We start from the raw sequence: 144,179 nt of genomic DNA, 5'->3' as shown, positions 1-144,179 counted from the left end.
GTGGCAGGGTGACCGGTACAAAGATGGGGTGGGGGGAATTGTGAAGAGTCTGAGACAGTAAACCCAAGACTTTGGACATTGTCCAGTAGACGATTTTATGGGTCAGGGTCCTGAGAGGAAATAATAGATGGAACTCTTGCAAGAGGTGAACTTAGTTAAATGAAGGGAGTATTTAAAAGGTGGGTAGAGCCATCCGTGTGGCTCAGTGGATTGAGCGTCGTCCCGTGGACTGAGAGGTCCTGGTTCAATTCCCAGTCAGGGCTCATGCCCGGGTTGCAGGCTCGATCCCCAGTAGGGGGCGTGCAGGAGGCAGCCTATTATTGATGGTTCTCTCTCACATTGATGTTTCTATCTCTCCCTTCCTCTCTCTCCAAAAAGTCAATAAAAACATATATTTTTTAAAAAGGTGGGCAAGGTTAAAGGGAACTAACAAGGGTGGTGCAGCACCCCAGGGCCAGCACCAAACCGAGCAGGGAGCCTTTCGGAGCAGCCCGTGATGCTGTGCGGGTCACAGGCCACGAAGCTGGGGAAAGGTGCCCTCTGCTTCTCTCTTGTCCAGCCCTCTGGCCTTTGTCAAGCCCCCCGGTGTCCACAGCGTGTGGACGCTGAGGCCCAGGAGCCTGGTTGAGGCTGTCCCTGCGGACAGTGCACTGTGGGTCTGCAGGGGTGAACAGAGACTGTCTAGCCGGCTCTGGGGGGTCGTTTGAGGGTGCCAAGCAGAGCGACGTGTCCGATGTGTGTTTAGGAGGAGCTTGCTGGCCGCGGTGCGGAGGATGGATTGGAGAGCCTGGAAACAGAGAGACAGTTAGGAGGATATGATGATAGTTCCACAGTTACTCTCCTGTGAGAGATAGTCTCATGTTTGTATTTCTAACCAGTGGTGCGCACACATATACATGCACACGAAACCCAAAGTCCACGGAACAACCCGAAACCTTACTCAATGAAACAATACTTAACCTCACTAGAACCAAAGGACTCTGATTTTATTTAAAAAATGTTGATTTCAACCTACTGAATGGATTCTGTGAGTCACTAATGCAGCACAACTTTTAGGTTAAAGAACATTAATTGGTCTAAGAGTGTGGTAGGCAGAGTAATGCCCCCACAGAGGTACCTGTCCTAATCCCCGGAACCTGGCATGAGGTGACCTCACATGGCAAAAGGCATTTCGTAGATTTGATAACAAGAATCCCGAGATGGGGTTATCCAGGATAAGCCAAGGGGGCCGCACGTAACCGCAGGGTCCTTCTGAGGGAAGCGGGGGGAGGATGTGAGGGGGGAGGCGAGTCAGTGGCGCAGCTTTGGAGCGGGAGGGAGGGTTGGGGGCCCTGCATCCCTCCAGAAGGTGGAAGCGGCAGGGAAGCAGATTCTCCCCTGGAGGCCCCGAAAGAAAGCAGCCCTGTTGACACCTTGACTTTACCCTGTGAGATCTGTAGGGCTTCTGACTCCCAGAATGTCAGGTATGAGCGTGTGTTGTTTAAGCTGAGAGTTTGTGGCGATTTGTTACAACAACGATAAGGAACTCGTAGAGGAGGAGAATGAGGAGCAAAGGAAGGCAGTGTCAGTGTGGGACGGAGGGGCCAGACGGACTCGAGAGATGTGGAGTCCAGGTTATCTCCCAGGATAGGGCCTCAGCCCCAACACAAGTCATTTTCCTCCTTCTAGAGTTTTCTATTCCCAGGAAAGTTAAAGTGAATATCAAAGACCCACAGGAGGGTAAAGGTCTGTTTCAAATCTTTGTTTAGTGACGTGACTACACGGATTCGGGGCAGTTAACTAGAAGGTGCTAGCTGGTTCTGGAAGACGGTGAGCCACCCAGACAGTTCTCAGCCGTGCCAGCACGACTCCCAGGTCCTCCTGGGTGCATCTAGAACTCACAAAGCAGAGCAAACAATATTGATTTCTCCGGCATGAAAGGAGAAACTGCTCCACGGTGGAGGGGGCATCAGCCACACAGCGGAACTAGGAGATAAGAGGTTTGTAAAACGAGCAGATAAGCAGACGAGTCAGTACAAGGTTGTGGTATCGGTTGTTCAGCACTGGACAGGCAAACCAGCAACAAACCTGGCAACGGTCAACTCATATTTATAAAATAATGGCCAACTCATAAGTTACCTGTTCTGAAAGCACCAACCTCTGTAAGACAAATCCAACAAAAACTAGAGCATAATTTAAAACCAATCATTTATAATCGCAATAAAAAACATAAAGTGAAGTGTCTAAGAAAATAAATAAAAAAACTCACATGACCTTTATATAGATAATTATGAAATTTTATAGAAAGACATAAGACTTAATAAATGAAAAGTTATCCTTGTTTGTGGATGGGATGATCATCTTTTTTTTTTAAATTTTTTTCTTTATTGATTTTTTTAGAGAGAGAGATAGAAACATCGATGAGCGAGAACATCGATTGCCCACCTCCAGCATGCCCCCCACTGGGGATCGGGCCCACAACCTGGGCATGTGCCCGGACCCGTCATCGAACCAGGGACCTCTCGGTGCACGGGTCCACACTCAACTAGTGAGCCACACTGGTCAAGTGGGATGACCACCTTAGAGATGCCAAATCTCTCCCAAATTATTCTGTAAGTTCAGTGCAAATCATAACTTCAATGACTGCTGTGTGTAACTCTAAATACGTGTGTAAGAATACGGGGTCAAATCACCAGGACTACTGGAAGTGTCACCCCCCCAGATGTCATCCCTTGTCATTAAGTTCTGTCAATAGGACTGTCTGGCACAGGAGCAGGAACAGACACAGGCTGGGGGCACAGAGCAGCGATGGAACACACACTGGGGAGCGCTGGCCCATGGCAGCAGTACCAGCACAGCTCACAGGGAAGGACACATGGGGGAGCGCTGGCCCATGGCAGCAGTACCATCACAGCTCACAGGGAAGGACACACACGGGGGAGCACTGGCCCATGGCAGCAGTACCATCACAGCTCACAGGGAAGGACACACTAATCAGTGCATGGCCCATGGCAGCAGTACCATCACAGCTCACAGGGAAGGGCACACACCGGGGAGCGCTGGCCCATGGCAGCAGTACCATCACGCTCACAGGGAAGGACACACCGGGGAGCGCTGGCCCATGGCAGCAGTACCATCACAGCTCACAGGGAAGGACACACACCGGGAGCGCTGGCCCATGGCAGCAGTACCATCACAGCTCACAGGGAAGGACACACACCGGGGAGTGCTGGCCCATGGCAGCAGTACCATCACGCTCACAGGGAAGCACACACACGGGGGAGCGCTGGCCCATGGCAGCAGTACCATCACAGCTCACAGGGAAGGACACACACCGGGAGTACTGGCCCATGGCAGCAGTACCATCACAGCTCACAGGGAAGGACACACACCGGGGAGCGCTGGCCCATGGCAGCAGTACCATCACGCTCACAGGGAAGGACACACTAATCAGTGCATGGCCCATGGGACAACCGACTGTCAGTATGAGAAAATAAAGTCAGATGTGGAAAGCAAAACTTGGAAATTCTTAGAAGAGGGGTGTGGGAGGGGCGGGAAGAGATAAACCAAAGAACTTATATGTACATATGCACAACCAATGGACAAGGACACTAAGCTGCGGAAGGTAGGAGGGGGTGGGAGCGGGAAGGAGAGGGTCAATGGGGGAAATAGGGGGACATCTGTAATACTTTCAACAATAAAACTCTTAGAAGAAAAACATAGGGTATCTTTTTTAACATCAAGGAAATGAATAAAGTCCAAGATATACATACAAAACAAAAAGGATAACATAGCCCAGCCAGTGTGGTTCAGTGGTTGAGTGTCGACCCATGAAACAAGAGGTTGCTGGTTGGATTCCTGGTCAGGGCACATGCCCGAGTTTTGGGCTTTATCCCCAGTGAGGGGCATGCAGGAGGCGGCCAATTGATGTTTCTCTCACCCTCTCCCTTCCTCTCTCTAAGAAATCAATAAAACATTTTTTTTAAAAAAAAATGAAAACATAGATTCATTCAATTACACTGAAATTGGAACACTTGTGTTTAAGACAAACCAACCAAAGCCTGGGGGGGAAATTGTAAATACAGAAAACTAAAGGAGCTGTGTCCAGAATATATTATGAACTCTACATATCCATGTGAGTCCACCAACCCAATAGGAAAGCAGACAATGGATATTCATGGAAATTCACAAAAGGAAAACCTGAATGGCCAATAAATATATAATGACATGTTCCATTTCGTAACTGAGGAAATGAAGATGAGATACCGTTCCACTCTTATCAAATTGGCAACAATTTTTCAATATGACAATATCATTTTAGAGAGGATGTGGAGAAACAGGAACTTCCATACTTTCCTGGTAGGAGTGTACGTTGGTACAAGCATTTTAGAGAACAACCTGATGGGGTCTCGTGAAGTTAAAGGGGTGTACGTTCTATGACCCAGCAACTCCATTCCTAGAATGTTCCCCAGAGAAACTCAAGCATGTGACGAGGAGATCCGTAACACCATCATTGAAGCATTGTTTATACCAGAAACAAAATATCTATCATAGGATACTAGACAAATAACCTGTGATATATTCATGCACAGACGTGCTATATAATAGTTAAAAATGAATTAACCAGAGCCTTGTGTATGATCATAGACAGATTTCAAACATAATGTTGAGCCAGAAAATCAAGTTGCGGTAAAATACATATCATTACATAGCATGCACAACAATTTCATTTCTGTATATAAACATTGTATAAACTTTACAAAAGCATGCATGAGAAGCACCAAACTCAAAACAGTAGTTAGGTCCAGGAAGGAGGATGGTGAATGGAGTGGAGGGGGTGGGAATACACGGGAGGCTGTACCTGTCGTGTTTGATTTATATTTCACCGTCATTATTTTACACTTTTTATTTCTATTTTCTGTATGCTTGAAAAATTTTATTTAAAAAAATCAAACCCTTCATTCATGGCAATAAAGCATAGAGAAGCAAACAATAATTTTCCTTCCACCCTTCTAAGCTCTTCTGGCTGGTCTAAGAACCAAATTAATCATGAGGCAGGTGAGTGGGAGAAAATACCAAATGTGTTGCGTATGTATACACAGCGGCTCCATAAGAGGACAGGGGTCAGGGGCAGGCGGGCAGCAGGCTTACTTATCTTGAGCTAAGTCAAAAAGGGATGCGGGGGCTGTTATGTTTTAGGACTTCAAAGGGCAGGAAGGCAACTCACAGGGAAAGCAAATGTTTTGTAAACAAATGTTTCCTGAGCCAACTTTAACAGTGGGGCACAGGGAGGACCTGCCTCAGAGGGGCCTGGAGGTCCCTGCCTGGCTCTCACACCGGGTTATCCTCCTGTGCGGTTATCTATGGTGACGCTCCCCTCCAGGAGCAGGCCCTCCGTCTACATTTTTTAGGTAGTTAGGGAGATCAAAGTTTCTTCTGGACGCTTTTGTTTCTCAAAACAACCAGCTTAAAATAATCAATGTCCCCCAAAAGGCGTATGTTGAGGCGGCAAACCGCTGCCACCAGCAAGCTGCCCATGACCAGGTCCTGAGGGTTGTTGCAGCCTTTGCTGGCTCCCCACCCACAGTCACTCCCAGGTGCCGTGACGCCCTGGACATACCAAAGGGTTGCGTTGTTTCCTGAATACAGTAGTACCCCTTATCTGTGGTTTCGCTTTCTGCAGTTTGACCCTGGTCCAAACGTATTAAATGAAAAATTCCAGAAATAAACAATTTTTATGTTTTCCATTGTAGCATGGCAGATTCTCCCACCATCCCGCTGCATCCTGTGTGGTCGTGCAGGGCTGGTGTTCAGGGAACCCTGGTTTTCCTTAATAATCACCCCAAAGGACAAGAGCAGTGAAGCCGGCAATCTGGATTGGCCCAAGAGAAACTCTAAAGTGCTTCCTTTAAGTGAAAAGATGTGTATTTGTAGGAAAACACAGTATGTGTCGGCCTTCAGGCATCCACGGGGTCTTGGAACGTCTGTGCGTGGATAAGGGGGGCTGTGTGCTTTCTCTTCACAGCTCATGCCTGTGCTTATGCTCTCTCTCTCCAATGCCTGCCCGCTAGACCCCGCCTGGAAAACTATTCATCTGTCCTGATTCATTTTATGTGTCATCTCTGGGGTTCTTCTAGGTAATGCTTCGCAAACTTCCGTCTGAATAGGAGTCATCCTTAGATCTTGTTAAAACACAGGCCGATGCTGTAGGTCTGGGTGGGGGTCACGTTCTGCGTTGCTAACACGCTCTCAGATATATATAGGGCGGGTCTCAGGACCACACTGAGGGGCCACCTTCCTCCTGGGCACACTGCCACAGCCCAAACCACAGCCCCTCCTCACCGCCTCCCCACAGGCGCCACTCTTCTGGGCCTGTTATTCACATCTCTCTGTTGTAGGAAGCTCAAGGGTGGCAACCCCGCCCCGGACTGAGTAGTACCGCCTGCACCCGGGATTCATGTGCTGAATATGTGAAACATTCCGATGTTGAAAGTAGAATTGTCTTTTGTGCCTCAGGTGAAACCTTATTAAATCTGTTCAAACGCTTCTGTTTAATTGTGTTCTTGATCCCAGGCCGGTAGCAACAGGAAGGCAGAGCAGTAAGTGCACCTCATGTGACGATCAGGCTGAGTAAGCTGCTAATTATGCACCCGTTTGGGAAGGGAAATGGAAACCCAGACACGCGTGCAGATCCCTCCGGCAGTGATGTGGGTCCTAAGCCACAGGGCGTGGGCTTTCTTCTAAGCGTTAAGACTTAAGGCTTTGGGAGGCTTGAGACCTGTTCTAAGAAACAGGCCCTCCGAGAGCAGGGAGATTAAAAGGGCAAAAGAAGGACTGTCTGGTGATTAACTCCTGATTAACTCCAACCGCCTGGGCAAGGCTCCCGTGAGCGGTGGGCGGAGATGCTGCCCTGCTTACCTGCAGGTGGCTGAGCGCAGCCCAGGAGCCCAGCCCAGGAACCCAGCCCAGGAACCCAGCCCAGGAGCCCAGCCCGGGAACCCAGCCCAGGAACCCAGCCCGGGAGCCCAACCCGGGAGCCCAGCCCGGGAGCCCAGCCCGGGAGCCCAGCCCGGGAGCCCAGCCCGGGAGCCCAGCCCGGCTCTCTCCAGCGCGCCCGCCCCAGTGGTTCCGGTCCTGGCGCTGTAACTGGGAGGCCAAGACACCTTGAGCAACTCATTTCACCTTTCCGGGCCTAGGGGTGCCAGATCCCACCAAGTATTGCATATTTACGTGTGTAAGTATAAGACATAATAATGCTGAAAAATAGTCCTTGTTTACCGGAAACTCAAATATAACTGGGAGTCCAGTATTTAATCTGACGAATTTATCTGGGCCTCACTTTTTTTATTTCTAAAATGGGGACGATAACAGTACCAACCTCCTAAGGTTGTAAGAATGAAAGAGTTAACACACGGGAGGTGCTTAGCCGAGGACCCGGCTCAGAGGAAGTGTTCAGTAAGGTGACTTGACTGCAGCTCCCTCGCCAACACTGCTGCCGTGTGCTTGCCAGAGCCATTGCCCTGAGCTGTGACTGGCCACTCCGATTCCAGTTCCTCCTCACTCCCACCTTCCTTCTCTGTGGCCGCCAGCGACACCACTGGAAAATAGAAATCTGGTTATGTGGTTTGCATCCTACTTAAAATCTTCTACTGCAAAAACACTAATTTGAAAAGATATATGCACCCCTATGTTCACTGCAGCAGCATCTACAATAGCCAAGACACGGAAGCAACCTAGATGTCCATCCACAGACGACTGTCCAAACGCAGACGTCCGTCCATGAGGAGATGTGGTAGCATACACAATGGCGTACTATGGAGCCATAGAAAGAATGAAATCCTACCGTTTGTGACAACATGGACGAACCTAGAGGGCATCATGCTACTGAGTGAAATAGGTCAGACAGAAAGAGAGACACCATATGACTATACTCAAAAGTGGAATTTATAAAAGCAAAACAAATGAACAAACAAAACAAAACAGAAAGAGACCCATCGATACAGAGAACAGACTGACAGTCACCAAAGGGAAGAGCGTGGGGTGATGGGAATAAAATATAATAATAATAAAATCCTCTAAGGGTTTCCTGTTACCCATAAAATCAAATCCACACTTCTCAGTCTGGTGACCTTCAAGGCTTGCCCCCATTACCTTCCCACCCCCATTACTACCCACCTCTTCTCTGCGATCCCACCCAAGGCCTATTCCAGGCTCTTCCTGCCTCTGTGCCCTCTCCTGCCCCCTCCCTGCACTCAATCCCTCTCTCCCCTTGACCTCCCTGGTGAACATCAGTCCTTTTTTGGAGCTCAGGTTAAGCTTGCCTTCTCTGGAAACTTCTCTAACACCCCTACTGTGAACCTCACCCCTACCCCACCCAGCTCCATAGTTGGGCTGTTGGGGTGTTGCACGCAAACCATTATCAGCTCCTATCACACTATGTTATAATTACTTCCATTTCTGTGTTACATTTTCTCTAACAGTATAACAGGTGTGTGTAAATTAATTTTAATCCACCACCTGGAGCTTTTAGTTAGTATTTGAAGTATTCTAATGAGAAACTCGTACACCAAGGGTGGTTAGTGAACATTTAAAAACCCTAGCAAGTCTCAGTAGTCTTGCGGGGCCGCACAACTTCAAGCGTCCTTGTTTTCATCTGTACCAGAGGACCTGTTCTTGGGTGAGGGGCGTGGGAGCTCAAGCTGGACTCGAACGGTGGACCAGAAAGGCTTGTGCAGGCATCTCTGTGCTCTCCTGGGCAGACCAGACAGAACCCGAGGGCTAAACCCACTCATTCCCGGATCCTCCACTTACTGGAGGCCTCTGCCCTCGGGTGTGATTGGACAGGCACATTTGCCTCTGGTGAAACTCACGTGCGAGGTGAACAGAGAGCAGGGACTTTACCAGACAGGTCGACAGCCTGGTGTTTGCACCTGCTTGCTAACAAAATGTGGTCCACGTTTCAGAACGTGGCCGAAGACTTGCTGTCATTACAACACACCACCTGGTAGGGAGCTGCTCGGGGTGGAGGCTTCTGTATTCTTCCATGCCCCTCTAATCATTGGGAGCCACTGTCATCCACCAAGAAGGACCTGATCATGAAGCCAAGTTGTTTTGGATCATTTTGCAACATCGGATCTCTCCAACTAAAGGTGAGCTTGAGAGTAGGGACCTCTGTTAATCACCCTTGCGACTCCAGCCCCTCCCATTGCAACTAGCTCAGCAGGGGCTGTGACAAGATCCTTGAAAGAAAAGGCCAAGACCCTTTATTGCTGAGTCAGTTTTAAAGCATTGAGAACAAACTCAGACACCTGATTAGCGAATATGATGAGGTGGAAACACACAGGAGAACAAAGGATACATAAGAAAATTAACCTCGGATGTCTGTTCCTTGAAATTTATTTTGTAAGAAATAGCTTTTCCTGCCCTGGCCAGTGTGGCTCAGTTGGCTGAGAGTCGTTCCATGCACCAAGATGTCACAGGTTCAATTCCCAGTCAGGGCACATGACCGGGTTTCGGCTCGATCCCCAGTAGGGGGAGTGCAGGAGGCAGCCGATCAATGTTTCTCTCTCACATTAATGTCTGCTTCTCTCTCTCTTGTCCTCTCCCTTCCTCTCTCTCTAAAACAGATTTTTTTAAAATTAAAAAGGAAATCGTGCATGTGAGCATGACCCCGACCTAGAATTCATGTTTGCTGGAATCTGCATTTGTTGGGGGGACTGGGCCGGGTCTGATCCAGACCATTTGGGCCACATGGTTCCTAGCAGGTTTGCAGCTGGGGTCTTCTTCAAACGTGGTGCATCTGTGTGGCTTTGCTGAATGGATGGGGGGCTAGCTACAATCTGAAATCAGCTTTGGGGAAGGGAAACAGCCCCTTCCAGGTTGATTCAGCAAATGATGGGCACAGAGTCACAAGCATCACAACATCAAACGCTTTTCTTCTAATAAGTGTCATAATAAACATCAAGCCTCACTCCCGTCCGGTGCCTCCCACAGTACTCTGCGCCCTGGTGCACCCTGCATGTCTAGCGCAGCGCTACCCACGCTCACCTTGGTGGGGAAAGCAGCCAAAGTGGATAAAGCTCGGCTTTTTTTTTTTCTTTCTGATGTTGGTTTTGGGGTCTTTCTTTTAAATCTGAGATGAAGGAAACTAGTATTTACATTTTTACTACATCATTTCCAAAGTAGCTGGTGTACATATTTGTTGATGTAAACAAATGAAACAGTTGAGTATTTGCTGTTACACAGTGAGTGTTTACAAAATAATTTGTGATTTTTCTAATTATAAATGAATGATGCTCTTGACAGAAAACATGAATACCAGAAAAGTAGAAAGAAGAAATTGAAAGTCACACCCGGTAATACCATGACCCAGAGACCAATGACTGACATTAACAAAATAATGAACTTTATATGCATATAGAGATTTTTACATGCTTGGGATCCTACAATATCACCAACTGTTAAATGACTGTTCCATTAATCAATTTTCTGACTTTAAAATTAGAACATAATAATCACTAATGCTTACATAGCGCTTATTCCGGACCAGATGTTATTCTAGAGCTTTAGAAAAATCACATATATCAACTCACTGAAGCTCACAGTCATTCTGTAAGCTGGTTACTATTTTCATTCTCACTTTGTAAACGAAGAGGGTGTGACACATGCTGGTTAAGTACCTACTCTGGATTACATGCATTTGGATGTCTGATGAAACCCTTGTAAGGGGATGAACTAGGGTCTAGACTAGGCAGAATCTACCCCTCTCATCACAACACTCCAGGTTGCACAGGGTTCATTTAGAAAGTTTGACACTGGTAGCCAGCCTCCAAGGCGATGCTCACCTCCCGGAGTCTGTTCCTTGTGTAGTCACCGCCCTAAGTCAGGATCCGTTTGTGTCTAACAGAACATTGTGCAAGTTATCGTGTGTGACATCTGAGGCTAGGTTATGCAGGCATTGCAGCCTGGCCAGAGTGGCTCAGCGGTCAGAATGTCGGCCCACTCCAAAGGGTCATGGGTTCGATTCCCAGTCAAGGGCATGTACTAGCGTTGCAGGTTCCATCCCCTGTCCCCCGGTTGGGGCATGTGCAGGAGGCAACCAATCGATGTGTCTCCCTCACATGGGTGTTTCTCTCTCTCCCTCTCCCTCCCTCTCTTCCACTCTCTCTAAGTCAATGGAAAAAGTATCCTCAGGTAGGACCAACAACAACAGCACAGGCATTGCAGTTCCCCCGCCCGTCTCCTGGGGAGCAGACGCTAGAGAAGTCAGCTGCTATGTAGTGAGGACACTCAAGGAGTATGTGCACGGGAACCCAACTCCCCGACCATGTGAATGAGACACGTTGGAAGCAGGTCCTCCAAGCCTAGTTAACCTTGAAATGACTGCAGCCAGTGCAGACAGACGACTGATTCTAACGCGAACCCACAAGCCACAACCACCCAGTCGAGCTGCTCCCAGATTCTGGGCCCACAGAAACTGTGAGAGAAAATAAATATTCACTGTGTAATTTTTAAGTTACTGAATTAGGGCATCATTTTGTATACAGCAATTAGGTAACTAATACAGAAACACCAGGGAAAGTATAAAAAAAAAATCACTTCAAGTCTTATGATCCCAAAATAACCTTATTATAATTTGGATATAATCCCTTATTTTATGCTTAAACGCACTTAAACAGAACATGTGTATAGTTTAAAGCATAAAACTATAGTCATAATGTAAGTTCATGTTTGTATATGCCAATTTCCCACTTGATGTATAAATAAATTGTACATAATTTAACCATGGCCTTGAAACAATCTTGAGAAACCTAAGTTTAATGGCTTCCGAGCATCGTACCGAACGGGTCGGCTACACTGAGCCATGTTAGGTATTTGGGTTGTTGCCACAACTTAGTGCTATGAGAACACTGCGACGGGACACACCTTGGAAAGGACACGTGGGGACGGGCTCCCCCGTGTCCAGATCCTTGCCCCCCGCCCCCGAGCAACTTGGAGCAAGTCCCTTGACGCCTGAACTGTGTGTCCTTCATCTCTAAAACAAGGAACAAAGTGCCCTTGCTGGCATTTATTACTTTCCTATTGTGGTAAAATGCACATCGCCTGAAACGCACCGTTTTCAGTACAATCCAGCGGCGCAAAGTCCTTCCGCCCCGCTGTAGCCATCTCCACCGTTCATCCCCGAACTCGGCCAGCTTCCCTGACTCGGGGACTCCACCCGGGGCTGGGGAGTGTGGAGGAGGCACGCTTTCTCTGTGCCGTGAGGGAAGTGTTCTGGAATCAGGTGCTGGTGCTGGTTGTACAATCGTGTGTAAGTCCTCAGTAAACCTAGAATTGTACACAAACATATTGAATTTTGGGTATATGAGTTCCACTTTTTTAAATTTTAATTTATTTATTTTAATTTTATTTTTGTTACAGATGGTTCTCCTTTTTTACCCCATTGACACCCTCCTCCTCATCCTCCCCGCCCCTCCCGCATCCCCGGCTTTGTTGTCCATGTCCATTGGTTATGCATACGTGCATATAAGTTCTGTGGTTTATCTGGTTCTACTTTTAATAAGAGATCGAGAAAGAGGAAATGCTTTCCAGTTCCCTTAATGAGGCAGCAAGATGCTGTGATGGTCTCTGCGGGGTGTTGGATTGGCCGCCTACAGCCCACAGGTATCCAACCAAATGCGAAGTCTCCAGGGCAGGCATTTTATAAACGTGATCAGAGCCCAGAACCGGATGCCTTGGAGCAGAGGCCGTGCCAGGTGCTCTGGTGAGCCTGGCTCGGCCAGTCGAAAGGCCCGAAGAGCAGAGCCTTCGCTTCCCTGAAGCAGGAATTGCTCCGGTGGGCAGCAGCCGAGTTCATGCCCGAGTTCCAGACTCCCTCCTGACAGCCTGGATTTCACACCTGCCGCGTCTGCCCACACAACCACGCATTCCTGGCACCAAATCTCTTTTTTTTTCTTTATTGATTTTAGAGAGAGAAGAAGGGAGAGGGAGAGAGAGATAGAAACATCAATGAGACTTCCGGTCAAGACGGTGGGTAGGTAAAGGCGGTATCGCGTCCTCCCACAACCACATCAAAGTTACAACTAAACTACAGAACAACCATCATTCAAAACCGCCTGAAATCAAGCTGAATGGAAGTCCTACAACTACGGAATTAAAGCAGCAGCCACATCGAGACTGGTAGGAGGGGCGGCGGTGGATGGGCTGGTCCCACACCCACGTGTGGCAGATAAAAATCAGGAGGACACCTCGGCTGGGAAGGTCCTTCCTGAGGACTGAGGGGTCCCCATCCCACACCAGGTGCCCTGCTCAGGGTTCCAGTGCCAGGAAGAGAATCCCCATAACTTCTGGCTGGAAAAACCAGCGGGAACTGAGGCTCAGGGAAGCTGAGGCGGCTGGAGCCCCAGGCAGCTCCTTAAAGGGCCCGCGCATGGACTTATCGGACTCTCTCCCTCTAAGCTTGGAGGGGAGGCAGCTCGAGGGGCGCCAGAGACATACAGGGAAGAACTGAGCTGTTTGGCACCGGAGCAAGGGCTGGAGAGGGGTCTTTCTCCGGGACAGACATGCTGTCAGAGGATTTTGTTCCTTTGGTGAGCCCTTCTTTGGGGCAGCAGACCTGGGACTCCAGCAACCTGGCTCATACTGTTTGCCCCACCCTGGTGATTCCCTGAGGCCCCACCCCACCCAACGTTTAGTCCCACCCAAGCTGTTGCCAGTTGGTTAACCATAGGATTGGATCCTGCTTCAGGTTTTTCTAAATTCTTTCAAACAAGCAGCATCTGGTCTCAGATAGCCCCATACCTCTCATTAAGTAATACACAGAAATAAACACAGGGAGGCAGACAAAATGAGGAGACAAGGAAACAGGTCCCAAATGAAAAAACAGAACAAAACTCCAGGAAAAGAACTAAGCAAAATGGAGATAAGCAACCTGATAGATGCTGAGTTCAAAATACTGCTTATAAGGATGCTCAATGAACTTAGTGAGGGCCTCAAGAGCATTAAAACAGACCAGTCAGAAATGAAGGAGGCACAGTCAGAATGAAGGAGGCACTAACTGAAATAAAGAATAATTTACACAGATTCAATAGTAGAGTAGGTAAAACCAAGAAGCAAACCATTGATTTGGAAAACAAGGAAGCAAAAACACCCAATTAGAACAGCAAAAAGAAAACAGAATCCAAAAAAATGAGGATAGTGTAAGGAGCCTCTGGGACAACTTCAAGCGTGCCAACATTCGCATCCTGGGGGTGCCAGAAGGAGAAGAGAGAGAACAAGAAGTTGAAAACCTATTTGAAACAACAATGGCAGAAAACTTCCCTAACTTGGTGAAGAAAACAGACATACAAGTCCAGAAGCACAGAGAATCCCAAACAAGATGAACCCCAAGAGGCCCACACCAAGATACATCATCATCAAAATGCAAAAGATTCAAGACAAAGAGAGAATCTTAAAAGCACCAAGAAAAAAGCAGTTAGTCACTTACAAGGGAGTTCCCATAAGAACCTGTCAGCCGATTTCTCAAAAGAAACTTTGAAGGCCAGAAGGGAGTGGCAAGAAATATTTAGAGTGATGAGAAGCAAGAACCTACAACCAAGATTACTCTGTCCTGCAAAGCTGTCATTTAGAATCAATGGCCATATCAAGAGTTTCCCAGACAAGAAAAAGTTAAAGGAATTCATCACCACCAAACCGTTATTATATGAAACGGGGCTTCAACAACGAGATTGGTTTCTCACAGTTCTGGAGGCTGGCAGTCCAATGGTGTCAGCAGGGTGAGTTTCTTCCAAGGCTTCTCTCTGTGGCTCATAGAACGCTGTCTTCTCTCTGTGCCTTCTCATGGCCTTCGCTCTACGCCTGTGTCCTAGTTTCCTCTTCTCGTAAGAACACCAGTCATGCCCGGCCTGTGTGGCTCAGTGGATTGAGTGTCATCCCATAGACTGAGAGGTCCTAGTTCGATTCCCGGTCAGAGCACATGCCTGGGTTGTGGGCTCAATTCCCAGTAGGGGGAGTGCAGGAGGCAGCCGATCAATGTTTCGCTCTCACATTGATGTTTCTCTCTCACCCTTCTCCCTTCCTCTCTTTCTCTCTCAAAAAAAAAAAAAAAAATCAATAAAAACATATTTAAAAATAATAATAATAATAGTAGAGATACTTTTTAAAAAAAGAACACCAGTCCGGCCAGTGTGCCTCAGTGGTTGAGCATTGACCCATGCGCCAAGAGGTCGCTGGTTCGATTCCCGGTCAGGGCACATGCCCAGGTTGTGGGCCCAATCCCCAGTGGGGGGCACGCAGGAGGCGGCCAGTCGATGTTCTCTCTCATCGATGTTTCTATCTCTCTCTCTCTCCCTTCCTCTCTCTCTAAAAAAATCAATAAAGAAAAAAAAAATGATAGTGGAGTTGGTAGGTGGCCCAGGCCCAACAGGGGCTGGACACAGGGTCGGTGGCCCAGAAAGAGTGCTGTCTGTGCGGCACGTGGTGACAATGCAGAGAGCAGTGCGGAACTTCAGGGCTTAGATGGAGACTCTGCTCATGGGCTCACCTGGGGAACAAAGCTCCCAGGACGCGGCCGGAACTGGCAGAGCTCTCGGCAGACGGACCCCCACGGGCTCGCCCTGCCCCCAGGGAGGGTCCTGCTGAGACAGAGCAGGCTGCTCCCACACCAGAAGAGGGGTGAACAGAAGAAAATAATTCCCCCGAAGAAGCTGAAGAAACAAAAACTTATGGACCAGGAGTAAACTCAGCATTGAAAAAAATACTAAAAGCATGGTATTGGCAGAAGGATATGTTTATACAGCAACGGAATGAAATGTAGTCTAAAAACAGATCCCAAACACACCATCAATTTGTATTCACTATACCTGGCCAAGCAATTGAGTGGGGGAAGGAAAGTCTTTTCAACTAATGGTGCTGAAGTGCCGGAAGTCCAGAGCCAAAATAAATTCTGATGCTACTTCATACTATACCCCAAATTAGTCATGAGCTATACACCAACATGGAAAAGCCAAGACGATAAAGCTTCTAGAAGTTGCATGGAAGTATGTCTTTGCAACCTTAGAATAGGCAAAAATTACTTAAACAAGACACAGAGAAAATGAACCAATTGATAAATTGAACTTTACAAAAGTAAAATGTGTTGCTCATCAAAAACCACCATCGAAAAAAAAGTAAGCTCTAGATTGGGGAAAATCCGACAAAGGATTTATACTTAGAACATATCAAGAACTCCTGCAACTCAATAATAAAAAGACTAACAGCACAGGGATAGAGTAGATCTGAGTAAGACCCCGAGTGCAGAGATACTGTGAGAAAATCCACTCCATCATCAACAAGGCCGCACAGCATCATTATTACTGTGACTCTGGTACATTCCGTAGAAGACTGACAAAGAGCTTGGGAAAGATGAACCAGAGAATCCTGTTTCCTTAGGAGACCGTTGAGGGCAGGGGAAGCCCAGCCTAATTGCACAAAAAATCCCGAGGCTGAGCCGCAGGGACCTTGGCTCCTGGCAGACAGACAGCTGCGTCTGTCAGGGGAGGCCCGGGGTCAGGGGTCAGCCGTGCCAGAACTGGGCTTGCCCACCTTCTCGGATGGACTCGCCCGCCGGCTCCCTCAGCAGCCAGGTGTTGAACAAGGGCCCTGGCAGTGAAGGCCAGGGCTCTCCTTTCAGAGCCGTCCTGCCCGCTGGCCCAGGGGCCCCTGCTGACTCATTTCCGCTCCCAGGCTGGCTCCAGAACCCAGCAGGGACCCAGAGCCCCCCTGCCTCTGCTCCCTCGCCTCTCACCAGGTTCCCAGGCTCCACCAAAACCCTCCAGGTGCTTTCCTCCCCAGCTTCCCCATGGAGCCTCAGCCATGCTTGAAGTTGCTAGAGTAACAGTCAATCTCCGCCTAAGCCCAGTGTAAACCCACCCTGCCCCACGGAAACAGCACCGTCACCCTGGCCTCCGGGCCTGTTTCTGCCGGTGCCTCACTGGAATGGCAGGCTGTCCTTTCTCAGCTCTCCAAACAATGCCATGAAATCTCTCCTGCTTTCTCCCTCCTCCCAAATCTCTTGTCCTCTGCACCCAGGGGACTTCCCAGTGTACACTGCTTAGCGGGACATGTCACCTTCGCCCTCCTTGGAGAAGTGGGCCAGGGCGACCCCCGCAGTCCTGTGCGGGCCGGGAGGAGAGGCAGGTCCTCAGATGGTCCACAGGCCGCGCACTGGGCGATTTTGTCAGAATGAAATTAGTTCCTGTTTGGAGGCCACAATGAGAGATGCAGAAAGCAATAGTCAGAAATTCTTCCGGAGATCCAGGACTATTGTTAGGAGACAAGGCAGAGCATTTTCTAGCAACTTCCTTTACCTGGCTCCTTATAGTTAGACGTTAACCTTGCATTTTACAGAAATTAGATCATCAGGAGAAAGTCTGTGCCTCTAAGTGACTAAGAAAAATATGTGTAATGACAAATAGGCTGGAAAGGGGAGGCATTCATGGGGTGGGGGGTGACTGTTTCACAGTCCTGTTTCCAGTCCATTAGCCCTGCACTTTGAGGGGTCAGATAAAGGGGTGTGATCGGTGAATTTCCTTCCTCTGAATAATAACCAAAACCATACAGAGAACTTTTTGTTGGCTGCCAGATGGAATGGGGGTAGGGGGAATGGGTGAAAAAGGCGAAGGGATTAAGAAGTACAAATTGGTTGTTAGACTGAGGAACCTCAAAGGGAAGGGGGGGGGAGATAAACCAAAGAACTTATATGCATATATGCATAACCAATGGACACAGACAACAGTGTGGGAAAGGCAGGAGGGGGTGGGAGTGGGGAGGAGGAGATCAATGGGGGGGGGGAAAGGGATACATCTGTAATACTTTCAACAATAAAAATAAATTTAAAGAAAGAATAAAAAAAGCCCTGGCCGGTTTGGTTCAGCGGTTACAGCGTCGGCCTGCGGTCCTGAGAGACCCGGGTTCAGTTCCCACTAAGGGCACGTACCTCGGTTGCAGTTTGTCCCCGGCCCTGGTCGGTTGTGCGGGTGGCAGCCACTCGATGTGTTCCTTTCACATCGATGTTTCTCTCTCTCTCTCTGTTCCTCTCTCTCCCTCCCACTCTACCTAAACAAAAAATGGAATAATGTCCTCAGGTGAGGATAAAAAAAAACAAAAAAAAAAACAGCCCAGCCGTGTGGCTCAGTGGATTGAGCATGGCCCATGGACTGAGCATCCCGGTTTGATTCCCAGTCAGAGCACATGCCTGGGTGGTGGGCTCGATCCCCAGTAGGGGGCGTGCAGGAGGTAGGCAGTCGACGTTTCTCTCTCACATCGATGTTTCTCTCTCTCCCCCTTCCTCCCTCTCTAAAAAATCAACAAAAAATATATCGAAACAAAAGAAAACAAAAGCAGCACTTACCGCACACACTTTGCCAGTTAGGTAATAAATGTTAAGCGGTTTACCTGGAACTTTTACAATCTTCACAACCACCCCCTTTTTAGGTGAAGCTCAGAGAGGCTAAAGAACTTGCCCAAGATCACACACTTGGTCAGCGGTACATCTGGGATTCAAACCCATCCTGATTTTGGAGTCTAAGGTCCGACCTCTGTGCCCTTCTCAGGTCTGTTCCAGGCTTTCCAGGCACTCGGTCCCTTTGGGGCTGCTCCCGGGCCTGGCAGCTGCCTGGAGACGGGGACCTGTCCCTGCTGTAGCCCTGCTCATGACATCCGGTCTGCTCCTATGATTCCATTTAACTCAGCATCCCTATTGTTGAGTTAAATAACAGCCCTTATCATTAACCAATGGGCTGACTATATGCCAGTGATGAAGGGACATCATTCGAGAAAACACATGTCAAGGTCACCACACACCAACTATCCAACAAGGATTCTCCTGTGGAATATTCCTATTTATTATTTCAGAGGTCCCCCCCCCCCCAGTTTCCTGAGTGTTGTACCATTCAAGCCTAGCCGTGACACCCAAATCAGGTGGCTGTTGACCACCAAGCATTTACCCTCTCAGTCCCCTGGAAGCACCCCTTCTTTCCTTTTCTTTCTTTTTTTAAAAATATGTTTTTATTGATTTCTTTAGAGAGAGATAGAAACATCGATGTGAGAGAGCAACATTGATCACCTACCTCCTGCACGCCCCCTACTGGAGATCGAGCCCACAACCCGGGCATGTGCCCTGACCAAGAATCAAACCAGGACCTCTCAGTCCATGGGGTGACACTCAGTCCACTGAGCCACACCGACAGGGCCAAGTGCCCCTCCTTAACACTGCAGGTGTTAGCTTCCAGAGTCCCCAGCTCCCGAGCTCACCACGGTAAAGGAAGGATGTCGCAGCTACTTCAAGCCCTATTCGTTACACTTTCTCTGGGAATTTATTTCACATCACTGCAAGCCTCAGAATATATGAAACATCATTTACAGTTTCAGGCGGAGTCTGTGGCTCAGCATCCCCACGGCCACGGGCTCCCACGGATGGCACTGCACGGTCGCTCCCTCTGCTCGTCTGCTCGCTCCATCCACCAAACCCACTCACACCCGACCACGGCGAGCCCCTGGTACCGCTGTGCGTGATGCAGTTTGACTATTCCTGCATGTCTCTATCTATTGAAGATGCTTTCATTCTTCTGGTATGTAATAGGACAGTTGACTACCAGTCAGTTTTGGTGTAACCATAAAAGAAAAATAAACCAGTAGAGTCCCATGATTATATAATGCAGTGAAAAACCCCTAGATTTTCTAGACCACTAAAAAACCCCTAGATTTTCAAGACCATAAATTACTCAGCCCCTTAATCCATTAGACTTAAACACATTTTCTACCTCATCATTTTCAAAATATGTAAAAGTACCATGACCGTCACCAACAATTCCAAAAGAAACATCCTCAAGACCGTTATAGCAGAAACTAAAACCTCAGGATATGGCTCGGTGGCCATGGCCACTGTTTAACCAAAATCCACCAACATGTTCCCCAAGTAAACTTAAGAACTATTAAACCTAAAAAGATCCATCAAAATTCATTGCAATTCCACAACCAATTCCACCACTCACAGTCAACGCTACTGCACCATAAAAAGGTGAAAGTTTTGAAGAAAAAACTCCAAAGCTATCACGAAAACAGTACTTAAAATAAATGTTATCATTGTTCTCCCATGGAATTTAACCATGACCAATGACATGAAAAATCATCATTCCATTTCAACTACAAGACCATTCGTGACCAACATCTGAAAATCTCACCCACTAATCAAGACTATCAACAATTCATGGATTTATCAGCCCCCTTAAAAACAAGGTGGGGCAAAAGTACGTTTACAGTTGTCTATATGGAAAATGATACAATAATTAATAAATAGCCCAGCTGCCGTGGCTCAGTGGACTGAGCATCGTCCCACAGACTGAGAGGTCCGGGTTCAATTCCCGGTCAGGGCGCGTGCCTGGGTTGTGGGCTCGATCCCCAGTAGGGGGCGTGCAGGAGGTAGGCGACCAATATTTCTCTCTCATATCAATGTTGGTATCTCTCTCTCCCTAAAGAGTCAATAAAAGCATATTAAAAAAACAATAATAATACAAGAGTTAACTCTATTTCACATGCTCACAACTGTAAACCGACTTTTGCCACTCCCTGTCCCTCACCGTGATGACATTTTGGCTCCTTCCTGGGAGTCTGCTCAATCGGACACATTCTGACAGAACTGCTCCTAGACACACGCTACACATCAGACACGGCAGCTGCCTTTCCCTCCGTGCCTGAGATGTAAATTATGGATGAATCATTTTATCCTGACACACCAATGGAGCATCTATATTTCATATCTGCTTGTTTATTCGTGTAGGATGAGGCCTAACCTATGGACCTTACAACTCTCTCGAACAGGAAGTGGGGATCACTGTATTCCTCCCCGGCAGCCGCAGCAGGCGGGTTGTGTTCCACCGCAGGGACACACGTCCTTCTGAAGTGCCCAGTGATCACCAGCCTCCCCCCAGCGCCCCACCCTGACACCAGCTTCCCGAGTGAACTTGAGGGGGGCTGTCAGCAGATCAAGCCACTCCCTCCTGCTTCTTTGATTTCTACTTGACCCTCCTCTTCACCCTCTCAGCCCTAGTAATTACCTAGCTACCGTTTCTCCACGAAACAGGATCTAATCACCCATCCGGAATCTCAGCTGGCCTGGGCACACTCCATTTCGCCCACCGACACAATGAACAACATCTTAGGACTCTCGTTCCTCATCCCACCACCTTTCTTTTAGTTCAGTTTTCACCTGACCTTCTAGGGGGTCCAGACAGTGGTGTGCCAGCCAACCGCTTCAACGCTTCCCCACACAGAAGCCAGGTGGTATTTATCCTGCCCCGAGGTGCCAGCCTACACAGTCAGGGCTGACGGCCAAAGCCGCAGGTAAGCCGAGGTTTGGCGGCGCCAGGCCAAAGCCTCTTTGTGTTCCCCTTGGGGAGAAAAGTGAGGAAAGTGTGGCTTTTATGAATGAGTTCAGCCTGGCCTCTTTGGACTCCACACCCAAGCACACCCAGCCTTCTCTAGAACCTTCTGTGTAGGTAGTTGCTGAGTGGTAAAGACAGAGGGAGGCGTCCCCACGTGTTTTGTTAATGTCGGTCCTGTCTGCGAGGTGACGTGGTTCTCAAGGCTGAGGAGAGGCCCCAATCAGTCAGGCCCACGGGCCCTCTCCGGCGCAATGACAGAACTGAGCTGGTCAGCAACCTCGGTTAAAATGAGAGCAAGTCGGGCCAGGGAGGGGATTCCTTGGTGGAGTTTGCCCTGGGAGGTGCCACGGGTTGGCTCTTCCTGGGAAAGTCTGTACCCTCCAGAGGCTGGCACCACATGGCGGTCCTGGGACCCTGATGCATCCAACTGTGAGCCCCAAAAGACATGCCCGAGTCATAACCCCCAGAACCCGTGAATGTGACCTGGTTCTGGGACAGTGTCTTTGCAGATGTAACTAAGTTCAGGCTCATGGAATGAAATCATCTTGGATTTAGGGTGGGTTCTAAATCCACCAACAGGTTCCTAATGAGAGAACAGGGGAAGGTTTGAGACCCAGACACACAGGAGAAGGGGCCCCGTGAAGATGGAGACAGAGGCTGGGGTGATGTGGCCACCAGCCAGGGAACACTGGAGCCACCAGAATCTGGAGGAGGAAGAGGATCCGCCTGTGGAGCCCTCAGAGGGAGCCCGGCCCTGCCGACCGCTTGGCTTTGGACTGGTGGCTTCCAGACTGAGAGAATGCACGACTGCTGTGTAGGCCAAGTTTGTGGCCACTCGTGAGGAGGGGCTCCTTGTCTGGGTTCTCTATTACTAGTTACACTCCACCCGTCCCCATCCCCAAAATAAGAGCTTAGCTTTTCACAGTGGGAAAGGCAATAGAGAAAAGGAGGCCACCACCAGCCCCGAGCATCCTCGTGGTGCGCAGAGTCCCAGCCGACAACGTAATGCAGGCGGCGGCCCACCCTCAGGAAGGTCAGCGGCGCAGGCATCGAGAGGGTTCCCTTCTCCTAGCCTGACTCGGGGCAGCCTGGCTGGGCAGCTTCGGGGTGTCTGGGAGCACCCCTCCCACTGGGGATGCATGGCCAGCTTGGCTTCCCGACCTGCTCTCTCCCCACGGGACTTCCGGCCTGCACAGTCACCAGGGGTCCCGCTCCCTTCTCCGAGCTGCCCCTCCAGACCCTGCCTACTACACGATCCCACAGGCCGGCTTCCTCCCAAGTCTCCTTGGGTTTTGGATGATCCCGATTTCTTTGGTCATTTGACCAATAATTCCCACAGATGCCTACTCCCATCCTTTATGTGTGAATTTTCTAGTTTCACTCTAGGAACTGTTGCTGAAGAATTGAGTGGATGGAATTTCTCCATCACCTGTGGGAGTGGGGTTCTTGTGATAGCTTGAGAAAAAAATTTTCTAAGACTTGCATGGGAAAATGAGTGATTTTTATTTGCACGGAGTTATATCCCTCAGTTTGTAAAGTCCCAATTCCCTTAGGCCAGTCCCGGGGGACATGCAGCTGGGGTTTCAGCAGAGCTAGAAGCAGGACCAGTGTCCAGAGCTTTTGTTCCATAGTGGAGTTGAGTCCAGCAGAGCACAAGGCTAGATTCAGCCCGTCAGTCCACTGTGTGGGTCCCACATGCCGTGAGCCACGTGGGCGAATGCAGGGGAGCGTGCCCCCTGCAACAGGAGTCCCAACAGAGCCAAGGGAGCGGACTCCCTTTATTTAGGGATTTAAATATCTCAGATTCTGTGCCCTTGCAGTGGCCACATGCCTATTCTGGCCAATTACCTGTCTCCAGGTGTGATTGACAGGTAAACATCTTCCCATGTCATTCAGACCCTACTGGGCATGTGTCTAAACTGCCTTTATCCAGTCCCTTCCCCCACTGATCTACGGGGAACAGACCCGGAGAGTTAACAGCAGCTTCCTGGCAAAGCTGTATAAATGGCAGGCCTATGTTACCTAGTCTCCCCTCTACCCCTTTCCTGTTAATAACAACCACGTGATTATACCAGTAGCAGAACAACTTCTGAGGTCTCCAGGAGTCAGGGAGGCACCTCGCGGTGGGGACTCCACACGCGCTGGGGAAATGCGTGCGGATGAGGTTCCACAGGGTCCCCACCGTGGGACATTGCCAGTCCTCTGGCTGTGAGCTGAGCAGCCATACGCAGGATGCCCAGGCGCTGTCTTCCGTTGGTGTTTCATGTAGGGCAAATTCGTTCTTCCTAGTCCTCTTCTGGGTGAGAGAGAGACAGGGACACACACAGAGACAGAGAGACGCTGACTGTGTGTGTTGGGGTGGGAGTCAGTCACCAGCCACCACTTTCTCTAAATAAAGGGAAGACTGTGAAGGTCTTACCCTTTTCCTTCAGCTCTGAAATCCTAAGATTCTGTGGAGGTTTTCCCAGGAGAATTTAAAACAAGAAATGATGAGTTCAAACAAAACAAACCCCCCCAAAACTAAAAAAATAATAATAATAATAAGTGTTCACAGATGCTTTCAACAGCTCGACCTTCCAGAGAACTCCAAACCCCAAGGAAAAAGAAACCTCCCAGACCCTCTCCCCATCAGTTCACTACCTGCCATCGCCGGCCCTTTGGCAGGACAGGCTGCTATAAGAGACTCACTTTGTCTGTTAACTGCGTTTGTCCTTGAGCGACCTTCCAGACTAGCAGGTGTGTGGGAGCTGCTGGCCCTCCCACGCAGTTGGACGGCCCTCTTCTCGGCAGGTTTGCGAGGCTGCACGATTCTCCAGCTCCATGTGCCTCATCCCTAGACTCACCCCAAGCCCGACGCCCAGCTGACTCTCCCGGTTTCAGATGGACCCTCTCACGGTGGCCTAACATGCTGGCCTCTGTGGAGGGCTGTTCCCTCTTTGCCTTGTCTGCCCTGTGTTTGTGCACTTGGTTTGGGGTGTGGGGGTGGCTCTCCCAGAAATCGTCCTCCTTGTGAAGCTGGTTAGGCTCACCCTCGCCAGTACTCAGCTCTGTCCAGGGGAAGGACCCTGGGTGGTTTGCAGGAACGTGTGTAGCCCTGGCTCAGAGACAGACAGGCCAGAGCTAGAGCCCGAGCACACATGCAGTCATATGCAGTCTCAGAACAGAATGGCCCAGCTCAGTTTTCCTAGACCTGTCCCCTCATTCACTCCATCGAGCAGCACTGGCCGTGCCTCCCGTGTGTCCGTCACTGTGCCGGACCCTTGGGGACAGAGTGATGAACAAAACTCACACTGATTCTACCCTCACCCGGCGGCTGGGTTATCTTTTCCCAATGCTGAGAAAAGACCACTTAGCACAACAAGTCTGTCTCCTCCCTGCCCCCAGTGTGTGCACATTGGGGTTCAGTGCCTGCCCCAACCCCTAGGCTAGGACACCCCCTCTGCCTCTGGTCTGCAGTGAGCCCAGACCTCTGTCTCTGCTGCGCCACCTAGCTCTCTGGACCTGGACCTGGCCCTGCTTTTCCAGGCACAGAGCACCCTCTGTGGGTGACCTAGGCCCAGTGCCCTGGCCTTGGGCTCGGGGACCAGGCTGCACCAAGAGCCTTTTCTGCTCATCGGACCCTGTGTTGGGCCCCATCCACCGGCTAAGGTACACCCAACAGCCCCTGCTGAGCCCCGCCCTCCTCTGGGGGTTGAGGGCATAAAAGCGCACACAGTACATTTTCAGTCTTCAAACATTTCCAGTTCGACTCCTCCCTTGAATGAGGATCCCAGTGCTGGTAGACGGATTGGGAGTGGGGTCTTTCTAGGTCCCATAAGCCCTTCCAAGGGCCTGGGCTCGGGGTGCTCCTGTCAGGTGAACGCTTCGTGGTCGTCCTTTGCCTCCTAGAGTTCCCGACCTAACTGGGAGCTCTGTCCCCGCTCTGGGCTCAGTTCCTCTGGGGGACAAACTCCCACCCCCCACACCTGGCTCCACCCTTACCCTGTAACCTCTCCTTCCCCCTAAATGGGGACCCACTGACCATGGGCATGACCATGACAGGTGGGGCAAATGCCTCCCAGAAACTTCTGCCACCTTCCCTCCAGCTAATCACTGTTGCGCCTAATGTACCTGCCGGTCTCCACCTTGAGGATGCTGGCCCCCCATTGACACCCTCGGCCACTTCGAGCCATTTGGCATCCCTGGATTCGCAGCAGTGACCTGGAGAACTCACATTCCTTTTCTTGCTCCAACAAGGCTCATGAGCCTGCAGGAGCTGTGTGCGAGGGCCCCCCAGAGGCCAAGCCGAGTTACCACACCCTGAAAAACAAGAACAGCCTCTTTCTGGAGGGCCCAGGGCCCTTGGAGCAGAAAGACAGCACGAGCTTCGTTCTTCCCTTCTATTTCTGTGGTCTAACTCTCTTTTTTAAAAATTAATTAATTTTTGTTACAGATGTTTTTCCTTTTCCCTGCAGACACCCTCCTTCCTATCCCACTTTAATTCTTTTTTAACTTTAGTTTTAATATAGCTGCTTTATTGAGCTATAATTTATAGAGCATACAATTCACCCGTTTAAAGTGTACAATTCAACAGTTTTTAGTATATTCAGAGTCTTGCCATCACCACCATGATCAACTTTGGGACATTTTTCTTGCCCCTAAAAGAAAGCCCTTACCCATTCCGTCAGTCCCCATTCTCCCCAAACACCTCCCGCCTCCGGCAACCACGAGTCTACTCTCTGTTTCTGCGTGTTTGCCTATTCTGGACAATTCATCTCATCGAATCGTGTAATATATAGCCTTTCTTTTTGGTCTGGCTTCTTTCACAAAACCCGCTTTTGTTCCTTATTTCACTTCACTTTCATTAAAGTGGTGATATTATTTACCCACCAAACGGGGACACTTCAAAGTGAGAGGGTGCCCGGAGTAACGACGCTGTGAACACTGGCGTGAACTGGGCCATCCTGCCGTGCCTGGCACCGGCCTGGATACCCCTCCTTCAACTGAAGATGGTTCTGCAGCCTGCACCTCACTGCCCTCGGAAGCCGTCCACCTCCCCTTCCTGAGATCAAAATTGCCAAGTGTCTGTCGGTAACCTCGGGCCTCACCTGGAACCGGCGTTAATTTATTTCTGGAGTTGCTCATACTCTGTTTACAGCCGAAACTTGCTTATGAGTTATGGGAGAATGAAGACGTATTTCCCCTAAAGAGTTGAGAACTGGCCATTTCAGTTTTCATTTTGGAAACGTGAAATATACCTGCGTGGGGTGCAGACCGCAAGGGAGCAGGCAGGAAAGCTGTGGTCACAAATGCGGGAGGAGGTCGTAGGGGTCGCGGGAGGAGACACTGGGGGGCTTGGTGGGCAGATCACACGTCGGCTGGCACTCAGGGTCCTCTCTCGCTGCCACAGTCTATCTCGCGCTCTTTTTGGTACTCTTGGAACATGTTTTCAGTGTTTATTAGCAAATAAAAATGTTTTCATTGTAAGTATCTGCCGGGTAGAGCTAGAAGTCACACCTTTTTGGCTTTTCCTGACAAATGAGCTTTGGTTTAGCGATCGACACGTTTAACTCCTGGTTCCCTCCCTGCTGAGTGTCTGTCAGACAAGGACATGCCTTCACCCCAAACACAGCCTCACTGCCCCAGCGAGCTCAGGTGACCACCACAGACAAGAGGCTCTGCCTTGGAACTACATGCAAAAGGAACAGTTATAAATAGTGACCACAAAGTCATCTGCCCCTGATCTTTGCTATGCTCATACCCCTGCCTCAGCCTGGAGCCTAAATTCTCTAAGGAACTGTGTGCTTTCTTTATGGTTTGTGTTCTTGATTCACGAACAAGGGCAATTTGGGGCCATCTGTCCCCATGTGCTCAGGCATTGCATGATTGTGTGGAGGCTGACTTTGGTCCCTGCTATTCAGGGCCAGGCTCTGTCCTGAGGGCCAGACACTGGGTCTAGACATGTCCAGGCCAAGGAAGCCCCTCTGCCAGTCCAGGTCTGGGCCCAGATGCAAGGGGGGGTCCTCTGCTCCCAAGTAGCTTTTGTGTGTGTGTCATACCTGAGCTCACCCCGTGGCTCCCTTCCTCCACCTTTCTCCTGTTCCCACCCACTGGCCTCACTCTGTCTTCCAGCTCTTCCCCAATCAATTATGCTACAGACAGATCAAGTCAATGTCTAGGCCAGATGCTCAAACACCTCCTTTTCTGCATTAAAGGTAATCAGAGCTGCCTCCCAGCCAGCTGTAGGATTTCCACACCCTCCAAACTCTAGGAGAAATCCACAGAAACTTTTCTGATCCTGGCACAGCCCCCAGATTCATTCAGGGGGGACATGGGGCACTGATTTCCTGAGTGTGGAAAACGCCTCAGGTTGGCGAAAGCACCGCCGCGCAGCCCGGAGGTCTGGCCCAGGTCCTGGGCAGCTTTGCCGACAGCGTCCCTCACAAGCTGGTCACGCCACTGCTAGGTGGGCTCAGCGCCTTGGGAGGCCTTCGAGAACTGTCCACCAGGTCCCTCCAGCCGGAGAAGCTGGGGTTTTCTGGTCAGCATTTTGCACCCATGATGTAGCCCATTTGGGTGCTGTTTGTAGAAGCCTCCGTTTTTCACGGTGCGTGTGTGTTTAAGAGGGGACCATCACCTCTTGCTTCATTTCAAAGCCTCAGGAAAGGGGCTGTTGACGAAGTATGCATGGCCCTCCTGGAGAAAAGGGCTTCTGTCATCCGCCGTCAGGAAAGAAAGCCGGGTCCTCGGCTGGGGCTCCACGCCACTGGGAACATGTAGGAAGGCTCCAGGGCTCCGTGCTAACGGGGGCGCCGCCCGCAGGCAGACGCCTCGTTGCCATTCCTGCTCACACCAAGGTCTCCCCTGGCTCCCCGAGAAGAAAGCAAAGCTCAAAATCCAGCATGCAAAGGACTCCCAGCTGCCCACAGAGCTCAGTGAGGTGCGCTGGAAGTGAGGCCCAGGAATCTGCATTGAAAACAGGCACCCAGGGGAACTGCAAGAACATGGGGCTGACCTCCCTTTGCCCGCCGGGATGCAGAGCTGCAAACACAAGTGTTCATGCTGTCACCCAAGTCACAGGTAAGGATGTAGAGCACTGCCCACCACCCTGGTCGCATGGTCACTGCCCCCGCAGGTCACATGTAAAGACGTACAGCACTGCCCCCCAGGTCGTGTGTACTGCGCTGCCCCCAGGTCGCCTGCAGAGCGCTGCCCCCCAGGTCGCATGCAGAGTGCTGTCCCCCAGGTCGCCTGCAGAGCGCTGCCCCCCAGGTTGCATGCAGAGTGCTGCCCCCCAGGTCGCCTGCAGAGCGCTGCCCCCCAGGTCGCCTGCAGAGCACTGTCCCCCAGGTCCCGTGCAGAGCATAAGCACACTGCTCACCCCTTCACCCAGCCGGGGTTCAGGCGCATACAATGGCTTTAAGACCTTAGCCATTTGCTGATCAACAGGGATCGGCCATGGTCATTGTCTCCTGACGCAGGCAGACTGGGGACACACGCATTGGCTTCCTCTGGTGTCCCCTGTGAGAGTGTCAACATGTCAGGTCCCTCAGCCTGCGCCACTGAGGGCTCCCGGCTCCACAGCGGAGCCACTGGAGAGCGGCCGCCGGGTTTTCAGGCTTTGGCTGCACTGGAGACCGAGTAGGAGGACGGCTCGGCCCCTCCGCCTGGACTGGGCTGAAGTGGGAGGAGGGCTCAGGGAGCCCAAGGGGAGCCTGTGGAGCCCCTTCTCGGGGACTGGAGTTCCCATACTGACCCCAGGGCCTCCGCCACCCTCTCCACCCACCCGGCGACGTCGCCTCTCCCATTCTCAGCCCCTGGAGTTTCCCTGGGAGGAGCCATCATTGTCCATTGACCTGGGCCCCGAGGCTAAGGTGACTAGATTCCGTTCTTATGTAGGCCTCTTGCTAAGGCGACTAAATATTCCATTTTTATCATCCATGGACCTTCCTCAATATTTTCCCAATAATAAGTTAATTACCCCAGAAGTAAAGGAATTCTGCCTAAGGCTATAGTTGCCCCACGTGTTGGGAGGCATCTGCAGTTTCCATGATCTGTAATTGCAGGTATTCGTGAGCCCGGTAAATAATGCTAATTTTAACTCCTGTAATCGCTGTCACGCCCACTATTGTACTGGTCCTGGGAGGGGTAGGGGAAGGAGGATGGGGCGAGCAAGAAGAATCCTGGCTGCTGATCTGAGGGGAGACTATACCCTCCGCAGCCCGCCGGCGAGAATAAAGCACTCCTGGCGGTGCGTCTCTGGTTCTCTCGCTGACACATTATAACACCATCATGGACGAGGCCTCCTCTGTGGACAGTCGGTGACAACATAGGTGCTTGGCTTTGTACACTGTTGTCCACAGGAGGGCAAGGCTGCTCATGGGAGTGGGTTGGGGTGAGGGATGGAGCCATCAGCTGAGCGGTGACAGGATTCAGGTCTTCCAGGCTTCTGGTCTGACAGGTCATCCACAAGAACACACGCTCGGGTTTTTACCTTCTCCTCGGTAACAATCAAATGAAGTGTGACTGAGGGTTGGCTGAGCCAGCCACAGGTGGAAGGTTCCACTCTGGCCTTGGACGAGTGTGCCTTGGCCGTCTGTCCACACCTGTGGCATCTTTTTCACTTTCAAGCTCCTCTACCAAAGAATGAGGACCCTCTAGATCAGACTTTAAACACTTTCCTGTGACTTGGGCCAAGTTCGTAAGTTCGAAGGAATGTCATCTAGTCCTAACACCATCTTGTTTGGTATGTGTGACCTCCAGACAAAGTAATATTGTACGTCATCGCTGAGAGGTGACAGGGAGGGAGGAAGCTTGTCAACAGACTATCGGCATCAGATGCAGAATCTTCTGCAAAGAAAAATCCTGTGCTCAGTCCTCAGTTTCCTCGTTTGCAGAATGGTGACAATGTTAAGTTTGTCACAGGGCTTTGTTGAGGGACACGTGAGGAAATGAGATGCCTTGTGCGTGTCCGGTTTGGTACATGTCTGTAGGACCGGGAGCCGTGCTGTCCAGCACTGAGTAGAATATGGAGCGAGGAGAACCCACTGGTCTGCTCTCCAAGGGCTGGTCCCCTGGAGCACGGTGCGGCCACCACTTGAAGGCATCTGACCCACAGGTACTGGTGTCCGTTGTGGTTTTGCTGTATTTACAGGGAATCCCCCGGAGAGAGTCACCGGGAGACGTGTGGCCGCTGAAGAGGAAGAACACAAATGCCTTCCTGCAGCTTCTCCTGAACACAGATGCCCTTGACAGTCCGACCCTCCCAACTGCAGGCTCACGGAACCAGGGAGGGCGACCTCCCGACGGCGCCCAGATCTTAGGGCCTCTCAGTAAACGTTGCGGGGAGAGGGGAGCGCTCCCCAGAGCCTTGCAACCCGGTTTAATTGAAGTAAGTCTCAGGTCACATACTGCCCCACATTTATTTTTAAAACAAGCGTTTATTAACAAAGCGGCACAAAGCAGTTCATCCAGTCTGCTTTGTGAGTGTGCAGATGTCCCAGCTCCCAACGGCTCAGGTGTCCTGGTCCCGTCTGAGTGGCAGGATCCCACGGCGTACACAGCGCTCTGACAGGGCTCTGTGGCCTTCAGTCAGCACCAGGCACAGGGATGCTCCCGACGCTGTGGCTGGACAAGGCTGTGCAGGGTCAATGTTGCTGAGTGTTGTCCTGAAGATTCCAGACCACAGACGCTAGAAGATTTATAGCCTCTGTTCAAGGTGGGGGCGTGTCTTTAAAATATTTAGGCCAAATCATACTTCTTAACACCTTGATTTTTTATCATTGAGTCCCATTCTAATATTCATTATATTAACTGATTAGCAACTAATTTTAGTAATCAATACCCTTTTCAGACATGTACTATACTTGTTAATAAAGCCTTAGATATTGCTTATGATGTGGGTACCAGAAGCATTTGGGCATCGGTGTTGGCTATCAACTCAGCACTTCTGGAGGGTGGATTCTGCAAAATGACAATCTTCCAGCATGGAAGCTTGAACTGACCACAACTGCGCAGCATCATATAGTTTGTGTGGGACTCTTTAATGTGGATTACAGGTACTACAGCACAGCGTTTTTATCCATCAATAAATAAATCCATCAATAAATGAGTGTGTGCCCTGGCTGGTTTGGCTCAGTAGTTAGTGTCGGCCCACAGACCAGAGAGTCCTGGGTTTGGTTCCCACTAAAGGCATGTACCTCGGTTGCAGTTTGTCCCGGGCCCCGGTTGGGGTCGTGTGGGTGGCAGCCAGTCGATGCGTGGCTCTCTCTTGCTCCCTCTCCCTCCTGCTCTATCTGAAATGCAAAAATGTCCTCAGATAAGGATTTAAAAAAAGCGTGTACAAAAAGTGTGTGTGCTCAGTATGGTTTCTATCATGTGACTAGCTCTGTGGTAAGTACTATGGGGTTTTTAAAAAAGGCCATTTACTGGCCTTTACGAAATGTGTGAAGTTGGGAAGAGATACATATCTGAAGCATTAAGAGGAGGGAGAGAGACAATGCACAAAGTTCCGAGATGGGGCCATTACTGGGGACCTGGGTAGTCAAGGACAGAGGTCTTAAATGTGCCCTGCACGGTGGGCAGAGTCGGGACAGAGAGAGGGGGAGAGGAGGACGCCCCACGTTGGATGTGTGGACCACGCACATGAAGGCCACTCTTCCCGTCTTCCCCTGCAAGGTGCGACCTGAGACAGAGCCACTCGCAAGGACAGCTTGGGCAGGTCGCTCTGTGACCGTGGGCGTCCAGGCCTGTTCTCCTTTTCACGGGCACAGCTGCCTCCTCGTCCCGCCCTCTCCGGCCAGTGTGTGATGACAGGCCACCCCTGGGCTTCCGGGCTCCGCGGGCTGCCAGTGGTCCCTGTTAAAGAGACTTTAATTCTCACCAATGTATAAGTGTTGACTTACTAATTTTGCAAGCATAATTTAAGTATTTGGTGTTTTGTTTTGTTTTTATCCTCACCGGAGGTGATTTTTGTTCAGATAGAGGGGAAGGGAGGGAGGGAGGGAGAGAGAGAAAGAGAGAGAGAGAGAGAGAGAAACATCGACGTGAAAGGAACACATCGAGTGGCTGCCACCCACACGACCAACCAGGGCCAGGGACAAACTGCAACCGAGGTAAATGCCCTTAGCGGGAACCGAACCCGGGCCTCTCTGGACCGCAGGCTAACGCTCTGACCGCAGGCTGACGCTCTAACCGCTGAGCCAAACCGGCCAGGGCTAATTTAAGTATTTGGGAAAGTTTTATTAAACAACTAAAGAGCTTAAAAAGAAAATTAAATCTATGTTAATTATAGATGTACTATAAAGTGTTCAAGGGAATTTAGTTAACTAATTCTAAAGTCTTCTTGCAAACAATTATGTGAATTTAAATAGATTTATAAGTAAAATAATAAGATCTGATATATTTAACTTAAAACCTTGAGTAAACCTGAGTTTTAGACTGTGTTATTTTAAAAATAATAATAAAAAAACCGGACTCTAATTTTTAACGCCGAAGTCATCTTTCCTGTGCTCAGTCTCCTCTCGCGACAACGTCACGCTAGCAATGGTGGGTGGGAGAGATCCGGGATCCATGTCCCAGGGAACGTGCTCTCCTTACCTGCTCTGCCGAGTCCTGTGCTTCTCTCACTGGATCTGATTTTGCCCAAAGAAAAAGAGAAGAAAACATGTGAATTCAGTGTGTTGTCAGAAATAGCAGATTTCACATGCTGAGTTCTAGTTTTCTGGCAGAATGTAATCCCTTTATCCCATCTTCTCCCAATGAGTGACCTCCAAGATCCTGTCACCCTAAGATATCTCCTCTACTTCTGACTCTCGTCACAGTTAGGATTGGGTTTGGATACAGATGACAAACAAACAAACAAAACCCCACACATCAGTAACTTAAATACTATAAAAGTTCATTTCTTGCCCTGGTCGGTGTGGCTCAGTCGGCTGAGTGTCATCCCATGGATTGAGAAGTCACCGGTTCGATTCCCGGTCAGGGCACATGCCTGGGGTTGCTGGCTTGGTCCCCAATAGGGAGTGTGTGAGAGAAGGCCCATCCATGTTTCTCCCCCTCCCTCTCCCTCTTTCTCTTTCTAAAAAGTCAATAGAAATATTTTTTAAAAAGTGTATTTTTTTTTTTTTCAGGAAACTAGTTGAACCAGCCTCCTTCTGTCCTGCTGCTCTGCCATTCTCAACAGGACTGATTTTGACCTCATGGTCCAAGCTGACTTCTTGGGCTCCAGCCATCACAACCACATTTTTGCCAGCAGGAAAGAAGTCAAGAGGAAGGACACACCCTTTCCTTGAAGGATAAGTTATGAAAGCCATACCTGACACTTCTTATATTCCATTGGTTAAAACTTAGTCAGGTGACCATCCTAGCTAAGGGATGTTCCAACGCTATAGAAGAAGGGGTAAGCGGATGGATATTAGGGTACTCATGCTCCTCCTCCACGTCCCTCCTCCCGCGAGTAGTCCAGTCTATTACCTCTCCATCTAGGTGCACTTTACTCCCCTGCTCTCGTCAGGACAGTGAACCCTGAGGACTAACAAGGGCTCTTGATGGCTAACTGGGCTCAAATAATTTCTAAAATAATAGCCTAGCAGCTATTTCTGCACAGGGAGAAGCCTGCCTCTGTGCTAACTCCCAGCCTCCGCACTGAACGGTCTGCTCGGTCCGGCCATCTGAGCCAGCTCTTATAAAGGTGTCCTGGAATCTTATTTCAACCAGTAACACTGAGGCTTTCCCCATCCAATCAGAGCTGTGCAGCTCTGACCAATAAGAGAGGCTCGATTCTGACCAGTCAGGACAGTGCCTTTCGGACCAATCAAACTGTGAGGATTTGGCACCCTTATTTGCATGCAGATGGACCAATCAGGAACCAGGGGCAGGACTTCTGTCAGTACAAGCCAGCTCCCCTCTGGTTTGGGGCGCACCTATTGCTGTCTCATGGGGCAGAGCCGACCTGTCCATCTGGAAGTGGACCATGAAGGAGCAGAGCTGTTTAACTGAAGAGGGGCCTGGCCCCAGGGCCTCCTGGTTCTGGGCAGCTGGCCTTGATGTTCCACAGCAGTGCTTTTGCCCTGAATAAGTTTCCTTTTTCACCACACCTTAATTTGGGGATTCCTGTTGGCACTGAATTGGCGCCAACAACCATCAGTTGATAGGACTTTGGCTTTGATTCACTAAAATCTCCGCTCTTGCAAATCAGAGCTTTGACTACACAGTTTTTATCTCTGAAGGGGAACCTTGACCCTGACTTTGTCTTTGCTATCCAGGAAGGCACAGTGTTAATTGTCCCCAGGAACAAGCGTGCTGACTTAGGAGTTCCCAAGAAGAAAAGCACAGCAATACTGAAGATACTTGGAAATATCTTCATGCGTGGTAATGTCACTGTCCCTCTAACACTTAAAACTATCTAATAGCTTCCTATTGATCTTTACATAAAAATAAAATTTTAAACAAGGTCCAAAGAGCCCCAAAAGCTCCGGCTTTGGCCTTCTTCTCAGCTAGTTGTCCACCCGGAGACTTGAACTCCAGCCACATCAGCTGCTCTGTGCAGTGGAAGGAGCCACGCACCCTCTCACTGACGCTCCCTCTCTGCACCGTGACCCTTGGCCTCCTTCCTCTGAAGCCCCCAGACCCAGCCAGCCTCTGCGCATCCTCTGTGACGAACGCCTGTGGCCTGACTCCCTTCATCTGAGGTGTTTCACTTGCTGGTGTATTTGATTACTATGTAGATGAAAGAACGTTCAAACCTGTAGAAAAATTGTATGAGTTTATTTGAGCCAAGATTTTGAGGACATGCCCAGAAGCAAGGTCTTAACAGATCAAGAACATGCTCTGGCCCCAGCTGGGTGGCTCATTTGGTTGGAGCGTTGTCCCATGCACCTAAAGTTTGTGGTTCAATTACTGGTCAGGGCACATACTGTACCTAGGTTGCAGGTTTGAGCCCCAGTTGGAGGTGGCACATATAGGAAGCAGCTGATCGATGTTTCTCTCTTTCCCTCTCTTTCTCCCTCCCTCCCTTCCTCTCTAAAATAAAAAAGAAAAAGAGAGAGAGAGAGAGGAGAAAAACGCTCTGGAGAATGATGTTTGCACTTCTTTGTGCATTTAGAATTAAAGAACAGAACATAAGCCAGGTACATGAGATCTATCCGTGGTAGATTAAGGAGGCGGAAGAAAGCGAAGCAGGGAAACCCTTAGGGTCAGAGAAAAAGCAAAATGGAGAGATAGGTACTTTCACATCGGTGGTACAGGAGCATCAATGTTTAACATTTGCAGTCACTTGAGATGGTATGCAGCAACAAAATAACAGGGAGAAGTTCGGGTCTCCACCCGGTGCTGGGTGGTTGTGCCTCTGAGGGGTCTGGAAGAAAAACTGACTCTGGCATTTCAAGGTACGTCATCCTAGATGCAGAACAGTGAACCGGGCCCACAAGGCAGACTGGCCTTTTCTAAGGAAGTTATAGGCCTGGGATGTGACTGCCCAGCATGGCCTGCCCAGTTAGGAACTGGTGATCAGACCATCCGTGTGGTTACTTTCAGTCACTGGGATTCTCAGGCCTGCAAGCAGCCCCCTGAACCCCCAGGCTTGCTACATAGCCCCTTTTCATTCACAACCATCTCTCAGTCCCTGAGCTTGTAAGCTGCTGGAGAGCTGATGTGTAGTTGTTTTCTCACCACTGGTCTTCAGCGAACGAATGAATGAATGAATGAGACAGATGGGGGAATGGATGGATGCAGGGGTGTCGTTCCGCGTTAAAGAAATCTTGCCACTCTGGGTCCTAATCCAGTTCGGCCCATCAAAGTGATCAGCGAGCAGACACAGCATTATGAATGGCCGGAATATATAGCTGCCTACTTGTGACAGCTGGGGTGGGGGATGAAATTCTCCCAAATCTCCCATGCCCACACTCTGGAAATGTGACCATCTGTGTTATTCCTTTGGGCTGGTTCTCGAGAACTTTCCACTAAAATTTAAGTAGTTCTAGGAGAGGTCAGTCTTCATGAACTATACTTCAGGCAGCTGAATTCACAGCCACGACCAGGCGAGTAAGACAGGGAAGCAGGACAGGGAAGAGGTGGGGAGGTGGGGAGGGAGACAGAGACTCAACAAGACCAGGAAGGGAAATCAAGGCATCCCGGGTGTCACCAGCTTCACAGAGTCGCCCAGCTCAGATCCTCTTACTTCCATGGTTCCTGATCCAGAGAAAAGTCATTTCAGTGTCCCCAAGGAACAAGGAACAAGGAACAAGGATACAAAACCAGCAGACCCTTCGGTGGAAGCACGGGAACACAGAGCCCGAGTGTTCGCATCTGAGTATTAACGCTTGGGAAGCTTCCCTCTCAGCCGTTTATTCATTGAAGGAACATTACGGTCGACCCCGTGCCAGGCACTGGGAACACAGAGGACAAAACATGCTGCGTCTATCCCGTAGGACAGCAGGAACTTCCACAGGGGCTTCGGGGAAAAAGACACGCGTTCTTCTGGGTCTGACCAGACTCCTGTGGCTTGTGACACCAGGAAGTGGTGGGACGTGGGGATTCGGGGCGAGTTGGGGAAAGTGTCACATTCTTGGGAGGCACAGAGGGCGTTGGAAGGGGAAGGAGAGGAGACAAGTCTCCTGTACCAACCTTTTTTTTTTTTTATAATCCTCACCTGAGGATATTTTTTTTCCCTTGGTTTTTCAGAGAGAGTGGGAGAGAAGGAGAGAGAGGGAGAGAGAGAGATAAACATCTATGAGAGAGAGACACATCGATTGGTTGCCTCTTGCACAATCCCGACCAGGGCCGGGGATGGAACCACAACCGAGGTCCATGCCCTTGACTGGAATCGAACCTGAGACTCTTTGGTTCGAGGGCCAACACTCTAACCGCTGAGCCAAACCGGCCAGGGCTCATGTACCAACCTTTTTCATTTGGGTGACAGAACATGGGAAGAGGAGGGAGAGAGAGACGAGGACTCCAGGACATGCCATCACTGTGCTTGAGTCACTCTGCTGGCCTGATGCCAGCCTGTAGCTTTGCTGCAGACAGAAAAGCTGTCTGGTCTGCAAAGGGGGTTAACTGGCGGGTGACGTGAGAACTGGTTCAATTTGCTGCATCTTCGTCCAGTTCATTCATTTCCTTTTGTCCCTGATACTCAAGCTCTACCCTGCTCGTTTCTGTGAGGGCTGGAATCTCCCTGTCCCAGCATCCCACCCTTAATGAAATTCCCTCTGTTCCTTTCTACACATTTACTACAGTCCTTCCCCCCGGCACTGCCGAGGGCTTGCACAAAGCAAAGCTGTTCTGCGATTTCCATAAAGCCATGTAATCTCCTAAAACTGCTCTGCTACATCAATGTTCTTCCTTTAGCCATTTTCCAGAATGTGGTTAGTTTATCAAAATAACATTTGAAAAATCAAAACATTGGGAAAAATGTATCCTTAAATGCTCCCCTTAGTCTTTTCCCTGTCTCATGCCCTACCCGCCGTTGGCTGAGGGAGAGCCAAGGAAACCAGGCCTGGCCCTCGAGGGAAAGGTCTGAGTCGGCGGCTCTGGGCTGTGGTAAGTGATAGAAACTTGAGCAGCCCAGGCGAAGGAGTGGAGGGAGGGGTTGGGGCTTGTTAGCAGGAGGAGGGGAGAGGGTCCCGAGCAGATGGCCACCACAGAGGCCCAGAGCAAGTGGGTGCTCCTCATGCCCACCCTCACCTGTACAAGTACGAGGCTGGTGGGACAGAGCTGGAGCAGCTCCTGCTGTTTGGGAGAGGTCTGAGCGAGGGGTCGAGAGGGGTTCAGTGGGAAAGTGATGGTCTTCTTGCCCCGTGGTGCAGGGCCCCGTCCGAGCTGCCCTGCCTGGCACAGCTGCTCCCCTCCCCCCGGCCCAGAGGCTCCAGACTGGCCCACCCGCCCCCACCCTGACACCGCGGGGGATGCCACAGTGCACACCACCCTCTAACGGACGTTGGTCCTTACCTGGCTCTGCAGGGCATACTCCGTCACTCTTCCCTCTCGAAGCCCTGTTCCCTGGCCTCCGCGACACCCCACTGTCATTCTGTCCTACTGCACCGACCTGTCTCCTGCTGGTGTCTCCTCCTCTTTGCCCCTGAGATGTTAGACTTCCTCAAGGCCTGGTGCTGGGTCCTCCTCTAGTCCTCTCTGCACTCTCTTTACGCAGTTTCACTTACTAACATCTCCTGAGAAGTGTCCTTGGCATCTCACCCTGGCCCGTTTGGCTCAGCGGTTAGAGCGTCGGCCCGCAGACCAGCGAGTCCCGGGTTCGGTTCCCGCTAAGGGCACGTACCTCGGTTGCAGTTTGTCCCCGGCCCTGGTTGGGGTCGTGCGGGTGGCGACCATTTGATGTGTCTCTCTCACATCGATGTTTCTCTCTCTCTTCCTCCCTCTTCCCCTCCCGCTCTATCTGAAGATAAATACGGAAATATCCTCAGGTGAGGGTAAAGAAAAGAAGTCTCCTGGGCATCTCAAACTTAACATAGGAAAACAGATCCCTGGAAGCCCCTCCCTGGGTCCAAATCTGTTTCTCTCCCACCCGTCGGTAGGAGGCACCGTCGTGCCCGTGGTTACTAACACCCCAGTTACTGGGCACCATCTTTGACCTGTATTTCCACTCCCTGCTAGCTCTCTATCTAACCCAGTAGCAGTCCATCTGGCAATACTTCACATACGTCTGGTGTGAGCCTCTCTCTTCGTCTCCACCGCGACCACCTGGGTCAAAGCTGCTGTCGTGGCTCCTGTGGCTGACCACGCAGCCCCCTCCCTGGCCCAGCTCCTCGCTTGCCTCCACGAGCAGTTTTCCACAGAGCATTCTTTTTTAGGCAGGTTGTGTCACTTCCCTACTTAACAATCCCTCAATGAAGTTCCATTGTCCTAAACATAAAGGCCAACATCTCCAAGGCCCACGCTCTGCCTGTTCTGGCTGCTGCTAACGGTGGACCTCATCCGTGCGGCTCCGGCTCACCCTGGGCACACGGCCCCTAGATTCCCAGCACGCTCCACGCTCGGCCTCCCCCGCTTGTTCTCACTCTTCCCTCTGCCTGGACAGCTCTCCTCTTTTGCTTGTTTGTTGTCATCTTTTTTCTTATTATTTATGACTCAGCCAAAAGGTCTCCTCCTCAGAAAGACCTTTGTTGATCACCCTGTTGTCTGCTCCCTCCAAGTACAAATCACCGCTGGCTATTATATCTTTGTTAGTTTATTATGTCTCGGACCATAAGCACCCAGGGACAGGGAGCAGAACCTCAGTCACGGTCTCCATCGATCCTTAATGCCCAGCAGAAGACCTGGCAGACACCGTGTGTGAGAAAAGGTTTCTGAACATATACCATGGCATCACTGATAACTCACGGTATGCCAGTCAGTGGTCTCATTTTGACTACTGCACTGTACATATTTTTGTTGGTGAAACTCTTTCTGGAGATATTTAATTCATTTGGAATTGAGATTATGTCTTAAGATGTACTCAGAGAATCCCAGGCTGCATTAACTTTCTTTCTTTCTTTTTTTTTTATCCTCACCAGAGGACACTTTTCCATTTTTTGTTCAGACAGAGTAGGAGGGAGAGAGAGGAAGAGAGAGCGAGAGAAACATCAATGTGAAAGGTACACATCGAGTGGCTGCCACCTGCATGACCAACCAGGGCCGGGGACAAACCGCAACCGAGGTACAAGCCCTTAGCGGGAATCAAACCCAGGTCTCTCTGGACCGCAGGCCGACGCTCTAACTGCTGAGCCAAACCGGACAGGGCTGCATTAACTTTCAAACAGAACAAAGCTACATTCCTTCAGAGGAAAATGTCTATGGTGAGACTCTTTCTTACTTCAACTCAAAATTTGTTCTAGTTAAGTAGGATATAAATGGAATATCTTTGAAGTTAGTATGGACACTGCCCGGGAATCTCTGTGTGTGATAAAACAGAAGGGTGGAGATAAAACTGAGAGGCTTTATTTGAAAAAACAAAACAATAAAACTGTAACTTGCAATCAGTAAACATGTTTAGTCCCTGACCACCTCCTTCCCCTAACAAAGTTATTTCGAAAGAATTCGTCAGCATGATCAAGCATGACATGAGATTCTTTGAAGACAAAGTCCAAGGAGATGTTTGGTGGTGGTGTAAGGCCATCTCCTCACGAGTCCTTCTTTTAAAAAGAGCTTTTTCAGTAGCTGCAAAGCTTTCAACAAAATTATGTTCACCATTCAAAGTTATGACACCCTGACCCACTTTGTTCTTCAGCTTGAGCTTTGAAAAAAGATTAAATAGCTCTGGCCGGTTTGGCTCAGCGGTTAGAGCGTCGGCCTGTGGTCCGGAGAGACCCAGGTTCGGTTCCCGCTAAGGGCATATACTTCAGTTGCAGTTTTTCCCCGGCTCTGGTTGGTTGTGCGGGTGGCAGCCACTTGATGTGTCCCTTTCACGTCGATGTTTCTCTCTCTCTCTCTTCTTCTCTCTCCCTCCCACTCTATCTGTACAAAAAATGGAAAAATGTCCTCGGGTGAAGATAAAAAAAGATGAAATAATCTTATTTTTAATTACTTATGATGAAGTGTTTTCATTTTATGTACTTTTCACTGATTTTCAAACATTTGATTCTAATGAGATGACTAATAATTCAATGTTTGAATGATAAAACATAATAATTATGCATGCTTTTGTTGCTATTTGTAATGTTTATAATTTCTCTGATGTATAAGGTATTAGATATTTGTTTTCACTGACTCTTTTTTTTTTATCCTTACCTGAGGATATTTTTCCATTTTTTGTTCAGATGGAGCAGGAGGGAGAGAGAGGAACAGAGAGAGAGAGACAGAAACATCGATGTGAAAGGGACACATCGAGTGGCTGCCACCCGCACAACCCAACCAGGGCCGGGGACAAACTGCAACCGAGGTACATGCCCTTAGCGGGAACTGAACCCGGGTCTCTCTGGACCGCAGGCCGACGCTCCAAACGCTGAGCCAAACCGGTCAGGGCTTCACTGACTTTTTTACTTTGTACGTTTCACACTCAGAAGAATATCAGTTTCATGTCAACACTTCATGATACATCTAAAGAGATGCCGACAACATAACCACATGTCATTTTGTTGTAGTTCTGCCATCACTACCCTTGTGTGCACCCACAGCCGGCAGCAGCTAGAGGGAGGCTGGTCACCATCAGCACCCCTCTGTCACATGGTGCTTCACGTTCATGGGATGTTTGACCTTGATCTGGCCTGATGATCAAGGTGTTCATGACCCACCTGCTCCAATCTTGACTGCTGGTGAGCCTGATCGAATGGAGGCCACGTGCTTCCTCATCCAGGGAAGACAATGGACCTTCATGGAACACACGGTATGTGCCTCTTTTGATCACTACAATGACCCTGTGGTGTGGGTGGCATTGGGACTCTTCTCCAGTTGAAGACATCAGGTAATAAAGAGGTTAAGTCATTTCCCCAAGATCCCTAGTGAGTGTAGGGAGCTGAGCCTATGCCAGACTGACACCAAAGCCCTTTCTGCTGTGCCTCCCGACCTCACTGTGCTTTTGCGAGATCCCAGCTCCAACCTTCCTAAGACAAAAAGAAGAGTCAAAGTGATTTTGTGTTCTGCTGAACCTGTGATGGAATCCCAGAGCCCAGTCCAGGCTGCAGAGGATGAAAAGCGGTTCCAACAAGAGAGCTGGGTGCCAATCAGAGGCACCCTACCTTCTGCAGAAGGCATGTAAACGGAGAAGGGTTTTCTGGCCTCTGATGACAGTTGATCCAGTAGGAGGCGTGGGGAGAACCTCATCTATGAAAACACTGTGGAGACTTTCCTCAAGTTCGAATTCCTGTCCACATCCAATGCTGTACAATTTCAGTTGCAGATGTCTCATTTCCTAAGTTGGATAATAAGTACTCCTGTTACTGCTGATTTGCCACCATTACTGCGGCTGGTGAAGGAAGTCACAGACCTACTCCTCTGGCTTAAAGAGCAGCTTCGCGGTGGACTCGGCGCTGATGGAGACCTGACCGAGCTGCGGAGGGCGGTGTGGGAGCGCTGATGACACGTGACAGTTTCATTGCTTTTCGTGTCCAGAACCACAGAGTTCACATTTTAAGTGGTACTGCAAATGTCTAAAACAGTATTGTTACATTATCACTGCATTTAGTTAAAGTAATGTATTGTACCCACAACCCAACAGGTACTTGATATGAACTTCTCGAGAACATTCTATATACTGTTTGCCTAAATTGATTTTAAAAAAATGTTTTTATTGATTTTAGAGAGAGAGAGGAAGGGAGAGGAAAAAAAAGAGATAGAAACATCGATGAGAGAGAACATCAACTGGCCTCCTCCTGCATGCCCCCCCACTGGGGATCGGGCCCACAACCTGGGCATGTGCTCTGACCAGGAATCGAACCAGAGACCTCTTGGTGCATGGGTCAACGCTCAACCACTGAGTCACACCGGCTGGGCGCCTTAAATTGATTTTTAAATAAAACTCATAGATTTTGTAAAATCAGCACACATCCTCTCAGATTATTTGTTTGTTTTTGCTTTCGACTTCAAATGCAAGTTATTTGCTGCCAAATGGGGTGGGTAAAAGGTACAAATAATAACCGACAAAGCATTCCTCGCTACAGGCAGGTTAAACTTCTTTGCAAGTAGAACAACGGCGCGCGAAGCAGCTGCCTCTCCGAGGCCAAGGCGAGCAGGGGGGCCGTCCCATCTGGTGGGCTACTCAGTACCTCAAGCAAATGACATCTTCCTTTTGTGGCTTAGGGGTTGATTTTAACTGAAGAGAATCAGATCCATACCAAGTCACAGTAAAATGCAAACGGTCTCCAGGCTGGTGCCGTCCCAGGATTGTAGCTAAAGCCTAAAGCAGCACAGTCCCACCAACCACACTGGCAACATTCAGTCGACTTCTTAGGGAATTAAGCACGAACATACCAGAAACCCACTTCGACTGATGTGTGGTTGTGTTGGGAAAAGTAACATTATTCTATTGGAGTTTTTTTTTTCCATGAAATTAAGAAATATGGCTTTGCTGAATTCTTTTTTTTTTTTTTTTTTATCCTCACCCGAGGACTCTTTTTGCATTCATCTTCAGACAGAGAGAGAGGCAGAAAGGGAGAAAGAGAGAGAGAGAAACATCAATGTGAGAGAGACTCATTGACTGGCTGCCACCCACACGACCCCACCTGGGGCCGGGGACAAACTGCAACCAAGGTACATGCCCCCATCGGGAACCGAACCTAGGCTTCTCTGGACTGCGGGCCAATGCTCTAACCGCTGAGCCAAACCGGCCAGGGCTTTGCTGAATTCTTTAGGAACTGAACATTGTGGTTATTTTGGCAATACTCAGAGGTGTGACAGTTTACTCAAGTTGATATAACCTTTCTTATTCCTTATACAAGTTTAAAGAAACCAATTGCAAACTAGATCTAAAGAGTTTTTTAACAATGTTTTAAATTCTTTTTTATTTTAGAGAGAGGAAGAGAGAGAGAGATAGAAACATCGATGTAAGAGAGAAACATCAATCAGCTGCCTCCTGCACACCCCCTACTGGGGATCAAGCCCACAACCCGGGCGTGTGCCCTGACTGGGAATCAAACCGGGACCTCTCAGTCCATGGGCCCGTGAGCCACACTGGCCAGTCAAGAGTGCTTTTTTTTTTTTAAATGAAGACCTGACTAGCAAACACTGGAAACAATTTAAAAGTAAATCTATAAGAAAAATGTTGAAATACAGAAATATCTCAGAGCCATATAATAAATAAAAGAAAAAAAGTTGCACCCTGGCCGGTTTTGCTCAATGGTTAGATTGTCAACCAACGACCAAAGAGTCTAGGGTTCGATTCTGGCCAAGGGCACTACATTGGTTGTGGTTCAGTCCCCAGCCCTGGTCGGGGTCATGCGGGAGGCAGCCAATCGACGTGTCTCTCTCACATCAATATTTCTCTCTCTCTCCCTCTCTCCCACTCTATCTGAATGTAAATGGAAAAGTATCCTCCTCGGGTGAGGATTAAGAAAAAAGAAAGAAAGAAGTTGCAGAATAATATGGACACACCAAACATTTATAAAAGAGAATCCTGTCGGTGTGCATACTCACACACTCTGAACTGTAACCAGGGCTACATGGGCGAGGAAATGAGGTTTGGGTAGGAAGGGGATGTATTCATGTGTTATTTCGAATTAAACATTAAGAAACAAACAAAACCAAATACAAACAGGCAAACAGACAGAAACCCTGAAGACTGCACTTGAACATCAGTATGCATTGGTCGGCCCAGGCTGCCAGAGAGAACACCGCGACTGGGCAGCTGAAACAACAGAGGGTTATTGTCTCCCAGTTCTGGAGGCTGAAAGTTCAAGATCAAGGTGTCAGCAGGTTTGGTTTCTCCTGAGGCCTCTCTTCTTGGCCTGTAGGTGGCGCCTCCTTCCTGTCCTCACATGGCCTTTCCTCTGCGTGTGCACCTCCCAGGGGTCTCGCTCTGTACCTCTTGATCTCTTCTTCTTAGCAGGACACTTGTGAGCCCTGGTCAGTTTGGCTCAGTGGTTACAGCACCTGCCTGCTGACCAAGGGGTCTTGGGTTCAATTCCTGGTCAAGGGCACGTACCTGGGTTACAGGATCCATCCCCAGCCCCAGTCAGAGTCACGCGGGAGGTAACCAACCAATGAATCTCTTTCAACTTTATGTTTCTCTCTTTCTTTCCCTCACTCCCTCCCACTTCCTCTAAAAAGCAGTGGAAAAATATCCTCAGGTAAGGATTAACCAAATAAAGAAATAAATAAGGACAGTGGTCACATTGGATTAGGGCTCATCCCAAAGACTATTTTAGCTTTAATCACCTCTTTGAAGACCCTGTCTCCTAATACAGACACATTCTGTGTTACTGGGGGTTTGGACTTCAACATATGAATTTGGGGGGACACAATTCAGTCCATAATTCAATATTTTCATATTATTTCATTATTTATTTTATGAGAATTAATGCTTTATTAAACACAACACAATATTAATAAACCACATTAGGAGAACAATTTTTAAGCCGATATTTATTTATTTTAAATTTATCTTTATTGTTGTAAGTATTCCAGATGTAGCCCTTTTTCCCCCATCGGCCCCTCTCCCTTGTTTCTACTTCCCACCCCTGTCTTCACCACGCTGCTGTCTGTGTCTATAGGTTATGCATATATGCATATAAGTTATTTGATTTATCTCCTCCTGCCCCCACCCCTTCACTCTGAGGTTCATCAGTCTGTTACCTGCTTCCATGTCTCTGGATCTATTTTGTTCATCAGTTTATTTTGTTCATTAGATTTCACTTATAAGTGAGATACTTGTCTTTCTCTGACTGTCTAATTTCTCTTAGCATAATACTCACCAGGTCCCTCCATGCTGTATCAAGGGTAAGAGATCCTTCCTTTTTAGCTGCATAGTACTCCATTGTGTATATGTACCACACCTTTTTTATCTACTCATCTATTGATGGACACTGGGCTGTTTCCAGATCTTAGCTATTGTAAATAGTGCTGCTCTGAACATAGGGGTACATATATTCTTTCTGATTGGTGTTTCAGGCCTCTTAGGATATAGTCCTAGAAGTGGGATCACTGGGTCAAATGGCAGTTCCATTTTTAATTTTTTGAGGAAACTTCATAATGTTTTCCATACTGGCTGCACCAGTCTGCATTCCCACTAGCAGTGTACTAGAATATCCTTTTCTCCACACCCTCACCAGTACTTGTCATTTATCGATTGGCATGGTAGCCATTCTGGCAGATGTAAGATGATACCTAATTGTAGTTTTAATTTGTATCTCTCTGATGATCAGAGATGTTGAATGTTTTTTCACATGTCTCTTGGCCATTTGTATGTCCTGTTTGGAGAAGTGTCCATTCAGGTCCTTTGCTCATTTTTTTAATTGGATTGTTTGTCTTCTTTTTATTGAGTTGTATGAGTACTTTACATATTTTGGAAATTAACCCCTTATCCGACGTAAACACGTTCTCCCGTGCCATAGGTTCCCTTTCCATTTTGATGCTGGTTTCTTTTGCTGTGCAGAAGCTTCTTAGTTTGATGTAGTCCCATGTGTTTATTTTTTCCTATGTTTCCCTTGCCCTGGGAGATGTATTGGTGAAAATTCTACTACATAAGATGTCAGAGATTTTGCTGCCTATGTTTTCTTCTAGAATTTTTATAGTTTCACGACTTACATTTAAGTCATTTATCCATTTTGAGTTTATTCCTGTGTATAGTGTAAGCTGGTGGTCTAGTTTCATTTTTTTGCATGTAGCTGTCCAATTTTCCCAACACCATTTATTAAAGAGGCTGTCCTTACTCCACTGTATGTTCTTGCCACCTTTGTTAAACATTGAGTGTCATGGCTTGGGTCGGTTTCTGGGTTCTCTGTTCTGTTCCACTGGTCTATATGCCTGTTCTTGTGTCAGTACCAGGCTGTTTTAATTACAGTGGCTTCGTAGTATAACCTGATATCTGGTATTGTGATCCCTCCAACTTTGTTCTTCTTTCTCAAGATAGCTGTGGCTATAGGACAACAATTTTACACGAACACTTGAACATTGACTATAGACTTAATTTAGTAAATTTCCTAAAGAATTTAAACTAGAAGTATAGTCTTATCATGACTTATTATTTGAAACTTCAAGTATTTCCATTTAAAATTCTAGGCCAGCCCTGGCCAGGGTGGCTCAGTGGGTTGGAGTGTCATCTCATATACCAGGTTTGATTCCTGGTCAGAGTACATACCTGAGTTGTAGGTTCTATCTCCATTTGGGGTGTGTATGGGAGGCAACCGATTGATGTTATCACTCTCAAATAAAAAAAAAATGTGTATTCTAAAAATTCTAGGCCAGACTGCTTATACTCCACAGTGTATTGGTTTTTTTGTTTTTGTTTTTAATATATATGTATTTTATTGATTTTTAGAGAGCAAGGGAGAGGCAGAGAGAGAGAGAGAGAGAAACATTGATGTGAGAATGAGACATCGCCTGGTTGCCTCCTGCAGAGCCCGGGGATTGAGCCTGCAACCTGGGCATGTGTCCTGACCGGTAATCGAACCAGCATCTTCTCTGTGCGTGGGATGACACCCAACCACCAGTTTTACACTGAAGATGCACCGAAGACAACTGAAAATGTCAAGGAAACGTCAGACTGCGACAGTGGTAAACAAAGCCTCAGCTCTCTCTGAAATCACCCTCAGCCTCACTAGAATGCAATTTAGGGGTCATGCCTCTCAAATCCAACACTTAAACGTCATTTCTCTAAGGTCCTCTCCTCATGCTCCTATGGAACTTGAGCTGTACTTCCATGCGCCTCTCACCAGCCGCGTCCAGTCTGCAGGACACTCTGCCTGGCGCGCTGGCCCGTGGGTACAGCGAGCACACGCGGCGTAGCGGCACCTCCCTCTCAGCATCCAGCAAGGTGTGCCACGCGGCAGGTGTTAGGGGCTGAATTATGTTCCTTATAAATTTGTATGTTGAAGTCCTCACTCCCAGGACTTCAGAATGTGTTTTCACTTGGAAATAGGGTCATTACAGATGTAATTTGAAGACGAAGTCATTTTGGAGCAGGCTGGGCCCCCTAATCCAATACGATGGTGTCCTTATAAAAAGGGAATTTTGGACACAGACACGCAGACCGGGGGATGCCACGTGACTATGAAGACAGAGATTGGGGTGATGCTTCTCTAAGCCAAGGAATGTCAAAGATTTCCAGAAACCACCGAAGCTCGGGCAGAGGCGAGGAACAGATTTGTTCTCATAGCCTCAGAGGGAACCGGCCCTGCCGACACCTTGACTTTGGACTTCAGCCTCCATAACCATGAGACGGCAGATCTCTGTCTGCGGAACTGACTCGGTGCTTTACTCTGGCAACTCCAGGACACCGCGAGAGTGGGTATCAATACACGGTGAAAATAGGCACAATTAAAACGATACCCAGACGCCAGGCAGCGCTGGGACCTGTGGCTGCCTGCCCACGTACACTGGTGAATGTGTTCTCCTCAGTTCCCTTCGCACTGTCTCCTCCTGACGAGACGCCATCGGTTTGTGAGCGACAAGAACAAGTCTGTGGCTTGCTCTGCTCAGAGTGCCCCGTCTCCCCGCAGTGAATTCGTTTTCAGTGCTGCGGAAGTTGTCACTTGCTTAAAGGAATACACACCCGCCTGCTTGGATAGCTCAGTGGAGCGTCATCCCACGCACTGATTCGATTCCCGGTCAGGGCACAGGCCTAGGTTTCAGGTTCAAACCTGGGTTCAGTCCCTCATCAGGGAGCGTACAGGAGACAAGTGATGGATAGTTCTTTCTCACATCAGTGTTCTTCTCTCTCTCTAAAATCAATAAAAACGTATCCCTGGGAGAGGCTGTCCTTGGGGACGGAATGCACATACAGAAGAGAAGATCAGAGGGGAAGAAACAAGCTGGGCACCCTGCGCCTCGCACTGACCAGCACTGACCTCCTCGCAGGGCGCTGGAGCCCTGGGCGGCGCTGGCTCCGTCGGGCTCTCAGGCCTGTCACGGCCTCGCAGCCCCTTCGCGCTGGCTACAGCTCCGCCACATTTCTCACCTGGGAGCGGGTCTTGGGGATCCCCGGGGCGGCTTGGGGAACTGGGACCAGAACAAATTTGCATGTGTGGTTCATGCTCCCACCCCACGCTGTGGGGTGCTCGGTCCTGATCGTTCTGTTGTTTACCATCCAGGTGTCCTGGCAGCTTGGCTCAGGCACCACAGAGCCCCCGTTTTAACATTTCTTCCTCACTCGGTGCGGACGTCTGGTCTGCCTCCCGTGCATCCACAAGAATAAAGAAGCCAGGATGGGTCCATTAAAAAAGAGGTGAAGGGCCTTGGCCAGTTTAGTGGTTGGAGTGTCGGCCCGCGGACCAGAGAGTCCCAGGTTTGGTTCCCGCTAAGGGCACGTACCTCTGTTGCAGTTTGTCCCCAGCCCTGGTTGGGGTCGTGTGAGTGGCAACCAGTCGATGTGTCTCTCACATAGATGTTTCTCTCTCTCTCTCTCTTCCTCCCTCTCTCCCTCCCGCTCTATCTGAACATGAATGCAAAAAAAAAAATGTCCTCAGGTGAGGATAAAAAAAAAGTGGGGGGAGGGAACTCACATGTTTCCCCGTGTAGGTTTGTGTGCTGACATGAGCTCATGGAGTCTCAACAATGATAAAGTCCATTTGGAGACAGGGCATTATATCTCTGTCTTCACAAAGAGAAGCTGATGTTTGGAGAAGTTCATGTCCATACCCACCCACATTTATTTGACTAGTTTATGGTAGGTCTGGGACTCAGAACGACATCCATCTGACTGTAAGCTTTTGCTTTGTTGCCAACAGGGTCACGTGGAGCCTGGGCAGCTGTGTAGACAGCAAACAGAAGGGTGGGCTACGGACCGCGGCTGCTGCCAACAGGACAGCCCCAGGCAGCCAAGGAGCAGGCTGCTGGGCTCTCGTCTGATAAATAGGTCAGAGCAACTCACCAAGAGGGAGAAACTTTCTGGGACATTTGCTACAAAGATCTTTTGCAATTACAGAGTGATATAATTATGTCCAAAGTCTCTCACCATTCAGGAGCTGCCCAACTTCCCTCCCCTGGAAAGTGGGGGCCAAGATGGTGTGGGTTTATTAAGGAGGGTATCTGGGGGTGTGGGGATGTGGGGATATGAGTGACAGTTCCGAGAAGCAGGGCGCCAAGGAGATGCCAGGCCAGAGTCTAAATGAACAGGCCAGTGTCAGGTCTCCAAGCCGCAAGGGTGTGGGCCCAGGTGTGTGTGTGTGTGTGTGTGTGTGTGTGTGTGTGTGTGTGTAAGGGACCAGTGCCTGAAGAGGTCAAAGCAAATGGAAATCAGTAAGTCTGGAGTCATTCCTGACTCAAAAGCAAACTGCTTATGTGCTGTGTTTTTAAAGCAGCTCCTACAGCTTTTGCGGGGCACAGTGAGGCTATGCACACACGGACGCACCGTCAGCTGGCCGTGTTTCACGACACCCCTTGATGAAAGGTGTGGCGCAGCCTCGCTCAGGGCGGCATTTCTGCGGGAGGTCCCAGCAGTGGGCGGGAGCTGCTGGGCGAAGGGCAGGCCCAGAGCGGGGCAGAGGGGGACAGACGGGCTGAGCACCTCCGGGAACTCCGTGGCCCTATGATAGCCTCTGAGCCTGTGTCCCCCTCCGGGAGCCGGTCTGCCTGACGCACAGCCTCTGTGGTGTGGGCATCGGAGCGGCTGGTTGATCCTACTGCGCCTGCGGGGTCAGCCACCCCGGCTCCGGGCCTGCAGTGAAGTCCAGAGCTGTAGAGTGCAGCGCACCTGGCGACTCGTGGGACGTGTGCCCAGAGCTTGCTTTGGACCCTCACCTCTCAGCCTTCGCTGTGCCAGGAGGTCTGGGCGGACAGGATGGGTCATTGAAGGCAGGCAACTTGTTTCCTTTGCCCGGAAACCAGTGACCTCACTGGGAGGCAGGGCTGTCTTGTTACAGAGGAAGGGACTGCTCCTCGCCCCAGCGGCTGGGCCAGCTGCACAACTGCTCCCCGGCCACGAAAATAAGCCGTCCACCTGTGCTCAGTCAGCCGTGGGGAGGTGTCCGGAGGTACAGAGGCCCCCAAGCTTGAAATCAAATGTGTTTAAGAGCAGCTGGGCTCGGTTGAATTGGCAAGGAGCTTTTCTTAGAGTCTCGCCGACTTCAGAACTGGGAGAAGGCAGTGCTCCCGTGGTCCTGCCTCCACGTTTTACTGCAGAGGAGACCAAGGGCCTGCTTTTCAACCATCACAGTTGGAATGGAAGAGCTGACACCACAAGCTGTGGGGTAGGGAGCTGAAGATGGACGTTTTTTAACCTCATGTTAAGCACTCTCAACCTTGTGTTAATGCATTCTCAGACTCCTGGGGAGGGGCGGGGGCGGGGGGGGGGGGGCGCCCAGGTGTGTCGGGTGCTTCATTTGCATGTGAATAAGGGTTTGTTATCTTTTGGATTCACGGTCTCTTCCTGTAAAAAGGAAGAGACTAACCTAGGGTGTATGTTTGCAGTAATGCCATCTCAAGGAAATACTTTACTTAAATCCACTTGTGACCTGGGGGTACCAATCTGCAAATAAATGGGACTGTGTCCAGAGATCCAGAGCATTTGCTACTTTGCAAAGCTCCCCCTCACTCCAAGCAGCATGTGCTTGTAGTTTCATTGCGTTGCACTGATCCCGGCAGGCTGAGAGACAGCAACAAGCCACTGGACTCAGAGCTGTGCGGCCTTGTCCGGTGAGGACTAGCAGGCCCATAGGGCTCAAAGCAGCTCCAGGGGAGGCACGGTCAGCCTGAGGTCCAGACTTAGAGGACCCAGGGGGACAGTTACCTGTGTGTGTGTGTGTGGGGGGGGGGTGTAAGGCACAGGCCAGAATAAATAGGGTGCACTCCTGGGGCCAGGGAGGAGACTCTCCTGATAGGTTTTGGGGGCAAGTAAAAATTAAAGTTAGGAAGTACAGTGGTCAGAGTTAATGAGTGCAGAATCCAGGGACCATGCTAAGTAGTTAAAGCAGAAAGGACTTCGCAGTATATGATACTCAGAGAACAGAAAACAGTCTCTAAGCTGAGCCTCCAAGACCGGGTCCTTTAACCACCCTACAAAACGGGGCTGAGGCCTCCGGCATGATCAGGAAGCTGCCAAATTAAGATGCTGCCTACAAACCAGGCAGTCGTGGTTTCCAAAGCAGCACCCCCTGCACCCCCACACTCCAGACCAGTGGAAGGGACACAGTGGCTCAGTTTCCCTTCCACACACCTCAGTGTAAGTCCAGGTTGCACCTGAGTGCAGCCAGCAGGGGGCACTGCGGGGACACCTGGACTCCAGCTGCACGGGAGGCAGGACAGGAGGGTTTGCTCTCGCTCGTGCAGCACAGGAAGGGATGCTGGAAAGGGTCATGATCACAAACCCTGTGAGCAGAGACTATATCACGTGCCCTTGAACTCTTAGTGCCCCCAGTATGCAGCTCGTAGTAGGTGCCCCATATATGACTAACAAGTGAATGAGAAGGATGCATCAAATATGGTAAATAATCGTCAAAGGCAGGCGATGCGATACTCAAAAAAATAAGAGGCAATAGTTTTGCTGTTTTTCCCTCTTTGTGATCAGTCACATGAAAAGGATATAGAAAGAGCACTTTGCAAAGAGTCATGGGGGGTCTGAGGTGTGAGGGGATGAGAGAAAGTGAAAAATAGAGCTGATTCTTGAGCAGAAATGAGGATTCGAGAACTAACCCTGACTTGAGAGAACAACCTGACCCCCAAGGTAATGCCACGTGGGAATGTAAGCACCCTCAGCTAGGGGCAGGCCTCGGCCCCACACTCACGGCCGGCGGCAGAGTGCAGGGAGCAGCGTCTCCGACACACACAGCTGCACCTGTTCCCCATTCCCTCTTCTCTGCCTCCTCGGCCTATCTCCATAGACTCCAGAACATCACAATCAGAGGGCTAAAGTATACACTAAACAAAAATGAAGTACTAGCCCTGGCCAGGTGGCTTCGGTTGGTTGGAGCATCGTCCCACGCACCCAAAGGTGACAGGTTTGATCTGCCAGGGCACATACCCAGGCTGCAGGTTTGAACCCTGGACGGGGTGTGTTGGGAGACAACCAGTCAATATTTCTATTTCACACTGATGTTTCTCTCTCGCTCTCCCTTTCTCTCTGTATTTAAAAACAAACAAAGGACTAGACGTAGCTAAAAACACAAGTGCGGAAATTGAAGAAAGACCTGAGTTAATCGCGCTGAATGCAAATGGAAAGACGCACATGTTCAGGCAAATGGAGAAGATGATAACGATGGTGCAGACAGGAACGTGATCCAACCAACCCAGCTGGGGTCCCTGAGAGGAGGACCGACGAGTGGCGCACACGATGCACTCAAAGGTGGAGACAGAAAACTCCCCAGGCAGAACTGAACCTGCAGATGGAAGCACTTCTGTGCTCTCGGAGGTTTTGACCCTGAGGTTTCTGCTCCAAGGCAGAATCTGGAGAAGCGACCGAACTGTAGGCATAAACAAAGAAATCTGTAGGCTCCCAGAAAAACACAAATGCAAAAGAAACATATTAGACTGACCTTGGAATTCTTCCCTACCATCCAAGCCTTAAAACAATAAAGCAATATCTACAAAGTTCTGGAAGAAAGTGTCACCTAATATTATTATACCCTGTCAAGATATCATTCAAATGTAAAGGCAACAGACACACATCTTCAGAAGTATCATGAGTTTTCTTTCTTTTTTAATTTTTTTTTTCTTTATTGACTTTTGCGAGAGTGGGACAGGGAGAGATAGAAACATCGATGAGAGAGAACATCAATAGGCTGCCTCCTGCATGCCCCCCACTGGGGATCGGGCCCACAAGCTGGGCATGTGCCCTGACCAGGAATTGAACCAGTGACCTCTTGGTACATGGGTCAACGCTCAACCACTGAGCCACATTGGCCAGGCTATCATGAGTTTTCTTTAAAAAAAAAAATTTAGCCCTGGCCAGAGTGGCTCAGTTGGGTGAGTGTTGTTCTGTGCACCGAGGGGTCACAGGTTTGATTCCAGGTCAGAGCACATGCCCACATTGAGGGCTTGATCCCCAGTAGGGGGCGTGCAGGAGGCAGCCGATTGATGTTTTTCTCTTCTCTCGATTCCTCTCCCTTCTTCTCTAAAATCCATAAACACACACACACACACACACACACACATATATTTTTACAATAAAAACTTACTCACTGATAGATGAATCATGATTGAAAAACAAAGACCATCCAGAGTCCACTTAAATAGTTAAAACTAAATAATTATGAGAACACAATTATAGAGCACAGTGTATGGGTTCGAAACTAGAAAATATTAAAATATTTGTATGACCTTTCAATTTCGGAGGGGGTCAAAATGGAGGAAATAGTAACAGTTTCATCTTTCAGGGAAAGGAATTGATCAGTGTTGTCTGAAATTGAGATATAAAGTTGTAAAAATAAACAATAACCCAGCCTCTCCTCTCTTTTCTTCATAATCTCTCTTTCTTTGACCCTAAAGGGACCTTCAAGAAACAGCCCTGTTGTGGTGAAGGGACTTGTATCTGACAGCTGAGGTTTCTTCATTTTCACTTCAGTTTCTTCTGTCAAATCCAATTAAAAACAGCTTCCATGATGATCCCACATTTATAAGAGCAATTTTGCTTATTAGCCATGTCTACTATCTATGTGAATATAATGAATATCTTCAGACCACGTTCTTATTTATGAGCGAGGAGCTTGGGGTGATATAAAACACTCTCATCTCTTTGTGTTCAGGACTGCATTCTTTATAACAAGCATTTAAAAATAAAAACATAGTAACTTATAAGTTATTAAAACAGAAAGGCTGGAGGAGGTGTGCCAAGATGTGTGGAGTGCATCCCTGGTGATGTGAATGCGGATGATCCTTGCTGTGCAACTGTCTTCAGAGAGGTCCACGCTTCAAGGTCATTGGCAGGCTGCTGAGGTTCTTTATTTTAGAGAGAGAGGAAGGGAGAGATTGAAACATTGATGTGTGAGTGAGAGAGAAACATTGATCGGCTGCCTCCTGCACGCCCCCTACTAGGGTTTGAGCCCACAACTGGGGCATGTGCCCTGACCAGGAACTGAACCGGGACCTCTCAGTCCATGGGATGACGCTCAGTCCACTGAGCCACGCTGGCCGGGCTTCTTCAGAGGTTCTTTACATCTGGCTTCCTGCTCATTTCTCCAGCCTCAGCTTTCTTCTTCTTCTTTTTTTTTAATCCTCACCTGAGGATATTTTTCCCTTTTTGTACAGATAGAGTGGGAGGGAGAGAGAGGAAGGGAGAGAGAGAGAGAAACATCGACGTGAAGGGGACACATCGAGTGACTGCCACCCACACGACCAACCAGGGCCGGGGACAAACTGCAACCGAAGTACGTGCCCTTAGCGGGAACCGAACCCGGGTCTCTCCGGACCTCAGGCCGACGCTCTAACCGCTGAGCCAAACTGGCCAGGGCCAGCCTCAGCTTTCTTACTTCCTCCCCATCAGTCACGTGCTGCACACTCTCGCCACACCGAGCTACTCACACCTTCCTGGCCAGCCTACCCCTCTCATGTCCGGCCTTTGCATGTCTGCTTGCTCTCTGCTCGCCCTTTGCCCTCTCTGACCCTCCACCATCCCTGCTCCTGGATAATGCCGACTCACACTGTTTTCATTGTTATCATTTTATTGAGGTCACTGTATATAGTATAACATGACATTTACCATGTTAGCCATTTCTCAGTGTTCAGTTCAGGGCATTAAGAATTTCCCCACGGTCGCACGACCACCACCATCCATCTCCAGAACTCCTAACTCCCCACCCCCTCTCCCAGCCCCGGTAACCTCTATTCTGCTTTCTGTCCCTAGGAACTTGCCTATTCAAGGTACTTCGCAGAAGTGGAATCAAAGAGTATGTGACCTTTGGTGTCTGTTTATTTCACTTACAGTAGTGTTTTCAAGGCTCCTGCTGTAGCACCTGCCGGGAAACCCTCTCAGTCCAGGAGGGTCACCCTTTCAGTTCTATTCAGGTCTCCAACTGGTTGGAAAAGGTCCACCCACCCTGGGGAGGACCATCTGCTTGCCTCGGTCTACAAAGGTAGTGCTGCTCTCACCCCGACCACACCTACAGAAACACCTAGAACAGTGCCTGGCTACCCCACGGCCCAGTCAAGCTGACACGTAATACTCGCCATCATACATAGCTGCCCAAGTCATACATGAGCCCGGCTTGGTGACCCGACAGCTTAAAAGGCATTATTGGGACAATTGTGGACATTTCAATATTGGCAGTATTTTACATAATATATTTTGAGTCAATGTTAAATTTCTGGAATATGAAGTGAATTTCCTGAATACTTCTTAAGGAATACAGGCCATAGAACTTAGGAATAAAGAGACACAGATGGCACTTTCCAAGGGTTCAGCTCTCACCCCTCCCCAAATCTCTGTTTCTTTAAACTACTTGTGTCTGTTTCTCTCTGCATATAGAAAACAATGTAACACAGTGTTACCAGATGAGACTAGACGAAGGATACAGGAGTGTTCAATAGACTATTTTTGCAACTTTTCTACAGGTTTTCAATCTTTCAAATACAAAGTTAAGGAAATTGTAAACATTTACAATTGATATATAGTCAAGCATTTGACCCTTTCTTAGTCATTTCTTCTACTGATTTATGTGTATAAATATTTGAAATAGCCTAAGTGTCCGAACTTAGGCGAGTGGTGCAATGCAGTGAGCTCAGCAGTGGCTTGGACCACTGCCACAGTATCTCGAGTAGGTGGCATATTTCCGGGCTTATTAAATATTTCTTTGTTTTCCCTAAGGTCTGATATTCAGAAATTACATACAATAAAATACAAATCTGAAGTGTGCAGCTTGAATTTTACATGTGTACGTATACTCCCACGTAAGCCCCATGCATTTCAAATAGAGAACACTTTCAGCACCCAGAAGGGTCCCTCCCACTGGGAGTTAATAGCACCCTCCCCTTATTCTGACGCTGCCTCCATAGACAATTTTGCCTATAAGTAGACTTGATTTAAATGAGCATACACAGTAGGTATTCTTTCATGTCTGGCTTCTTTCCTTAATATTGTTGCACGATTTTCAAGTCCATCCTACCGTTGATGGACATGTGGGATGTTCCTTGCTCATGGATAAAGTGGCTGTGAAGATTCTTATGTGTCTCTTATGGACAGACACGGTTTTGTTTCTGTTGAATAATTATCCAGGAGAAGAATTTCTGGGTCACAGGATATACATATATTTGGTTGATACTACAAAATAGTTTTGTGAGACAGCTGTTCTCAGTGACATTCTCACCAGGAATGTGTGTGTTCTGGTCGCTTCACGTCCTGCTAACACGATCTTGTCGCTCCTTTTCTTTCGGCCTTTCTAGTGAGGACAGAGCACTGTGCAGCTCTAACCCCAAACTTAACCATCACATTAATGGACCTGATGTGCCCGCGGAATGGAGGACTATATAGCTAAAACAAATGTGTTGTTAAAGACGACAACATTGGGGACACGCTTATGATATGTTAAAGATGAAAAACAATATATAAACTCTGAATATAGTATACTTTTTATTTTAATGTATACATGTTAATAAAGAGGACTGGAAGAAATTCATCAAGATATTATTCATAGTTGATTCTGGAGGAGGGATTAGTTTATTTTTCCTTCTACTTTTCCATAATCATGAGATGTTGTACAATGAGCAAATATCAATTTTAAAAGCAGGAAAAAAAGAATATTTTCAAGAATAGTCTCTGCCTGATAAAATAAACTGTGTTCAAAAATGATGCTGTACTTCTCTGGGCCTGTTTTATCGCCTGTAAATAGGCCAACTATCAGGACCATAAACCAATGCTGTCACCAGTGAGCTCCTGGAAAATGATAGCCTTTGAAAACAAACCTCTCTCAGGACCCCTGGGGAGGTAGTGCCCTCAGGGGAGAGTTGGGATCAGAGCCTAAGGGTGAAAAGGGACCTCCAGGGACAAGGGGTGGTTTCCGCTGGGTTGAAACCAACCCAAATGGCAGGTTTCTGCTGGGTCCTGAGTTTGGGGGGGGGGGCAGTGAGTGGCAGGAAATGGGATGGGTGGAAAGTGTGCATCCCAGGGCCCATGGGGGTCATGAAGAGGATACCAAGAGGGGAGCTGGTGGTCTGGACTGCTGTGGTCTCAGAGCAAACAGGGGCGAGCCTGTGTGAGGGTCCCAGGAAGCTGAGGGTGTGGGCTCCCCCTGCGCTCCAGGAGGAGGGCGGAAGGACAGTATTGTGGAGAGCGCACGGGTTCTCTCGGACCCGAAGTGTAAGTTCTCTGGGTCTGGCAACTTGACCCCAAGTAGATGGCATCTTGTTCCTGTGTCCGTCACTTCTCCCCCCCCCTCTACCGTATTCCCCTGCATTCCTGGTCAGGACGCGGCTCTGCTCCGTGCCCAGGCGCCCAGGCGCCCAGCTCGCCCCGCTGACGGGAGAGGCAGGGCTGGCCCACGCTACTCTACTGAACACAGCAAATGCACACTTACTATTTTCTGGTAACACCAGCTCATTCCAGGACTTTCTAACGTTATTCTCAGAGGTGTTTGACATGTGCTATTCATCCCTGATTCATAGACCCAAACCCTCATTTTCTGCTCATGCCTTACAAATGGTAAGACTGGAAAGCTGACTCGTTGCACAGCAGTCTTCTTAGATGTCTTCCCTTCATCGTCGGCATAATCTGCGATCATACAGTCAGAGGCGTGTTCTGGGAGATCTGACTACAGGATCATCTTCCTATTTCTTCTCATCTTTCTGTAAGCTAACTTCATCAAGTCTGAAGCAGGTGCTGAAGTAGAGCCCTGCCTTCCACGTACCCTTCGGGAGCCTCTGAGTGGCAAGGACACGCTGTGATTGGCAGGTAATTAGTAACAGGAAAGGAGCAAAGGGAAGGCCTGCCATTGTGCGCATGTCATTTGGGCAGCTTCACCAGGAAGCTACTTCGCACTCCGCCGGGAACCAGCTCCTTCCCCACAGACCACTGGGGGAGGGCTGGACAAAGGGAGACGGACACGTGCACAGTGAAGTCGGTGGGAGTAGGGCAGATGCCTGTCAGTCTAACCTGGGAACAGAGAACACTGGCCAGAGGGGGCAGGGCCATTGCCAGCCCGTGGAAATGTGGAAATACGTAACCCCTTTTCCCTCGACAAAGGAGCTCTCTTGGCTCTCTGGCTCCTTTGGCTTTGCTCCTGCCCGTGTTCCCTCCGTAGCGGGCCACGTGGACGCCACACCGGTCTGGAGGGCTGCAGCAGGAAACGCAAACTAAGCTAGCCCGATGCTGGCCCGGACTATGTCCTCACATGAGCGAAAGCTCTGGACGCGAGTCCGATCCTAGCTCTGCTGAGACCACAGCGCACGTCTTCCTGGCGGCACAACGGGGAGCGGGCCTTCGACACTCGGGTTCGAGTCAACAGAAGTCAAGCTTTCTACAACATCGCATCCTCTTGTGTGAGTCTCTAAAAATGCCTTTTCTCGAGACATCGCAAGACCCCCCTTCCACCAGCAACAGAAGTAGGAAAACACTCTAAGAACTTGGGGACAAAAAGGGGCCAGATGCTAAACCTGACAAGCTCAGGGAGGCCTGCCTGGTGGCCTTACCAACTCGGAGACCGAAAGTAGCCACAAAGGACAGTCTGAAATTAGAAGTTTAATTAAAAGCAGCTTATGGCAAGTAGCCATGTCCTAGGCTAGAATCTTCCCTGACCAGTCAGTCTTTACCTTAACTGAGCCTAATGTCTTTTTGCATCTAGGAGAACACACCTTTGGAGGGTCCAAGCAATTTCTGTTCTTCTGGGCCCCTCAAAGCACAGGCACCGTGCCCGCGAGGAGACCACAACCCCTCGTCGTCGTCATCATGTTGTTGATTGTAACTATCCTGTACTTACCCCTGTAAAAGAAGTGTGTATCATTTTACTTTTTATCCATCCCAGAGGTTTCTCCCACCTCCCTAATCTATCACCAGGATGTCACGTAACCCATTTACACCTTCTCTTTGGATTGTAATTGTAAATAAAACAAGGTGCAAAACTGCCATTTTTTTCCAGAGCATTTTCTCAATCTGTTGAGAGTTTGCTTCTCAGCAATTGTCAGTTTGGCTCAAATAAACTCACAAATAATTCTCTACAGGCCCAGGCCCGTTTCTCACACTGACAGACATGAGACTGCCCGTGGGAGTCAGCGCGGGGCTCACGCTGGGCAGAAGCAGTAGCCCTGGCTGTCCTCTAGGGGGCCAGGAGTCTGCTCCTGTCCGCTCAGCACCCTCAGGGCTGGCTCTGCCTAAGCCGCTCGGCAGGGTCCCGGGGAGGGGTGCAGCCCGTCCAGAGAACACTGTCTCTTCTAAGCTCTTTGGGAGTGAGGACTTAGCCCAGGACCTCCGGGGGGGGGGAGGGGCTCTGGGGGGACTCGGGGGGGGGGGGGGCTCTACTCTAGCCTCCTTGCCCAGCATAGGTCCACTTCTAAGCCAATCACACCAAAGGGCATGGGCATGGCCCCTGGGGCTGGCATAAAACCACACTTCCCTGAGCCACATGGGGGCGAGCAACAGTCCCCTTCCTCCAAGAAAATCAGCCCTCAGCCAGCAAGAGGAAGAACATCAGAGGGGCAAACACCAGAGTCTGCCTTAATCAGACGTGTCATCACGGAAATCTAGGTCACAACTGTTTCCTCTGCAGGCTCCTAACATTCCCACTGAATCATTCGTTCTCTCTGAGTTCAAATTAGCTCAAGTACAGCAGTTCTGGTACTTCTGTTAGCCTGTGGGATGGCCTTATCAGCAGGTCAAGGGTCAATGATTCTCTAGCAAGTAAGACACCTCATCATTACCACACGAGTCTCCGTGTGTTCACAGGTAGATCTGAGGCAGGTGAGGGAGCCAGGCAAGGGAAATAGGGAAAACAGACAAACAGCAGTTTGCAGCCATCTAGAAAACCCTACCTTCCCTAAACCAAGGACACTAAGAGCATTTCCCCTTCCCAGCCAGAGGGTAAATAGTTTAAATCATCCCACTTAGGGAGACAGACAACGGAAATCCAATTAGTGCCATTTGCCAGCCACACCCAAGAACAGAAGAAGAGAATACATCTCCTTTTGGCACATCAGCATAAAAGTGATGGTATTCTACTGAGATCCCCCCAAGACCTCTCCTAAACAGCCTTAAAAAACCCTCAAACCACAGGTCCCAGGGCTCAGTCTCTTACCTCCTAAACTCTGAGACCCGCAAGGCTTAGCCAGGGGAGCGGTGGGCAGCAGCAGCTCGCTCTGGGCTAACCCCCGAACCTGTCCCCAAGGCCCCTTTTCTCTGACTCCCCTGAGCTAAAGCAGCCCCACCTCGGCTCACTCTTTCCTGCAACATTTCTGGGGAGCCAAAGCAGCCTCTCTCAGGCTCTCCTGTGGCTTCTTCTATCCTAACCCTTCCTTGTTTCACTGTCCCAGCTTTAATCAGCGCACTTACAGAGCTCGCCTGCCTCATACTGGGAGCTGGGCCGCACAGTCGAGCACCCTGCACTGCAGCTGGCCCCGGCAGACCCGCTCCGGGCCGGTCCCCTTTCCGGGAGCAGAAGGAGTTCTTGGGCAAATCAGTGCTCTACATATTTATTTAAAAATAATCCTTACAACCCTACAAAATAGGCATTATTCTTATCCTCTCCATGAACCAAACAGAAGTCCGAAGACTAAGTAACTTGTTCAGCCACCCGCTCGAAGCCAGGCCTGACTCCAAGCCCAGCTGCTCTCAGGGGCTCTGCAATCTGAGCGCCAAATGAGCGTCAGTCAAAGGCACTGTTCCAATGACCAGATTTTAAAAATGCTTCTGAGAAACAAGTGGGGGGGGGGGGGTTGCATAAAAATTAGTGGAATTCAGGAAAGCAACGCCCCTTGCAAAAAAAAGTGAGACAAGAGGAAGGGAGAGAGGCCAGGAAGAATGTTGGAAAAAAACAACTTACAGGCAGTCCACTGGGAGCGGGATTAATCCCCACACTTTGATTATATGGGGTGTCTGGACAAACGCAGTTCTGGCTCCCCTGGTGGTCGTCACCACTCCCTGCTAGAGTCTGTTCCCCTCCTGTTATTTAGAGCAAAGCTGCCCTGGCCGGAGGGCTCAGTTAGTTGGGCGTCTTCCTATGTCCTATGCACTGAGAAGTCCCAGTTCGATTCCTGGTCAGGGCCCACGTCTGGATTGTGGGCTCGATCCCCAGTACGGGGCATGCAGGAGGCAGCCAATTAATGTTTCTCTCTCTCCCTCCCTTTCTCAAAAATCAATAAAAACATATTTAAAATAAATAGAGCGAAGTTTCTCTCATTACATTATAGACATCTCTTTCACCAAAATAAGGCTCAAGAAATGTCTGTGTAGAAAATAAAAATCAGAACCCTGGCTGGTTTGGCTCAGCGGTTGGAGCCTCGGCCTGCAGACCAGAGTCTTGCGTTCGGTCCCCGCTAGGGACACGTACCAAAAAAGAAAAAAGAAAAACCAGATACCAAATGATGTTTGAAATGTGAAATTACACTCTGAAACCAGTGGGAGTCTCTGCATAAGGCGCAAACCCCTTCCAGAACCATTAAGAAATGTGTGTTTGCTTACCCAACTCCTTTGGTGTTGCTTGAACCGCCGGAGTGACTGACAATCCCTTCCCCCAAGTGCTGATTTACTATGTCTACTTTGTATTTCTTCAAAGTTGTCTTTGAGGGGCGAGGGTGCAGAATATAAAAAATATGGAAAGACAAACATTTTTAACATCACTGTCAAAGAACAACAAAGAATAAATAAATGTTATCCTCTTCTAGTTGCCGTTTGAACTTGGCCACCTCGGAATTAGATGTCTTTCACTTAGTTCTGTCCACGAACTCTTTCAGAAGCCACCACGTCTGTAAGTTTCACGTGTGGTACAGTCTTCTGAAGAAAGGGCACCAGTGGCTGGCGGGGAAAAGTGGAGGAGTCACAGCCACGTCCGAGAAGCCCACCCGCCCTGGCAGCCCGCGCTTGTGTGCGGCAGCCCGCACCTGTGTGCAGGAGCCCGCGCCTGTGTGCGGCGGCCCGCGCCTGTGTGCAGGAGCCCGCGCCTGTGTGCGGCGGCCCGCGCCTGTGTGCAGGAGCCCGCGCCTGTGTGCGGCGGCCCGCGCCTGTGTGCAGGGGCCCGCGCCTGTGTGCAGGGGCCCGCGCCTGTGTGCAGGGGCCCGCGCCTGTGTGCGGCGGCCGGCGCCTGTGTGCGGCAGTATGCACCTGTGTTTCCACCGTAACTCCAGGCTGTACTGTCTCCTCTGAAGCCTCGTCTCACTGTTCAGCAAACAAGTGACTGTCTATGGAAACGTTAGTAGAAACACTGAAGGCATGCCTGTGACAGTCACCATTAGGGATGGCACCCTGAATCCGAATTTGGGTTGATCACTTCTTTCTAGAAGAATAAAGACTGGCACACACAGTACTGATTTTACTGAAGAATATAATAAAGTAAATTGAAAGGGAAAAAAGATAAACAGTAGAGAGATAACGAATAGGAAAGTACACCAAAATTATGAATAGAAATCATTTAGAAGAAGTATTCTACAACAGATGAAGACACTTTTAATTTCTTTTCACATTAAACATTGTTTACCACAATCAGCTAACAGAAATTACTGTAACAAAGGTCAAGATGACATAAAACTAAGGATAAACGTTTATGAGAAAACCTCATTTAGTGTGAATGATGATGTGGGCTACTAGGTTTTAATGATAAGATAAGATACAATGTATCTTGAAGAGAAAGCAAATCGTTCAGATCAAGAAGACATGCTGAGGTGAATGGTGAAGGAAAGCTTAGCCTTGTCCAGAACCTTCGAGTCCAGGATGATCAGGTAAACGAGGTGCCACGCACGGATACCAAGCGCTGGGCCGTCACAGGCCCAGGGCTCGGGCTTTGTTTACATCACTGGGTCTACGCAGCTCCCACCTTTCCACATGTGAACCGTCATTGCGGCAGAGGGGCCTTCAGTATTAGCCTTGGCTGTGACCAATCATTTTTCAGTCACCCGGCAGTCCAAGGAACTATTTTAAAGAGATAATTGGGTATTTTCAGGAATACACTATTAAGGCATCTATATTTTTGGTGTTTTCAGTATATAATTTTACTGTTATTTTTTTATTCTTTTTTTTTCATTTGCACAACAATGAAATTAAATATTAAGTGACATAGTTCTTCTCTACTAATAAACAAGTTTATCCATTTTGCAAACTCTAAATTGAGGTCTTGTGAAAGGGAAACGTGTAACGTGGGAGCACACAGAAAAATATATTGAAAACCAGTAGAGAATATTTTTAACCATCGTAAAAATTCAATCACAATTAGCTGATAGTATTTAACTATGGAAAAACAGAAGAGTAAGTAGAATTAAAATAGGTATTAAAAATAATTACCAGTAGTTTGTTTTACAAAAGAATAGAGCCATAAATGACTTAATTGCCCAATTAAGTAACTACCAGATTCCTCTTTAGTCAACACTAACAGAACTCACAAAGCATATAAATATTTAACATCTCTGAATATAACATTTTAGTGATAACAGAGACTACATAATTCTATCCATTGTTTTGACTGTGCACAAATTAACCAGGTTAAATATCAAAGATACATTGTAAGTAACTCTCCAAACTAACAAGAGAATATTAAACAAACCTTTAAAGATTAAGGAATAAAAGTAGAAGACAACTGTCACATGAATGAGACAGTGCTTAAACAATTACTAACCTAATCAAGACCTTGAAATTGACCACCAAAATGCACTACGATATTTTTTTATTTAGTTTACAGAAAGAATCTATAAGTACAGGTTGCAGAAAGAAAATGTTTAGTGCTATTTACATTCATTTTTAAAACTCTGCTCTATACAAATTTAATTCTGTCAGTATGAACAATATTTTCGTAGATCTACTGCTTATAAAGCCTTTCATCAATGCATTAACAAGGAATAAAATAACCTGATTACTTTTAAACAAAGCTGACAATCTGAAACCCTTTACACTTAATGTTTGTAAAGACCGTGGATACTTATTAAGTACAGAACATGTCAGCCTGCAACTTCATTTTATAAAGGCTAAAGTTATTTATATGGAATATTGTTCTATATACTACACGCCAATCTATATTTAAGTTCTATAGTTAGGTATTTTATAAGTTTTTTATTAAATATAATCTACACATATTTGTAATTTCATCTAGGAAGAATTTCTTCCCAGTGAAAAAATATAAAATCTTTTATATTTTTACAGATTTAGATGAAACTAGCTCATGCTTTAGTGCTGTGCAAATTGTTTTTAGCATATCAATTTTTAAATTATTGATTTATAACAAAAGAATTGATTTTAATACAATTGCAAGCACTAATATCAAATGCAAACTACATAAAGAAACAAGTCAGTTATTATGGAGAATTTTTTAATTTTCAGAATTCACCTGAACTCTCTAATGAGTTAAGTGTGACACTGGACACAATTATAGATGAGCAAAAATTATGAAAAAAGATTCAATCTACTGATATTCAAATACATAAACTGAACAGTAAATGAGGTTTTCTAATATTTCTGCCCAATCGTGAACATCTACGAGTGTCGGAACTTACCCCCCATTAAGGCTAGGAAACACACTCACCCTATTGTGCTGTGTGAACAAGCGCCCGGTCACTCTGACTAGAAAGCGCATGTCCCAGGGAACAAGCTGCCCCTCCGCTGCCCCAGCGCCTCAGCAGCAGGCTGCCCGCCCCCGCTGGCTGCGGGGAGGCTGGGCACTTGGTTCGAGTCTGTACCAGGGAGGCCACCACGGCTGATGGGGAGAATCCACCCAACATTTGTTTCTTTACCATTTTTTCCCCTCCAGTTGGACCAGTAATTAATTTCATTAACTGCTGAGTGTTTTCCAGTGTGGAATTGTATACATGAAAATTTCTAGGTACCATAAACTACGTGATAAATTCTGCTAATGAAAAAAATAATGTCAAATTGAATTTGGAACACTTGATTTGTTTGTTCTGGTGATAAAATTTTTGTGGCAGAGAAAGGTTTCTGCTATGATGGGTAACTTGTTAACTTTTCCCCTGGAGACTGCATTCTAAAACCTATTTTAAAACTGCTCAACATAAACAAAAATACTAGGAATAAAATATCATAGTGAAAAATGTTCTCGGTTCTTTTTACTTTCATGAGAGAAGATGACAGCGTTCATGTGATCATTCAGTTCCATGGCTTTACAGGCAGACTTTCTAAGGGTTTCTGAAGCAATGTTGGGTCTCTTCTGTCCCAGCAGCATGAAAGACAAGGACGACACCACACTTACAGACAGTGTTACAGGATCACACAACAGTTACTCTCTCCAGTCTTCTCACGATTCCTCTGACCTAGAGAAAATGAAGAAAAGCTTTGTTTATAATAATGCTCCAAATGGAGGTGGGGGAGGGGGAAGGGAGGTACCTACTCATAATAACACATAGGTATTTTTTCAATGTTTGCAGTTTTTCAATTAAAAAGCTGTAATAAATGCTTTTAATTTTAGTCTGTTTCCAAAATGTCTGGTTATCTACTTAACAAGTTCTATTCATAAACTATGAAAACGCCCTTTCCCTAAGAATTCTTGTTCAAGAAAGCTAAGCCATTCTGAACGCTGGTCTCTGTGGCTCCAGCGCGACCCTGTTCGGGTGCGGGCTTACCTTGAGAGTTTGGCTCTGGCAATGTCTCTCTGGCCACCAAATGCATCACTGTTGTTTTGCCAAAAGGAAGTTTTAATGCTGTGTGAAAATAGAAGACAATCTGTTATACATTCATCAACCTATTAAAATCACTAACCAGAACTGAAACCGTTTAAATATTGATTGCTTTTTGTATTACTTCCTCAACAGATTAAACTGCTTCCCAGATAGAGCATCTCTTAAAAAATAAAATTAGGTAAATATAATAAAAAACAATTTTTACAATTCAGAAGTTCAGCTATAGCCACTAGCTTGACACATAAACCACACTGTTTAAGGAAGGGACAAGAGAAAATGCATAAATGGTTAGTATTAGAAATAACCTTTAGAATGAAAAAGGAATTAAAAAATTGTTCCGGGGCAGTGACTTGGTGATCTGGAGACACATCTGTTACAGGGACAGTGCACCAACTGCAAGGACTGACATTTCACGGACACACTGAATTGCATTCAAGAACAAGGCTCCTGGCCTCGAGTTCACGATGGCAGAACAGGAAGATGCTGAGCTCACCTCCTTTCACTGACACTAGAACTACCACTATATATAGAACCGCTTTCTCTGAGAACGACCTGAAAACTAGGAGAACAGATTTTCTACAACTACAGATATAAAGCAAAAGCCACATTAAGAAGGGTAGGAGGAGCAGAGACTCAGTTTAGTCGGGACCTATCCTACCCCCCTCCCAGGGTGGTGACCCACAGTGGGAGGGATATCACAACTGTGGAGGTCCCCTCTGAAGAGTGAGGGGTCTGAGTCACAGCCTACAGGACCTGAACCAGGAAGATGAGCCTCCATAACACACGACTTCGAAAACCAGCAGGGCTTACGTCCAGAAGAGTCAAAGGGCCATAGGAAATGAGCACAGAGGTAGCAATTGAAAAGCACCTGGGTCATATGTGAAGATGATTAAGGGCATGCACTGGAGGGACAGGGATCTATTGAAACTTTCTCCAGCAACAGGAGTGTTTGTGGATACCATATCCGCCCTTTTAAAAACTCTCCTTTCACGTTGGCTGTCTGATGCTGGCAGCTGCCATTTCTGACACTCTCCATTAACCTTGCTAGCAATGTTCATCCCACTCTGGTGGTTCCCTGAGGACCCATCCAACTGCCCAACCCCTTAAGTGGCCACACCTGGTGGGCAGCCTCAGTTGGCAGCGGCACACAGCAAGGTGTCTGCAATAGTCGAGGCTGGGCCTCGCAGTCTGCCATACCAAAGAGCTGCCCTACATACCAGCATGCCCACAACAGTTGTGGCCAGGCCTCACAGCCAGCCAGGCCAGGGACCAGCTTTGCCAGTCAGAATGTCCTTGGCAGTTGTGGACCAACCACAACCAGAGGTCACACCAGTTCACGCCTCTGTGACGGCTGGCTCTGGTGACAAGAAGGGATTCCACCCCTGGGTCCCACAGGCCACCTTCATGATAAGACCAGTTTTTTAAGGTTAGGAGTTGTAACTGATCTGCATAGAAACAGACAAAATGAAAAGAGAAAAGCATATGTTGCAAACAAACAAACAAAAAAGGAAAAAAAACCCAGAAACACAACTCAATGAAAAGGAGGTAAGCTATCTAGTAGATAAAGAATTCAAAGTAACAGTGATAAAGATGCTCATCAAACTCTGCAGATTAAGTAGAGAACTTCAACAGAGATAAAAATATTTAAAAAGTACCTACCAGAACTGCAGATTGTAACAACTGAAATGAAAAATACACTAAAGGGAACCAACAGCAGATAAGATGATGCAGAAGAATGAATCAATGATCAGGAAGCTAGGATAGTGGAAATCACCCAACTGGAAGATCAAAAAAAGGGGAAAGAATTAAAAAGAATGAGGATAGCATAAAGGACCTCAAGCACAACATCAAGGGTATTTAACATTTGCATCATGTGTCTCAGAAGGAGAAGAAAGAAAAAGGGACAGAAAACCTACTTGAAGAAACAATGGCTAAAAACGTCCTTAACTTGGTAAAGGAAACAAACATACAAGACCAAGAAGCACAGAGAATTTCAAACAAGATGAACCCAGAGACCCATATCACGACACATCAAAACTGAAATGTTAAAAGGTAAAGATAAAGAGACTCTTAAAAGCAGCAAGAGAAAGACAGTTACCTACAAGAGGGCTCCCATAAGACTCTGAGCTGACTTTTCAACAGAAACCCTGCAGGTCAGAAGGGAGTGACACAATATATTCAACATGATAAAAGAAAAAAATCTACAACCAAGAATACTCTACCAGGCAAGGTTATCATTCAGAATTGAAGGAGAAAGAGCGATTCTCAGACAAGCAAAAACTAAAGGAGTTCATCACCACTAAACCTGAATTACAAGAAATGTTAGAGAATTCTTCAAGCTGAAAAGAAAAGGCCAAAACTAGTAATAAAGTATATGAAAGAGAAGAAAAACTCATTAATAAAGGCAAATGTATATAAAGGTAGTAGACCAACCACTTATAAAGCAAGTATGAAAACAATTAAAATGGCCATAAGTACCTACCTATCAATAATTACTTCAAATGTAAATGGACTAAGGGCTCCATTCAAAAGACACAGGGTGGCTGAATGAATAAAAAAACAAAAGAAGCACACATATGCTACCTACAAGAGACTCACTTCAGAGCTGAAGACATACACATTCTGAAAGTGGAGAGAAAAAGATAACCATGTAAATAGAAATGAAAAGAAAACTGGGGAAGCTTTACTTAAAAACAAACACTGTAACAAAACACAAGGGCATGGCAAAATAATAAAGGGATCAATTCAACTAGAGGATGTAACATTTTAAAAAACATTTAAAAAATTGTTTTATTGATTTTTAGAGAGAGAGGAAGGGAGAGGTAGAGATAGATAGAAACATCAATGAGAAAGAAACATGGATCAGCTGCCTCCTGCATGCCCCCTACTGGGGATCGAGCCCACAACCCAGGCATGTGCCCTGACTGGGAATCAAACCAGCGACCTCTCTGTGCATGGGTTGATTCTCAACCACTGAGCCATACCAGCCAGGCGAGAATGTAACACTTTTAAACACCTATGCACCTAGCATAGGAGCAACTAAATACATACTGCAAATATTAACAGACATAAAGGGAGAGAGAGACAGTAATACAATAGTAGGGGACTGAAAACCCCACTTTCATCAATGTATAGACTATCCAGACAAAATCAACAAGGAAACATAAGACTAGATGGGCTTAATAATTATGTACAGAACATTCCATCCCCAAACAGTAGAATACACATTTTTTTTAAGTGAATTGAACATTTTCCAGAATAGATAACATGTTAGCCCGTAAAATAAGTCAATAAATTTGAAAAGACTGAAATGATATCAGGCATCTTTTCTGACCACAAAGATATGAAACTAGAAATTAATTGTAAGAGGAAAACCAGAAAGAACACATGTGGAAGCCGAACAATAAACATGCTACCAAACAACCAATGGGTCAATAAAGAAGTCAAAGAGGAAAAAAAAAAAATTGAGCCCTGGCTGGTTTGGCTCAGCGGTTAGAGGATTGGCCTGCGGTCCAGGGAGACTTGGGTTCAGTTTCCTCTAGAGGCACGAATCTCGGATGCAGTTTGTCCCCAGCCCTGGTTGGGTCGTGCGGGAGGCAGCCATTCGATGTGTCCCTTTCACGTCAATGTTTCTCTCTCTCTCTCTCTCTCCCCCTCCCTCCCTCCCTCCCTCTCTCTTCCTCCCACTCTATCTGAACAAAAAATGAAAAAATGTCCTCCAGTGAGGATAAAAAAAAATTTTTTTTTTAAATTGAGAAAAATGAAAATCAAAACATTACAAAATCTATGGGACGAAACAAAAACCATTCTGAGGAAGAAGTTTACAGCAATATAGGCCTACCTCAATAAATAAAGAAAATCTTAAATGATCTTATACCTAAAGGAAGTAGAAAAAGAAGCAAAGCCCAAAGTTAGTAGAAGGAAAAAAATAATAAAGACCAGAGAAAAAGTAAATGATACTGAAGTTGGAGACATCATTCTCTCTGATTTCAAGCTATACTACAACGCAATAGAAATCTAAACTGTATGTATTGACACAAAAACAGACACACAGGTCAATGAAACAGAACAGAGCACAGAAATAAACCCACGCTTATATCATCAATTAAATTTACAACAAAGGAGGTAAGAATATAAAAGGGAAAAATTCTTCAATAAATGGTGTTGAGAAAACTAGAGAGTTCATGTAAGAAAATTAAACTGCACCACTTTGTAAACCACATACAAAAATAAATGCGAGATGGATCAAAGACTTGATTTAAGACCCGAAACCATAAAACTGCTGGAAGAAAATATAGGAAGTAAACTCTCTGACATTGGTCTTAGAAATATATTTTTGGATGTGTCCCCTCAGACAAGGGCAACAAAATGAAAAATAAATAAATGAAACTATATTAAACAAAAAGGTTTGCACAGCAAAGGAAACCATCAACAAAGCAAAAACACAACCTACTGAATGAGAGAAGATGTTTGCAAATGATATATCTGATAAGGAGTTAACATCCAAAATATATAAAAAACTTACAAAACTCAGCATCATAAAAACACAAATAATCCAATTAAAACCGAGCAGAAAACCTGAATAGACACTTTTCTGAAGAAGACACAGATGGTGAACAGATACGTGAAAAAAATGCTCAACATCAGTAATCATTAGGAAAACGTAAGTAAAAACTACAATAAGATACATCTCACACCTGTCAGAATGCTGTCATAAAAAAGACAAGAAACAACAAGTATTGGCAAGGATGTGGATAAAAGGGAACCCTTGATGCACTGTTGGTGGGAAGGTAAATTGGTGTAGCCACCATGGGAAACAATGTACAGGTTCCATAACATTTTAAATACCACTACCATACAATTCAGAAATTTCAGTTCTGGGTATTTATCTGAAGAAAATGAAACCACCAATTTGAAGATATATGCATCCCCACTGTGTTCATTGCAGCATTATTTGCAAAAGACATGATATGGAAGCAATCTAGGTGTCCATCCATAGATGAATAGATAAAGATGTGGTACGCATATACAGTGTAATATTACTCAGCCACAGAAAAGGAAATCTTGCCATTTGCAACAACATGGATGAACCTATGCTAAATTATAAATTAAGTCAGAGTAAGAAAAAAACTGTATCATTTCACTTTTATGTGGAATCTAAAAAACTAAACAATGGAACAATCAAAACAAATAGACTCATAGATACAGAGTACAAACTGATAGTTGCCAGAGGGCTAGGTGATGGGAATGGGCAAAAAGGTGAAGGGGGTTAAGAGGTAGAAACTTATAATTGTAACAAATAAGTCACAGGAATGTCATGTACAGCCTAGGAAACACAGTCAGTAATATAGCAATAACTTTGTAGAATATTAGATGGTTAACTGACTTCTCATGGTGATCACTTTGTAATGTATACAATAAATGTCAAATCACTATGTTGTATACCTTAAACTAATATAATATTGTACTGTATGCCAACTATAATTTTAAAAAACTTCACATTCCAGAATAAAAAAAAATAATTTCTTTTAAAAACTACTTTTTCTAGATACAAGAAAAAGTTTATATTAAGAGACATTAGTTTATAAATCTAATTATATGTCAGTCACCTAATAAAATTACTGTACCAAACAGGCCACTATAATATAGAAACAGAAGAAATGACAATTTTAAACATTTAATCTCAACCTGTATTCTTCAATTAGAAAATAAGTTCCTGTTAAAGGTTAGTTTCAAAGAATCACTGTCTTGCCAAGCTGGTGTGGCTCAGTAGATTAAGCGTCACCCCATGGACTGAGCAGTCCTGGTTCAATTCCTGGTCAGGGCAAGTGCCCAGGTTTCATCTTGATCCCCAGCAGGAGGCATGCAGGAGCCCAGCCTATCAATGTTTCTCTTTCACATCGATGTTTCTATCTCTCTCTCCCTTCCTCTCTCTCTAAAAAAATCAATAAAATATATATTTTTTAAAAAAGAGCACTATCTTGGCATTATCAATAATCACTGTTTTCTAATCAAGTCTTCGAAAGGCTTTTCTCATTCATAAATAACAAATATTTAGGAGTATGAAATATTTCAGACAGAGAAAGAGTAACATAAAAACACCCATGTTTCCATGAGCCACTTAAGCAAGCAAACATCAAGTTTTGTGATAGATTCCTTTGTTATTGTGTGTATAGAATTAGAAGATCCCACAGATCTATCTTCCAGAGTTATTTCCATTGTTGTGACCTTTGAGTTCTGACATCCCAAACTTTTACTTGCTCTTCACTAATTACAAACTGGAGGCAGGCTTATGACCATTACTTAGCAAGTATGATCCGCCCGTTACCTGCCTTTTAAATCTTGCTCTGTTGGATGATGGTCAGCATGTAGATTAATAAAGAGTCCTGTTATCTTCAATATTATTAATACTTCATGTAATCAAGGTGAGTTTTCACCTTATTTAGAATTAGCCAGCCCTGGCCGGTTTGGCTCAGCGGTTGGAGCGTCGGCCTGTGGTCTGGAGAGACCCGGGTTCGGTTCCCGCTAGGGGCATGTACCTTGGTTGCAATTTGTCCCTGGCTCCGGTTGGTCATGCGGCTGGCAGCCACTCGATATGTCCCTTTCACGTCAATGTTTCTCTCTCTCTCTCTCTCTCTTCCTCTCTCTCCCTCCCACTCCATCTGAACAGAAAATGGAAAAATGTCCTCAGGTGAGGATGGAAAAAAATAAATAAATAAATAAATAAATAAATAAGAGAATTAGCCAGCCATGACTTGGTCCATTCTCTTAACTCCTGAGGTTCAAATGAAGAACGATGGCTAGTAAATACACACGCTGGAGAAAGGAGGGCCTTTTTGGATAATCTCCCAGGGCTGACTTAACATTAAAATGCAAATCAGACTTTGTATTATTAAGTGTCCCTGAATGATGAGAAAGCCTGACTGGATTTCAGATGTGCACATGCATCACTGTCACAGCATCTTGTTGACTCCGGTACAACAGACCTGAGTTAAAAATCACACCTCTGGCCCTGGCCAGTTTGGCTCCGTGGTTAGAGCGTCGGTCCGTGGACAGGGGACTCCCGGGTTCGATTCCCACTAAGGGCATGTACCTCAGTTGCAGTTCGTCCCTGGCCCCGGCTGGGGTTGGGCGGGTGGCAACCACTTGATGTGTCTCTCTCAGGTCGATGTTTCTCTCTCTTTCTCTTCCTCCCTCTCTCCTCTCACTCTATCTGAAGACAAATGCAAAAAAAAAAATAAAAATCCTCAGGTGTGGATTAAAAAAAAGAAAAATCACACCTCTGCTACTCACCAGCTGTGAAAGGAATCAAGAGTATCAAGCCCCTTCCCTAAGCCTCAGTTCCCTCCACCTAAATTGGAGATAGTAATTCTATCACCTGCCTCTTAACAGTTCTATTGATTAAACAAAACAATCCAAGGAAAAGTGCTTAGTTCAGGGCTTGGCACAAAGAAAGCATTCAGTATGTGTTACCATGGTCATCACCAACATCAGTGTTGTGAGACAGCAGGAAATGGAGCTCGGAAAATAGGTCAGAGAACTGAGATGGCAATTTAGAGAATGTCAGACAGGCCTGGACAGCAGCTGAGAGGCTGGGCATTTGAAGCTGAAACTTGGATTGATGAGGACTATGATCTCTCTTCTCCATTTTAATTTTAACTAGAAACAGAAGATACTGCACTAACAGCATCAAAGAAGATAAAGAAAGAGGGTACAAGGATCTGAAATGCTTTGTATTTCTTTCACTGTGGATACTTCTACTTTCTGCTATGCGACTGCACAATGTCCAGAACAGAGGCTTTCAACCTTCACATTCAGTAGAAGATGGGAGATGGGGGAAGGGAGAGAGGGCATGAGGAAATCTGCTTGTTAAAATGAGTGTCCAAGTGAGCCTCGTGCTCACTGGCTCACCCACATTTTGGGAAACAATGATCTGGAATGTACTGAATATAAAACCTCTAGGTGATCTTCCTTATTCCCAACTAGTAAGGCTGTTATCACACCTTTGTTTAGTAGACTGAAATTCTATGTAACTGAGATTTAAAAAGGGGATCTGGCTTACTTTCAAGAAACTTGGCAACCAAAATACTTAAACCTGAAACGTATTAAACCACAACATCTCAACGGTGGCAGAGAATACCCAGGTCTCCTGCATTAGCATCCACATGACTGACCCCCACCTATAGCTGTATCCCCACTTCACACTCACTCACTGCTTGAACGACGTCACCAAAAACAAGGTTCTCACTCTTGCTTATGGAGGTCCATTCTTTCTTCAGGCAGCTCAACCTGTTCAATATTCTTTCTAGTATTGAATAGAAATCTGTCTGCCCTTGACTTCCAGCTGGTTGATCCTACATCTAATTCACAGGGCTATAGAGCAAGTCCCCACACCAGCCATTAGAATATTTGAAGATAGTTGCTATGATCCTATGTGCTATCTTCTCATTATCCACACTCAAGAACAAAGAAAGATGAAAAAGAAAACTTGCAACCAAAAAACACAAAATAGTTGAATATTACTCAACCTTTATCAAACACCCACATATACTAATCAACTTGAAAGGTCTAGGTTGTACTCCTATGTTGTTTGCCTAAATCAATAAGCCTGAGATGGTTTATCTTGATTTTTGAAAACACTACTAGCACTACAGGATGATAATAATAACAACTCAATCTGTTAATTATTCCAGAAAAACTCCAAAATATTGGTAAAATTTAATTTTAATGGGAATGAATTCATAGTTTGATTTTAACACAAATTCCACAGTCTTTAATATGAACTTTGAACTGTGGAGCCACAACAAAAAGATAAAAGAATTCAGTTGGTGGGAAACTGCTCACATAGAAAGAGCATAGAGAGACACTTCGATTGGTGGTTTCCCACACTACCCTAACCAGGGCTGGGGATCGAACCTGCAACTCAGGGACCTTGACTATAATTGAACCTAAGACTCCCTTGGTCTGCAGGCTGCTGCACTAACTGCTGAGCCAAACCGCCCAGGGCAATAGCAGCACCTTTTAGACCAGTTATTATAATGCCGCTGAAACTTGGCTATGTGTAAAATTATATCCCGAAATGTTCTACCTACTTGATATTGTTATACTCATCATTTGCACATATCTACTCCAGCCCTGATCACACAGTATTCTAACAGTGGATTTTATCTGTTTCTATGTAATAACGAGCACCTTGAAGGAAGAGATTCCATCTTATTAACCCTGTATCTCCCATTGTTTAGCAGTGTTGGAACATAGGAATAAGTATGTGCTGAATGAATGAAAATATTCTTTCTTTAAGAAAAAACAAATTAAACATTTCACGTTAGTTTTAGAGAAAAAAGACAGATTGTATTTAAACAGATATATTAAAGTAGTCACTCATTTACCTATAGATTTCTAATTATCAGAATACTTTTGAAATACATGTACTAAAAATAAACAAACCCTGCTGATGGTAGAAAATGTATCCATAAGAGGGCACCATTGAGCTGCATTTCTCCAATCATATGTAAAGAGCAAAAATAGCTAACAAGTGTTTACTATGTGCCAAGCACTGTTCTAAATGCTTTGAATGTATAAACTAATTTAACGCTCCCAACCTAGGAGGCGGGCATGGTGGCTATTCCATTTAACTATGAGGAAATTGGGACACAAGCAGTTAAGTCACTTGTCTGAGGTTACACAGCCAACGGGCAGTGGAACTAGGATGCAAGTTGGACAATGTGGCTCTAAAATCTGCTCTTTCAGTCACTACATGATTCCGTCATCTAGTGTTACTCATTATTCTTGTATGGATGGCCATTACATCAGTTAAAGTCAAACCAAAAACATTGCTTCATCATTATATTTGAAAACCAATTATAAACATGTATAAAACAGTTACGGACCTCTACCTATAATGGGATAGAGTTTATTTCACAAGGTAGTAAACACTATAATGCTAAAATTAAATTTAACAAAATGCAATGTAAAAAAGTGGACATAAAAAAATAGGCAGAATTACATATTTTTCGTAAAATTAGACATTAGCATTTAACAAACAAATGGATAATATTGCCATGAGACAGACATTAACTCCCATTACAAAAGCAACTGTTACCTCCCAATGTGACATTTCCATGTAGAAATCGTCCTTGATAAATAAGTCGTAGAATATTTGGGCTGCTGACTTGCTCTTCTTCCCAGTCTGAAAAGAACCAGTGAACTTGTTAGGTGTATCTCAACACAAAATCAGAGTATCACTCACTGGTCTGAACTCCTGACGGAAACCAGATAGACTACCTCAAGAAAGACCCTGGAGCTTCCCCTTAAGTAAACAGGCCCCACCCACCTAATCATTGTGGTCTCGGTTCTCACTAGTTCTCCATAAATACTAAGAGTCACGGAAAGACTGGTTATTTTTATTATTTTTAATATTAAAATTATTTTTCTTAATCCTCTTCCAAGAATATTTTTCCATTGATTTTTAGATAGAGTGGAGGGGAGGGAGGAAGAGAGAGAGAGAAACACTGACATGAGAGACACATCGATCGGTTGCCTTCCACAAGGCCCTGGGATCAAACCTGTAATCCTTTGGTCCTTGGGCCCAAGCTCTAACTACAGAGCCAAACCAGCCAGGGCTAGTTTTTGCTTTTTTTTTAATTGATTTTTTACAGAGAGAGGAAAGGAGAGATAGAAACATTGATGTGAGAGTGACACCAATCGGCTGCCTCCCACACACCCCGCTCTGGGGATGGAGCCTGCAACACAGGCATGTGCCCTGACTGGGAACCAAATCGGGACCTCTCAGTCCAAGGGGTGACATTCAATCCACTGAGCCACACCAGCCGGGTGCTAGTTTTTGCTTTTTAAGAACATTAATAGGTGCCAAAACAGTCTTGAAGTTTAAAATAACAACAACAACAACAACAAATCAATCTGCAAAAAATCTAATGCTAGGTAAAGAGAAATGTCATTTGAAAATTAATTTCAATTACCAGTGATTAACACAGAATATTACAATAATCCAATATTTGTACCTGTTAAAATATATATTTGAGGCTAGAAAATATGTTTCATAAAGATTTTGAAAAGAATTAATATATTGCTATAGAGAATAACAAAAATATATATATACCTCAATAGAACTGGAGAACAAAAAGTTTAAAAAGAGAGTAACAAAAAAAAAATCTGTGTTTATTTTTGGACAATGGTGACTTGTTATTTTATTGTCTTTTCAAAAAATATATTTTTTGCCCTGGCCAGTTTGGCTCAGCGGTTAGAGTGTCGGCCTGCGGTCCAGAGAGACCCGGGTTCGGTTCCCGTTAAGGTCACATACCTCGGTTGCAGTTTGTCCCTGGCCCTGGTTGGGCCCTGTGGGAGGCAGCCAACTTAATGTGTCCCTTTCACATCGATGTTTCTCTCTCTCTCCTTCCCATTCTATCTGAACAAAAAATGGAAAAATGTCCTCAGGTGAGGATAAAAAAATATATATACATATATATATACACATACACACGCACACATACATATATATATATGTATATATATAACATATATATTTTTAGAGAGAGAGGAAGGGAGAGGGAGAGAAAGAAACATCGATGAGAAAGATACATCCATCAGCCACTTCCTGCATGTCCCCCCAGTGGGGATTGAGCCCGAAACCCGATCATGTGCCCTGACCAGGAATCGAACTGGCGACCTCTTGGTCCATGGATAAATGCTCAACCACTGAGACACACTGCTGGACTTTACTTTTGAAGCCATTTGGTCAACATTACAGAAGGCACAACTTTATTTTTTTTTAAATATGTTTTTATTGATTTTAGAGAGAGAGGAGGGAAAGGGAGAGAGAGAGAGAAACATCGACGAGAGAGAAACACACTGGTTGCCTCCTGTACAACTCAGACTAGGGCTGGGGATTGAACCTGCAACCCAGGTATGAGCCCTTGTCCAGAACTGAACCCTCATCCCTTTGGTCTGCGGGCCAATGCTCTAACTGCTGAGCCAAATTGGCTAGGGGCCAGAAGACATAACTTTAATTCATTTTACCCAAAATACTCAGAAGAAACTTGAAAAAAGTACACACACAAAAATCAAACACCATATATTAGAAGGTACTATGGAAGCTAGGACAGTGCACAAAGAAAATCAAAAGACAAACTGGATGAGTATCAGTTAATTTTAGCGTGTAACTTATGAAACACTGCTCTGTTAAAATAATGGTGTAAGGACACTGGCATGTGATAGGGTATGAGGTTAATAATTTTTATTAGCTTGTGGATATAATAATTTAAGCTCTGACTCTGATAGAGGTTCGAGAATTCCATCATCATCTTTCTCAACAATTCTCAACAAATATTATGCGTTTGTTTTATAGAAGCTCCTACTGTAAGATAATAACTGCCAACACAAAATCTAGTTTAAAATATCCCGAATAGGAAGTGACAGAAGAGAAAGGGGGTAAGTAGAGGACTTTCCTTTTGCCTTTTTCATGTGTGTTCAAAAAATGAATAGGAATTTGATAAAATCAGCACAACAAAAGTGGGTCGTGGAAAAATGAATCTGTCACTTCTCCCTCCCCCCTCCTCCTCCCCCAGGTTCCTTTCCTCCCTCCTTCCTCCTCCCCCAGGTTCCTCCTGCCTTTTCTCCTGTTCCTTCTTCCCTCCCTCTGGCACACCTTTATTCCTTCTGACGCTAGAGCCCCCAGAACCCTCCTCTAAAAGAAAGGTCAAATAAGCCTCAAACATTTTTGAATGGATTACTTTGAGTCCACTACATCCAAAATTATGGTTTATTAATATTTCTGGTCAAGATGGAAGTGTTTCATAGATATAAAGACAAATGACAGTAATTGTCTAATTCACAGGAAAAATATTCTAAAAATATTTAAAAATATTATTTTGAGCTGCAGAAACTTGAAGCCACCTTGTTCATTATCTTGTACAGTGTCTTTATTTCCATGCATGCCACTGGTTTAATATGCTAACTCCCCTTCCCTCTCAGAGGATCTGAAATTTAGAGACATGCAGAATGACAATGCTTCAAGGAGCAATTTCAGCTACCAGTAACACATATATAGTGAATTATATTTTGGCCTTCTGACACAGTAACAGCTGTGTGTGCCACTATTCCAACTATTAGCAATATTCCACTAAACTGTGTAAGATTAAACAAGAAAATCCAGTTCCTTCCAAAAATATATTGTCCAAAGTATTTTGTTTGACTGATTTAATATTTACTACACTTTTATTATTAGTACCAATAAATATTTACATTTTCTGACCTTTGGTACATTGTGATACAATGTAGAAATAGGTTTTCTAACTTAAATATTTTATATAAAACTTTATTTTTATTACCAGCATTTTCTAAAATTGCTGAGCACAAATAGCAAACTGAAGAAAGACTAGGTTCAAAAACTTTTTTGCCCTGGCTGGTGTGGCTCAGTAGGTTGGAGCATTGTCCTGTGCACTGAGTGGTTGCTGGTTCGAGTCCCAGTCAGGGCACATGCCAGGGTTTTGGCCTTAATCCTGGGTAAGGAGCATGCAGGAGGCAGCCGATAGATATTTAGCGCTCACAAAGATGTTTCTCTCTCTCTCCCTGTCTCTAAAAATCAGTAATAATAATAATAAAAACAATCTTTAAAAACATTTTTTTGTGGAAATAAATACCATAGTATTTCCAATCAATTTCCAATGCTGGTAGATGGTTCATTCATTTGGAGAACTATTTATGGCAAGACCTGCACCTGGATCTTACCTTTGTTTACCATTAATAATTGAGAGGGATTACCCATTTTTTTTCTTGTGTAATATTTTCTATAATATCCATAGATGTCAAAAGCTATCTACATCCTCCTTTCCATCCAAACAAAAGTAATGTTATGTCATACTTAGTAAAACATCATTATTAGACAGGAATTTGTGGATTGGCTCAGGGGTTGAATTGTCGGCCCACGGACCAGAGAGTCCCAGGTTCAGTTCCCACTAGGGGCACGTACCTCGGTTGCAGTTTGTCCCTGGCCCCGGTTGGGTCGTGTGAGTGGCAGCCACTCGATATGTCTCTCTCATGTTGATGTTTCTCTCTCTCTCTTCCTCTCTCTATCCCCCCTACTCTATCTGAAGATAATTGCAAAAATGTCCTTGGTAAGAATTTAAAAAATGCTTTTCATACTGATAGCTCTGTCTCCTGCCTGGCTGTGAAGAGAAATTCCAATATTCTACGAGCCCCACGCTTGGCTCACTTCAGCTTTTCTGAAATTCCTTCCTACCTTTAGCTTCAGGAGCTCCCTAAGTCGGGTCTAACATTGACTAGACCCTTGGTTACCAATGGGAAGAAAGATCTAGTTATTTGAAAGTGTTTGTCTCAATCAGTGTTTCTTTTTTTTTTTTGGTATGTGTCCCTAGAGGGAACCAAACCCAGGACTCTGGTCCGCAGGCCAATGCTCCAACTGCTGAGCCAAACCGGCCAGGGCTCAATCAGTATTTCTTAAACTCAGATCTATGAATTCAAAAAAACATGTTCTTAGGGTCTGAAAGTCCTGTTCAATAATTTTTAAATTGTGTTTTCATTTTAATGATAATCTGGAAGAGATTATCTAGATAATTAAAATAATCACTTTATAACCAAGTACAGCCTTGAGATTTTAATGGCCATGTGTTTGTTTAAGTTTATGATTGAACTGGCACCAAGCAGGACTTCTTTAATTGTCAAGAGGCTAACAAGGAAAGAACAGAGGTTGGCTGAATACATAAACAATTCATTGTTGCTGAGTAAAGGCTGACTGACATTTGGCCCACTGTGTGAATGAAGGTTTTGTGGTAACTGGGTCTTCATACAGCAAGCAAGCAAGAACACACTCATGCCAACTCAATAGTACCATATTTATGACTCAAGCCGTTAAGTTGGTTTTAGTAAAAATAGATCATCGGACACATTAATGTTGTTAATTTGAACATTACTGGTTTTAGAGTTATGTTTGCATTTTCCTTGTGAACCTGTTTTAGTTTTATGGCTGTACATGAGTTAATAAGGATAAAAAATTTTAACTGGGTTGATGTTCCTTTAGAAATAAACATTGTGATAAAAATAATTTAAGTCAGCACTAGGGAATCTATAAGAATTCTCTTCTTCTAAAAGAGTTCCATATATTATTTAAGGCTAATTTAATTGATTTATTTTGTATACACTGTGTTCTCTTTGTTGAAACAAGTCTTGTCCTTTAAAAGTCCAAACTGCTTTGGCTAGTAAAATTAAGTGAAATCAGCTGAAACAGTCATATCATTATGGTATGTGCCATAAAAGGTCAAGAGGACATGAGGAAAGTTCAAAGGGTGAACATAAACTAAAGACTCACTTTAGGACGGCAAGATGGAGTCTTATAACACAGAAAAGAACCAGAGAAAGGAAGGAATGACACCTCAATTTTGGTATCATGGATGCAAAGCACAAATGGATATTATACCTTCTTGACCTTGTAGTAGTAGTTCAGAGAACACATGAAGTTACATAAATTAGAAACTAACTTTGTGTCAAACTCAATTTTAAATGGGCTATGTATAGAATAGATCAAAGAGAACGTATTATAATTTGTTAAAGGTAGTTTTTCTTTCCCTTTCCTTTGTGTGTCAGTATAGTTTACTGATATAAAAGCTGCATTGTGTTTTACTTTTAAAAATAATTTTCATTTATATCAAGCAGCTCTATGTCCAAAACAGGGACTAGGCATAGTGGCTCCTTCGCCATTTTGCAGTGAGGCAGCTGAAGAACAACACAAGGAAGGTCATGCAGTGGTCCCCTTTAACTTTGAGCCTTATAACCTCAATTAATTGTATGTTCTTTTATATCTTATATATTTAAAATTTTACAAAATGTGTGTGACATAAGGTAAAGGCATGGAGAATTAACGTTATTCATTCTCAAGAGGTAAACCACCACTCACCCATGGGCCAATTGTCATACACGTGCTTTGCAATGTCAGAAGCAGAATCGTTTGGAGAAAACAGGAACTCTTTTGTCTTCCCGCTTACCAAGATGAGGCGCAAATTGATCTGAAAGAAGACAATGATGCTTTTAATATAAACCTTGAAATTTTAAAGAAAACAGTGACTCAGTTTTTCATTTTAATCACATTCTAAGTTATTACTAATACTATTTTCTCATTTTTATTTAAGCGTTGCAAAATTTTTTCTAGAGAATGGGAATTTGATATATAATTTCATTTCTAATATTGAATATATGAGGGGGAGTATATTTGCCACAATAAATGAACAAAGGAAAACCAAAAATCATCATGCTTTTAAATTTACTCCAACAATGTCCAGAGTTGGACTTTTACAGGTTATCACTATTACTACAGAATGCATATTTTCCATTGAAAAACAAAAGTGATGAGGCTGCACATCACTAAGCGGAGGAAAAAAAATGTAGTTGATAATCCACTGTTTAGAAAAAATAAAGAGAAAACAATAAATTATATAAAACTTTTTATCCTATATAATTATTCAAACCTAAACAAACTAAGTAGGAACTATAATTTTAAAGAACTTTATTATGGTTAATAGAAGAATCAATGATAATAGTTACTTAGTCCCAAATGCAAGAGGGTATATTTTCTTGGGAGAGGGAGGAGCTATGTATGACAAAGAACACAGATTCTCAGTGAAAAACCTATGGTGAATAATATAATTAAATTTTTTGAGATCCACTAGATTTACATTTCTCACTACATACATATTTGCTTATATGCCATTCTTAACTTTTTAATTCTTATCTTTATCCATAATTAACTTGATATTATTTTTTAAAAGCCACAACATCCATTCATTTCCCTATAAGTTACAGAAATACAAGCACGGTTCTCTGCACTTCTGGCCCTCTGTTAAGAGAGAAAAGAAGACTTAAAAGTGGGTCTGGTCCAGAGTCCTGGGACTAGCCCAGACTCTATATATAAAGAACAGAGAATGTCATTGTGCCAGTTTGAACTGTGCCAGGTCCCAGGTTACCCCAGCTCTCATCTTCAGTTACCAATATCTTTTTTCTTATTAAAAAATACAGGAAGTCAGTGGGATGGCAAAGGCGCAGTGAGGAGATGGTGCCTGCTGCTGCACCATCGAGACCCGGGCCCTGGGCCCAACCACCACCTCGCCAGCGCCTCACCACTTTGAAAATGTGTTGAAAGCTATAAAATATCTCATCTAGAAAAAGGCTACATACAAACAATTCTACATTCAATGGGATGTGACTGGATTCCATATCAGATGAAGTAGAACTGCATTCTGTATTAGAAAATGTATTTTAATATACATTCTATTCACTTAAAAAATTTTAAAAGTTAAAAAAAGAAGTCTATATTCCAGGTGAAAAGTTCTTTATATATGTCCAGTAAGAATTTCTTTCTGCCTTTCCTAACTAGAATGAAATTAGACAAAAGAGCTTAACACAGGAAGCAAACTGATGAAATCACCCTGCTATAAACAAGTGACATGATCCAGAAACTCTGTAAATTCCACTTAAACTAAATTCAAGTAGTGGTTTGCCAAAATGATTAAATTGTAAGAAATCACCATGTTATTTATTTCCTATAATAAACAAGTAATGAGTAATTCTTAAAGCAAGGAGCCCAACATCAATATGATGTGAACTTGAGTTCTAACAGATACATCACTGTTCATGGCTGTCTCTTTATGTGTAAATACTGATACACATATATTATGCTCTGAACTTAAATGGAATCTTCTAAAGGCTTCAAACTACTGTATAAGGGCCCTTTAGTCATTAATGCCCAAGAAATTATGACTCTCAAAATGATTCAGCCAAATATGTTTGTTTAACCAGAAAGAAATATAACTAAATTCAAGCTTCCTAAAGTTATGTAAATGATATAAACCTATTATTTCTTTGAATAAACTTTTAAGTTTACAATAAATTTCTTTTTGGCTTTTATTCAAATTATATTTAAAAATAACGAAGACAAATTACTTAATCCTTAGAATCTGCATTTGTGACATCAAAGAATATTTTAGATTTTCTCATATCCATCAATATGGAAATGGAAAATAAATGACCATACATTCCTTACAATGGAAATTGTCAAAGTTGTTAAATGACATGAAATATATACAGATCTATATGATTTGACATAGAAAGATGTCTACAATATAATGAACAAAACAAAACGCATATACATCACCCCATCAATATGTAACACTAACCAGGTTTGGGTTCATACTGCCAAGTTCTCAGTATTTCCTACTTTTTGTTTGTTTTTTTTTTTAATCCTCACCCGAGGACATTTTTCGATATTTTGTTCAGATAGAGTGGGAGGGTGAGAGAGAGAGAGAGAAACATCGACGTGAAGGGGACACGTGGAGTGGTTGCCACCCACACGACCCAACCAGGGCCGGGGACAAACTGCAACTGAGGTACGTGCCCTTAGCGGAAACTGAACCCGGGTCTCTCTGGACCGCAGGCCGATGCTCTAACCGCTGAGCCAAACTGGCCAGGGGCAGTATTTCCTATTTTAAAAGAGGTACACATCACTGCCACCAATAAACTGATATTTCACTTTCATATTTGAAAATCAATGGTCTCAAGAATTTGTTTATCTAAATGTTCAGAATATTGGAAACTTCAGGGCTCTAACTGAGCCCATGGTCTGAGAGGTCCCGGTTCGATTCCCAGTCAGGGTACACGCCCAGGTTTCTGGCTCGATCCCTAGTAAGAGGCGTGCAGGAGGTAGCTGATCTATGTTTCTCTCTCACATTGATGTTTCTATCTCTCTCTCTCTCAAAAAATCAATAAAAACATATCAAAAAATGTTTACAGGTGGGCATGAACATTTTAATTTGACACAGACCCTAACAATCCCTACTTAATTACACTGGTCTGCTTCATATACCTGCAGGGCCCCAGAAAACATTTGAGTTTGTAACTTGTGGCAGTTTGAAAATGGCTCTGGGCTACAGAACGAGAACAGAAAGCAGGGTGAAAATTTAAAATATACTTAGAGGAAACCTGATTGCCCCTGTGACGGGGAAAAAGGGAACTATGACAATGCAAGAGTAAGCCCGTAAATACATAAGTCTAAGAAATGACCAAATCTTACAGTCAAAATTACCTAAAAACTGATAATACCAGATAAAGACTGCTTTAGGAAATAAGCTTATGTCCAAAATTTAAAGTAACAGCAATAAACCCACAAAATTAAGTTGATGAGTGAAGTAACACATTGCCTGGAACATAGTAGTTGTTCAACCAATATTTGTTGACTAACTAATATTTCAGTTTCTTTAGTTTCAAGATGCAAGTGGAAATGTGAACTGGAAAGATCAGCACTAAGATTCAAATCCAGACTTCAGCATTCTGGGCATTTTATCAAACTGCCAGTGCATTATGTAGAATGGGAATGGATAACAGTAACCTCTTGGTAGTGATATAGAGATGTAGATATAGTTTCAACTGTGAGCTAGTTTCCTTTAAAAGATTATGTACCAATTATTTAAATATTTATTAATAATAAAGACCTTTATACTTCTTTGAAGCCAAGCTAAGTCAATCTATAAAATACCTTAAAAGAACCTCTGCTTGTGAGGTAGTGGGATTCTCAACATATCACCAATGAGTTAGAAACAAGACTCCTATTCACAGCTTAAAATATGCCATACTACATACATACTTGTCTAAATATAAAACTTTTATCAAGACTCTGGATGACCTGATGTGAGATGGCGCTCCTATTACGTAATAAAATTCCCAAAGGATAGCATTTAGATCATTCAAATGAATTATATATTTTATAATTACCTTTGAGGCAAAACAAACAAACAAAAAAATGACTATTAGTGAGGCAGAACAACAATGATCGTTTTCAGTCAAATTGATTATGTCAATTTGGAGAAATCTCATCTAGAACTTAATTCAACAGCAATTTGTTTCCAATTGGTCAGGATAAAAAGAAAAAGAAAGGAGAAAGAGGGAATGAAAGATGGACTTAACTGGAATGGTCTTTTGATGTAAAACAGACAATTATGGTGATGGACCATATCCTCTAAAAGAAATATGACTATTTTCTACCAAGAGATCAACATGTAGATCAGAAAAGGAAATCCCAATTTCTCTGAGAGTCTCTCTCTAAATAACATGAGTAATGGGGTACTCTACCTCACATTCTGGGGAAGCACCTTTGCCTTCATAGTGTCAATTCAAACCCTTTTTGCTAAAGGCCATCCTTGTGCTGGAACTGTCCTGTGTCTTACTGTGATGAGTAGGCACATGAATCTGCACATGTGATAAAACTGCATAGAACTAAATGCACACAGACACAAATCTGTGCATGAAAACAAGAGAAATATGAATAAAGTCTGTGGATTTTATCAGTGCCAATTTACTGTTGGGATATTATACCACAGTTATGTAAGAAGTTAGGGAAAACTGGGTAAGGGTATATGAAATTTTTCTCTACTATTTCCTTCCTACAAAGGCATGTGAATCTATAATTACCTCAAAATAAACAGATTTTTTTTTTTTAAAGCAAGCATTCAACTTGCTAAAAGTTTATATGGTACTATATGCCTGTCTTTATTTACTTGTCTTATTTGCATTTGAAGATAAATAGCTCTTTTTAATTTTTTTTTATTTATTCTTTTATCCTCACCCGAGGACATTTTTCTATTTTTGTTCAGATAGAGTGGGAAGGAGAACGAGAGAGAGAGGGAGAAACATCAACGTAAAAGGGACACATCGAGTGGCCGCCTCCTGCATGACCCCAGCCAGGGCTGGGGACAAATGGCAACCGAGGTACGTGCCCCCGACCAGAATGGAACCTGCGACTTACTGGTCCGCAGGCTGACGCTCTAACTACTGAGCCAAACTGGCCAGGGCAATAAATAGTTCTTTTAAAAATAATGAATTAGCCCTGGCCGGTTTGGCTCAGCGGTTAGAGCGTCCGCCTGCGGTCCGGAGAGACCCGGGTTCGGTTCCCGCTAAGGGCATGTACCTCGGTTGCAGTTTGTCCCCGGCCCTGGTTGGTCGTGCGGGTGGCAGCCACTCGATGTGTCCCTTTCACGTCGATGTTTCCCTCTCTCTCTCTTCCTCTCTCTCCCTCCCACTCTGTCTGTACAAAAAATGGAAAAATGTCCTCGGATGAGGATTAAAAAATAATAATAATAATAAAATAATAATAATGAATTAGCCCTGGCTGGTTTGGCTCAGTGGTTAGAGCGTTGGCCTGTGGTCTGGAGAGACCCGGGTTCGGTTCCCACTAAGGGCACGTACCTCGGTTGCAGTTTGTCCCCGGCCCTGATTGGGTCGTATGGATGGCGACCACTCAATGTGTCCCTTTCGCATTGATATTTCGCTCTCTCTCTCCCTCCCTCCCACTCTATCTGAGCAAAATATAAAAAAAAAAAATGTCCTTGGGTGAGGATAAAAAATATATATATTGAATTAAAATAACTACTTAATCTTGAAAAAAGATATAAACTTATCAGTGACTTATTTAGAGGCAATGTGTAAATTTAAAAATAGATAAGCATATTTTCTATTTTTCTAGAGTTATGAATTTATAAATGGCTTATTCTGAATTTTTGTTAAAGAAGAATAATAGAATGAGGGAGTCAAGAAATGTTTTTTTTTTTTTTAACACAGGACCGATTTAAAACAAATGATCAAAAAAAAATGCAGTGCTAAAATATGGTAATCATGTTTCATAAACTATCTTTTAGGCATCCATTTATTCAAACATTTTCTGAAGCAAACCCTGTTTGGTGCTTGAGGATTTAATAACCTTAAAACTATGAGAAAGACATACAAATAAAATTACGGCAAAGAGGGATAGCTAGGATATAAAATTTTAAGTGCCCATTAAGTATTTGCCGAATGAATTTTATTTTTATTAATTTATTTTTGTTACAGATGTTTCTCCTTTTTTCCCCATTGATACCCTCCTCCCCATCCCCCCAACCCTGTCCCCAGCTTTGTTGTCCATGTCCATTGGTTATGCGTACATGCATAAGTTCTGTGATTTATCTCTTCCCTCCCCCCACCCTCTTCTGAGGGTCATCAGTCTGTACCCCACTTCCACGTCTCTGGGTCTACCCTGTTCCTCAGAGTGTTATGTTCATTATATTCCACAAATAAGTGAGATCATGTGATATTTGTCTTTTTCTTTGCTTTGCTAAGGATAATACTTTCCAGGTCCTTCCATGTCGTCTCAAAGGATAAGAGATCTTTCTTTCATATAGCTGCATAGTGCATTGTGTATATGTACCACAGCTTTTTTTTTTTTTTTTTTTTTATCCTCACCTGAGGATATTTTTCCATTTTTTGTACAGATAGAGTGGGAGGGAGAGAAAGGAAGGGAGAGAGAGTGAGAAACATCGATGTGAAGGGACACATCGAGTGGCTGCCACCCGCACGACCAACCAGGGTCGGGGACAAACTGCAACCGAGGTACGTGCCCTTAGCGGGAACCGAACCCGGGTCTCTCCGGACCGCAGACCAACGCTCTAACCGCTGAGCCAAACTGGCCAGGGCGTACCACAGCTTTTTTATCCATTCGTCTACTGATGGACACTTGGGCTGTTTCCAGATCTTAGCAATTGTAAATAGTGCTGCTATGAACATGGGGGTACATATATTCTTTCTGATTGGTGTTTCAGGTTTCTTAGGGTATATTCCTAGAAGTGGGATCACTGGGTCAAATGGCAATTCAATTTTTAATTTTTTGAGGTAACACCATAGTGTTTTCCATAGTGGCTGCACCAGTCTGCATTCCCACCAGCAGTGTACTAGAGTCCCCTTTTCTCTACACCCTTGCCAACACTTGTTGTTTGATGATTTGTTGATGGCGGCCATTCTGACAGGTGTGAGGTGATACCTCATTGTTGTTTTAATTTGCATCTCTCTGATGATTAATGATGTTGAGCATTTCTTCATATGTCTCTTAGCCATTTGTATGTCCTGTTTGGAGAGGTGTCTATTTAGTTCCTCTGCCTATTTTTTAATTGGGTTCTTTGTCTTCCTTTTGTTGAGTTGTATAAGCACTCTATATATATTGGAAATTAACCCCTTATCTGATGTATCACTGGCGATTATGCTCTGCCATACAGTGAGTTCCCTTTCCATTTTGATGGTTGTTTCTTTTGCTGTGCAGAAGCTTTTTAGGTTTTTTGTTCGTTTGTTTGTTTGTTTTTTGTGGTACGTGCCCCTAGCGGGAACCAAACCCAGAACTCTGTGGTCCGCAGGCCTATGCTCAACCATTGAGCCAAACTGGCCAGGGCAAAGCTTTTTAGTTTGATGTAGTCTCACATGTTCATTTTTTCCTTTGTTTCTGTTGCCTTAGGTGATGTATCAGTGAAAATTCTGCTGTGTATGATGTCTGAAATTTTGTTGCCTACATTTTCTTCTTGGATTTTTATGGATTCACGAGTCACATTTAAGTCTTTTATCCATTTTGAGTTTATTCTTGTGTATGGTGTAAGTTGAATGTCTAGTTTCTTTTTTTTGCATGAAGCTGTCCAATTTTCCCAACACCATTTATTAAAGAGGCTGTCTTTACTCCATTGTATACTCTTGCCACCTTTGTCAAATATTAATTGAGCATAATGTGACCCTAAAGACTCCATCAAAAATCTACTAGACTTAATAAATGAATTTGGCACAGTGGCAGGATACAATATTAACGTCAAGAAATCAACGATATTCTTATATACCAATGATGAACTCACAGAAAGAGAAACTAAAAAAAACAATCCCATTTACCATCATGGCAAAAAAATTAAGATACCTAGGAATAAACTTAACCAAAGAAGTAAAGGACCTATTTGCAGAAAACTACAGGACATTGAAAAAAGAAATAGAGGAAGATAAAAAAAGTGGAAGCACATACCTCGTTCTTGGATTGGAAAAATTAACATCATTAAAATGTCCATATTACCCAAAGCAATCTATCCATTCAATGCAATTCCCATCAAAATACCAATGACATAGTTCACAGAACTAGAACAAATACTTCAAAAGTTCATATGGAACCAAAAAAAGACCCCAAATAGCCACAGGAATCTTGAAAAAGAAGAACAAAGTAGGTGGGATACCAGGTTATACCACAAAGCTACTGTAATCAAACAGCCTGGCACAAGAACAGGCATATAGACCAGTGGAACAGAACAGAGAACCCTGAAATTGCCGAATGAATTTTAAAAGTAACAGGAAGGAAAGCCTGTGAGCCCGAGAATCCAGAGTGGGGTATGTGTGGTACAATGGGTAAAGAAGTAAAATGCTAACAACAGCCTGCCACTTGTTGTATGGCTGACTGTACTGCAGGTAGTGCACTTGGTTACTACTCCTTCGAGCCAGGCTCTGAAGCAGGTATTACTACGATTTTACAATTGTGGGAATGAGTTTAGAGACTTGAAGAGGTAGGGAAGCTAAGTGAGATTTGAACTCACATGTGCTAATAACACAATCAGTATCTGCTGCTCAGCACTCTGTTAAAGTGAACCAGGTGGCCCCCACACATTCCTCCCCATCGTCTCCATTGTGATTCACCACCACCTCCACCACTCTTGCCCTCGCTGTGCTCCAGGCACTAGTACCTTCCTTCTGTTTCTCATGTCCTTTACACAGGTTCTTCCTTCTGTTTGGAAGGCTCGATGCCCTATACTCCCCACCCCAATCCACACACATTCCGACTGATACATGTTTGAGAGGGGATGGAATCAATAAATCCTCTGAGCCTAATCATCTTGGATGAAATAGTGAAACTAAATTTATTTTTAAACACAGAAAAAGAATTTAAAAATAAAATTAGGGAAGCCAAGAAAGCATCCCTATCCACACTGGAAGGGAGTAGTCCTATTTATGAAGAAGTTATTTTAAGGTATCCATGACAACAGATTTTAAACCTTTAAGAAAACACACTTGGATTCTTGTCTATGAATTCACTTGTAGTAAGGAGTCATAAACTAAGGTGCGCTGAGATTTGCTGAATGAAATAAAACTATGAAATCTTTTTCTACATTCTTTTTAGCACTCAGCATGCTGTCAATCCTAATTTATATCTGAAATATTAAATCTCTATAGGTAAGAACTCAGTGGGATTCCTTACTTTTAATTGTAGAAAACACTTACCTATCCAGAAAGATAGGTAAAGAGGGAACCAGAGTAAAACTTTTACATCTCATTTTACTAGAAATGCAAGCTTCCAGAACATTTAACTCATTTTAATATATAGGTGAAGCACTATATTCCAAAGCTGTATCACTGCTTTTTGAATGGGATGAACTGCCAACTATTTATTCATTAATTTGAACATGAAGAAGCTACAGCTAAGCTATAAAAATGAATTAATAACAGTTACCCTGGCTGGTTTGGCTCAGCTGTTGGGAGCATCGGCCTGTGGACCAGAGAGTCCCGGGTTCTGTTCCCGCTAGGGGCACGTACCAAAAAAAAACAAAAATAACAAATAACAGTCAATTATCCTACTTGCTTTCTAAGTAGATTGATTTTTTTTTCCTCATCAATGAATAAACAAAGAAAACCCTGGGTTCTTGTAAGTACAATTCAGAATCAAATAACGTAGCTCAAAACTTACACATTAGTGCCTGACACACACAGTAAGTGCCTAATAGTATTATCACAAACGATCTGTCATTATCTCCATCATACCCCGTATCATCAGCTGGGCAAATCAATAATACTAACTATATAATGTTCTTTAAATATATTATAATGTACATTTACTTTAAAATAAGTTTGGGGAAAAAATTCCATTAGAAGACTTAACAATGTATTTTTCCCAAGTTCCAAATCCTGTGAACTGAGGAAAAACAATGGTTCTGAAATTAAATTAGCTTTTGTATCACTTTATTTTTTATTTAAAACATTTTTTTCCTTTATAATTTTAGAAAGAGAGGAAGTGAGAGGGAAAAACAGAAACATCGATGAGAGAGAATATGGACTGGCCGCCTCCTGCATGCCCTCACTGGGAATTGGGCCCACAACCTGGGCACGTGTCCTGACTGGGAATCAAACTGGTGACCTCTTGGTACACGGGTTAACGCTCAACCGTTGAGCCACACCGGCCGGACCTTCTGTATCACTTTAAAACCTGACTATAGGATATCCCTTTAAAACTTGCACATAGGGTATAAACTAGTTGCTTTAACCAGATTTCAATTCTCAATAGTAGCAGTCTAATTTCCTATACATACTACCAACTAAATAGAAAATTCAAATGAAATCAAAGCACTCTCTCTGGGGCACTAGATTTGTATCTAGCGAAACTTTTGTTTTGAGTAGGATTTCTAGGTCTTATGACTCACTCAATTAAGAACAAAAATCCAGTACAATTATTTCTGTCAACCAAGCACCTACGACATTCAAGTATAGATAGGAGAAAGGAACATGGCAAAGGCAAAGCAATAAGAGGACACTGGGGAAAGGGGAGAGCAGCTTTTCTATATTCATGATACATTTGCATGTATTTCAGAAAGACGACAATTCTCTTTTCTCCTGTTAGTGGAAATATAATGGTGTGAGTTTTTTGGCTAAGAGCCTGGAACCATGGGGAAGAAAACTAATATTTACTGAATATCAACTATGTACCAGAAGTTTTGCTTACATATATTATCTCATTTGAGTAGTTCTAGCTCACATCAGATTTCAGTACCTACCATATAGTACTTTCTCTTCTCTCTAATCACCTAGCTACTCCGATAAATCCAGGTAGGACACAGGATGAATCTTTCAGATGTTTATACTTCTTTTATTTGTCTTGGATTTGCCATTATTTGAGGCTTCTGCCATACTCTGAGCTAAGTGTTTGCCCTTTTGCTGCGGGTGTCAACTCTCAGATTTCTCTCTCTCCTACTTCTTCTATGCTACTATCAAATTCTCAGCACTACCTAGAATTCCATGCCTTTAATAGTCCTCAGTCATTCAACCTGCATGCAAGCCGTCCCGTTCACAGGCAGGTGGGGACCACAAAGGGAAAAGGCCCTGAGACGCTAGGTAGTGACAAAGTAAAACACAAACCCAGATTTTCTCTCTCCTACATCAGGGGTTTCCCTAGCACACCTCAAGGTCTCCCCAAAATACCCTCTCAATCTCCCCTTAGATCTTTCTAAATATTGAATTCATTATCTTATTCAAATAGACATTTCAGAAGGGCTTGTTTTTCTGTTAGGAGTCATGAAATTTTTGAGAAAAACATTCCTTAATCTGCTAGATAACTAACTAAAAAGTAATTCTGCATTTTTCTCTGAGTGATGGAACTTCTAGGGAATATAAGTAAATGTTAAGAGAAAAAGAGACCTTACTTACTATAAAATAAGTCTGGAAATGCCACATTAAGAAAAGTAAATCGAGGTGTCTGCCAGGAGCTGAGGGGAAGGGGAAGGGGAATGTCAGTTCTGCAAGAGGAAAGTTCTAGAGACAGATGGTGGTGATGGTTGGGCAAGATTATGAATGTCTTTGGTGCCAATGAACTGCACATTTAAAAATGGTTAAGATGATAAGTACTATGTATATTTTACTACAATCTAAAAACCAAAAAATGTTTTTTTGTTTTTTTTTTAATTCTGACGTTTCTTCACTGCAACACTTCTCAGAATCTTCTATCTGCCAAAATGAATTTGTGACTCCCCAAGGGGAACAGGGAGGAGCCTTTACCAGAGTGTTTGGGAGTGGTCTACTTCAAAAGACTGAACACACAAACGTTTGTTAAACAAGGTGCTAGGCTAGATGCTACAAAAAATACAATAATCAAACCAGTCTCTAATTCTACAGTATACTGGTTTTACTTGGAACTTGGAAAAAATATATTGTTAAGTGTTCTGATGAAATCCCCCCCCCAAACTTATCTTATTATAACATATTTAAAGAGCATTATATAGTTAGCATTACTGATTTGCCCAACTAATGATGGGGTATGATGGTGATAATGACAAATCATTTGTGATAATAGCATTCAACCAACCACCTCAAGAGGCAGTGAGGCTGACCCAAGCAAGTCACTAAAATTCAGGTTTGTTTACTGATTTTTAAAGTTGTTGGGCATGGTGTGTTGATGTAAACCTAAGAATGTAATGAAAAAATGAGTCATCAGTCCTATGGCATAGTATTTTATCATAAAAATGTTGAAATAGCTATCATTAAAATTATGTATTTACGTCGACTATTAGAGGATGCCAAAGTAACTCTTCTCTTTACAGCATAACTGTGAATTAAATATTTGTATCACTGCTGCATGAAAGGATAGGCTATACCCAGAGATGGTCCTTGATATGAGAATAAAATCCATATAAGATAGACACCTTAAAAATACATGACTGGCCCTGGCCGATTTGGCTCAGTGGTTAGGGAGTTGGCCTGCGGTCCAGAGAGACCTGGGCTTGGTTCCTGCGGGAGGCAGCCACGTACCTCGGTTTCAGTTTGTCACTGGCCCCGGTTGGGTCGTGCAGGAGGCAGCCACTCGATGTGTCCCTTTCACGTTGATGTTTTTCTCTCTCTCTCCCTCCCACTCTATCTGAACAAAAAATGGAAAAATGTCCTCTGATGAGGCTAAAAAAACCCCCACACAATTGATAAACGCTTGTCTTCCCCCACAAGGTTTAAAAAAAAAACAACATGAAAAATTAGTTTAGACAGGCTGCGATTAGAAAATAATTTTAATGTGTACCTTTGCCCTATAAAAGAGAAACTAATGGTTCTCTGAGGGATTGTCCTGGGTGACTGTTACAGCTCTGATATCATCTAATTAGCATTAAATAAAAGGCCATGTTATTTAGAAATATAACAATTTTATTATGTATAATAAAAATATACATAGGATACATACATATTCAGTAATGACCAATTCGTTCCCATCAATCACACTTTATATTTGAATTAACAGAGGTGGAATGATGCAAACCACCGCCTCCATCGCCTCCTCACTCGCTCTGATCCTGAATGCCCCATTCACCAATGCCTACTGAAGCCACACTACTGAACCATATTCTTTTTTTTTATCCTCACCAGAGGACATTTTTCCATTTTTTGTTCAGATAAAGAGTGGAAGGGAAAGAGAGGGAGAGAGAGAGAGAGAGAAACATCGACGTGAAAGGGACACATCGAGTGGCTGCCACCCTCACGATCCAATCAGGGCCGGGGACAAACTGAAACCAAGGTACGTGCCCTTAGCGGAAACCGAACCCGGGTCTCTCCGGACCGCAGGCCGACGCTCTAACCGCTGAGCCAAACCGGCCAGGGCGTGAACCATATTCTTAAAAGGTCACATATGATCACTTAATAAAAAATTCAAACAGCTTCTTCTCATTTCTCAGCTTCCTTTGTCTCTCCATAACACTTGACAAATTGAATTCCTTCCCTCTTGAAAATATTTCCTCGTGATGTTTCCATGTTTCTGGAAGACTAGCCGCTATGAGGTATTCTGGGGGGAAAGGGGTCCAGCAATCGAATAAATCTGCAAAGCATTACTTCATATATTCCCCTCTTGGAGATTTGCCATGTATGTTAACAGATTAAAAACCGAGAGATTGTTGCAGTGAAAAATTAATTTAACTTTAATAGAGTTGTAGAATTTAACCACAGAACCAATTTTCTTTCCTATATTTCCTGTTACTACACCACAGATCTAGTGTTTGGTAAAGTATACCCCGAGAAATACTGTATCTACTTCTTTGAGCCTCTCTTTTAGTTGATTTCTCCTTTTGTACTCCAAATGTGGGCTTCCAAGGTTCCCTTCTCCTCCTTCCCCAACACTCTGTCCTTGAGAGAGCTGTCCACGTCCCAGGCTTCAGCTGCTCCCTATCTGGAACATTCCCAAACACATTCTCCATGGAGCACCACTTTTATTCTTCCAACTTCCAGCTGGCTGTTTCTAACCAGGGAGCCTGCTCGCCCCTCAAAATCGGTATGTTTAAATTTGGACTTATCTTACTAAATAACAAGTAACCCTCCTGACTTACAATTTCCGCTAAATTCTCTTGGTTTCCCAGTCACTCAGGCTTGGAAACTCGGAGTCATCATTTACTCTGACCTTTCCTCCTCTCCCCTTCATCACTTACCAAATTCTTTAAAATTCTCTCTGCTGCCTCTCATTCCCAGTCCATCCTGCACAATGCCAACACTTTCAGCAGTTTAGAATTTAGTCAGTGTGCCACAGGTTAAACACAGTATTTTCCATGAGGTACACAGTTAATTGTCATACAACCTCATGAGACAGGTACTCTTTCTCCAAGTTGTTGATGGCAAACTTGGACACTAAGGTTAAGTAACTTCTGTAGTTCATAGCCCACACTTCTCAGTCCAATCCAACTACTAGTGTTTCCCTACCCAAATTCTATTCCAGCCAAATTGATGTATTCATTATAAATCCTATCCTGACAAGAATCACAAGAGTGACTCCTCTCACTGAAGTTCTAAGGCCTCCTTTGATGCCTATGTGATCACTCTGGCCTACACTGCTCACCCGTCCCTCAGAATTCCTAGCCAATCACAGGTGAGATCAGGGAGACTGTGTGTGTCCATGTTTGCCTGGGACCATTCTGATTTACATTTGTTTTCTCACTATCATGAACAGGGTCCTCTTTTATACTCAAAAGTACCTCAATCTAGACAATAACTTATAAGGCCATCCTACACATATATCATTTACTGAAGCAAAAGATACTTTATGTATGTATTTTAACTATGCAATTAAATCACACTCCACGATGGAAAATCAATCTTAAGACTCCTTAATAGTTCTCTTCTTTCGGAAGTTGCTAACGTATCAACAGCATGTGTGGCTACAGAATGATTTTGGACAAGAGGTGCCTGGCTGTGTTTTGTTTCCCAATTAAATTCTGCTGTTAGCTCAAAAGAGGAAAAATATACATTTTAAATTAATTCATATAGTTAACCTTATATAGTTAACTATGCCTGAAAATTAGTAGGTATTTAATAGATTGGAAGATGAATGAATAATGTACCAGAATATTCCAGACTATAGCCAACATTTCCTAAAATATTTATTTCAATAATGTAAAGGTAACAGGATACTTTCAGTATAACCAGGAAGTGAATCTACCAACAATTACCAAGAAAAAATGTACTGTAACATGTTTTACTGCTATACAGAGTTGGGTGATGACACACTATTTTCCACACACAACTGCCATGGAATACAGGCCCTGAAACAGACCACAGTGATAATAAATTTAAGCTGACCTGAGGAAGAAAAAAAAAAAAAGATATTTAAAAAATCATCCTACTCTTTACAATATGTTTGTCAGTCCACTCATTATTCAAAAGTGATAGCAAGCTCTCCTGTTTAAGAAAAATACATTCTGTCTGACTATAAAGAAAACGATTGTTTTAGGCTGCCTGTGTTCTACAGTTCTATTCAGCTTCCACAGACAATTTGCATCAACCTGTGACTAGTGATACTGTCCCTTAGTGGTGTCCCAGATAGCCATGACCTCATGTGCTCTTAATACTGAAGTTCTCATTTATAAATTAATGTCTCTGGGATAATCATGAATTCTTACTTGAATGTAATTGTGTTATATTAGTTATTGTTTATTAAAATTTTAAATCCAAATAAATAATTTATCAGTTTAGGGTTAGCATGACAAATTATTCAGGGGCAGAGCTCTGCACAACAAGCAGAATTAGATGGGTAAATGTGACAAATGCATCAGCATCAGTATATAACATTAAATACAATCACCAGTAAAATATAGCACAGAATCCTGCAACTGTGCAGCACATACTATCTAAGCTAAGAATGTTAATCAATATAATCACTGAGTGCTATTCATTTCAAGAAAACCCTGCTCATAAAAAGCAGTTACAGAATATAAGTCCAGCATCACAAAAACATTTAGTATTACGATAGAGAAAGCAAAGCAAATGTTAGCAGATGGCTTCAAAGACAGGAAATAAAGAAAAACAGAAACAGAAAGTAGTAAAGTAGCAAATTAAAACTAAAAAAAAAAAAATTGACAAAGGAAATAGTTAAGCAGAAAAACAGATGAACTCCTTGGAAAAAGTAAATGACTAACAAACAGGAAAAGAAGAAATATTTAGAAACGGGGAAGGTTGTTATGAGCATATTAGACAATTATCTAAAAACAAGGACATGAAAAGAACAGAATGCACTGTCATCAGAGAAACAATTCAAGAACTAAAGGACCATGGCACTGAGTTAGAACACATCATATTATATTTTTAGAAAAATTGTCTCAAGTTATAAAGAAACCAGAATACAGTTGGAAATCCAAATAAATTAATGCGGGTGATTTATGTGTGACAATCCTCTGATTTGGACTATATGCTGAACAATGTGTTAATTTTTTGTTGTTGTTGTTAATCCTCACCCTAGGATATTTTTTGCATTGATTTTTAGAGAGGGTAGAAGGAGGGGGGGAGGGGCAGAGAAAGGGAGAGAGAGAAACATTGATTGGTTGCCACCTGCATGCACTCTGACCAGGGCCAGATTGAACCTGAAACCCAAGTATGTGCCATCGACCAGGAATCGAACCCAAGACCCCTTTGGTGTGCGAGCCAATGCTCTAACCACTGAGCAACACAGGTCAGGGCCAATGTGCTCATTTTTAATCAGTGAAATAGCCTACATTCGTGTCTATAAACACAACTGCAAGAATATGTGAGGAATTTCAAAAATTGCTAATAACAATAGCTCAGAATAACACTATAAAACAGATATAAAAGTCAGGTAAAGATACTAAATGAGTTTCTGGACCTCTCATTAAAAGAATTAGATTTTTATTTTCAGAACATTCATGACATTAATGTTTGAACAATTATCAATCCATAATATACTGTCCTTATTCTATCTTCAAGTTTTAAAAAATATGACTAGGATATAAAATGCTTTCTTAGGAAATATAATAAAATTCGTTTTTCCCAGTTTCTTCAAAAGTAATTCAACAATGCTAAGAGGGACTGTATAATAACACTACACACACGCACATGCACATATACCTATATGTATGTTGACCCTTTCTGGCCTAGCTTAGTTATTTTTTTTTTTAGGTGGAAACTAAACAGCCAGGTAAAGGTTAATTTAATTTAGAGAATATAATAATAATTCTAGGAGTTAGAAGAAGATAAGAACATGGATTCTTCAATAAGACAGGCTGCTAGTAGATATGATTTTAAATGGTATTTTGATCACAACTATTTTTCCACAGCTACAGTTAACAGGTTTTGTTAATGTTTTTCCTTCTGCAGTTAAAAATTTTCCTTCTGCATCTCTTCTCCCCCCTGCCCATATTCATCTGTCAACACCCTAGTTTAGAGCTTTATTGTTAGTTCAGTAAACCACTAACTGGTCTTCCTGGGCTTTCTGTACCCCTTCTCTCATGCATCTTGCTCTAGTTAATCCTGTGCACTATAACTCATCCATGCAACAAACGTTTATCAGGCACTTATCATGGACCTACTGTGTGAATGCTTGAATATTCAAGACCTACCAAAGCAACAGAAATCAGCAGGCAAGCTTCCATATGTGCTTCTGAGATCAGGAAATTGGCTACGCATCTGATTATGTTTTCTTGCAGCAGTTGTGGGGAAGAACTAATCGCATCTGGACCGCAGAAAAACAAAGGCAGAATTCTACCCAAAGTTACTGTTATGATTATTGTCTATTGGAGCCAAGATGGTCTTTTCTTGGCACTGCTAAGTGGTAAGACTGTAAACATTCATTCCACATTCCTATATTCATGCTATTCACCCATGAATGGAGTTAGTGGTTTTGATCACATACATAATGTGCACAGGACTTAATGCCTTCCAGGAAAAACTCTACTACTAATGGTTTTAACCTAGAAAATACCAAATATTTTGGACTCTAACCAATTCTAATTTATAAGCTTTTATGTCCCAATGCTTCACATTTATAAATCCATTGTTTGTAACCTGGATTACATTTCTACAGAAAAAGGCTAGATTCGGTTTTCCAGGGAATTCCTAAATCTATTTCATCTAATAACATGACTAAAATGTACCTAATATGCAGTGAAAAGTAGTAAAATTATTAATAATCACAAAGACCCAGATTCTCTTTCAGGTATTTTACTTACACTGACTCATTTAATCCTCAGAGCAACTGACAGGAAAATTACTATTAATATGCCCATGTTTACAGAAGAGGAAACTATAGTAGAGACTAAATAACTGGTCCAAGGGCCAATAGCCAGGAAGTACCTGAGTCGGGTTTCCAACCAACACTGGGTCCAGGGTCTGTCTTCCAGCCTCTACGTTCAATTGCCTAGAACCATTCAAAAGTTTTAGGTAGTTTAGCCTGCAGAGCATCCAAATTTTTAAAAGTACATCATGCTTTCACTTCAAATGACTCATCTCACAATTTAAGGTTCTTCTGAAGTCCAAGGGTTTCATTACTTTACTCAATCACTGTTATTTCATGAACTGCTTACATTTGTATACACACAATTTACTTCCAGGTCAGTCTATATGGTCAGAGACCCTGGACAAGCTGAAGCATTTAGGCTGGCCCACTTGTCTCCAAAATATATGTTTTCTAAATAAGTAAACCTGAGTTGTTTGGCTTAAAATAACAACAAAAACAAAAGTCTTGGAAGTTAACTGCAAGGGCAAATATTGCCATTACTTTTAATCACTCCAGAAATACATTGAATTAACTTTTGACTCCAGTTTTTAGTGTTGTCTTGTACGTTATATTTATTGGGGCAATATTATCTCTTGACATTTCCATCTGTTCATTTTCTGTCAATTTCCCTCTGCCACTGATCAGAGAGGCAATGGTAAGAAAGGGATGAATTCTTGCTTGCAACCTCAACAGTCAGACTGAACCTGTTTTTCACAGATGTTATATCAATGACTCTATAAGAGGCAGGTCCCTCAGAAGCCTCCCTCAAACCTAAATGATCACTTATGCACCTCCAAACAGGACACCTTCTGCCAGAGAGTTGTCAAAAAGTATATACAAATCACCCATCTTTGTAGTCAACAATTGTAATAAAAATTTTAAAACCTTTCAAAATAATCAAAGATCAACTTGATATGAAAGGTGCTTTTATTTTGTGTGGGACAACCTGATGACCATATGTAGAAACTCTGACACTGAGATTCAAGTTTATTATTAGTATATATATATTACCTAACTTTTTGCCTACTCAAAGAAAAGAAATCTCTAACCCTTAATCATGTGGTTACAACATTGACTAGACTTGGTATTTATCTGAACCTTAAGATGTGTAAATGAAGGTCTGTAATAAAATTTTTAAAAAGATGTTGTAAATGTCTTTTCATACATCTATACAAGAACCTCAAACTTGATAGAATATGAATATTTTCATCTATTTCCTATCTTTTTGAGCTACAATTCTTTTAGGTGATAAAACAGTAAGTGATTTAATCTTGAATCCCTCTCATGACTTGATCTGAATTTTAATAAATACTGGTCAGGCCATTCCATTGAATGTTATTTGCAGATTCTTTCAGCTTTTTCATTAGGGACTACCTGTCATATAAGAGAACATGGTTTGTTAAGTGTCTCTTTTCTTTAACCAATGCCATTTCAACTATAGTGCCATGGAATACACAGTTAATATATTTATAAATTAATTAGTATAAATACCTTATGAAAATACATCCTTATCAAACAGGATCTAAAGAAAAGCAATTTGTGATGCATTTTTCTTATTCTCCATATTTTAGCACCTGTGTTCTGTTGGTTTTTGTATTCCTATATAAAAAAAGATATTTCGCCCTGGCCGGTTTGGCTCAGCAGTTGGAGCATCGGCCTGCGGACCAGAGAGTCCCGGGTTCGGTTCCCACTAGGGGCACATACCAAAAAAAAAAAAGTTATTTCTTCAGCCCTGGCCAGGTGGCTCAGTTGGTTGGAGCATTGTCCCATACACCAAAAGGCTGTGGGTTTGATTCCTGCTCAGGACACATACCTAGGTTTTGGGTTTGATCCCTGATTGGGGCACATGGGGAGGCAACCAATCGATGTTTGATGTGTCTCTTCCACATTGATGTTTTTCTCTCTTTCTCTCCCCTTCCTCTCTCTTTAAAATCAATAAAACTATATCCTCGGGTGAGGATGAACAAAAAAAATCCCCCCTCCCAACATTTCTTCAGGTCAGAAAAAAGGAAGAGAAAAGTGTGCTAGATGTTTTGCTAACTTGTGAAAGAAACATAATGCTGACAGGAAAGAAAAAAGGCTTAGTTTACGAGTAAAATATGTTTGAGGAGTACAGACAGAATCTTAGAATTAAAGGAGTGTAATGTCTCTATCGGATGTTTCCATCCAGTGATCACCCCTAATCTTCTTCAAGCTCTCCTAACACAGTTATGTCCCAATGGCCAGGGCAGTACTAGAAACAGACTAGTACTCTTCTAATTCTACAATGACATTCCCCAATATATTTTTAAATCTAAAATTTAATTTACATTACATATACTACCTATATGCATTTGGGAGGCACTTTAATAACTGTTACTTTATCTTTTCAGTAAATTATAAGAACTTAAAGTGCTGTAAGTCTCATATTTATATGTAAGTAGTAATTAGCTTCTATCAAATGAAATGGTTATCCTTGATTTTTCCTTTTCCTAACCTTGCTCGATTATTTCCTACCCTATATATGAGATCTGCCATACATTTAGGCCTATAAATCCTTTGAGTGTTAAAATTGTAAGTTATATCTCCTTGCTAAGATGGTAAACTCCTCAAGGGCAGGAATCACAATGCCTTGTGTCTTCACTTCCTTCTTCTTTTTCTCTCATCATTACCCATTTCACAGTGAGTATTTGTGGTAGCATCATTATACATGATTAATGAAGGCGCAGTACAAGTACTGAACCAGCTGATGATCCTCCCTAACTGCATCGATAAAACCATCAGGGGCCATTAGACAGAAGGAGAAAATACCATGATCACCATGCGCAGCAATGCAGTCTCTAACAAGCCACAGCAACTACTGAAGAGGCGACCCTAAAACCAGCAGCTACAGCTCAGCCCACAGGCTTATGAACAATCCTTATTCCAAAGACTCAAGGTTCTCAGAATGTCTGCAATCGTCCTACAAATTTTTCAGTCTTGAAACCATTATTATTTCGATCATTTAAACCCAAATAAGGCAGCCAGAAGCATGTATAATTGGAAAATATGTGGAAAACAAAACACTTCTAGGTGGTCTTACTCTGCTGTAGCACAGTTATTACATAAAGTATATGTGAATTACTGCTCAAGTGGAGGAATTTAGCAAAGAATTGGTGATAATAACAATAATAAGATTCAATGACTGCTTACCATGAGTCAGAAACTTCTAACTAAAATTATATAAAGCAGATATAATCTTTTTTCCAGATGAGGAAACTAAGATTGAGGTTAAAAATCCTGCCAAGTGAACTGAAAGACTGAATACAGACCTGACTACATCTCTCTGAGCCCAAGCTCTTAGGCTAATGTAGGGTTTCTCGACCTCAGCAGGATTGATATTTCAGACCATAATTCTTTGTTGTGGGGCTGTTTTGTGCATTGTCAGACGTGTAATATTATCCCTAGTGTCTCCCCACCAGATGTCAGTGGTACCCTGCCCTCCAACAAATCATGACAATAAAAAAATATCCCCAGACACGGCCACATGCCTCCAAGGGGAAAAATCACCTTGGTTAAGAATCATGGGACTAAGCTCTTTAACCGTTGAAACACAAAGACAATGTTCTTGGAGAAATCTAGTTTAATTACCCATGTCTATCATGGGCAAAGGGCTGGCCTGGAGACAGAGTTGTTTGGGCACAGCTAAGGCAAAAGGGTGCCATATATTTACTGACTCCAGTCGAATAATGCCTTTTAAAACTGTAGCGAGATATTTTCTTCATTGTGAATGTGAAGTGAGAAGCTCTTTAGCTTAAATACAGACTGTATTAAAAAATATTTTCTTTATTCCAAAATTTGTTTCTGTGTATATATATCACATGGCCACTTACTGAAAAGATATACTGGCCTTGGCTTTGACATCTCCCTTAACATCTGCATATTCACAATTCTTTTTTGTTTGTTTTGTGATTAGCAATGCTTTATTTGATAGCTTTTGCATCAATGGAGCAGTTTTGGGGTCTTACAATAACAACCTCTATTGATTTCCCCACTGTGGGGTGGTATTTCCCAATTAATTTTTAATATACACTTCAATTATAATTATCAGTGGTTGTAATATGTAGTGTATCTTAAAAATAATGAAATCACAAAGAGAGAACAATGATATCAAAAAGTAACTGGTCAGAATTTGAATTTAGGTGTTTGAATTAGTAAGTTTATAGTATTCTAATTCCTTTTGCACAAAAATGCAACTACTCTTAAAGAGAATATGGGTACTATAAACTTCGTATAGTGAATATTAATATTTATAGAATTCATTTTCTATAGTCAGGGTCTCTTTTTGCTGTTGTGTATAGGAGAATGACAAATAAACTGGAAGTCAGGAGCCTTGGATTCTCCAAATCCTGCCTTTTATACAAGCTATATAGTCTTACAGATTACATATAGCCTGACTCCCCACCCATAATAAAATGGGAAGCTGGGCAAGAACCTAGCTCGCTGGTCTAGTTCCCTATACTGCGTTTGAGTTCTGTAATTCTAGTACTCCATACTTAGATTCTCATTGCCTTTACCCCTTCACTTTCACCTCCCATCTAATTACTGTTTTTAACCACAATTCTACATCCAGTTTGCCATATTAATTCTATGAATTCTTGAAGCTCTTTTTTCTCCAGTAGTTTATATCCAGTAACTGTTTTTATTGTTGTCCATGAAGTATAAATTAGTTTAGTAATTGTGAACATAGTGTCAAGGGGAAAGTCTTAATAGCATCACTGCTTCCTTGAGGCCTGTATTTGATTTAACAATAATCAGCTTTGCTTGTAGTTTTGAAAAAAAGCAAAAAAAACCCCAAAAAACACCAAAAAAAACAAAACACCTGAGGAATTCAGAAGACAAGATGGAAAAGTTGATCAAGGCTTTTTAACAATTACTACTTGCAAGATTAGCAACAAATAAACCAAAATATTTACATTGGTCATTGCTGGGTGGGAACAATATAAATTGCTTTTCTGTAACTGTAAAAAATATTTTCTGTAATTTCCAAATTTTTAAAAGAATTATCTATTGCTGCCCTGGGTGGTTTGGCTCAGCAGTTAGAGCGTTGGCCCGAGGACCAGAAAGTCCCGGGTTCGGTTCCCACCAAGGGCACATACCTCGGTTGCAGTTTGTCCCCGGCCCCGGTTGGGGTCGTGTGGATGGCAGCCACTAGATGTGTTTCTCTCACATGGATGTTTCTCTCTCTGTCTCCCGCTCTATCTGAAGATAAATGCAAAAATGTCCTTGGGTGAGGATTAAAAAAAAAAAAAAAATGATCTATTGCTTTTTAATGCATTATTCAATTAATAATCTACTTCATGAATTATTTGAAGTGGGTATAAACCACAATTATCATTAACAAATATGCGTTAAACAGCTTTTATAGTACTTTTAGTAGGTATCAAATGTATATAATGGAATTCTGAAAGCCTGCTTGCTAAAGAAAAAACTAGGGGAAAAGAAGTCACTGTGTAGGCAGCTTTATGTATTCTAGAGCCCTTACAACTTTTACTATTAAATATTTAATATATAGTTCGCAAATTAACTTTGCATCAAACTTACTAAATGGTGCCACACTCTGCTTACTTCTCTATGTATACTCAATGAATACAGGGCATATATGCCCATTTAATAAACTTAAAGTATATCTTACTATTTTATTTATTTTTATTTTTGTTATCCTTACCCAAGGACATTTTTCCATTTTTTGTTCAGATAGAGTGGGAGGGAGGGAGTGAAGGAGGGAGAGAGAGAAACATCGGCGTGAAAGGGACACATCGACTGGTTGCCACCCGCATGTCCCAACCAGGGCCTGGGACAAACTGCAACTGAGGTACGTGCCTTTAGTGGGAACCGAACCCAGGTCTCTCTGGACCGTAGGCCAATGCTCTAACCGCTGAGCCAAACCGGCCAGGGCTATCTTACTATTTTAAATAATTATAGAATTTCAATTGCTGTATATTTGCCTTATGACATATTGCTGGACATATTTTTGTTTATGCTGAGTCCTTAATTGGAAATACAATAATGACATCATTATTATAGAAAAATAACTTCCAATTTATTGTACATGGTATTGCCTGTTCAAAAATACACCCGCACACAAAGTTCATGAAGACATTTTAATGTTATTACTCAAAACCCTAGATTTTTCCAGTTTACTATACAGCCTGGGGTTGGTTATCAGCTCTATCAGCTATTACCAGGATGTTAATATCTGTAACATCCTGAACATACTACATGACTGACTGGGAGATAAGTTTCTCAGTTGTAACACCACGACTACCAATATCTGTTTTATACTGTTGAGTGTGCAAAATGTTTTCATATATTTTAATTCAATTGATAATCATACCACCCTCATTTCCTCATTTTGCGGCTGACTCACCCAAGGTCACATGTCTGGTGGCAAGATCAGTGCTTATATACAGATTAATAGCCTACCTTCTCAGAATCTGTTTTGAAGCTGAAATGAGACAATTTGAATGTGAGTGTATTTTATAAACTTTTCGTAAAAATGTAAAGTAGCATACTATTTATCTATAAACCCTTATTAGGAGGTAGTAATTGTATTCAATAAAGTTATATTTAGAAGTTAGTTCGAGTTAGATGAGTTTTAAAGTTTTCTTTTGCTATCATAAAAGTTAATTAAGAAAACCTTTCCACCATCTAAAGACTATTAACATTTTTGACACAGTGTGATCATGCTCAATAGTATATAAATGTTCTTTCTTTTCCCTCAAATAATATAGGAATATCTCCATGGTATTAATCATGCACTCAGAAAAAGCAAATTAGCACCTACTATGGATATACTAGGTATGTAAACAAGCAAACAAACAACAACTTGTGGGAAAATGCTTAAAGGATACCAACAGATACATGTCATATTAGTTCATTTCATTCCTTCCTAAGGAAAAGTACTTTGTTGTTGTTGCTAATCCTCACCTCAGGATTTTTTTTTCCCACTGATTTTTAGATAGACTTCAAGGCCCCTGATGATTTTGATGTGTACCTCTGGGTAAGATTTGTCTACTCTAGTATACTATAGCTGCACCGTTCAATATGGTAGCTACTACTCGTCATATGTGGCTACTGAATACTTGAAATTAATTTAAGTTTAAATCTGATATATGAGATTCAGTTACTGGAAAAGTTTAAGTAGATTTGGAATTTGGGCCCATATACTTTTCAACTGTAAATTTTATAAAATGTTTTATGAGTATTTCTAATGAAGATTTAACATCTGAACTGACAAGTGCTGTAAGTCGATTTCAAAGACCTGGTATGAAAAAATTTAAAACACCATAATAATTTATATTAATTATATGTTGAGATAACATTTTGATATGTTGGGTTAAATACATTAAAAATAATTTCATCTGTTTCTTTTACTATTTTAATGTGGCTAACAGAAAATTTAAAATTACATATATTGTTGCATTGTATGTCTATTGGACAGTGCTGTTCTTTAAAGAATCTTTTTTTTACCCTATTATATTTAATTGGAGAAAGCTACTATATTACTCAATGTCTCCTAATAAAGACCTATGCAAGAAATTTCCCTCAGATTTCAGTGTCAAGAGAAAAAATTTCCTGTTCCTAAGCAATTGGTATAGTTTTATTTTACAATGTTTTGTAACCAACTAATAGTAAGAAATTTGTATCAGAGAAACTACCAGATGTGGCCACTTAGGGAGTATATAGCTTGCTAAGGGTTGAGTTAATCCGTTTTAAATTGTATCTAAATTAAGAGAAACTACACTGTTAATGTTGAATTCTGAAAATTGTCTAGGAATAAAGTATATCAAATTGGTTACAAGAATTTTTGCTATTTGGAGACTGTTATTTTCTTGGTCTTGGCTAAGCTCCAGGGAGCAAGGATTGCTGTACAGATAACCACTAGCTAAATTAGGGATTATTTATACTCAATTGTGATTCAAGATATGGAAAATATGTTATCTTGCCTGCATGTAACAATTCTCAAGATCAAGAACAAAACTGTCGCAATGCTGCTATGCTGTTTCCTCTTTATTCCCAACATGTTGTGCTGAGGACTGTTCAATTCCAAACTACAGAGCTAAATGTTACTTCAGTCATTATTTATTTTATTTTATTTTTTGGTATGTGCCCTTAGCGGGAACTGAACCTGGGTCTCTCTGGTCCGCAGGCTGACGCTCCAACTGCTGAGCCAAACCGGCTAGGGCTTACTTCAATCTTTAAAATCACAGGTAGAAGGTGAATAACTAAACTTAATTTCTTATTGGTTATATTTTACTCATTTTGGAATAAAGGAACAAAAACATTTTCAAGTCTTAGATTTTGAATGTCAATATAGCTCAGTATGCTATATAATGTTTAATATGAAAATATAAATGGTAACAACTAAATTTGTTTCTCTCTTTACTTTGCCTCCTGTTTGACAGATCTGTAGAGGCAGCAGAAACCTTAAATTTTTTAAAATATGATTAAGTCATCCAGGCTTGCTCTTATGTTTTAATCACTGCTTTAGACCCTCCCATCCTTGAAGGTTGAGGGGTGCAGGTTAGATGCATTGATAAGGCTAGATGCATTGATGGGGAATGAGAGAAGGGGTTGGTAAGAAATAGAAAAAGGGCCATAAGCAAGATAGCTTAAATGTATTAGAAAGGAAAGGGTTTCTAGAGGTTTTGATTTTTAAAATATCAATCTTGAGATCCAATTCTAAAAGCAGAAAGTAATCACAGATTAAAAAACAAAACACACACAAAAAATAAAACTCCAGTCAACACATCATAATCGAGTTTGATAAAAGGGAACTCAAGTGCAAATTCCCATGTACACGTATAAATGCAGGTATAAACTTGTGCGTGTGGCCAATTCCTACTTTAGTCCAGAACTGGGCCAGGGTTTTAGGAGATGGGAGAATGGGCAACTGCATAAATGGTATCCTGAAATAAAGAAAGCCAAGGATTCCAAATGAAACTTGATTCAGATACATTTTTTTTTTTAACTTTTGCTTTTATTCAGTTCAAGAGCAATAGAAAAATAAGTCCTAGCTTTAACTGTTTGCAAACATTTATTTTTATCTCTCCATTAACTCTTAATTGCATCAAGGAGTGAAAAAAGGAAGAAACAAAAAAAAAAAAAAAGAGAAAGAAAAAACCCAAGACAAAAAAACGAAGAATGAGAAAACAGCCATATTTTTACCTCTAGTTCAACACACTCACAAGCTTTCTAATTCAAGATCAAAAAGTCTAAAATTAGAGTGACTAAGGAAACAAAGACACTAACACATCCTCTTCAGTCAGGAAAAGAAAGTTAATAGTATCTGTAGAGCCTTCAAACCACAGGAATTCAGAGGCACTTAACATCAATTATTTAAAGAACTACTAATCTATTAAAGAGCAAAGGAAAAAGAGAACAAACTAGATCACTCGACCAGAGAGGTACAGATACTATTTATTTTCTTCCTTTCCCTTCCAATAAAAGAGGAAGACAGCAACCTAGTGATTTCCCAAATTAAAAGCCAATCAATTTCCTGAATGATATTTCTCTATTCAAAAATGATCACTAAATCTTGACATAATTTTTTTAACCTTTCAAAAATAGGTTGTTACATATTTTAGATTTTATTTCATATAACATGTATGTTACAAGTGTGCTTGTAACTCAGCATTAGTGGCCAATGTATAATAGTTTTTAAATTCTGACAGCAGTCAGTCTTTTTTACTTCTTTTAGAGGTAAGACAGAAAAACAGAGAACTAAAGAATGTTGTCTAAAGTAAGATTTAAAAAGAACTTTTCTGTCTTCTCCACTTCTCAATGTTCGTAAGACAAAACCACTTTTAATGCCAAATACATTTTGAAAGGTTAATTTTAAGTGCCTTCAGTTCATATTACTAAAAGGTAGCATAAAAATTTGTCTTTATATGCTTTATAACTCTATGTTTGATGATATTAGGTAATTACTGTTAATTTTGAAACTATGATGAGTATTCCGGTTGTTTTTAAAGAGTCGTATATCTCATACATATACATCAAATACCATATATAGTATTTGGAATTTGATTCAAAATAATCCAGGTGGAGCAAGTACAGCAGATTACAGATAAAACCTTATTGACCATTAGTTGATAATTGTTGAATCTGGGACATGAGTACATGAGGTTTCATTATACTATTCTCTCCACTTCTGTATATGTCTGAAATTCCTCATAAAACTTAAAAGAGTGCTTACAAAATCCTGCCCAAGTGACTCAATGTTATAATCTAAAAGAGTTGACTCCACTGGTAAAAACAGTAAAGGGACTGAGAAGTACAAATTGGTAGTTACAAAATAGTCAGGGGGATGAGAAGTACAGTATAGAAAAAAATATAGCCAGTAAGACTGTAATAACTATGTATGTGTTAGGTGGGTACTGGAAATATCAAGGGGAGCACTTTGTGAAGTATATGACTGTCTAATCACTATGCGATGCACCTAAAACTAATACAAACTAATACTGAATGTAAACTGTAATTGAAAATAAATAAATAAAAGAGTTAAGTCCAACTGTAAAACTGGTCTTTTAGCTTCGAGAGAGAAAATAAGAAATACACAATATAAGACGAAAGAGAAAGGCCCAGTAAGGTTGTTTGGCTGCAGTATGTATCATCCATAGCAGAAATCTTGGAATAAAAACAGTTACAGAGCTCATAAGAAACAGAGTTGCCTATGAATAAAAGAGTGAGCCAAGTACATAAACTAAGGAGATTGCTATAAGGATACTACCACATATCTGGAAAAAAATTAACCTACCTATTCATGGAATTGAAAAATTTGATCTAATAAAGCAGTTATATTTTTTGGCAACCAATCCTAAATAATTACTGTTTAGTTATAATAGTGAATTAAAATACTAGGGCACTACATAGTACATAGATTTTTTATGAGCAGTTTTCTAAAATAAAATGTGTTATTTTTACCAAAAAGGACATCATTTAATGACAACGAGAGAGCGGGGGGGGGGGGGGGATCATATTAGCAGTTTGACAGAGACAATTTTGAAAGAATCAAGGACCAATCCCCCACCCCCACCCCATCCCTGCCCTCAAAAGAATTAATAAGCAACATTCTGTCAAAGCTGATTAAAAGACCTGAGACCTCCATCACTGGGGATAACTCAAGAATAATAAGCCCTTTTCCTCACTCCCTACCCCCTAGATGTTTCTACAGACAACTGCAAGGATAAAATGTCAACCACTTCAGAAATGTAACAGATTCTACATATAAGCTTAATAGAATGATTTATGGTGTTTGGATAAGCCTAACAATGCCTCTTAACTTCCAACACACAGTATTTTGTTTCATTTCTAGAAAGAAGCTTCTCTAATGAAGACCCTAGTGACAGTGGTATGTTAGTGACCCTCCAAAAGAGATGTACCAGAGATTAGCAGAATCTGACTGAGAGGACCTTAGACTTTTATAGTAACACAGAATGAATTCTAGATTTAGACTACTCCCAGATTCCTTGCAGTCCTGGAGTTTATTGTACATTCATGGTTTCTGTAGTTGAAATAGTACTAGACACTTAAAAACATTATATTAAAGGGTTTATTTTTTCCCTTGAGTTATCTTCCACTATACTTTTTTGTTCTTTCAATCAAAAGAATCAACTTATGAACACTGCTCAAATCAGCATGTAAGGTTATGACCATGATAACAAACTGCATATGGATAGTAAAGTCAACCCTTTAGCTTATTTACTAGTATTTGTTCAATGAATACTGCGTTTTTGCTCTATAAGCTTATCATATGGGTACATAAAATGAACTGCCTAGTGTCTAATATAGATAGTATTTAATAACACATACAATACACCTTCCCAGAACTCCAGAGATGTTACATTGTTACACAACAGGCTTTGGAAACAGAACTCCAGGGTTTGAATCCTATTTAAAATCTTGAAAATAAAGTAAGACTGTTCTACTTATTGCTTTGCAGATAGTTAATTCCACCAGGAGCTTGAAGACTGACCTTTCCAAAAGAACATGCTAACTTCTTTGATTGACTTTCTAAACAAAATGTGTACATTTTGTAAATCATACCTTTAGAAAATTTTTAGTTTTAACAGGTGAAAGGGGGAGTAAATAAACTATAAATGACATTTAAAGATTCTTTTAAAAAATGTTTGTATAGATGTATATAGATGCTATATCTATATCTATATCACATATATGTATTTCTAAACCTATAAATAGGATAAGAAAATGCAATGTATTACTGCAGGAAGGAAAAGCTTTTTTATTTTTAAATGTTTTTTTCTTTATTGATTTTAGAGAGGGAGAGAGCAATAGAAACACTGATGAGAGAGAACATCAACTGGTCGCCTCCTACACGCCCCGCACTGGGGATCTAGCCCACAACCTGGGCATCTGGCCCACACCTGGGAATGTGCCCTGACTGGGAATCGAACCAAGGACCTCTTGGTGCATCGGTCGACGCTCAACTACTGAGCCACACCAGCCAGGTGAGGGGAAAGCCTTTTTTTAAAAAAGTTCAGTCCTTTGACCTGGCTGGTGTGGCTCAGCATTTAGAGCGTCGGCCTGCGGTCCACAGAGACCCGGGTTTGGTTCCCACTAAGGGCACATACCTCAGTTGCAATTTGTCCCCGACCCTGGTTTGGTCGTGCGGGAGGCAGCCACTCGATGTGTCCCTTTCACATCTATGTTTCTCTCTCTCTTCCTCTCTCTCCCTCCCACTCTATCCGAACAAAAAATTAAAAAATGTCGTGGGGTGAGGATAAAAATAAAAAATAAAAAAAAAGTCCAGTCCTTTTATGAGGTCCCAAGGACTTTTATATAATCATTTCTGCAAATTGCAAATATACATAAACTCAAACTCAAATTTTTTTATTTTATTGAAATAAAGTACTCTTGTTTAAGCGAGTTTTTATTTTGCTTTAACTGTAGAGGAATTACTAAATTAAATTAGCAAAATGTTTCTTGTCACTGGCACATCCATATTAGACTTTACAGAGTCCCCAGGAAGAAGACTGTATTTTAAAAGGAAAAAAGGGGCCTGGCCAGTGTGGCTCAGTGGTTAAGCGTTGACTCATGCACCAAGAAGTTGCTGGTTCAATTCCTGGGGCAGGGGCATTCAGGGGGCGGCCAGCTGATGTTCTCTCGTCGATGTTTCTGTCTCTCTCTCCCTCTCCCTTTCTCTCTAAAAATCAATAAAAGAAAAAAAAAAAACAACATAAAGAAAAAGAAAAAATGGGCCCAGCCAGTGTGTCTAAGTGGACTGAGCATTGACCCATGCAGTGAGAGGTCATCGGTCAAGGTACATGCCTGGGTTGCGGGCTTGAACCCCAGTAGCGGGTGTGCAGGAGGCAGCCGATCAATGTTTCTCTCTCACATCAGTGTTTCTCTCTCTCCCTTCCTCTCTCTCTAAAAAAATCAATAGAAACATATTAAAAATAAATAAAAATGATACAGATAAGATGTGCTATAAAGAAGCCTATTTTATTATTTGGGAAAACTCAAAGGCTTAGAAGTTACTTATGAGTCAATGTAAACTGTCTACACATAGTTAAATTTGATCTTTAAGACCTCCCCAAATCAGAACATAGCAAAATGAATCATCAACTATACACACACACACACACACCAAAGTTTACTAGATAGACAGTAAGAGAACAAAACATTCATAGCATTTATACTAAGTAACAAAATTTTATATATGGAATTATTTGTTTTAAAATGTTTTCTATTTTAAAATAATCCTATTGCTTTTCTAATCAGTTACACAATTAGAATAAAATAATAAAAATAAGGTTTAGATATTCGAATACAAATATGTAAAATAAGTAGACTATGGCCAAGAAAGGGCAAAATAAGACAAGCCAAATAAACACTTCCCTTCAGAAAACACTGGCCAAATATATCAAGAGATCATACAAAAGATAAATGTAATTCAATTTACTATAGGGAATAAGTTACATTTCACTTATTGCTGAGTGGCACACACATTAACCTACTTGATAATGCATTATGGTCTAAAATAAGGAAAGTTAACTTTTTAGCAAAAATTAATAATAATCACATAGTGACTAAATTTTCAAATAAAATAGAAGAGTATTACTGTTCTTGCCTTTGTACTATCTGATGTACCTATTCTGGGACATCTCCCTTTTGCCCTAGTGGTATATTATCTATGGTATATTTCTCACGTAACTATAACTTACATAGCTGTTCAAGTCACCTGGGAAACAAGAAAAGAATGTTACAATTTCAAGATAGAGTGCTCTCACTTTTGTCCAATTGGGATGGCCACTTGAACTATTCCAGGAAGATTTCAGCTGCATATCTAGTGGTTCTAATTAAGAAATGAGATTCCAGAAATGACTCATGTGTTGGCATAATTTGAAAACAAAAAATGTAATAATAAACTTACATCTGCGCTATACACAAATTAAGAGTGAACCTATCTCTACTTCATAACAAAAATATTTAAGGAAAATGTTTTCCAAGCTTTTATTTTTCTTGGCTGCCTGTCCTAAGTCCCAAAAGAGTAAGGTAGACAGTATTCTGGGAAATGAAAGAGCCTTTTGCTGCTTCCTGTGCCAGCTGGAATTCTGACAACACCTCTGAGATGCAAGATGTCCCAATTTTTCAGTAAAACTGTCTTTCTCTGGGTATGGGGAATTTAATAAGAAAAAACATCTCTCAGTAAATCCTGCATCAAAACATGAACTGAATGGTGCTACTGACCAACAACCCTACTATTAGGTTAGAGAAATTTACCTCTGCAGGATTTTAAAAGGCCCAATCTCAGAGCAAAAAGCAAGTATTATTAATGTTAGTTCAGATTATATACAGGAGCAAAGCAAAACATTTTGACAAATAGAAAGGGTTCAGAAAAGCTAGATGTGGACACAGAAACTAAAAAACAGTAAAAACTTAAAAAAAAAAAAAAAAAGTGGATATAATTAATTCTTCTATGCCTAGCACTTCAATATGGAAGAAAACTGGGGTGTGGACCACCCCTGATGAGCTAAGATCCATAAGCCTTCACCAGATTACATAAAAGAGATTTTAGTCCTCATTCTTCACCTCCCTTCAGTATCTACTGTACTCAACCACTCCTCCTCCCTGGGTTTCTCCTTGAATGGCTTTCAAGATAATCAAACTTAGAAAAAAAATATGTCTTTATTGATTTTTTTAGAGAGAGAGGGAGAAAGAGAGAAACAATGAATGGCTGCTTCCGGTACACCCCCTACTACTGGGGATCAAACCCAAAACTGGGGTATGTGCCCTGACCAGGAATCAAACCAGGACCTCTCAGTCCATGGAATGATGCTCAATCCATTGAGCCACACCAACAGGTCCAAACTTCTTTTTTTTAAATGTTGCCTGTAACTCCGTTTCTTTTGTCACTTTTAAAACTCTCCTATCTTTGGCCCTGGCAGGTTTGGCTCAGCGGTTAGAGCGTGGGCCTCCAGAGAGACCCAGGTTTGGTTTCCGCTGAGGGCACGTACCTCGGTTGCAGTTTGTCCCTGGGCCCTGGTTAGGTCGTGCGGGTGGCAACCACTCGATGTGTCCCTTTAGCGTCAAGGTTTCTCTCTTTCCCCCTCCCACTCTATGTCCCACTCTATCTGAACAAAAAATGGAAAAATGTCCTTGGGTGAGGATTTAAAAAAAACAAAAACTCTCTTATCTTTGAATGGAGGCATTGTACTTTTAGGCTGTCCCCCATTTCTTGGTGAATTCATGTAATCTCATATTAGTATTATTTTTCCTTCAACTGAATGCCCACACTAATTTATATTTTTAGCCCTCTCTTCTTTCCTGAGGGCTAATTTCACATTCTTACTGGGGTTAAAGAAAAGTCAAAGATGACTCTCAGGTTCTTAGGCTATTTGCCTTTTTTTTTTTAAAAGAGAATTCTACAAACTTAATTACATCTTTCTGTCATGTAGACTAAGATCTGAAAAGTGGGGGGGGAAAAAAGCCCGAAGACAATATACATAATAATAATAGCAAAAAATGGATGCTAACATTGAGAGAACAAGAAAATCACCATGTAAAACCTAAACCTTAGCAATCTGGGATCATCTGGGATACAAGACCCCTTCCCTACCCCCAAAAATCAGAGATCTCTTTAGTCCACTGAGATCTCTTTAGACATTTGTATAAACTGTAAAACTGCACTGTACAATATAGTAGCCATTAGCTACATGACTAAAAATCTCAGTCTTCAGCCACACTAGCCACTCTAAGTGCTCAACAGCCACAGGTACCTTATTGGACAGCAGAGACAAAGAACATTTTGATCACCCCAGAAAGTTCTACTGCACAAAGCTGCAGTGCTGGTTCCACCTGCACTGAGTATGTTCTATGTGTAGACACCATGCTAGGCACAGTGATACAGAAAGATGAGTAAGAAAAGGCCTCTCTCTGCCTTCAAAGAGCACATATCTGTCTAGTGTACAAAACATAAAAGTATTTACAAGTTCTAGAGAGGCAATATTTACAAGAGTTATTGACCAAGGGGCCCAGCTCTGAATTTCAGACCAATTAGCTAGGATTCCAATCCTCTTCCCTATCTTTTTCTGCAGACCTGGCCTTGTTCAACAGGTGTTACAACTGTATGGCAAGTAATGCTGAGACGTACCACTACCTAGAAATCTGGGCTGTCAGAACCAGAAATGCTGAGATCTAAACAGGATTTAAGTTAGCTTTGTCTCTCTGGACTTAATGCCTTACATCGCTAGCAGCTCTTGGCGGGAAAGGGGGAGGGGGGCTGATCTGCCACTCTGGCTATTTTCCCGTGGTCCATTCTAGGAGACAACTGCCTCAACTATCACTTTGGGTCTGGAGGTCCCAGCATGTGCTGTGGCTAAGGGCCTGACAAAATGTGAAGGCATGACCAAGAAATTAAACCTGCAATTGAAGACAAGTCTCAGCAGCCAATGGAGCGTGAAGGGAGAGAAGAGGTACATTCTCAGCAGAAAGGGAAGACTAAGAAACCAGGGTGAAAGAGGTAAGCATGAAAGTTAATGGAAAGATTTATGGGCAAGCAGAGGATTCATTACAACTCAAACACAAGATGCATACAAGGGGGCAACAGCAGAAGATGAGACTGGATCTCAGCCCACCTACTAAGCCAACCTTTATTAAGTAAGCAGTCAAATGATGAGGTTTGTTTTCAAAAGACAAACCTGGGAAAAGAGTAAAGTCAGACAGTGGTGAATAAATAAAGGGGAACATATCTGGATGAAGACCTAGCTGAAGGTAAAGAAGAGCAAATTGATTTGAGAGACATTAGAGAAAACTGTCTCTAACTGCTGACAAAATCCATCTGGCACACAGCATCCAAAAAATGTTTGCTGCACAAGTTACTGAATAAAATAATGATCACTTAGATCAAAGAGAAGGGCAGAAAACAAAAACCACCAGGAATACAAACATTTAAGGAAAGGAATGGTAGAAGAAACAGTGAGAGAAACTGAAAAAGAATAAAGAAATCAAATGAGGCAATATTCCCTCTGCCTGTAGGGGGATTCCCCAAGATGTCTGGATGGCTTGCTCCCATCTCCTTCAGACCTCTGCACAAATGTCAACATCTTAGTGAGCTCTTCCTTGATCATACTATTTAAAATGGAACAACACAGACATACTCTCTTAGCACTCTCTAATCCTTTCCTGCTTTATTTTTATCTGCAGTAACAGCCTACGGTCCTCCCTCGCCACTTTGCGCTTCAACTTTCACGGCTTCACTCTATCGTGTTTTTTTCAAGTATGTTCATTAAAAAGTTGATCGAGACAGTGAAAATGATACAGTGCACGCTCGGTTGTCTGAGTCAATTATATACCCCTGTATTACAATTGAAATTGAAATTACTGTATGTATGGACTGTAGGCCTATGTATTTGAGCACCCCAGGAATCCTTCAATGCCAGGTCCAACTGCTGGACCACTCCTTGTGTGTGGGCAATAACTTTTTTCCAAAAAATTGAATGTTGTGAAACCAAGACAATCAGAGCGTGCTGTTCACTGATTGGCTCTCCTATCCTCTTCCTATCCTGGCCACTGATTGGCTCAGCCTCATGCAAGTTCATTTCTCTCATACACGCTTCTACATCGCTACATATCGGAAATATCTTTGCTTCTGTGTTTGTGATTTCTGAGAACTTTCATCTAAGCCCCACAATGGCTCCTAAATGTGCTGCTTCTTCTAAGCCTTCTTTTCTCCTTCCTTCCTTCCTTTTCTAAGCCTTCTTTTCTCCTTCCTTCCTTCCTTCCTTCCTTCCTTCCTTCCTTCCTTCCTTCCTTCCTTCCTTCCTTCCTTCCTTCCTTCCTTCCTTCCTTCCTTCCTTCCTTCCTTCCTTCCTCATCCTCACCCGAGGACATTTTTCCATTTCTTGTTCAGACAGAGTGGGAGAGAGAGAGAGGAAGAGAGAGAGAGAGAGAGAAACATCGACGTGAAAGGGACACATCAAGTGGCTGCCACCCGCACAGCCAACCAGGGCCTGGGACAAACTGCAACCGAGGTACGTGCCCTTAGTGGGAACTGAACCCGGGTCTCTCTGGACCGCAGGCTGATGCTCTAACCGCTGAGCCAAACCGGTCAGGGCCTTCTAAGCCTTCTGATGATGAAACTAAGCGCTAGAGGAAGATGCTTACCATCCAGAAGGTGAAACTCATAGATATGATCAAAGATGTAAAGAAAATAGTGGAGGTTGCCCGCCATTATGACTTGCATAGGTCTACCGTTCGCTCCATCCGTAAAGATGAAAAGAACATCCGTGCAATGGCTATTGTCTCTTTCAACAAGGAAGCAAAGCGCATTGTGACAAGTTGTAATAAGTTCATAGTGAAAACGGAGTCTGTCCTAGCCGTTTGGATCAGCGACAGCCGCAAGAAAAACATTCCATTGGATTTGCTGGTCATAGGGAGAAGGCGAGGCAGCTCTATCAGCGCTTTATGGCGGAAGAACCTCAACCAGGACCCTCTTCTGCAACATTCATGGATTTCACGGCGAGCAAGGGCTGGCTCGAGAAGTTCCAGAAGAGGTAACATCTGAAGAGTGTCATTCTCCACAAAGAAACTGCCTCTGCTGACCAGCCTGCAGCAGAGGACTACGTGAACAACACGTTCCAGAAGATCCTTGAGGAGGGTGAGTATCATCCAGAACAGGTGTTCAATACAGACTGTTCTGGAAAAGAATGCCTTCCCGGACATTCATTTTCAAGGATGAGGCCAAGGTCCATGGCTTCAAGGTGTATAAGGATCGCGTGACTATCGTTATGTGTGGAAATGCTGCTGAGGGATTTTTGCTCAAGCCTGCCCTTATCTACAAGGCCAAGAACCCTAGGGCCCTGAAGAATAAAAATAAGAACCTGCTGCCAGTGCATTGAATGCACAATGACAAGGGCTGGATCATGAAGCAGCTGTCATTGGACTAGTTCCACTAGTCCTTCACCCCCCAAGTCAAGCCATATCTCGTGGAAAAGGGACTCGATTTTAATGTCCTCCTCATGAACAATGCTGGAGGTCATGCGCAAGACCTAGCCTATGACAGTGTGCAGATTGAGTTCCTTCCTCCCAACACCACTTCGCTGATTCAGCCCATGGATCAAGGCGTTATTCACACATTCAAGGCCCTCTACATGCAAAACACCCTGCAGCAGCTCTTCAAAGGCATGGACCTTGAGGAGAACTTCTTGCTGAAGGAGTACTGGTGGCAGTATACCATCGCGACCTGTCTGAAGAACATCCAGACTGCACTGAATGACATAATGACGGAGACCATGAAATGAAGGCCAGCTGGAAGATGTTGTGGTCTGAAACTGTCCACGACTACAGAGGATTCACCCCAGAGGATATATAAGCAACTTGGCAGTGGATTAGGCAGTTAGGCTAGCCCGGATGCTGGGAGGAGAAGGTTTCAGGGATATGACCCACGGTGATGTGGATGAGCTGCTGGAGATACATTCAGATCCCTTAACTGATGAGGATCTGGTGGAGATGACTATGTCTGTGAGAGAGAAGAAGAAAGAGCAGCCAGAGGTTCCTGGGGGTCAGAAGGAGGAAGTTGGCCTTACACCTGAGCGTTTCTCGCAAGTTGTGAGAACTATTAAGGTAGTACAGGACATGATTGGCGAATAAGACCCGCAAATGATGCATGCACTATGGTTCCGGAATGCACTTAATGGAGCAATAGAACCCTACAAAAGCCTCCTCACACATATGAAAAGACAACGCCAGCCACTGCCTATCACAATGTTCTTCAGCCGCGCGCACCCAGATACCCACTGCCTACTCCTAGTACTCCAGTGGAAGACGATGACAACACACCTGCTGAAGATACTGCACCACCTGAAGACTTTCCTACTGAGGCCGTGCCTTCAGAGGAGCAGTAATGTTGCTCTTCTTTGCTGTGCAGTACATCTCATCTTCATCGCTTCATCATCAAACAAGTTGCACTGTTTACATAGGTTAGTGGTTGTGTGTAAGAACTGTGTGTGTGTGTAATTAAATATACAATAATAATATGATATTTGTAACGTCTAATATGTCTTATTTTCTCTAATCTATTGGGTAATACAAGTGTAATGGTGACTAAAGGGTGTTATTTCATTTCTAGAGGGCTCTAATAATGCTAACAAACGTATTTAGAAAATCGTAAACAGGTTTTCTATGCTCTAACTGCGAAAATATTCGATTTATAAATAAAGAGTCCTACTTCACAGAAATTCATTTATCGTGGTAGAGTCTGGAACTGATTAACTGCAATAAACGAGGGCCGACTGTATTATAGTTATAGAGTAATGAATTTTACAGCTGAAAACATCATTCACAATACTTAACAGACACACCACAAATCTACCACTTCAAGTATCAACATTCTCAATTTCCATTACAAATTTCTAATTCTTTTCTGATGTTTTGACTACTATTAAATGTTAAACAAAGGCAAGAAGCTACAATTGAAATACTGGAATATTAGTATAATCACAGCCATTAGTGTTTTGTTTTGTTTTTTAAATTTTTTTTCTTTATTGATTTGAGAGAGAGAAAGGGAGAGGGAGAGACAGATAGAAACATCAATGAGAGAGAACACTGATTGGCCACCTCCTGCCCTCCACTGGGGATCATGCCCACAACCTGGGAATCAAACCGGCGAACTCTTGGTGCATGGGTCGATGCTCAATCACTAAGCCACACCAGCCGGGATGCCATTAGTTTAAAGATATAGTGAAACGGATATGACATAGGAAGGTAAAGAATGGCCAAAAAGTTAGAAAAGTAAAAAAGATCCAAGAACACAAAAAAGCTGGCTTCAGGAAAATTCCCAAACATGATTATGCTCCACTTTCCTCATTAATAAAATGCAGCTAACACTAGCACTTACCTACTGATAGGCTTGTTCAGATATATTTTTTTGAGGATTAAATCCTTTTTAAGTAATAAGCTTGGCATAGTACCTATCACAGTCATTTACTGCTTTAATCCACAAATATTCATAAAGAACCTACTACACAAAAGGTGCCATTCCAGGTACTGGCTATAGTGGCAAATGAAAGATACATACCTACTCTCTCAGAATCTGCAGCCTACTGGAAAGACGAACAGATGAATTACAAAGTGTGACGAAAGCTATGGAGAAAGTCTGTAGGGCCCTGAGACAGAAACCAAGGGAGTGAGAAAATTCAACTTTAACTTTTTAAACGTGATCAGGAAAAGTGTTTCTGAGGACAGAAAAGCCTTTACCCATATGAGGGAATGGAAGTACAGTCGGCCCTCATTTATCGCGGTTAATCAGTTCCAGGCTCTACCGTGATAAACGAATTTCCACAAAGCGGGATTCTTTATTTACTATACAGTCGTCCCACGCCACTTCGCGATAGAGTGAAGCTACGAAAGTCAAAGCAGAAAGTGGCGAGGGACGGACGACTGTATACGACTGTATAACAAAAATTAAATGTGTCCTAGTCTTAAATGTAAAACACGAACACACACGCACACACAAGAAGTATACTGGTAAGTGTTTTAGGCAAAAGGACTGATAATATGTGTGAGTGTTCAGCCGAGCTATGTGAAGAGCTCGTGGCTTATATGAGAAACTGAGAGGAACCGAGGACACTAGAAGAATAGCAAGCTAATGAAATAGGATCATAGAGACAGACAGGAGCCAGATGATTCAGGACTCTGCAGGGCCATGGTAAGGATGTGTGATCTTATGCCATGAGAATTTATTTTTCAATGGAAATCTGCTGAAGTTTCCTGTTTTTCAGAGGAAAGATAATTCAATTTATGTCTTATAAAGATCACTCAAGCTATTTCTGGAAAATGTATTACAGGGGAATGTGAATAGAAGTGGAAGAATTAGTTTCAAGACTAATGCAGAAGTCCAAGACAGAGACGGTGCTTGCAATAGGGTGGCAGTATGGAAATAAAGAAAAGTGGATGGATTCCACATATATTTTGAAATGGAATGAATTTGGGGGATGAGGGAAAGGGAGGAATCAAGGATGACTCCTAGATGTCTGACTTAAGCAAACTGCTTAGCTGATGGTGCATGCCATGGTAAGTAACATAGTTAAGTATTTAATTAATTTTAGCCAAAAAAGAAAGGACAATTAGGTCAAGCTATGAGGGAATGGCAATAACAGACTAAAAACAACTATGAAAGTGAGAAATAAAATACAAAACTAACAAACAAAAAACCCTGCTATTTGAAGGTATGAAGAGAGCAACCAAAAGAGCCAGGACATTAGGGGTCAAGAGACGCTAGAGAAAGGAACACATTGAGAAGATCCTCACTTTTTCTCCTAGAGGTATCTGCCAATTACCAGTACAGAGCCAGGAGCCACAAGGAAAGCAGCACCCAGGCCCTGGTATCAGTCTCACTGTGCTGGGAAGACAAAAATTGGAATTCTGTACTACCACAGTAGCTAGGAATTGAGGCTCCCAGATAAAAGAATGAACCCCATATTCTGCTCAGTTTTTGCCCTCCCAGAGGGAATATGCTGAATCATAAACAGGACTGACAGACAGGAAAACCCAGCAAGAAGATGCTGCAAAGAGGCTAAGAAAGCTAAACAGAGCTTTTCCCAGCTTCAATGCTTGGATTTCAGGGCCTGTCAAAAAAGACACATCTTAGTAAATATTCCAAACTTTCAAGTGAAACCTAGAAGCGCTGTGCACTAGAAGTGAGGCTATCTGAATTTTTTGATTGCCCTGAATTCCACCATAGGTCATATCAATAACTAATGAATCAAAGTGATCCATGTTTTTCTAACTGCCTGCCAGAGAATATTAAATCTTATCTGGAGAAAGATAATATGATTCTGTTCCTCTATAATTTTTCATCACAATGTTAATAAAACATTACCAAGTATTCTACCAAAAAAGGATCAAATAATCAAAAGCCAGACAACAGAAACAGGCTTATGGGTGATCTAGATACTAGAGTCATCAGACGAGAACATTACAACAATAGATGAAAACTTTATGAGAACTTGAATCTGTGTGAATTTTAAGACTGAAAATACAAAACCCAAAATTAAGAACTCAATAACTGGGTATACCTGGATATTGAACAGGAAAGACATGATAGGTAAACTTGAAGATAGATCAGTGAAAAATATCAAATGGGAGGGGGGGCTGTGAAATGACCTAACATACGTGTAACTGTAGTCCCAGAGGAAAGAAGAGAATCTGGATGGAAACAGTATTTAAAGAATACCAGCTAAGAAAATTCCCAAAGTGACAAAAGAAAGCAAGCCACAGATTCAAGACATTCTACAAATGCCATGCAGAATTACAATAAAAGCCACTCATAAGCACACAATATGGTCAGGTGCTACTTAACCACAAATAAGTTCTGAGAAACTCATCATTATGTGATTTCATGCCTGTGTGAACATCAGAGTGCACTTACACAAACCTGTATGGTACAGCCCACTGCACACCTAGGCCATATGGTCTAGCCTATTGCTCCTAGGCCACAAGCCTATACAGCATGTTACCGTACAAAATAACACGAGATTAATAACAAGAGAAAATGACATGATCAAGAGACACTGTACAACAATGGTAATGTATTTGTGGCCACTCTTAGCCTCAAAATATAAAGGTAAAATTTGAGAGAACTAAAAGAACACAGAAAAATCCTTGCATGGTTGCAGATTTTACCACACTTCTCTTTTGAGTTATTAAAAATACCAAAAAAGTCAGTAGTGATAGGCTTTGAACATAATAAATTTGATTTAAATATTAAGCACACCACACTCAATTTTCTAAAATTAGCTGTAAAGCAAGTAACAACAAATTACTCAAAATTGAAATCATGGAAAGAATAACCCTAAAACCACAGTAGTATTAAACACCATTATCAACAACAAAAATATAGCTTTAAAAAAATCCCCAAATGCTTAGATATTATACCAAATACTATTTCTAAATAATCCATGGGTCAAAGAAGAAACCACAATGAAATTTTTTTTTAATCCTCATTCAAGGACATGTCTGCATTTATCTTCAGATAGATCAAGAGGAAGAGTAGGAGAAAGAGAGAGAGAGAAGCATCTACGTGAGAGAGACACATCGACTGGCTGCCACCCGCACAATGCCAACCGGGGCTGTGACGAACTGCAACCAAGGTACACGCCCTTAGCAGGAACCAAACCTAGGACTATGGTCCGTGGGCTGACGCTCCAACTGCTGAGCCAAACCAGCCAGGGCCCACAACAAAATTTTTAAAATATGTTTAATTGAGTGATATATAAAAATATATCAATATTGTGAGATCCAGCTATAGTTGCATTTATATGAAAATTTCAGATTTAAATGCACATGTGAGAAAAATAAAGATTGATCACTAATAAATTGGGTATCCATCTCAAGAAACTTGAAAAATAACAGCAAGTTATTTTTTTTCAAAAACAGAAGAAATAAAGGTAAAGCAGTACCCAATAGAAAATGTAAAATTTAAACCTGAAAGTTGGCTTTAAAAAACTGATTGAGATCAACAGAAAGCACAAATTACCAAAAAGCAGATTTTACAAAGCAGATACAATTACAGACATCAAAAAGATAACAAAATAATATTGTGAAAATTTTTAAGCCAAATAGAAAAATTTAGATAAAATTGACAAATCCCTTGAAAATCAAAACCTGTCAAAATTGACAAATAAGTAACAGAAAATGAGAATAATCCTATATGTATTAAAGAAATAGAATCAATAATCGCAAAGAAAACTCCAGATGGTTTTACTAGTAAATTCTTCCAAACATTCATGGATGAAATAAAACCAATCTTCACAAACTCTTCCAAAGAATAAAAACATTTCCCAACTTATTTTATGAAGTCAGCATAACACTGATGCCTAAAGCTGTCAAAGACTTTACAAGAAATTAAAATCAGTAGTCAATCTTGTTCATAAGTAAAACTAAAAACACTGTAAATAAAATATAATTTAGCATATAAAAAGGATAAAGCATAATGAAGTGAAGTTTATCCAGAAATACAAGAATATTTTAAAATTAGTAAATATGTATCTCTCCAACTCACCAAATTTTTAACATATATCCAACACACAGCAACTATATTCCTAAGAATTTTATCCTAAGAAAATTATCAGACAAGGAAAGACATATGTGTTAAAATATGCATTATTTCACTGTTTATAACAGCTTTTAAATGCCCATGAATACAGAATCAGCCAAACAATGTTTGTACATCTATCAGAATCACTTCAAAATTCTATCTGTATGGTAGCTGTTCATGATATATGACTAAATGAGAAAGACACAAGATACAAAAGCGGGAATATTTCTAAGGCAAAGGCACTAATTTTATTTGAAAGTAAAGAAAATTAAACATATATCATGAGAGAACATTTTGTCTAGACACAATGAATTGCCACCTTAATTTAAGTTCACAAACAGAAGATATAATGCCTAACTTAGACAATTTCCTTCAGTGGAAAGAACATTTTCTTCTCAAAATCTAGTCACAGAAAATTGCCCACGTATGTATTTTATTTACACCATAAAATAGATTTAAATCAATCAACAGAGACTCTGCATCATACATTAGCAGTTCTAGTATGAAGACAAAAACAAAATACCCTGAAAGCACTAAATCGTTACATAGCAATCTCGTTTACATATATAAAACAACAAAGTTTCTGCATTCAAAGTGGTAAGTTTACAGGGAAAAAAAATCTATTCTATATATAAGATATACAAAGAGAACTCAAAGCTCCAAACACTATAAAGAAAACTGCCTTTAATTTTAGCAATTAATAAAGACAATTCGCCTTCATTAAAATCGTTCCAACCCAGAGATTATATATAGTATTTTGCAAACATATTTAAATAGGTGTCATCTCTACTGGACCCTGCTAGCTCAGAGCAATCAGCAGTGACTGCATGGAACAAGGTCTTGGAAAGTAATCTGAGGTATTCTGTTTAGGGAAGTATGCCTGAGGGATTTAGCAAGATTCGCTCAGGTATGGCAGGAGGTAAGGGCTTAGTATGTTTATTATGTACATTAACTACTATTGCCATCAGACCCAAATTCTTCTCCTAACTCTATATTTTACTAGCTACATGACCTCAAAGCTCCCTATCCTCTCTGAACCTAGGCTGTGAGAAAGTAAAAATAATCTCTGCTGATAATCACACTGTCTCTAAAAGACAGACAAGTCCAACAGAAGACAATAGACAGACAACAATTTCTCCCAAGGCCATGCTGCAGCACCAAAATGACTAAAGACCCTCCCAACCCCTTTCATTTTTCCTGCCTCTTACACAAAGATGGCTAAGACATCCAATTACTAACCTCCCCCCACTTCATGTGTGACAGCATTCTATCCAGGGCTAGTCTCCACCTACCCTGGTCGCTAATTAGAATCATACTGCACTGCCTGAACAGTACCAAAAACTTCATTCCCTCTTCCTGAGACTATGCAGGGTTCCTCAGGCAAGTGCTCTTCCTTGCTGCAGCAAATCAACAAACCTAACTCGTTCCATTACAGATGCATTCTATACCTGGTGTACAGTAGCAGTTTTATCTATAAACCAACTATATTTACCCAGGATCACTGTGAGGATTAGATTAAATGTTATCTTGTAAAATGCCAAGAACCTACTTGGTGAAGAGCAAGTACAAAACAATTATTAGCTTCTCTCCCCTATGAGCTCAAAATAAAGCTAAACATGTCATTTTATGTTTTTAATCATCTACGTAGTTCTTTACTATCAAGAATCGACATCTCTGCCAAACATGCTAAATGCCAGAAAATAAGCCCCTCAAGTAAAAAGAACTCTTGGTTGTCCATGAAATAAAGATCATACATTTTGCCATGGGGCAGCTCCTGAAAATTCTATTTAGACAACATTTGCTCATCTTTAACACACTTTATTCTAATAAACTTTAAAAATCTGGTTTCCACACCCGGAGCAAATAAGAATTGGCAACTGTAAATAGCTAGATAGGGATAGATAGGCATACTGACCACAGAAAAATATAATTGCTCAACAAGGTAGGAGACAGAAAAACTATAATTATCAAACACAAGAACTTAAAATGCTCAGAAATCTTATCTTATGCAGTCGCTTCTAAAATTTTTGACTGAAAATCCCAACTATAAAATACTTGAGTATATACCTTGATACATGCATATTCACTTATAAATCATAGATTTATGTATATTAACTATTTAAAATATTATAAATACTATTACTATTAATATATTAAGTGAGAGTACTGTTATTGAATATGCCTGTTTTTCAAAATCTTGCTTTCCCAATTTGCAAAATTCAATGTATTTTGACACTTGATTTTAACCAAGTCATCACAGTCATAACTAAAAAACCTAGCTCATGAAGATGCAGATCCATATAAAAGAATATGTCACTTACTGGTTTACTAAATCATCACTTTTCTATTCTATCACCAATATGCATAAGCTTTTATTAAAAACCTTATGTCAACGTTATTAAAATTTTATTTTTCCTGATGTCAGATATTTTTGCCAACTAAGCAAAATGTGTTGTTTTTTATGTTTCCAAAAAATGGATCCAAAGTCCACTGAAGATTTTTCAACATACTGGAAGTATCTAAACATGTTATTTATTTCTTTTAATTCATTCCTATTAATTCATTTCTCTCCAAAACATTAATTTCTTCTGAAAAGTAGGTACTTTCCCATTTATTGGTTAAAATGTCAATTTTGCCTTGAAGAAACAACTTAGTATTTGATTTCTCAAAAATATCTGCTGGGTAGCATACTATAAACAGCTTCTTGTCATCATGGAAAAAATCAGCATCTAGAATATTCATCCTTTGTAAAATAGAAATATGTAAGTATTAATTTTACAGCTCTTTTAAATATTTTGACAGTGAACCTCTGCTCCTACCTCAATAAAAAGTATCAGACGTTCTTTTAAAAACCAACTATATTTTTAAAAGTAACTATATAATATACTATAAGAGAAAAACTTGGAGAAACACATGGTGCTGCTGTTGACCTCTACATTACAGAATTCCCAGATCTTCTCTCAGCAAACTACACTTGGCATTGTAACCACCTGGATGTGACATCTCCAAACCAATCCACAATTAATTTAAAAGTTCAGTTCTTCCCCCTTTTTGAGGCACAAAATAAACAAACAGAAGTTCTAATATTTTCATTTTCAAATCTCAGTTGACTTCCTCATTGAACTTAGTAAATTACTGAACTAGTGAAGGAGCACAAAACTTCACAATCTGTATTAGATGCAGAGGGTATGACAGTTATAGTTCATAGCATGATACTTCATTACACAGAGAAGTACTCAATGAATGCTAACTGAACTGAGTCAATGATATTCAAATAATAGCTCTAAGTCGCCAAATATAAGTTAAATTATGCATAGCACATTACGATTAATAGGACAGTAATTCAAAATTGTTAGATTGGGATATGTCCAAAAACAACTTTCATGTACTTAGAAAATATACTGATTCAGTCAGAAAACTTACTGATTCAGAATATCTCACCCAGAAATTTCCAGTTACTATGAATTCTACAGTCACCTTCAATTTTACCCAAGAATGAGAGGAATTTTTAAAAAGTGTATTTAAGAAGCATATACATAATGGAGTACTATGCAGCTGTAAGAAAAAAAGATCTCTTATCCTTTGAGACGACATGGAGGGACCTGGAGAGTATTATTCTGAGCAAAACAAGCCAAGCAGAGAAAGACAAATAAATATCACATGATCTCACTTATTTGTGGAATATAATTAACATAACAGTCTGAGGAACAGGGTAGTCCCAGAGACGTGGAAGTAAGGTACAGATTGACAATCCCCAGAAGAAGGGGTAGGAGGGGAGAGATAAACCACAGAACTTATATGCATGTATGCATGAACAATGGACATGGACAACAAAGCTGGGGACAGGGCGGGGAGGGGGGAAGGGGGTATCAGTTGGGGAAAAAGAAGAAACATCTGTAACAAAAACAAATTAATTATATAAAAAAATTTTAAAAAAGAAGCATATATGTCAGTCTTCCAAAATACATTTACTGTTTCAATTATAAAAACTAATAGAGCCATTAGTACTTTATCCACTAAATTAAAAAACGTCAAGCCTTAATATTAAAAATATTTTTAATTGTCAATGTAGTAATAGAAGAAGGCATCATAGATTTCATATTTAACACCATTAGTAGTAGTAGTAGCAGCAGTAGTATGAAACAATATCTACTTTTTTCTATAAGTAACAAAGATAGTAAGTAATACTTCATGAATCAAGAAATCACATAGCCAGTTTTTCAATGTCCATCTATTTCAGAAAGTACAGGAGACATAAATATAAGACACATATCCACATTAATTTGGCATCGTAAAAAGATCATTAAATATACTGACAGAAAATGCTTCACAGGAAGGAAAGATCACTATGAGCTAGGATAAACTAAGAACTATTTTCACAGGCGAGGGACATGGGCTGGAGGAGGATTCAGAGCTAAAAAGAGCATTGAAAGCTATGGGAAATAATTTATTTGCTTTAGTAAAAATGAGTCATTCAAAACATCAAATATAAGACATATGCAAATAAAACAATTTAGAGAAAGTTTTCGTTAGAGATATATAATTTATTAAGCTTTTCCTCAAATCACACACTTATGTATAGAAGTGTTACCCTTTACCTTCATTCATAAAACCTCTCAACTTAAGTCGTAAAATAAGAGCTCTAGCAAGAGAAAGAAAAATTAAAGGAAGCTATAAGTAAATAGAAAATTTAGGACACTAGATCATAATATAGTCTTTTGTCAAAGTTAATAATTTTCTATTCTCTGGACCTTTTTCTAGCATGGCATTTCCCCCTAGTATATTTTCTATCTCTCATTCTAGTTTAACTTGGAAAAGTGATAAAAGTTCACTTTGAAAGGAAACTCATTTTAGTGATTTCCTGTCCACCAGAGGGCTCCAATATTTATTTCTTTCACAAATAAAAGAGATATAACATTACAATAAAAATATTCAATAAGTACTGAAAAAATTCAAATTATCATTATCTCATTTAACCCTAGACTAATAATTTTTACATCTGCTACAATATCCACATTAATAGTTCAAAAATATACAGGGCTTTTAACTGTTTTATCATCTAAAATGTTTCAAATACCAAAATTGCTTTGCCATTATTCTCACACTGTCAATTTCTCACTTAAGTAGGGTTTTCAATTTTATAGATATCATCAAGCACAATTTTAAGTCCAAATCTCTAAATGGTAGCTCAAATTTTTTTTAATACTTTTATAAATACAACTTATTTCTTGATAACATTCCTAATCCGGAAAATAAAAGTACCACCTATATACCTAGCCTTGGGCCTTATTACTAACAGATACAGTAAACATTATCTTTCAGAAAACCTATAGTTATTAACATAATTCATGCTACTATTATAAACAATGAATATTGCCCCATTATGACCTATGATTTGGGCTGAGAAAGAAATAATAATGAAAGTGAATCATTTAAATATAATGTATTATTCAATGAGGAATAAAGGGGGAACCTCTGTAATACTTTAAACAATAAAGAAAAAATAAATACCATGTATTATAATGATATTCTGTTTAGACATTCCCAGATTTTTTTCACAAGTAAATTATTATGCTGGAATAGTAGTAAATCTCTTAGTTCAAACTCAACCACTCTTAGCAAAAAAAAAAAAAAAAGCCAATATTTTATGTAAATACATTTATATTATTTATAGGACATATGTAAAGAATGTTAATTGGGAAAGTATCAACTGCAAATTTTTTTTTTAAAGAGTACAGCAAATCCATTCACTAGGGTGCACTCCCCCTCCAAAAAATCAACTTGCTAACTATGAATTATAAAGAGAACTTCTTATGGTAAACACAAAAATTTATTGACTGTTTAAAAATAAATTTTAAATGTGAGTTATATTTATAAAGCAAAAAAGATGCTAAAAATTTGATTTCAAAGTGAGTCACAATAATTGCCATAAGACTTTCCAAAAACATCAACTGATTTAGCAATTACTGTAGCTCAAGAATAAATGATCTCTAAAGAAAACATGACAGGGGTTGTGACTTCACTGCCCCACCTCATCTCCTAAACAGGATTTCCCTATATAATTGACATCGACCATTAACATGGAAAAGAGCTCAACATTTGTTTCTAAATAGCACATACTAGCTGTCACCACTTAGAAACTTGGAAATTTTACTGCACCTAGCAAAAATGCATGTATTCATACTTGAAAGAGCACAGTTCCTGATCAATTTAGAGTTATGCTGCAAGGAAAATGTCAGACTGTAGAAAGAAGTGGGGGTGGGAAGGCTGAGATTTTTCTGAGTGGTAAAATTGTTCTCGCTTTAAGTCATGAATAAAAACACAAATTAACTGTCATTATTTCTAATAAAGAGTTTAAAAATATGAAGCACTTAATCGACAAATTCTAACCAGTATTTAACTATGTTATATTTTTAAAAGTTAAGAATTGTAGGAGCATATCAAATGAAGGCGCTTCTTAAATAAAAATGTGAATACCAAATAAAGGTTTAAAAGGCTTTAACATGAGGGGTAGGGATGGATCTAAAGACCTCCAACAAGAGGAACAGCTAGAAAACAAGACATAAAAAAATATGCCGAACAATCTCATCTGAGCTGTACCTTAGACACATTCTGAAATAGCATCATCAGGATATTATATGTTTATTACATAATACTGCTGTGCCCTTGCATATCACCTTTAATCAAGGGATCTCAAAGCACTACAGAAGCATTAAGGCCTTAAAATACAGTCAGAAACAGAAAAAATTATATTTCATAATTGCAGCTATTAATAAAACCTTGCCACTACTTCCCAGTCCCGTGATCCAAATATTAGCTTCCAAACCTTCTCTGACTTGGAAACATATTTCCCAAATCATTTCAATTTGTGACCCATGCTACGCACATTCCAGCTTTCCTTCATCACTGGGCCTAAAGAAAGTAGTGGCACTGTTTTAATGACACAATCTATTTCACTCTAACTCTGTGACAGTATAGTGCATATCTTGCAGTGTGCAGGATGATATAAAATGGTGGCTTTATGGAAATCAAATTTTTACTGGAAGTGATGAGCCCAAGCACTTACCAGACAGCATTTTCCAGCTTAGTCCAAAGACCTCTCCAGGCGACTTCTAGAGAGGGGTAGAGGAAATCATGTCCAGCTATCTCTTTAAGTGGTCAGAAGACTATTCTCCTGTGTGGACACCAGGAGGAAAGGGAAAACCAAAAGGACAATGCACGAGTTTTAAGACTCAGGAAGGAGAGTGTAAGGTTGCTTGTGTGGCCACCCAAGAGACAAAACGTTGTGGTTCCTTCACATTTAAATAGCACATTAAATGGAAAATCCAATATAAGCAAAATGTCTTTAAACCAAGGTCAAAATACACCATTTAGAGTCATTTGATTTTTTAAATGATTTTAAAGTCTGTAAATGTGGTTTGCTCCTACAAAAACATCTGACATTTTAAAATGAAATCAGCAAAGTTCAATTTTATTTTTTTGCTGGAATACATGAACACTCAAATGTTAACTGAATGTAAGTAAATGTAACTATGCTCACATCAGTTCTTCCATAAACAAGATTAATCTTCTTGTTAATTGCATTATGTTTGTCCCTAGGACTGCAAAGTGTAATTTCACACTCAGACAAACCCACCTCCACCACTGTAAGTCTACATGGTTACTACTATTAGTCAACAAACTCACAACCTTAACGTTTACAAACAAAAAGAAAAGCATCAATAAACAGGAATACTTTTTGTTTCGAGTTCTCAACATTCAAGGATCAATAATGTGTTTTATTAGCTTTTAAAAGTCCAATGATGTAATTAATACAAACCACCAAATATTTGGTACTGAAAGTCCTGGAATATTCATTAAAAGACCCAATATACGGTCAGCCTGGATTTGTGAAAATTCCCAAACATCTTATTATTTCTGTTGCCATACTTGTTCACCTAGACCCTTCAAAAAGATCACCGCAAATTCTCGTGGACTTTTTCTTGACGAGATACAGATACTGGTTTCGCAGTGATCAGTCTGTACGGCGCGTTAATGAGCTCGTCGGTGTCGGGGCAAGATCCCGGTTTTCCTGTCTACCTGTCCCTAGCAGGGGCACGGTCCCGGCTCGGCCCGTCCCTGACGTCTTCGAAGCTCTAAGACACAAGTGTTCAAGACTTCAGGCAAGGAGAGAGCTCCGCTTGGGCTACCTCGCTACATTTTCCCGACTTCTCCATGGCCTTTAATGATTAAAACACAAACACAACGCCAGCAAACAAGAAACACCATACGAAAAGCAGTACTTTCGAAAAGGGGGAAACCAGAACGTCCAACTTCTCTAAATCTGCCAGCACGGTGGCTTTTCCACAGCGCCCTGCCAACTCGCACCCGCGCCCGCATCCTCTCTGATCAGATAACACTGGGAGCCACGATTACCCCGAAGGGCGTCGTGGCTCAGCCTCCACTCACCATATCTGCCGGGACATTGCTGGACATCTTGCCGCTTGATACACGCCGAGATGTTCACGCAAAATAAAATAAAATAAAAAAATTACAGAACGAACAACAAGGAGCAGAAGTCTTCAAGCCACAGAAATCAACGTCAACGATCTCGATCAGCTCGTGATGTGCTTTCCAAACACTCAGGGCTTCGGGAGCCCAAGTGGCGGCCTGGCCGGGGTTCGGCGCGGAAGGGAGCGCTCCCCGAGGAGCCAGCGGCCGGGCGGAGGGCACTCCGGGGGGGCAGCAGCCCTGGCGTCGTCAGCAGCAGCAGGGGCCCCAGGACCGGCCGCGCCAGGTGGACCGAGCCGAGTGACACCCGGGCATGGAGCGGTGGGAGGGGGTTAAGAGCGCCTTCCTCCTTCGCGGCCGGCAGTGATTCACCTCAGCCCGAGTCAGGTCCTCATTAAGCAGAATGCCCGGGCCGCAGGTACACAGATAACTATGCGGCTACACATGGGCGCGTGAGCGCTGAGTGGCCGGCGCGGGGAAGCGGCTCAGCTCGCGCCGCCGGGGCCGGGGGCCGGGCCGCCCGAAGCCGCGCTCAAGGGCATTTAACTCGTTGGGAGCCAAGGCCGAAGCCCGGGGCGGCGCGCGGGGACGCGGAGCTCGGGCTGGGCAGGGACCCACCGCCCCTCGGGGCTCAGGCCGCGGGCGCCTCCGGGCCGCAACGGCTCTCGGGGCGCATCGTCTCCGCTCCCCCGCGTTCCTCTCTGCGTGCCCCCTCCCCGGCCTCGCGAGCTCCCGCGACGCCGACTCCGCCGGTCCCCGGAAGAGGCCGGTCCTCCCTCTGCTCAGCCCGAGAGCGGCTTCCTCTTAGAGCTTCGTCTCGCCTCCTCCACTTCTCAGTCCCAAACGCCGCAGCCGCCTCCTGTCATCGCCCCTCAAGCCAACATGGCGGCGGCGGCGGCGGCGGCAGCTGCCAGAACGCGACTCGGGGACACAGGGAGCTCGCCCCCTCCCCCCTTTCGGCTGCCGCCCCCGCGCTCCCCTCCAGGACACCAAGTGCGTCACTACGGAGACCACCCTGGAGCTTCACGGGAAGTGTAGTCCGCGCGTCCTGGCCCGACTTCGAAGCCACGCCCCTCCTAGTAACAGTTGCTAGGAAAGGAAAGCTTGCTTTTGCCACGCTGTGGCCCAGAAGTTAGGTGTGACCTGGCGACTTATTTGGAGGGAAACAATTCTGCACAGAGAAGTTCCCTCCTGTACACTGTACATACAGAGTTAAAATATGGTTTACTTCTAAGCAGGATCATTCGTTTTAATGACAGCGCGCTCTCCACATCCTGCGATCTGAAAGCATTTTGTGGAGTGATTTCCTCTAAGTCTCAACATTACATTTGGAAGATCAGAAGCACTCATTGATTTCCAATGAGGTCATGCAAGTTCAACAGGAACACGGATCTTATTAAGCAGGGAAAATGTTTGAACATGTGTTTCCTGAAGACCCAAGGCCATAAAGCTACAATCTAGTTAATTGAAATGACCAAAAACTGTATTAGATACAATAGTGAATAGTGCCAAATCTCCACCAGGAAATAGCTGCTACAAACTACGTGAGGATTCACTAGTTTACCAGGCCAGCCTCTAAATTCTGTGTAACTCAAAATGTAAATTGAAAACCTATACACCTGCAGTGATTAGCAAAGAGCACAAAATAATACCATTAGTCAGTGACACATGAAGAATATGTCTACCCCAGATTTAGGAACAAAATGCAGAAACCACAAACGTCTATCTGAATCCATATTCATCTCTCTCTCAGTGCTCTGGCAGACTATTTTAGGAAGGGCAGTCTCAAAAAGACACCTGTGTAAAAATACCAGCAGACTTACTCTGAAAGCCACCTCTCCAAACTATAGCTTTGTGACCTCATCTGTAAGACAGGCTTGCCTACCTTCCACCGTTAGAGTGAGTTCATGCAGGGGAAATAGATTGCTTTGTAAGTAATAATGTATCATTTGTTGTGAAATGTTACTATGCAGCAAAAAACCTTGCCAGGCACTGCCATGCACCCGGAGTTTAAAAACAGATAATCCAGGCACTGTCCACAGGGAACTTACTGTCTGGCAGCTTGTTATTCCTCATAGCAACCTCTCCGGTCAGGTTTGTCTCATCAGGATGGAAACTCACAGAACATGTAGAGTGCCTGCCTCTTAAGTAGCCTGGCAAATTCCAAGTGCTCCTCCGGGCTACCTCATCCTGTGATGAATTAGGTTGGTAACCAGGGAGGAGGAGAGGGCAAATACCCAGAGAAAGCAAAAGACAGAGGAAATAAAGGCCCAACTTGTACCACAATTAGGCCTCAGAACTTTGTCTAAACATTTCTGAGTCTATAGCTACATGATTTTCCATGGCCTTGGTATTTGGTTGCTCATTCTCCATGTTTAGCAACCACAGAGTCCCCTCCCCAGTCCTCCAGAAATAAAGACATTTGAAAATGCCTCAAATGACCAATGAGTTCAGAAGGAATATTGTAATACAGTTTGAAGGTTCTTACTCACAAAGTTAGTCCCCCAACCCACTCCTCACACCAACTTTCCTCCAACCACTGCCGACTGCCCTGGCCACGGTTCTGCTGGGCCTCCATGCTACTACTGCAAGTAGGAAGGCAAGGACCATGGCAGGACTCATGGAAGCTTCAACTCACACCTCTTCTGCTGCTTTCCAAGGGCCATACATACAGCAAGGGTGTAACAACCACCAAGACCAGCCCACGGCCTTGGCATTTCCAATAGGATGTTGCTATTTTCTGCCCGTTACCCGGGCACCACTAGAAGAGACCACATACTTCAAAAATAAAGCACCTAGCTATATTTCCAATCCCTCTTGTAAGAGAGGCTGAGACACTGAGAATAATAACTCAATTGTAACTCTTTCCTCACTGACTTAGAGCATGAGAGCATTACTGAACACAGTGTAGATGTTCTTATCTTTACCCTGTTTCCAGACTCAGGTGAAACAGGAGGCTGCAGAAAAAGCACAGTGGTCCACAGCAGGGAAGGGTAGCATCTTCTTAACCCCATTAATCTATTGTCAGTGTCAATCGGAGGAAACGAGTGACACAGCATTTTTGTATTAGGAAAAGTAACTGGGCAGGAAATCAAAAGACCTGGCTCTGTTAAGAATCAGCTGCGTGACCTTTGCCAAGACACTGCCTCCCTAAGCCTCCATTCCTTTATCTGAGGAGGTTGAACTAAACCTCTAAGGTCACTTCTGAGAGTCTCCGAGGGTCAAGTCCCAGAAGACTAGCACATGACACCCATAGCCTGTTAAAAATGTCACCCCTCAAGTTACTACTCATGGGCGTGAGGGGTTTTTTTTGGAGGGGGATGGAAGGAATGAGGAAAATATTCTAAAATTAGATTTTAATGATGGTTGCACAACTCTGTAAATATACTAAAAGCCATTGCATTGAACACCTTAAATGGGTGAATTTTTTTTTTTAATTATGGTAAAATACACATAAGATAAAATTTACCATCCTGAATGTTCTTAGGTGCACAATTCAACAGCATGGCCAGGAAGCGAGAACACGGGGGCCAAAACAGAGACTAGAGGAAAAGGCTGCAGGGAGGGGAAGCGACTCAAGTTCCGCGTGGTGCGTGGGAGTGGGGCAGGGACAGTATAAGAAAAGGGCAGGAGGGAGAAACTAGAGGCCAATCACCAAGGGCTTAGCATTTTAGGTTTTGCAAATGAGTTTGGATTTACTCTGACAGCAAAGGGAGCCACTGAAAGGTTTTAAAATGGGGAGTGTCAGATAAGATTTGCTCTTATGAAAGGATGGAAGGTCTCTGAACTCCAACAGTACCTTTTGTCTGTATTTGGGGGGTTAGTTGTCATATGTGCAACCTCTTGGACTCAAATAATTTAAAAGTTTTTAAGGGGTCTTGGAGGTGATTAAGCCCCAACTCTTCATTTTACAGATGAGGAAGCCACTAGTTCAATGGGAGGCAAGTTGACTCCTAATACAGAGCTTGCTTCACTACCCCCTCTCCTGCCAACAGACTGCTACAAAAACAAGGAGGACTGCTCGTCAATCTATTGCATAATCTATATATTTTTTTATTTTTATCGATTTTAGAAAGAGAGGAAGGGAGAAGGAGAGAGAGAGAAAAACATCGATGAGAGAGAACATCAATTGGCCGCCTCCTGCATGTCCCCCAGTGGGAATTGGGCCCACAACCTGGGCATGTGCCCTGATTGGGAATCGAACCAGCAACCTCTTGGTACGTGGGTCAATGCTCAGCCACTGAGCCACACTGGCCAGGCTGCATAATATATATTTAACCCAGTATGTATTTTCACGTTTCGTTTTTAAAGTAAAAAGTAATATCAATGACCTAGAAATTCTAGAAACTAGAAGAACTATTTTTATTTATTGTATATTTTCTTCCAGGTGTTTGATGTACATGATTTCACATATTTATGACACATTGATGTTTTTCTTTGAAATACTAAATCAGAACTCATTTTTTAAAAATTGAAGAATGCACGTTTACAAACGGCTACCTAATCTACTCCTCGTTTTTAAAGGCTGTGTAATATTCCACTGCATCAATGTCCAACAGTTCATGCTATCATTTTCCATTTGGAGGCCATGAAGATTGTAATTGCATAAACTTTGTGCATATAAATCTGTCTGCACTTTGAATTACTTGTTTAGGCCAGAGTTCAAAAACTGTTGTCACTGAGTCAAAGTCGGAGAGCATTTCTACGGCTCTTGAATGGCGTAACCAAGTTATTTTCCAAAAGGGTTTACCTGCTTAGAATGCTACCTACAAGTGAGGATACCAACTTGACCACCCCTCCCCCCCCGCCCCCCGCAATCCCCAGCCCTTTTAAATATGTATAGGTCTATCTATATATTTGTGATATGTCCATACACCCTTGATACAGTAGTGATACACAGTGGTGACTGGGGAAGGTCTGAGCCCCTTCACAATAATCTCATCAACTCTCCTCCAAGTAAAGATACAATCCAAGTAAAAACAGCATTTGCTATGCAAGCCCGGCTTCAGCAATACACCCACATCCATGGGCAGACACACACACACACACACACTCTCCAACCAGATAGGAAACCCCTCATATTTAGAGATTTTGGAGCTGTGTATACTCATTTGTAAGTTTTTTTAAAAAAAAAAAGCCCTATACATTGTGGTTGTTTATTTTGCATTTTGATAATTTCCATAGGATTAAGCCTTTTTCTATGCATAAGAAATAAATATTTTTGAAGGGTTGACCCTGAGCAAGCAGAAATGAGGCATTCAACACAGTAAGGTCCAGGCTGGTGTGAGATTAAACATGGGAGGCCTGTCTGGCACGAAGCAGGGGTGCCCCAGACCTGGGGTGGGTGCATCCTCCCTCCTGCGGGATGGGGCCTGAGATGCTGGCGGCAAAGACAGCAGCGGTCCTTCCTTACTCTCTGGTTCCCTTGGAAGACCACTCATTTGGGAGCTTGTTCTCAGAATCTAGACTCACTGTCATGACCCTGGAGCTTTAATGGTCTTTGTATCCCTAGAGCTTAGCATAGTGAATTAATAATACCCAAGAAACTTTGTCAATAAGCACAGTGAAGAGATGAGCCTTTAAATTTTTTTTCCCAGTTCTGTGATTCTATAAAGTCATGGATTACCTTTTTTTTTTTTTTTAATTTTTTTTTTCTTTATTGATTTTTAAAGACAGAGGAAGGGAGAGGGAAAGAGAGATAGAAATATCGATGAGAGAGAACATTGATTGGCCCCCTCCTGTATGCCCCCCACTGGAAATTGGGCCTACAACCTAGGCATGTGCCCTGACTGGGAATTGGACTGGCGGCCTCTGGGTGCATGGGTCGACCCTCAACCACTGAGCTGCATGGGCCGGGCATTAGGGATTACCTTTTAATATTATGTTCAAACCTAGAGGTATGTCTCATGAACACAGAAATAATATTCAAGGCTTAGCTCAGGTGTTCTCCCATGACTAAGAATATGCCAATGGAAAGAAAGACAATTTTTGTATGAATGCTGGAGTTTACTTTTGACAAAACAGAGTCACATTTTTAATGGTAACAAGTTTTAAGCAATGTTTTGCAAATATTCAACCATGGATGTTGTGCAGCTTAAATTCATAGGTCACCAGCAGAATAGTAACTTCTGTGTTTGTCTCTTGCTGACGTCCCACAATGCCTTCCTTCATGACCTGACCCCACTTTTGCTCACAGTATTGAATCAGCCAATGCTCAGGCCGGAAGGAATTTTACACGATGTTATCTCCATCTTTTCGAACAAATGAGGAAGCAGAAACTTCTTAAGAAATAGCCACACTTTCTCTGTAATTTTCAAATGTACACTTTCCTCTAAGGCGTTTCAAGAAACAAAAAGACAGAATGGTTTCTAGTGGTTTTATGTAAGTGTTACATTATTACATAATTTTGTCTTAAGAAATGACAAATACCCCAAATAAATATAAAAGTTACTCTCAAACTGATATCCTAAAACACAATTAGTATTCTTGGTTCTTATTGTCACAGAAATCAATCCACCATCATAGGGTTAGTCAATAAAAAAAAAAAAATTTTTTTTGAATGCCAAGAATAATAAAATTCAACCCAATTAAAAAAAAACATCCTAAATAAGCATTATATCCCCATCAGTGGCGACAAAAGAACTCTCCTTACACTAATCTTGTGACATGAACTGTACATTCTGTTTCTTCTACCTTAATAACCTTCACCGTAGTATTTTTGACACTAGTTTTTTTATTGATTGGTTGATCCATAATTATTTCACATTGTTGAAATTGTGTTTTTCCATTCACCAAGGGAGATAGCTGCACTGTTTATCAATGAACATGTTGTGCATTATATTAACATTTCAGAGAGCAGAAAAAGGGTTCAAGGAGAGATTTCTCCAAAACGTTGTATTTGCTCTTGAAGCCTTTCAGTGTGTCACTTTGACAGGGAAGTGGCCACAGTTGGAGAATGGCCTCTGTCACTGCTGCTTGAGTTTTTGAGTCAGGCCTTACTGGACAACTGCCCACAGGGCTGCATTTCATGACCGTGTTTCCTAAACCGAGTAATGAAGTTAGCGGGGCCTCCTCCAGCATGCCTGCGGGAGACTCCTGTCTCACCAGGGAGCCGCAGCGAGAGCGTGGATTGCTCTGTTCGCCTGGGCGTCTAGTCCGCCATGCCAGGAGCCTTCATATCAGATTACCGTATCATCATTTTGGGGGCACTCAGACATGATTCATTTATCACAATGACAAACTTTGACTTAGTAGAGAAGGCCTAAAATGAAGTTAGATCAGCAGATTATGGGGGGGGGGGGTAAATAACATATTCCTTACAAATGTGGGCCCTGGAGTTAAATCCTGCTCTCCCATTTATTAGATGAGTAAAACTGGGTGACTTACTCAATTTTCTCATCTACAAAAAAAAATACAGAAAGAAACAAGAATCAAAAAAGTAGAGTATATTTAGAATATCACACTAAAATATACACATTTAAAACAGCACTCTTTCTTGCACAAAATAAGCTCTCAATAATAAACTACTATTATAATTATCATGAGGTGGGGCACAGTGATGGATGCTTCGAGTGTTCGTGGCATAGCTTTATCTCACTCTGTTTTCCTGCTACGCTAACGTTTTCATACGTGGTAGTGACAGGACGACACCAGCTTCTCTTCGGGCATGTGTTTTCAGCCATTTGTTTATGCTCAGCTCAATCTAGGCACACAGCTTTTTTACAGAGACCAGTGGAACCACATTTATGAAAAAGTTGTAGAATTTGTGAAAATATTGTTATCCTCATGGCTAATAAAGTAAAGAGAATTGAACATGGACTTTGAACTGTGCTCTCATGGCCTCTACCTCACAGAGAAAAGGAGTCAATTATTTTTTATTGGAGGAAGAGAAGGGGAGAAAGAGAGAGAGGAAGGGAGGGAGGGAGGGAGAAAGAGAGAGAGAGAGAGAGAGAGAGAGAGAGAGAGAGAGAGAGAGAGAGAGAGGTGTGAGCAGGCACTCCAACCAACTGAGCCACACTGGCCAGAAAAGGAGTCAAGTAAGAAATCTCACAAATCTGTATCCAGTCCCTAACTTGTTAGCATTCACACTTAACACTTTTCTCATAGCCCTCCTGCTACAGGGGAAGCCCTACACCCCTCCTTCCAAGACTCAGCTCTCCACCTGCCCAGGAGCCCCTCCTTCTATCTCTAGAAACTTATTGCAACAAACAACCCTCTTTCTCTTACATCTTCTGCCTTTCCCTGTCCCAAAATTCTTCTTTTAAGGGTGACCATATAATATGTTGTTCCAACTAGGAAAAGTCAAAGGAAAAGGGGCACTATACATAATTCTTCAAGCAAGCTTTTCCATACCATGGAAATATGCTCAATTGCTCCCATATTTTATTTTTATTTATTCATTTATTTTTGTTACAGATGTTTCTCCTTTTTCCCCATTGACGCCCTTCTCACCATCCCCCCCACCCTATTCCCAGCTTTGTTGTCCATGTCCATGGGTTTTATGTACATGCATATAAGTTCTGTGGTTTATCTCTTCTCTGTCCCCCTCCCCCTCTCCTGAGGGTTGTCAGTCTGTACCCTACTTCCACGTCTCTGGGTCAACCTTGTTCCTCAGACTGTTATGTTCATTATATTCTACAAATAAGTGATATCATGTGATATTTGTCTTTCTCTGCTTGGCTTGTTTCGCTTAGGATAATACTCTCCAGGTCCCTCCATGTCGTCTCAAAGGATAAGAGATCTTTCTTTCTTACAGCTGCATAGTACTCCTTTGTGTACACGTACCACAACTTTTTTTATCCATTCATATACTGATGGACACTTGGGCTGTTTCTAGATCTTAGCTATTGTAAATAGTGCTGCTGTGAACATGGGGGTACATATATTCTTTCTGATTGGTGTTTCAGACTTCATAGAGTATATTCCTAGAAGTGGGATCACTGGGTCAAATGGCAATTCAATTTTAAATTTTTTGAGGATAACACCATAGAGATTTTCATAATGGTGGCACCAGTCTGCATTCCCACCAACAGTGTATTAGAGTCCCCTTTTCTCCACACCCTCTTCAATACTTTTTGTTTGATGATTTGCTGATGGTGGCCATTCTGACAGATGTGAGGTGATACCTCATTGTTGTTTTAATTTGCATCTCTCTGATGATTAGTAATGTTGAGCATTTCTTCATATGTCTCTTAGCCATTTGTATGTCCTGTTTGGAGAGGTGTCTATTTTGCTCCTTTGCCCATTTTTTAAATTGGGTTCTTTGTCTTCCTTTTGTTGAGTTGTATAAGCACTCTATATATTTTGGAAATTCACCTCTTATCTGATGTATCATTGGCAATTA

At 42.9% G+C, this 144,179-nt stretch overlaps 1 protein-coding gene across 3 annotated transcripts; it reads right to left on the bottom strand.

Annotated features, from left to right (window-relative positions):
• Positions 1–63,377: 63,377 nt before the first annotated feature.
• Positions 63,378–135,338, bottom strand: UBL3 (ubiquitin like 3). Of its 3 annotated transcripts, XM_036251912.1 has the most exons (6): positions 100,845–100,918; positions 100,112–100,224; positions 82,570–82,678; positions 76,744–76,830; positions 66,585–66,662; positions 63,378–66,275 (listed from the first exon to the last, which is right to left on the bottom strand). In XM_036251912.1, exons 2-6 carry the CDS (start codon positions 100,142–100,144, stop codon positions 66,223–66,225), a joined length of 360 nt encoding a protein of 119 aa, XP_036107805.1. In that variant the 5' UTR covers positions 100,145–100,224; positions 100,845–100,918; the 3' UTR covers positions 63,378–66,222. The 3 variants fall into 3 exon arrangements, with proteins under 3 accessions (XP_036107805.1, XP_036107808.1, XP_036107807.1); XM_036251915.1 differs by lacking the exons at positions 100,112–100,224; positions 100,845–100,918 and adding an exon at positions 134,795–135,338; XM_036251914.1 differs by lacking the exon at positions 100,845–100,918 and having other exon boundaries at positions 100,112–100,402.
• Positions 135,339–144,179: the final 8,841 nt, after the last annotated feature.

The sequence above is a fragment of the Molossus molossus genome, unplaced genomic scaffold (genome assembly GCF_014108415.1).
Source record: "Molossus molossus isolate mMolMol1 unplaced genomic scaffold, mMolMol1.p scaffold_m16_p_10, whole genome shotgun sequence".
NCBI classification, from domain to species: Eukaryota; Metazoa; Chordata; class Mammalia; order Chiroptera; family Molossidae; genus Molossus; species Molossus molossus.
This window is presented reverse-complemented; position numbering and strand designations above follow the sequence as displayed.

Excerpts from the sequence above, each read along its gene's own strand:
- UBL3 (XM_036251912.1), bottom strand. The coding sequence starts at position 100,144 with ATGGAAGCTTGCCTGCTGATTTCTGTTGCTTTG. Across the intron at positions 82,679-100,111 it reads TGCTGATTTCTGTTGCTTTG|ATCAATTTGCGCCTCATCTT; the intron begins GTAGGTCTTGAA and ends GTCTTCTTTCAG. Across the intron at positions 66,276-66,584 it reads GCCAGAGCCAAACTCTCAAG|GTCAGAGGAATCGTGAGAAG; the intron begins GTAAGCCCGCAC and ends CATTTTCTCTAG.